The sequence below is a fragment of the Anopheles arabiensis genome, chromosome 3 (assembly GCF_016920715.1).
Source record: "Anopheles arabiensis isolate DONGOLA chromosome 3, AaraD3, whole genome shotgun sequence".
Classification (NCBI taxonomy): Eukaryota; Metazoa; Arthropoda; class Insecta; order Diptera; family Culicidae; genus Anopheles; species Anopheles arabiensis.
The window spans coordinates 41,541,432-41,658,442 of NC_053518.1; the positions used below are offsets into that span (position 1 = coordinate 41,541,432).

Sequence of the window (117,011 nt, forward strand, 5' to 3'; positions counted from 1 at the left end):
ATGTGTAAGCGAAGCTTTTTATAAAGTAGATTGTTGGGTGCGGTAGTTTTCTCATCGTGAAAGTTGTGCTGGAATAAAGATTTGAAGTAATGCTTGCTGGTTGTGGCTTTTCAGGTGAACCATTTCAAGTAATATTTCTTCAAAAACAACGGATTGTTGTGTGAGTTTCAAGTTGTGTGGAAGGGACTTGGTTTTTGTTGCTCTCAAAAATATCAACAAGAATAAAAAAATAACATCAAACTGGGAGCTTGCGAAATAAAAAAGAATTCAAAAAATGTAATGTCAACTGCGGTAAAACTTCAGGTACCACCAGCCGTGGTCCTTTCTTCTACGGAACTTTGAGTTTCCCCTAAGACAGTCTCTTCCTTGCCTTAAAATCCCACGAAACCCTCCACTGCTTGGGTTTTATTAAAATTTATCTTCACTGTCGTTGGCACATAGATACGGAGGTGTCCTTTCTTTCCTGTTTGTTTGCGTTAGATCGTTTTTTTCGTCATTTGGCCAACCCACAAGCACCGAGGAAAGTAAGTTTGGTCTCAAAATTAAAGAACTCGACGCATGTACTTGGGGTCCTCCCGGCACGGCATGTGTGTCTAGGTAGGTGCGCTGTTCACTGCTCTACCATTTTGCTTCAATCGATCGGTTTTTGTTTTCTACTACCGGTGAACCACGATGACGATGGAGGAAGATGATGACGATGAAGATGATGATGAAAACGCGCAAGGTACGGCACGGGGCGAAAGGTTTATGAGAACCTTCATAAATCATGATTACCATGGATTTTTGGATGCGTTTTGGGGATCGACGAAGGTGTTTCTTTCTGGGTGTGTATGTCTTTTGGAATCGATAGCGGCTAGATGGAGCTTAACTAGTGTCATGGTGTGTTTTTGCTTTTGTGTTCATCGTATTTTAGCGATGAGAGAGATTGAAGTTGTGTGACACAATGCGAAGAAACAAAAGCATGTTGGAAAGAATAGAAGATGTGTAAAATCGTTGAGAATATTTGCACGTCTTTAAAGCTTCTATCTTTGCAAAAAGCTTGCATTGTTTCATATTGTGTTCAGGGGGTTTCATATTGGGTTTGGAATTATCTGCTACGAAAATATAGCACAGTACAACTCGTTTTCGTAAAAATACAATAATTTTGGCTCTTGCCATTTATTTGACAAATTTGATCCTGTTTAAATCATATCTGCTTTATAATTAAGAAATAATACCAAATCTGAATTTTAATTCTCAATTACAATGTAAAAATAATACATTGTAAATAGAGTTGAAAACATAAAATAAATATTTAATTAAATATAGCAAAACGAAGACTAAAACTTTACTTCCACGCCAAGTCTAAAGCTACCTTTAATGGTTACAAAGAAAGGTCACAAACAAATTCAATCAATAAATTGATGACAGTAAAAGTAACAAAACAGGTTTGAAACATAATCCAACATGAAATATACAAGGATAACTGATAAACGATCCCGAACGAAGGTATTAATAGTAATAGTAATAGTAATAGTAATCAAATAATGGTAATGAAATATGTTGAAGCCAAAACTGCTTGCGTAATTTAAGCATAGGATTATTTGAAATTGTATATGTCATCGTACCACATATCACAAATCATGCATTTTTGAAAAAAAGCATAAGCTATCAGCAGGGATGTACCAAATCGGGTATTTTCATTTTCGGGAAAACAATCCTTGGGTAGTACCCGGTAAAAAACGGTATTTTCCCGGGTACATTGGGTTTATTCAATGGCGCTACAGCTGATGTCAGATTTGCATATTGGATGTTATTGGCATCTATGACGAGGCTAAGATGGAACGGTATCCAAAGGAAATTTGAAGTGAGAGTGCCAAACATGGATGCACGATGTTTAAGTGATTCCATTAGAACATAGCTTAAACATAGAAAGCATCAAAGCTAAAACTCCTAACAGAAAGCGTTTAAGCACTTGTATTAGTGATGGGAGGGTCAACTCAAACTTACTGGGTCAGAGCCATCAGTAATCGACCCAGAGTTGTACGGGACGACCAAAAATGTACAAGTAGGTATAGGATCTGCCCAACCCGTGGGTCCAGCGAGTCCGAGTCGACCCGAATTATCAGTAGATGCGAGAAAGCGTAAACGACTCCGACCCGTTGGTGCAGCGAGTTCGGGTCGGGTCGGGTCAAAGTAGGTTCAATACCCGACCCGAACTCGCACCAACTGTTCGGAGTTATATGCATATGCTTTCTCGCATTTTAACTCGCAGTTCAATTTCAGAATTTGTTAATTTTATTGCATCATACATCATCTATACAAACATAAGTGGGTTTAATGCGTTTTCTTAAACCGTATTTGTACGACAAATACGTCATTTTTCCAGCTCAACCAGCTGATATTCTGCAACACGTTTTGTTGTGCATCTATTCAAACTTGCAAACAGATCTTTCAGCGGTTGTCAATTCTCTTTTTACGGTTATGTTATTAAACTAGTAAATCATTGCCTCGTTAACAATAGAATTACATTTATTAAATATATAAGTAAAGAAACCATGTATTTACCTAAACTGTATATAAGAATATGTAAAAGTCTATTTTATATAAACTTTGCAGATAAATTCCTAATATAAGTGACGAATAATCATTTATACTCCATTCAACAAAACAACCTAAAATTTACCCGGGTAGAAACAAAAAACGTAAAAACCAAAAACCAAAATAATTAAAAATCGTTAAAAAAAAAGTACTCACCCAATGGCTATACATAGTATAATAATACTTTTATAAAATTAGAAATGATCCCTCTTGTCATATTATTGACGAAAGCAATTAAACGTTTTCCTAAGATTGCTTAGGACTTTTAGAATAACAAAATGACGTTTTTCTTCTTAATATCTAATTATTATTTTAATATTTTGCAAACAAATTCACCATTTTTATATAATTATGTTCCTCATAACGTAAGAAAAGCTACCATTTCAGAGTCTCAGAAACAATCAAAACAACCAGCGTACTTTTGATAATTTAAAACTACTTCTGCAGCCATCCGCTCAAACACCTTCTCTCAAACAAATCAATACACACGTGGTAGGAGCTAAATTGTAATATTAGATAACCTTCTCAGCCGATGTCATTCCGTACGTCTAAAGCACAATCCACCTCCACCATTCATCCTGCTAGGTACCTACAACTCTCAGGTGTAACGAAATGCTTCCCTCAATCAAAATCAATAAACGCGTGGCATCGGGGGTCACACTCCCGTCCTATGCCCATGCCCAAAATTCAACCTACCACCACCAAACCAATCGATTTCGCACCAAGCAGCAACCCTACAACAGACAAATCCAAGCCCATAAGCGTCACCATCCGATTACCGCTTGCCACGGCGGGCGAACTCCGAACCCGATAAGTGAAGCTGTAAATGCCGCAAACACAGAACCAGCACAACGCTTCGATCCGCTCACGCGTGAACGATGGATACGCGTTCAGGTGTGCCCGTATGTGGCTCTGCGCGCGTATTGTATGTGTTTGTGTGCGTGTGTGTTTTCACGTTCATTCTCAAACTTTTACCACGAAATGCCAAAGCAGACGGAGATGACGTGTTAGTACCTTTCAACCGTCCCCATTTTCAATCGGGCCTTAGAAAATTTGTCTAAAAAACAAGCTGGGAAAAAAAGGAAAAGGCGCTTCATTTTCCATCCGTCCAACCATCCTTGCGGGCGGATGGGCGGGTAGGCCACACTTCATAAGAATTGATTGATGATGTAAAAGTATCTTTCGGTAGCCAAACACGAAAATGGGTATGTTTTTGTGTATGTGTTGTGTTCCTTTCCGTGATAAACTTCCCATTTTGTTGGATTGAAGCGCTTCCCTTCCAATTCTACCATTTCGGTTGTGGGCGGGGGGAGGGGATGAACTGCCCATCCTGTCGCCGGAAGGAACTGCCACTTTGCAGGTTGACCAGAGCCAGGTTTCACGCTCCTGTAACAGAAGCAAAAGGGAAAAGAATTTACCGAAACGGTTGTAAAGAGATCAATCGATGTAAATTGATCTTTTGCGCCTAGGCGATCGATTTTGTGTGCGGCATTCGTTACGGGGAATAGCTCATGTCGAACTCCTTCGTGTTTTTCCTGATTGAGTGCTTCAATTGAAGCGTGTTTCTAGTGGTTATGCTAAAACGTTTTTTGATAGCAATTATCGGAAGTGCTGTTAGCAGTGAAAATAATGATACTATGTTGCTCTAAATTATGTTATGAACACCAGACACCTCAGCTCGCACACGAGTCACACCGAATCGATTAGTTTCACTAGGGAGCATTTAATATTGGTTTGCTAATAAAACGTGTTGCCCAGTCCCGGGCCCCATGGCAAATGATGCTGCAACAATCATCCGCATCCGAGTACGTGCCTTCCCTTTTGTGGCTTGTGTCATTCATAACAAATCATCAACCAACAACCTAACCAGCAGACAGACAAAATGCAATCACCCAAAATTAGCGTCCTTCTCTGTCATTCTCTCTCTTTTTGTCTGTCTGTCTCTCTCACTCTCTTTCTACTTTCATAATGCTCCCTCTAGCCCGTGTACTACTTCTCTACTCTAGTCTCATCAGTGTAAAGGGGTGTTGGGAAATCGGTGCGAGCAAGGAGTGAAATATTATTAACATTCCACGCTGGGTGAGTAGAAATTGTTGCCAAGGCTCACATTCCACCGCCACTGGTGTATTGATTTTCCGGCGCCTCGGAACGTGGCGCTTAAAATTACTTAACAAATGTTTAGCACAAAAACAGGTTATGGTTACCAACAAGTATCACCCGTAGGCGAGATGTGCTCTGTGATGATGTGTTTTTTAACTTAAATTATTGATGAATAATGCTGAAAACTGTTTATCAGAAATAAATAGTTATGTATAAAATAAAAACATGAACTTTAAGACAAACTGTTTGTGGGAATGGGCATTCCTATCATAGCAAAGCAATAAATGATAGTCTACAGTTTACTTACATTTGTTGCTAAGGTTGTGCGTTACTTTTATTTGAATTAGATATAAGTTCGTAAATAATTAATTGAAATTTAGTGTTTTGTTGTTTTTTGTTATACTATGTAATTAAATCTAAGTTAGACGATAATAAGCGTCACTTTATCAAGTTATGTGAGTAGTTTATAATACTGAAATAAAATACCAACAACGATTAAACGAGAGCACCTTCGCTTAAAAACTACTCAAATCATAAATGTAAGGTTTACAAAAACGGATTATCTATTGAATAAATGGTAAAAAAAAATCATTATTAATAAAAAAGAAAGTGAATATTGAATTAGAACAAAAGTCATAACAATTTGACTCTTTAATACATGGAACTTAAGCGAATATGTTTTTATCAAGCATTTTATAAATTTTCTACCCACACTGGATAAAATATAAAGTAAATTAACATTGGCTGGTCTCGTGGTACAGTCGTCAACTCGTACGACTTAACAACATGTCCGTAATGGGTTCAAGCCCCAAATAGACCGCGCCGCCATACGTAGGACTGACTATACTGCTATGGGGGGAAATCAATTAGTCACTGAAAGCTAAACCCACAAGTGGTACAGGCAAGTCTTGACCTACAACGGTTGTTGAGCCAAAAGAAGAAGAAGAAGAAATTGACATATTTCAGACATTTAAGCCGTCACCTTAAATGGTAAATGGTAGCAATGGACTTAATGGTATGGATGATCAATTAAGTGAAACTTTTTTTTTTCATTTTCATAATTGTTATTGTGTTTCAATTTATATAACTTTTGCAAGTGTTCAACAGAGGGTTTTCCGTGGCGTGATAATAAATAGGGGATTGATTGAACCATATTTTCATACAGTAATTAAAATTGGATCAATTTGGAATTTGAAGCAGGCTTCTTTTTACATCGTATATATTCAATTGTAATTTCATTTTCATAATATTTAAATTATCTTTAATGTAATAATATGTAGTCTTAGAAAGTGTATTGGTAATTTCAATTAGAAATCCTTAAACCAACTACTAAATTATATTACGCTCTATTCTTCATAACTTAATTGTAACTTTCTTCTGAATAAAAAAAGCCGTGCAGAGTAATGCCGCCTGTCAAAAAGAATTCATTATATATGTATTTTGTGGACGTTATTACATTTGGTTTTACGGTAGCGTTTTGTTCCGAAATACAAATGAAAAAATGGCTTACACTTTCTCTCCATTGCAGTTAATAACAGCAATGATATATCACCTTCAAAGAGAAGGTAGAATTATCAAACGAAACAGGAGTGCGAAGAAGGTTTTGAGCGTATTTGGGCAGAATAAGAGGCATTAGCATCCCCAGGTAGCAAAGGCAGAGGTCATACAGTGTTTTTGACACTAGAAACTCAGCTCGTGATTTTGATGAGGGAAAATGAGCCTCCTTTTCAGGAAAACAATCGTGAGAAGTAAATGGGATTTACTGTTTTGAGTCTTTATAAAAAATAATAAAAAAAAGTAGGTTGTTACCTTATTGTTTTCCGGGAGTACTCATATCTGTAAAGTAAACGCTATTGTTTACCTTCTTTCAAGTAAATTCGTGATATTTAAACGTCAATGGATAACATTTTTCTAACTGTTACATGAAGCTCCTAAAACACTTTCTTACCGTGCATTGTGTCATTTGTGTTGTCTCGTCGTCGTACACTTTCAACATACACTTAGCCTCCGCTTTGCAAAATCGGTAAAGCCACAGGACCGCACGTAGAAAATGTTTATCGTATAGCGTATGGTTCGTCCATTCGAGAAAACCACCCCGATGGCGAGCGAGAATGGCAATCGTCCAGCGACCCGGAAAAAGACTCAAAATCATCATCACACAAAACATCATCCATCGCTGTGGAAAACCCCTTTTGCACCTTAATGTTGCCAAGCAATTCCAAGGTAAGTGTATTGGAGGAAACACACACACACACACCTTCGTATACTAACCCCTTTTCGTCCACGAGGACGATTACTCCCACGTGTCCACAACCTCACACCATCTCCAATGTGGTAACCTGCGAGCAACCCTGAGAGAGAGAAAGAGAGAGAGAGAGAGAGAGAAAGAAAGAGAAAGAGAGAGGGATAAAGAGAGAAAGAGGGAAAGGGAGTGAGAGACAGAGAGAGACAGAGAGAGAGCATACGATGGCTCAAGTTTATTACAACACTTCACACCGGACCACCGTAGCAGCTTCGCCTTCGGGAAGGACCTCGGAGAGCTTCTTCGGTGTAGATAATTTTATTATTATGGAGGTTTATTGAATTTAATTATTAATATCAATGGAAATTGCTGGCCCATTTCGGTTCATCCGGCGAAACGATCCCAGTGTCCTGTCCCTGTCTGGCAGTGCGAGGGCGCGCTACTATGTTGTTGTTTCCTTGTTTTTCCCTCCCCCCTAGAGGGCCACATACTCTCGGGGATGTGTCTCTCTCGGCGACTTCTAGCCCGTTTTGCACAGTTTCGCTACACGGCCAGTGCTTTAAGAAGGATGAAAACGACCGCAAAACATGGTTGTCGATGCGGCACGATCTGCCGGCTTCCTCGGTCACTTGCCACTTCGCCCCATGTTTCGGCTGCAGAGTATTATTTCACTTTAACATGTTCAACGAGCGTGTAGAATGTAACGGCATTAGGACGTGCCGTTCCTGCTCTGGTGATTTGGGCATTTCGTGGGAAGCGTGGAGAGCGTGGGACGATGGCTTTGGTGCATGTTATACTAATTTTTGATGCCTTTCGTTAAAAGTCTCAGCTGGCGAGCTGACGAGCATGGTGTAGTGAGCTGTTCCAGTGTTTTAAGCTTACCATACTGCAGCTTTTAAGCGTTCTGCGAAGTGTTGGGTAAGGTGAGTATGAGATTAGAATTATTAAGATTGTATTATATTATGTGTTGAAACAGACTGAGAAACACGAACCATAAATAGTTTACCTTGTTAAAGATGACTTAAGACTGTTCAAGCTATAAATGGTTTGTCTTGAATTGAATGCATATTGATTTGTTAAATTTAAATCTCTAAAAGCTTCTTCAAAGCTCACAGAGCTCAATATCACAGAAAAATTAAAAACAGGAACACAGCTTCTAGTGTAACTGGGTCAAATAAAGTATGCTTATAACTTTTCCATATTAAATTCAATTGAAATGAAGAAAACGGCTTAGTACTAGTTCGAACAATTAGCTACAGAAAAGCAGTTGACATTTTATCAACAATATATAATTATAGGATCAAACCCACAATCCTAAACAACACGGATAAACCGCCTTCAGCGCATTTATCCTATAATGATAAAGTAGAAGACCTGCAGTAAGAGGATTGTCCTCTTTTATTTCCGAACCTTTGTGACGAATAAACGTAACGAATTCTAATCCACGACTTATAATTATATGTTGATTATTGGAGTAGGCAATCCAGCTCAGAAAGATAGGCAGTCTCAGATACGCCACACTGTATGCAACCTACGTATCATCATGCAGCACTTACACAAAAAAATACCTTTAGGGATAAAATACAATTGTATTACAAAGAGAACAATTTAAATTCTACCGATCCTTAGAGCAACATGTCGGCTCAGTTTAAATGAAAGTTGAGTTCTGAATTCCGAAATATTAAATTAAATTCAATCTTTTATCATTTTGCCAAGTATTGCTCGTAAACGAGATTTTGATCCATCTTACGGGTGGGACAAGTTGGGTTATTCATGGCTAATGCTAACAATAACATGTCTGTCATGGGTTGACCGTCCCCCCGTAGCAAGGATTGACTATCCAGCTGCGTGGTAAAGAATCAAGTATCGAAACTCTGCATAGGCCGGCATGTCCGCGTAGTTCGTTACGCTAAATAGGAGATGAAGAAGCTAGCAAGCCGCTTGCCAAACATTTTCAAGGCGTTTGAATTGAAATTACCCCTCCCCAGATACAGTTTGGCCGGTCTGGTGGTACAGTCGTCAACTCGTAAGACTTGACAAACCCGTCATGGGTTCAAGCTTCGAATGGATCGTACTTCGTACGTAATAAATAGGTCACTGAAAGCCAAGCCCACTGGTGGTATAGGCAGGCCTTGACCGATAACGGTTGTTGTGCCAAAGAGGAAGAAGATAATGTCCACAGCGAAGTAGGGTCATAGACAAATTACTAAATGAACAATTCCAGCTATAATTAGGTATATTATTTATATTATCGTATCACATTTGATCATAGTAAAAGGGCGAAAGAATGTTCGAAAAAATGAATCGTTTAAATGTCCATCCGTAACAACTACAGCAAGGCATGGCTCTGGTGTTTGATTAAGTCCAAAACTGAGCTAAAGTATTAATCATCGTACGTCACGTCCGGTCTTACTTCCAGATGCAAACGTTTGTCATTAACGAGTCATGTGTTGAATATTTTAATTTTGTTTTTTACATACGAATCAATTAAAGTCAGTATAAGAACATTTGTAATAAAAATTGGGTCACTGATCTTGGACTCACTGATCCAGAAAATGAAAGTAGTGTAAACAGTGAATTAGTTCAAATACATTGCTGGTATTACCTTCTACTAAAATATTAACATTCCTCTCAACAAACTCGTTGTTGTCTTTCTTTTACCAATCAATTCTTGTTGTCATCTCTTGTTACAGTTTATTACACCTTGTCACAAACATCTACCCTCTCTTGTTGTCATGGAAATGTCTTAGAGTAGGATTTATTTGATTAGTGTAACGCATGCAATAGAACGTTGAGCAATGATCACGAGTGCATTTGTAGTGTGCAACGTGCTACATTATTATTTAAATGGTACGCAGGCAAACCTGCAGCATTGCTGAGCGAGCGATTGGAAGTTATTCCTTGGTCTGTTCCGGGGCGTAGTTCCGATTTCGGTTTGATGAGGTCGTGAACTGGCTTACAAAATCAGATACCTCATACTGAATCCGGTTTCACGACGGAATGGATCAAACAGCTGATCGCTCTGGAAGTACATCATGTATGGTCCCGGCGCGGTAACTGAAAGGACATAGAGAGGTTTTTTTTTTGGTAATGGTTCATTGAAATTGTAATCTGTCTCCCAATGACTTACCATCAACTTCACCGTTGCTCAAACTATTACTGCAGAACCGGTTAGCTCGCAGGGCGGGCAGAGTAGGCAAACGGACCACCGCGTTCGGTATGTGCAGGTTGTCTTCGGATCGTGCCGCGATGGCAACGCTGGAGTAACACAGCTCATCGACGCCCGGATTCTGTGCGGTCGGATTGCCAGAGGATGCAATCTCGAAGGTGGTCGGTAGGATGCGCAGTGTCTGGCTGTTACGGGGCCGATGGAAGCAGATCGCATAGTTCATTCCACCAAGGTACGGGCCAGCTCCGTTGCCAAAGTTGAACGATTCGACCGTACCAGAGTTGTCCTGGAAGTACTGCAGACAGCCGGTGGGTGCAAGCAGACCGATATCACCGTGCGAGAGAGTACGTGCCATCAGTGGAAGCATGTCGGGAGTGTCCAGCTGACGGGTAGCGTCTTTGGCAGCGGCTGCCATACCCGACGGACACTCGAGCTGCTGCACACGGATGCTCCAGTGAGGGTTGGCCAGTGTTGGGATCTGGGAGCGGCTGGCAATGCGGAAGGTGATCGTCATCGTACGATCGGCACTGGTGGGGTTGAAGGGTACGTATACTGGGGAGAAAGAGATGAAGTGTGTTAAAATCTTATACATTTGTTGCTAAAAATAAACGCACAAAACACAACTTTCTATAGGCATATTTATAGCATACGTTTACGGACACACACACACGATGGAGTGATAAAAAATATTATTATCCAAAAATTATGAGTCGGCTCACTCTCAAAAGAACTTCCTCATTTCACTTGAGTCAAACCATCCATCTTCTATCAGTGCTTCGGGCCGGTTAAAAACGCCTCCAAAAATCAATTTCAATTCAATTCCCCACACCAAAACCTTCCCTACACTCACCATGCTGACCGCTATTTTCACCGCATAAATCGAAGTTTAAGTTGTCGACCGAAAACACATCGTTGATGCATCGCGGGTACGGATCGAGCGTCGGCTGGGCAAGGCTAAACGAGTTGAAATCCAATCGGAGCTGCGACGGTACCGGAAAGAAAGAGCAATCGGTCAGTTGGTTGCAATGGTGGGTCATTTCGGTGCGGTTTGGCAATGGCCTGATGGTCTGTCTTACCTGACAGATGCGCGTGTTGAGCGAGCGGATGGTGTAAACACAGGTCAGCCCGTTCGCAGCTATGTTGTTCGGGGTGAGCAGTGTCGTCGTCTTTACCAAGGATGTACCACCGCAGGCAAGTGTAGGTCCTGTAGAAATACGGAGGTGTAGGTAGGGATTAGCTGGATCGTTCTGTTACGGCGGTCTGTTGTCACCCCGTCACTAATGGTAGCTAATCCCGGTGGTAAAGGATGAAATAAGTGGTGGCCAAAGCCCCGTACCGTTGCTGATGGTGCAGCTACCAATGTTTCAAGAGATCGAAAAATGATTTCCACCACTACACACTTTAGGCGATATGTAAATTTCCCTGCCAGATTTAAGAGATGGCTCTTGCCGTTTGCCTGCGGTGCGACTTGGTGTAGAGCGTTAGGAAATCTCATCTGTTTAATCGGGTTTCGTTGGGATATTACTTGGATGTGCTTGTGGGATTTGCAGCAAGGACAAAACATTAAATCGTCGGTGGAATAACCAGTCTATTGAGAGGTCAGGAAGAAAAGATTTTTCGAATTTTGGTTTTGGGCAATGAATACGGCTAGGGTATTGAATGAACTATTATTCATTGATATGTGGAGATACTTTTTGCAAACATAACATTGACAATAATGACATTAATTTAAATTCTACTTAACATCGACATTGCGAGTAAAACTTCCCATTGCTACCCTTGTTTTAAGAATGATTATTAGCTAATGCTTGTAAAGTTTGCTCTCCCAATTAATTGAAAACTTAATCTAATGACGTAAGTCGAGTGCTATTGGACATCAAATAGTGACTGATAGTTGTACAATTAGGCCGATATGGTATCAAAATACTTCAATATTATACAAACACATTTGAGCCAAATTTAACAAAGTGTATAGCCACTTACTATCTGTATGTTACTACTATCTATTTTAATTTGTCGGATTTAACGGACGACCCAGCCCGTAAAGTCTTTTTAGGCCGTCCACAAGGACAGAAGAGGCGTGGTAGGCCCAAATTGAGGTGGCAAGATGGCGTGGAGGCGTCCGCCATTAAGGCCGGGATAACGGACTGGCAGACGAAGGCGCGAGACCGTGAGCGGTTTCGGACACTCCTGAGGCAGGCCAAGACCGCAAAGCGGTTGTAGTGCCGGATAAGTAAGTAAGTATTTTAATTTGTTTACGTTATTTTTGCCAATTTTTTTGTTTTTTAACATCTATTCATGTTGAAAACAAGCTTTGGACAATATATTTGTAGCAGATGTATGCCTTTTTACAGTTTAACAGCCTATCCCTCTTTGGTTTAATAGTTGTATGAACTAATCACTCATGTCGATGATTGAACTAATAATGGAATGCAAATTCTTTTTCAAGTAAAGATATGTTTATATAAAAAAAATTATTAATAAATTTAGATACTGAGCTCTATTCCAGAATGAATAAAAAAGTAAAATAATGTAAGATTGAAACAACAATCAATAGGATCATAGGGCAGTTTGAGCTTTACGTTTAAGTGTGATGATCATAGGACCGATTAGACATTGTGCTTTGGCAAATGAGTGATGAATGGAAATAACATCAGGAGATCGTTCGATCATTACGATTTACCTAACACTTTGCAACAAAGTCTGCCTAATACTGTGCACCCATGTCATATAGTTGATCATATCGCAATTCCTGCCATGGTACGGAATTCCCAGACGTCTGGACATAACGTGTATGTGCAATTATTTTTTTTTACTTTCATTTTTATCGTATCTGCTATAATCATTTTAGCAATCAAACAAACACATACCGAAGGTACTAAAATAGGGAAAACCCTATCGTTATTTTTAGACCCATCAGTAGGTCTATTTTCGTGCGCACAGACCATTCTTCTTATAATATGCACAATAGTAGTGTAGAGCATCACACTAACTTTTTTATCAGTTCACTACCCAGCACATGCCTTCTGTCTTCTTTCCGTCACCTTATCAGTACGATGATCTTATCAGGTTGACATGTTGAGACGTATCTCGCTACCGGAACAAGCTAATCAATCGAACACGTTTCACATGCCTTGTGTTCCCCACGCACGCTAGATACAATTGGCGCCAGTATGGGTGGCGTATAGAAACAAGAATTGATCACTGCACTTTGTTAGACCAAAGACGTACACGTTCACTGGGGTGCTACTATTTGACACGATGTTGGCCTTCCCGGCAGTACCTGTATATTGACCCTTCGCTGGTGACAGCTGCATCATCCCGATGACAACCAAGATAAGCACGAACGACATCGAGAAGTTCATCATCACAAGTCACTGTCGGCGATCGCAAGCTCAAGAAAATGCACCACAAACGTAGCTTTTTTGTTTTATTTGTTTCCTCTCTTTCAATCACTCCGAGTGTACGAAAAATCAATACGGAACGGTGTTACTAGTCGCGAAAATTCTTCACGAATGACGATCGTCAACTGGCCAAGTATCCTTTTATACGGCGAAGAGTTTCCAATGGCTCTGCCCTATTATCGCGTCGGTTGCTGAGGCACTCTTTTATCGCTCGGCAAATGATAAAATGAAAGTTGTTTCGTGCCCGCAGCCGAAATTTCCGTCGTGGAGGTCAGTAGGTCTTATCTAGCGCTTGGAAAGACATGGTTTTTCCATAAGTGTACGTGCACGATTGTGAAAGTTTCTTCGAGGAGAAAAAAATATACTATTAAATAGTTAGCTCTAGGTCGGGAGATGATTTCTAAACAACGGTTGTGCTAAATCTACAAACCTATTTATTAGAGTGTTATTGCGTGCATTTAGTGTGAATATGTTTTGTGTTGCTTTGAATGCTTTGAATCTATGTGCTTGCTAATCATCCGTTCGATCGCGGGGAGGTGTGCGATAAAGTGCTTTGGGACTGTAAATTGGGGATGCATCTCCCGCCGTGGAATGTGCTACTGAAGTAAAAAAATACAAAAATTTCATTGATAAAATGAAGTATGACGTACACGGCAACAGGAACATTGATAAATGGGCAGGACGTAAACAATCATTCACAGACGTAGGTTTCCGGTTACAATGACGAAACGCAAACATTTTTGTATTATATCGTAACGAGGCCAGCACAAATCAATCTTACGTACGACGTTGGCTACATCGAATCGAATTTTATGTTTAAGAAGTTCTAAACATTGACTTGAACATTGAATTATTCAAAACAAAGGAAACGAGCTTAATGCCAAATACTATCTTATACCATATTTTATAATAACATTAACTTAAATATATCCTACTTAATCCTTTTAACCTAAATGTACCATCTGCTTCATTTCTTGTGTTCATGCCTGCGGGTGAATTTCACTTTTCATTATACTTATCACGTAATTGCTGAATAATTTCATCAATGTTCTCCCTTCATCATAATTTATTCTATTTCCTAGTTTCATTAGCTTTTTTATTGACAGCACTTTAATATTTAAATGTTTAATTGTTTATTTGATTATTGTGTTTAAGTGATTGGCCAAACAAGCGGCCTTATCACTGAATTAAAACTACATCTTCAGCTTCACTATAGGAGGGACATTTATATTGACTCACTATTACGCCACGGAGTGAAGAGCAAGACCATACGTGTAACTCTCTTTTGGATAGCTTCAATCCTATTGGACCATACACTAAAAAACGGACACCAAACTATAGAACTAAACTCGAGGATGGAACGAACATAGGACTTATACAGAGTTAACAAGCAGTGCGGGTCATTGAGCTCTCTCGATTTTTGACGAATAAATCCTAGCGTTTTGTTAGCTTTGTCTAAAATATAACAGTAATGTTGTTGGAAATTTAGTTTGCGATCCAGGTTGACCTCTAAATCCCTGACCGTATTGCACCCCGGCAGTTGTGTCCCTGATATGCTATGCTACCGTGCTAGCCATACTAAAGAACTGCATTAACGTACACTTATCAACATAAATTATCAGGGCGTTATTGTTGCACCAGTCAGAAAAAAACATCAACCGATCTTTGCAGAGAAAGAGAATCTGAAATGTTCCGTGCGACACGAAACAATCTAACATCATCCGCATAATGGCCAGTGTGACGTCCTGCCCTAAAGAACGCCGGATGAGCTCTCTAATACGTTAAAGGTAACACCATCAATTTGTACGTAGTAGCTACGTTCGGCCGTTACGTGGGCCGGTCTGGTGGTACAGTCGTCAACTCGTACGACTTAACAACATGTCCGTCATGGGTTCAAGCCCCAAATAGACCGTGCCCCCCATACATAGAACTGACTATCCTGTTATAGGGGGATCAATAAGTCACTGAAAGCCAAGCTCACTTCACTAGTGGGTACAAGGGCAGGCCTTGACCGACAACGGTTGTTGAGCCAAAGAAGAAGCTACGTTCAGAGATATAGGACCTGAACCAATTCACCAACGGAGTAGAGAGACCGATCCGGGCTCTTTTGCTATTGCTCAAAGGAAATGCCAATTTCTCTTTCTTTCATTACATTCTACGCTTATTACGCTAAGAAAGCATTGAAAATAATTAAAAAAAAAACAGTTCCATGATCCAGTCATCAACTCACACGACTTAATAATAAATCCGCCGTGGGTTTAAGCGTCGCATGTACCTTGTCCCCCATACGTAGGACTGACTATCCTGCTGTGGGTGAATCAATAAGCCAAGCCCGTTGGTAGTACAGGTCAGGCCTTAACCTCCACCTGTTTTTGCGCAAAGATGAAGTAGAAGAAGATAAAGAAAAAAAAAGAAATTAATGAAAAATATTACTAGCACAAAATGGGCCGGTCTGGTGGTACAGTCGTCAACTCGTACGACTTAACAACATGCTCGTCATGGGTTCGATCCCCAAATAGACCGTGCCGCCATACGTAGGATTGACTATCCTGCTATGGGGGGAAATCAATTAGTCACTGAAAGCCAAGCCCACAAGTGGGTACAGGCAGGCCTTGACCGACAACGGTTGTGGAGCCAAAGAAGAAGATTACTAGCACAAAAATGAAAACATATCCATCTGAAATATGATATAATGTTTTGTTTATGTTTTATAACAAGGTCAAAATTATTATAAATCAATTTATTTTTAGCAAAAAAAAAAATAATAACGTCCAAATTAACCATGATTGTGGATTTTCTTGTTTTCTGAAGCATGTCATAGTTCATCCATGATTTGAATTGATGAAATGTAATTTCAATTCAACGATTAAAACGTATATTATGTTCAAAAAGTAGATTTTTGTCGACATTCATGAATTCAAATGCCGACTCTATCGGCCGACTCTTGACGTTTCTTGCATGCAATATTCATACTTGCACACAATCAGTAATGCAATATTGCGTGACAGAGTTGTATATATGATAGCCATGACCCCTCAGGAAACATAACTGGCTATCATATATGATAGCCATGGCACTCAAAGTGTTGAAGTCGTGCATTCTAACAACAGGCTTGGTTTAAGCCCCATGTACCACATGTACCGTACTTATGTATATGACTGGCCATTCGGCAATTAGAAATTCTTTCAAGACACAAATAGCCTATCATAGCGATGGCTAAATTGTACCTAGACCGATTACGATTGTTGCGTTATCGCGTTATCTACAAAGTTATCGCTTGTTTGATGAAAATTCAAATCAACATGTTATTATTTGAGTATATATACCTCCACAATCGTTTCGATTGCTATCTGCTCCAATTCAAATGTTTAAATACCTGCACATCTTAAACCTTTCTTGTCCCAGTGTTATATAAAAGTATGGAAACATTCGTTTGCTATCAAAATCCTTAGGCATTCTATGAATATCTAAGGAGTTTTAGAAATTTTATGTTTTACGATAAGGGAATATTATGAGGACAGATTCTAGGCGATTAGAATATAAAAAAAACTAAACTTAAATGTTAAATTTAATGCAAATTGAACCCAACTTGTATGCAACCGAGTTGAAGAGCATGCTTGTTAACCCTTGAGGATTCACGCACTAAAATTTAATAAAATATAATTCTTTCTCTTTATCAAAACTTATATCCTGTTTTTGTGTAAAAACTTTTAGTATTTCGTTATTTACACCACATTAAGCAATCCTTTAGCAATTCGTTGCCAATAGGTATAATCTTCCTGATTAGAAGAATTGCTCGAATTCAATGAACAAACGCTAACCGTTGACAAATTCGTCTAACACACCTCCAGGTATATCTCATTGCAATAGTTTTTCCATCACCTTTCTTCTTCTTTGGCACAACAATCGTTGTCGGTCAAGGCCTACCTGTACCCACTGGTGAAGTGAGCTTGGCTTTCTTTGACTTATTGTTACCATAGCAGTATAGTCAGTCAGTCCTACACGTATTCGGGGCTTGGACCCATGACGGGCATGTTGTTAAGTCGTACGAGTTGACGACTGTACCACCAGACCGGCCCAAGAACCCTCACCTTCCCTTACCTTTATCAAAGAAAAAAACATAATATGGAAAATAAATAAAATATAATTACTTGTTGCTTTTATTGGTTGTAAAGATACATTTTTTACCTATAACATAACGAATTTAAATCTTTGATCTCTTTCAAATTCAGATAAATTCGGATATGAATCAAAAACACTCGCTACAAAAATTAAAGAATGATTTTGTTTCAATTGATTAGTTATGGCTTTCAACTCAGCTTCAGAAAATCGAGCAAAAGAAAATTCCATGGCATATTTAAATTTGTCTAACCAATTATGCCATCGGTGCAATATAACAAGCTTTATTGATTGCATTAAGGGCCAATGTGTTGCCATGGCGCATCGAGATGCAACGGTTTTGATATGTTGTGTCTGATGCTGAACAAACTAAAAAAAAACCAAAAAGATGGGGGATTGGCGCATTATTTCTCGTCCCTAACAAAAACAACATCAATCATAAAGCAGTCAATGAGCAGGGTACCGAATGCGCTATAGGTTTCCTTTGCCTTGCCCTACGTTTAAAGGCAAAAGTGCGATGGAATTTTTGGAAATCAATTTTCCAGAGCACAAATAATATTTACCATGACTATAATTCAATTCGATCTGTTCGCCACGATGGCATGGTGATGGTGCGTACGTCAAACAAGTCGAAAGAGTGCGAACATAATGCGAACTAACCACGCTGATTGATGACAATGAGGCAAGGGAAAGAGGGGTGGTAGAGAGGGTTGGTAGAGGTTATAAATCGAAACGCCAAAAAGCAGGAAGTATGAAGTGAACATCGGCGGAAGTTAAGTGATTGAGTACGTTAACAGATATCCGAATGATTCGGTGCGGTTAATATCGTCGTCGGATTTCATGTTTGCTTTAGTGGTGAGTAAAACGAGTGGAGACTTCTCTTATGGATTACTTGTTTGGTAGTTACACACAATAAGAATTATAAAGAGTTTTCAAGAAGCAAATTTTAATGTTTTTTTAAATATAAAAATAACACGAAGCTAAATTAAAACATATTTAATTTAAACTTTTCAGGGAAAGTATTAAATCATTAGCATTGCTTTCATATTTCATATTGCTCATATGACAATAATTGCAATTGTATTATGTCACATGCTTCTTGTGCTCATTGCACAGCTGTCACCTGGTAATGCGAAAGCTGAGGAAATGTTGTTTCTACTAAAATGAAACACAAACACACCGATCCCATGCAATGTGGCGCACACCCGGCACCAGCTTCCTCGCGTTAGTTGTTTTTAATGATGACACAATGGAAAACAAATACGTCTTTATGGATTTCCTTCATATTCGCACGGGGCCGTAGAGCGATGATGGCAAGACAGTTGTTTAACCGGCCAAGGAAATGAACCTCTGTCATATGGTGACATTTTGTGCGGCGTTTCGGATGTGCTGTAGTGGGCGGTTTGCATCAAGGAGAATCACACCACCAGCTGTGGCAACCAGTCAAGCAGCCTGGCGCTTGAATAGATGGCTCAAAAGCTTAACATCAATTAAGAGCACTGTGGCGGCGGCGGCGGTGGTGGTGACATCGAATGTTGGAATGTTTCAAAATGACTAATAACTTCAAATGGCAGCGCAATCAAAATCGGACCCAGTTGCCGATGGTGGGTGTGATACAAGGAGTGTGTGTGTGGCATTTTCCTGTGAAATCGTACCACAAAATCGCTTCATTTGTCAAAGCACATTCCATGTGCGGTCAGATGCGATCGGTATGGATAAGTATCGAAATAGTTTGCATGCTATCGGCATTCTTGATGGGGTTAAGTTGTTGCGATATGTGATGTATGAAATGATAATTGTTTGGTTGCTGGATTCAGTAAGATTACATTTCACAATCCCATAAAGTAGCATTTCCCCACCAACGACAGGGCGTCTCCATTTGATTTCCCTTCGCTTACTACTGGGCGTCTCCATCGAATAAAGCATGTTGTGGTCGAAATTGACTCTGTATTCGCTGGCTTGTCAAAGCGAAAAATTATACATTTAGTCAAGTCAATAATATAAATCAAAGCAAAATAAAATTCCAAAACAGTAATAGTTTAATAAAACACTATCAACAACCTACTAATCATTACGCCAAAGGGGAAAAAAATATTTTTCTCATATTCTCTGACACAAAAATTTTCTTTTCAATAGGAAGGCAAAGTCAGCAATTCTGTTACTTTTGATACATTCTGATACTTGCAGAAGGTATATTAAACTTTTGTTGTGTACTTTGCCACCTTTTTCTTTCACCTTTCTGCACAGAGTTGGAGTAAAGCGGCATTTGGAGAAATTGGTTCAAAAGTTGTACCGTCATTTTTTCTTATTTTTGCCCAATTTGTGTTCTAAACAAGCAAAAGAAAACCTTGCAGTGGAATATTGAAACAGAAGGCAAGGAATGGGTTTTAAATTAAAGGCAAAGAATTGTAGTATGGCATTCATGATTAAACAATTTTGTTAATCTTGATTAAATAGGTTATTTGACCAGCCAATGTTACTGACGGTCCCGTAGTACAGTAAACCACTCGCAAAAATTAACAACATGCCAAACGTGAGTTCAAGCCTCATATAGACCGTCATCCAGTATCAAGCACTGACTATTGGGCTACGTAGTACTTAATAAGTTTCTAAAACCAGATTGTCCTGTCTGAGAAGCTCTTTACGCCCGAACAAATAGAACTAGCCTATTGGTGAATGGTTCAGTGGTTTATTCGTTTGAAATAAAGGCTAGTACAAAATCTTATTAGATGCTGAATATTAATAAGTTCTGCGATTAACCAGCCCGAGCCATGTCACACCTACGTGCTCTTTCGTGAGCAGGCCAACAACTAAGAGAGCAAGAGAGAGAAAGAAATAGAGAGAAGAAGAGAGAGAGAGAGAGAGAGAGAGAGGAGGGAACAGGTATGCAACGTTGATGTTTTCATGAAACCGATACACAATCAAAAAGTAAATTTCTTTCATATTTGTTTTTCAGACTGTACAAAAACAATTGAAATAATGATATATTTTAAAACATAGAATAAACAATAAAACTGGAGTGAACATTAGAATCCTTTCAAAAACTTTAATAGCCCAGCTGATAGTTGTTCAAGTTTACAGCTTCTAATCATCATCGAGATTGATTCAAAGAATCTAATATCACATATTTTCAATAAACTGCAAAGCAAAAAAAGTGTACGTATAGCTACTGTAATATCAATATCATGCAAAATCAAACAAATGTACAATCAAACCGTATTGATTTCACTTGCAAATTGGATCTCTTTATTTCATTCGTTTCTCCCTTCCGTTCCGAAGAAGTTGTTGCTTCACCAACAACGAGTGCGCATCAATTTATGGTAAAATTTTATAGATTGTTTCATTTCATTTTTTATTTTGTTCTACACAAATTTTGTTTCCGTTTTACATTTGCCGCGTATTACGTTTATGTTTTCAGAGCAATAAAAATAAGAAAAAAAATCGAAACATTCACTTGAGTTACAGTTTGCCTTTCCATTCTGTGTATACTTTCAATTTATCTAATCGTTCTGAATTTATCTAGATGAGTTTGTGTGTGTGTTATGTGTGTGGTTGCGTACTATTGTGTTTTATTTTTGTTTTGATTCTATAGTTTTAATAATTACGCAACTGAGTTTCACACAGTATAGCCGAACGCTTTGCGAAATTGTTTCATTAAATTTCCATTCATTACATTACCTTGTAGGTTGCGTTGATCCTATCCACGAACGACTTAACATTACGACGGCTTTTTTCGAGTGATTTTATATGGATTGTATTTTTGTAAGTGTAAGTGTAGCTATACTCTGGTTTTGTTTTTGGTTTTATCTTAGCGGGAAATTGCAAGGTTAATGCTTCCCTTGTACAGATTTGCTTCCACCTATTAACAGAATCGTTTATTTCACATTGGCAAATGACACAGTCATGAATATACGAACAATCCAGAGGCTTTTCCTCTTTCAATTTTCGTTTCACCCACCTTTTATAAACCATTCACTACATTGTAATAACATTTATTATTATTTATCGATCTGTTTTCTTTGCCGTGCAAAACACAAGTACATATTCCTTTTGTATCTGACAACACAGTACCATGGAGTTGGTATGGGAAGCGATCGTTAAAGCGGGTATACCGTGCTTTAAAGTAAAATCAAATTATCATATCTACATGCTGCATACACGTGCAGAGACTTCTTACGTTACGCGTAAAATAGCGTCAAAGAGGACAGGAACGATTGTTTATTTTAAAAGTATTTTATAAAACCCTCTATTTCCCCCCCCACAACGCGTCATTTTCACGCAAAACACGATAGTTACGTACGATAGTTTGGTTTTGGTTTGGCCGTATTGTTTCCTCTTCTTGATTATTAAAACTAGTTCCACCGTTGCAACTTAAACCTCGTTTTAAAGCTAGCCGAAGGAGCGTAACGCGGACCTGTTTAAAGGATTTCATCCGCCGGTGGCTCAACGTCGTCCGGCAAGTCGTCCACTGCTGCGTGAAACCCGTTCACCGGCTGTCGGTGGGTGTGACCGTTGGTTGTGGCCGCTGATTCCGCGAGCGAAGCTTTACCATCCGGCCCAGCATCGGCCACCAGTTCCGGTCGGAAGTGTACTCTTTGAGCTGGTTGAGCGGTCGCAGTTGCGGTATCGGTGGCAGCCGTGGTCGTTGTAGCCGAGGTGACGGTTGTGACGGTCGGATCAAAGACCGTGGTACGGTGGTGGTCCGTCCGTGACATTGTGCTGGTAGGTGGTGCATCCGACGCCTCCATGCAGGAAGTCGGCAGAAGCAACGAACGCTTCCGGGTGCGGCAGGAGAACGGTTTGCGGGCGGATTTGGCAGGGCCGCGGTCGGTGTACTCCTTTAGTCAAACCTTCTCCTCACCTGGGACCGGTGGACCGCAACGGACGAACTGCAAGGTGACCGGCTGTGATTAGAATGTGGGGATTTATTTTATACTTCGGACAGTACAGACATAAAATACACGCAGAGAGTGAGAGAAAGAGAGAAAGGGAGGAGGAGAGAAAAGAAGTGAAGAGTGGTAGAGTACAAGGTACAGACAGAGTAGAGTGATGAAGAACAACTGCAACCGGTTGAGTGTGTTTGTGAGAGAGAAAAAAGGTGCGAGAGGGTGAGCGAGGAGGAAAATAGAACGAGCAGTGAGAAAGGAGCAACTAGGTGGAAAAATGGTCGAACAAGGTGACTAAAAATTGTACAAAGTAATTGTGAAAATACAAAAAAGCTGGTGCGGCTACTGTGTCCTACGTGAGAGACGCACGGGAATGTGTAAATGGAAACAAAATGAATGCATGACATAAAAATCAAATCTTTTGAAAAAACGTTAATAATAGAATGTTTTAATTGAAAATGGAATCGTAAAAAAGCACGGAAAAACGTAAAACAGCTTAAAATGTAGAAAAATTTAATGAAACCACGAATTTATGAAACAAACACAATCGGAAAGAAAGAAACGAACAAAAAGACTTGAAAAAATATCAAAAACAAACACTGTCCCAAGTTAAACGATTTTACACAAAAACACAAAAGAGAAGAAAAAAAAATAAAAATAAAAAACATTAAAAAAACAAGTCAACAGCTCTTTTGTGCGACTGGAACGGAACGGCTATTGTTTTTGATGAATAGTTTTTTGGTGTGATTTTACAAATTTTTGGTTCACCGAAAATGAAAGGCAAAAATATGCAAACAAGAGGAACACAAAAGAAGGTAAATATTCACATGTGAAGAGAAAGAAGGTGGAAAAAGGACTGACGTCAATTGTTTTTCTTAAGTAGAGTAAAAAAATGAAAAACAAAGATACTTGCATTCAATTGATTTTTTTTTTTCTAAAAACTCGTCTCAGATATAGCGTAGGACTGAAAGTATAGGACGAAACAAGAAAAAAGAGAAGAAACGTGGGAGAAATAGAAAGAGAGAGCGTGAGATAGAGAGAGAGCGAGAGAGATAGTGTGATACATTTGTGAGAGGAAAAACTATACATCAAACGGGAAAGGGAGTTCTCTGTTCTGCTTCATGTATGGGGAGTATGGGTGAGGATGTAAAGTGAAGTCTACTGCTAGTCCATGCTCGCCCTGCATCGTTCATTTTCTACGTTCTAGCTCAATCCACAATCTTAACGCCGATAAGGTGATTGAAGCGGAGAGGGTGAGAGAGTGAAGAGGATGCGGGTTGTTTTATTTATCACCCTCTAATCCCAGGCACTATCACTCCCCGGTGCATCGTAGCGCAAATGCATGAGCTGCACCGTCCGTACTAACACGGTGGCCACGAGAATAAACAATGCTGGCGCCAAGCTAAGTTTTGATTTAAACGACCCCCCGTTTGGGGTGGGTGGAACGTTAAGACCAGATCGAAGGCACGTGAGAGGCAGGGATAGGGACCGGGTAGGATCAGCGAATCGGTGTCAGGGTGTGGACCGTGGTACTTTGTGCTGTGCGATGTGAAGACGTTCTGCACTAATTAAATGGAGGTCAGGTTTAATGTGTCCCTTCTACAGGCAAACTATTAAGTTGAAAGCCTAAATGAGCAAAATAAAAGCGTTCTATTTGTATACTGCTTTTTGAATACGAGACATTTTAACAGTGTCAAACGCTATCGGCATTCGTGTGAGGGGGTGTCGTGTTGTGTGTACCTTTGGTGCTAAAAACGGAAGAAAACCAAAAAAAAAGAAAAATCATTCAAACACGTAGGACCGTTAACGTACTTACGGACACTTGCGTCGCGGTGTAGGAGTTGGCGCGGGTACGCAGGAACACGGTGCGCCACTTGCGCTTCACTTGTGCGATGACCTCCCCGTTCAGGAAGCAGAAAAGTACCGCCACAAAGAGCCCCTGCGAGAAACATACAAACATAAACACACCCACACACACCGTACACGTCCGTGAGTTAATGTAATACAATCGAACAATTTTGGTCAGTGGCCAAACTCACCTGAAACGAGGAGGTGCACGCCAGCATCGTTTCGTACGTTCGCTCGTACGGGTGACCGTTGCCCGGACGAAACGGCGTCAGTATGTACTGGAGGCCGAGCAGGGGCACCAGAAGAAGGGTTGCGCTTTTAGAGGGAGGATGAAGGAGGGGCAATTATAATTTTTGATGCAAAAAAAGATTCGTAGGGAAAGGAAAAGATGGGAATTCGTGTTTTTTATAGGAAAATTATTGTTATTCTGCCCTATTTCACAGTCTCCCTATTGCTGTTTATCAATTTATTCCCCTCTCTCTGTAATTAGTTTCGTTATTTGAGTTTAGATAGAACTAGCCGTATTATTTATCATTAATCGAGATACTTCTTTATCGAGTCAATGAATTTGTGTAAATTTTGCAGAGTATATTTTCTCAAAAAAATCTAAGTTATTTGCGTTGAAATCAGAGCTGAATAAGCATGAATATACAAACCAAATCATTCATAGCTCAATCATGTTCTGGAGATTGGAATATTTCTTACTTTTTGAAGGTACGTAATAGCTGAACGCAAACCTGAGGTTTCATGTTTCAAAGGCAGTGTTTATAAAGAAGATTCCATAAGATTTAGATTTGTTTTAAATAGCATATTACATTGGACTACATTTATTGTAATTACACTATTGTTGTAGATGCGATTTGTAATTTTGATTTTTAAATTGCAATTATGATGAAGAAATGCGACAGTTACAGTTACAATTTGACGAAGCAGCATGTCTGTTCAATTCAATATCATAATGATCGATCATTTGATTAAAGACTATAGTTTAAACAATTAAATCTCCATTAAAAAATATAGATTAAGTTAATTTTAATTTGTCCAAAACATATCCGAGGTCTATTTTAATGTAACAAATAAATAAAAATTCTAGAGGTTTTATTCATAAAACGTATTGAAATAGACAGTTTTTTCACAGCTCAAAATGGATACAAACAGTTAAAGCAATTAAAAACCCTTAGATTTTTTACAGGGTTCATATACTGTTGCAATCTCAGTGTATTCTGTTCAATATAACTAACAAACCCAATTGCTCTTGCTCGTTTTAATTGCAATCTGTGTCCCCAGAGCACAAGATTTACATAACAAGACTAACACACACACACACACACACCAAATCAGACAGTAAGTATGCCTAGAGGATACGAATTAATGAAACTAAACTCTGCTCATTCAATACTGAAACGGTAACAGCCAAAATGCTCGTACACCTTTGCCTTGACTGCGATACCACAGACTCGAAAAAGGAGAATGAATAATCTGCCCCCAAAATATAGCCAAAGCTCGTTGGTGCGAATACGACCTAGCTCCCCTCACGTACTTACCGGAATGCTTGCAAGATCGTTCTAGACGGACCGGCACCCTGAGGGCCGGCCGGAGCTTTCAGCTTCAGCAGCAACACCCGCATGATGTTGAACAGGAACACCAGATTCAGCAGCATCGAAATGCACACCGGTCCGACGAACACCTTGTTGAAGGAACTATCGTTCATCCAGCACCTGGGGAACGAAAAGTGGTAAAAACATAGGTAAAGTAAAACGATCCAACAGTACCGAGATTTGGGGTTCAAAGGAGTTTTTGTTTGTGCGAGTGAATAAATGAATGTTATAGGGAGAGAAAAACAAACTAAAAAAGCTAACACACGTTAGTTCTCCTTGCACCAGAGTAAAGCAGGGCCGGAAGAAAAACGGGTTTGTATTTAGTCGCAAAAACTAACACACAGGGGTTTTACATTGTTATGGGCAGTTTGTGTTTGGCCTTTGCACCCGGAAACAATGTATCTGGATGAAGGGAGCGTGAGGAAAATGAAAAGTTAAATAATGGATGCTTGGTAAATTATTTAAAATTTAAAAGCAATAATAAAATGAATTTAAATTTAAACTACAAAATTATTAATAATGTTGGTTTTCCACAACACCTGCATGGTACAGGAAAAGGAAAGTAAAATGCAAATGCAACTGCAAGTACAGCACTTAATTGGACCATCAATAGCAAACGCATCAACCGTTCAGCGCACCATGGCCAACGCCCAATGCATCAACCGATTGACGTTTTATGAGGGCAACCATTCATTCAATCCCATTATACACGATGAGTTTTTATTTATTCAACCCTCACTTACTCTATCGTATCGTTCGGTGGGCTGGCATATCCACGCAGAAACCCGTACAGCACGATGAAGAAGGCGGGCGAACCCCACCCGAGCGCCAGCAACCATTTGAGCAGCTTCTTCTCCGACACGAACGCCGACACCAGCACGGTGTGAAGGTAGAACCCTTCGCACAGCATCCAGGAGTAGTTGGTCAGGAGAAAGTAGTGCAACACCAGATGCAGCGTGATGCAGCCAGCCTGTAATGGTTGAAAAGCGGAATTGTGGGGTGGATTGTTAATGTGAGTGAAGTGGGACCGTCGGTGTATCTAGCAACGGGTGGGTCAGCCGTTTGACCAGAGCCTTACACCGCTTTCCTTCAGGAGATCGAGATCGGTCAACACCAGCCGGTACCACAGCAGCCAGAGGGAGTTGTTGCAGGCAAAGGATACGAACAGGTTCATGTGTAGCGTTATTCGTGCGCATTTTAACGATCTAGAAAGTGGTGAAGGGCGAAAAGGATAAAGACGTTCGTAAAAGGGACACATAATCAAATAGCAGCACGACGGTGAGGGATAGTTGTTATTGAATTTCGCTTTTTCATTCACAAGACGGGTGACATGGGCATGGGCTGTGGGGAGTTGCATTTTCTTCCGGAAGTGTGGCAGTGTCGTAATGCCGTATCTCAAAGCTGCGTAAAGACATTAATCGTTATCCAAGATAGGGGAATGGATTAAATGCGACCACCTGTGGCAGCATCTGACCCTCTGGTTAATGTAAAATGTAATAAAGACGGGATAAGGCTCGCTGACATTATTAAACGGAATATTTGGATTAACGCTAGCAGAGACGTTTAAATGATTTTTTGATTGCTATTACTGTTCTTGTGATTGATGGCGTTGGTGATTTTAATGTTTTAATTTTATACGTGGTTGTATTTTCAAAAATCATGTATTTTTAGTATTTTTTTACTGTGAAACAATTTAATTACCATAACTTTTGTGATCGCGCTCGGTCGCAACTAGTTTTTTGCGAATTAACAGACAATGTATAGAACATAAAACCTTGGGAGCTCTTAAGACTTTTTTGGCACAGGTTTTTTTAAATAATTTAAATATGACAAATTGGGATGTTTTTCGAGTAGGAATAGATTTTTTGGAATGGAATTTTGCAAGCAGACTGTGGAGCGGTTGTCAGACTATGGGTGCCTCTGTAAATACCCCAACACATTTTCATTTATTTTTTTATTTACCATGCTTAATTAACACTCCACGGCAGGATTCATTTAGTTTATAATGTGTACATCTGAAAGCCATATGAAAACCATCCAAAATGATGTTTTTAGAAAACATCATCGATATCAATACGATTTTTTTTACACCGGCACTCACAGTCTGATGACAGCTCCACAGTCTGCTTGCAAAATTCCACAATTCGGTTGCAACACTCCATTAAATGATTGCAAACCTACATAGAATGATTGCACAATTCCACTACCGGTTTGAAATATTCTTTTAACCGATTGAACTATTCCATTATATGACTCGATACCCTGTAAGCAGAACATATGAAAGAAAAAACCAAAATAAACAATAAAATATGAATTTTATTGAAAGTTGCAAAAAAAGGATTTATCTAAGTTTAGTTCTTAGATATCAATACAAAAATTTGCTAGACAAATTCCCATTTGCCATTGACAAGATAGCAGATAGAATATCCTTCCAATATTTTGTTCCATAAATGCGTTCGTTTAAGCTGAGACTGAAAGACATAACAAACAATAATTTTGTCGTGTCTTACGTCTCATTCAATCGATTATTTTAATAAATTAGAGTTTTTTTTATTTACTTAAATACAATGTAGCGAATTTAGCCCTTCGAAAGCTACTGCCCACGGTCTCACCATCCTTCGCGTTCAGAATCTTCCTTGTCCAATTAAAAAGGATAATTAACGCTCATTAAACCGCTAGATGCTCGTGTCCATCCGCTACCATTTTTATTTAAACCACGCTGAAACTCAATCGCGTATCAACTGCCCAAGCCCATCCCTTGTTGCGACGGTCGCATCGTAACTTAACCCTAATGAGCATAAACGAAATTCATTAACCCCACCGTCGAGCGCTGAAACGGGTGCTTACCTAAAGTAGCTTAAAATAGCGAGCGATAGCAGTATGGCTATCAGCGAGATGGCGTATCCGGTTTCGTATATTAGGTTCACCTGTTTCCGCCACTGTGGGTAGGGCAAGAGAGAGGGAGAGAGAAAGAGTAAGAGAGTGAGAGAACGTAAAATAGAGGTGTGAGAAGAGGTGCAACACAATAAAAAACAACCGGTGATCACTAATGCCATTCACCTACCTCGAAGTCGTCCAGGTTGATGCATGTTGTGTAGTTGGACCAGCTCCTGTTCGTCTCCGGATGCCGGAACCATTCCCCATTCTCACTGCACACTTTGTGTGCAAACCCTGCAAACGAACGGAACGGAAGAAGAAACGAAAAGGACACACGTTTAGTTGTGGAAATGGAGGAAAACGTGGAAGTGGAAAATCGATCGAAAAGGAGTTGGTTGTTTGCACTTACTCGTTGGATCGAAACCTGATATGAAGGCGGGACAGAGGGCGTATGCCGAGGTGCCTGCAGCAGTGTCCGGCCAACATAACCACCCATCCCATGTCCCGGGGCAGAAGAGTCCTTGTGTTTTTTAAACCGAGTGGAAAGAGAAGAAAATAGAGATGTCAGGGTGAAGAACAATTTGCCCTCGTCCATCCAGTAAGACGTGAACTTCCGCCGTCTTGTCTTGCGGGCGGGCAGACCGAACCAATCTCGTGTCATCGATCGATTGCGCAACAAATAATGATTCAACCTTCTAATTAACTGTAAATCCAATCATTATGCACTCTCCATTGCATTACATCGCTTTCGCCCTTTTCCACCCATCCCCATCCTGCATCCTTTTGGGGCATTTATAGTCTGAATTTTCTTACACGTTTCGCTGCGCGTTTACGTTTCTTATTCTTCGTCGCTTTCTCTTCGAGCAAAATGGCAAACTGCTCCATCATTAATCAGATAAACTTTTAATTGGATTTTCACCACAGTTGTTTGGCGTTTTTGTTTGCGCGATGCTTTGCACCCGGTGGTGAGTGTTTCCTTTCTGCTACTTCACCACGCAGGAAGTGGAATAGCACACTTTAGCTAGTTACTCACTCGCACACACACACACACACACACACACACACACACACACACACACACACACACACACACACACACACACACACACACACACATACTGATGGTGGCTTCAACCACACGCACTTACCCGATATCGTCGTGTCGACGGTTTCATTCAGCGTTTCCAGACACTCGAGCCGTTTTTGTGCGATCTCATCCACCGATGCATCGGTCGTCGTACTGAGGGCCATGCTGTTGCGTGGTTGCGGGGAGGATGTGGTTTTGACGCGAGAACTTGAAAGCTTCGCTGGGAAGCGTATGTGTGACTCAACGTTTAGCGCGGTGAGCGGGATGGACCGGGGGTTTGTCACTTGCAGCGTACCGCGGGTTGGTTTGTACCGGTGTTTGGCTTAAGTGAGCGCATATTATGCCGCAGAGGTGTGTATGGGGCGGTCTGCCTGTAATTAGAAGCAGAAAAAAGGATTGAAAGAAAATTAGATCTTTGTTAACGACATGCATGGTTAAATTTCGAGTAGGACAATCAAACTGTGACAGGTAATGGAACAAAATTAAAGCATGAATACATTCATTAATTTTTGATGTTTGATTACTTATTTTTTTAAACTCAAAACAATCCTAATATAAAAAAAATCATTAAAACAATCATCATTCTTCTTTGTAAAGTATTTCCTCCTTGTAATAGGGTACTCGATTTAAAGAAACTATTAATTCCAAACAAAGTCTTACAGGGTATTACAAATTATTTTGCAATGTTTGCTGCATTATTTGTCGAACACAAAATTTACTTTAACTCAAAGTACGAACTTGGAGTTTAGTTAATTTTGGAGTGTATTTTCAACTTCTAATTACGCAGTGACTAAAACGAGTTATGGATCAAACGATCCATCATTCTATCCGTTTTTGTGCATAAAGTACAGTCTTTCCCCAAGTTACGAGGCACTCGAGTTACGCGAATTTGAGATATACGCATTTTGAATGTTGACAGTTCATATAGCGCGTGGCCACGGAGCTGACAAAATGTTGAAAAAAATTTCAACTTTGTCAAAAATGCTTGTCAACTGCAAAAAAGAGCTTTTCTCGTGGCCGCACCAAAAACATACAGAAGAGCGATAAAAAACTCCAACATCTGAGTATCATCGATATTTGGTTTAAGAAGCACGAAATAGGTACATAAATCAATTAGAAACATTCATTTTAGCACTATTATCGTAGTAATGGGTCACAACTGCGCCAAATAGCTGTTTGTTTACGCTTTTTCGCGAACGTCAAATTTTGTCAACTTTTGTCAACTTTATTTCCTGGCTGCTCCAGGTTACAAAATTTTTACAAAAACTCAAAAAAGTGACAAAAGCTCCCGTTTTGAAAAAATTGTCAGGAAATTGTCTATTGTCACTCTCATGGCCTTTCGCCTATACATCAAATTGGGACAATTTCTTCGAACAATTGCCAAATAAAATTTCAGCTTGGCAAAAAGTGCGAAATCGCTAAATAAACAGAAATAACCGAATTTTCTACTCGAATTGTATGAAATAAGTAATACTGGATTATTACATTATTAAAATAAATTATAAATAACTTTTCATCACTCATATTTTGGCTGAAAAACGTGATATTCGACTTACGCGTAAATCCGAGTTACTGGAACGCATTATTCGCGTAACTCGGGGAAAGATGTCAAAATGTGTAAAATATTGTAGAAAACATAGGAAAACCTGCACCTCGATAGGGCTGTCAAAATTAAACTTAGAAGGGGAATTAATTAATTTTGGACTTGTCCAAGTACATACTAGGAGTCATGGTAAATTTCGTGTTCGACAAAATATGCAGCACACATTGTAAAATTACTTGTAAAACCCTGTATGTATTCGTTTGAGTAATTGATATGAAAAGTAATATCAAACATAACAGAATATATAAATAGTCTTAAAAGTGGAAGCTAATAGAGGTAGAATATAGAATATGCAGGTCTCGTGGCACAGTCGTTGACTCTTACGACTTAAGAACATGCCCGTCATGAGATCAAGTCTCAAGTGAACCGTGCCCCCATTCGTAGGACCTACTATCCTGCTATATGTAATCAGTAGGTCATTGAAAGCCAAGCCCACTACTGATATTGACAGGCATTGACTGACAACGGTTCTTGTATCATAGAACAAAAAGAAGAATATAGAATGTATCTCCACCAACACCCTTCACATATTAAAATATAATAAATAAGAAAAAAGTCTAGACAACTTTATCAGCCAGTTGTTGAGTTGTCTCCACACAGCTATTCTTTGTTGACTGTTTTAACTGATTTGTTCAAATTAGTGTTTCTCTCTGCACTTTGACAGATTTGAGTGTTTTCTTCTTTTGGCGATTTGTTTTGTATGCTGGTGATTGAATTTTAGTCCTGAGTCCCAATCTAAAATGCAAAGGTTTTAAGCAACAATTAACAAAGAAATCTTCTTGCCTTCGGAAATCTATCGTTTGACCCGTATTAACGTGTCAAATGGCATCCCAACATGGTGCAGAACAGCGGTTTGAACCCGTAATAGGTTGTTCGCCAACTTGGAAATAATTTGTGCATCAAAGTATCTACACACAAATCAGCATAAAGTCTTAACATCTTTTTGAACTTAAACAGATTTTTTTTTCAGATGATTGAACGTCCTTGCACTATCATCATCACCACTACAGTCGTTTTTATTAAATCATATTTGATTCGGTAAAAATTATATATTTTGACCTGTTTATATTTTGTCGTGTATTCCTGTTTTACAATCAAATAAGCATTCGAACTTGAATGAATCCTTTTCTATTTGAACAACCACTTGCACAACACTAAGGAATTTTGTAAACATTAAATCGTGTATAGTTTAAGTGAAATTATTAAAATAACGAAACTGCGAAAGAGCAAATCAAGATACATGAAACACACATAAGTGTGATTCTCGAAGAATTTACCACGTTGCTACAACCTTCCTCAGTTTTTGATCCGCCACTGTTGTCTATTACCACCAGCCAACTATTTTATGACGGTGTTTGCAAAAAGATGGTAAGTTTTGATTCGTTAGCAGCCGTGCGATAGCGGACAAAATATTTGCATTGCAGTAAATCCTACTAGTGGCTCGGATAACTTATTACTGATTCATTCTATTTTTAGACGCATTCTATTTTTAGACTACACAGTCGCCTTCTAGACAATAAATAATGGAAAGTGATGCATCGAAATAGCAGCACAGATAAACTAAAATACCTTAGTGCAATGGATGATAAGACATACAGGGTTCTGTTCTTATCTTTAAAACATCAAAAAGCTTTATATGATGAGAGTTGTGAGAGATAGTACGATCTTGACACAATTGCAATAGGAGGTCAGTAACTTAAATTACCTAGGTCAGCGATCGGAACAGTACAGTAAGAGCATGCGGCTCTTTGACATTGAGATGATGACTCTAATCAGTTCATAAATATATAAACAGTTGGTTTAATAATTTAGCTCGCCACGTGAAACTCAACGAACCAATGTTGTAGAATTTTGCTCTTTCGGCAAAGTTTGCGACCGCTGACGTAGATAGAAAATAACCACCATAAAATCTTGCTTGATAGTGATTAAAATAATAATAAAAATAAAAATAAAATAATATATAATATATATATATATTATAAACTTGTTATAAATATATATTATATATAATTATATTATTATATATAATTATATATAATTATAATATATATATAAACTTGTTTGAACAAAAATTTTCACCCGTTCTGTCAAAAATTGATGTTCAAAATTGATTATAAAAATATGCTATAGAACCACCTGAAGTACATACTCTGTGATTCTATATTCCATCACCTGATCTTTTGAATGCACCTTGGGATATATGTAAATATCACCCATCATAAATGTTTTGCCATTTTTCGAGCAGGTACTCGAATCTAATTCTAGCTTTGAGGCTAGAATAATCTAGACTGAAAATTGCAGGCTAGTTTTGTGTGTGAATTTGTATGTGTTTACATGATTTCAGCCTTCAAGTGTCAAACTCCATAAAAAACTGACTAGAATCGTGAAGGGCCCCAATATTGGATGCCTTCATTTGAAGGATGAATTTCAGCATGTTCCTTTAGCAAGTTCCACAGAAGGTTGTTTGCAGCGTTGCTGCGTATCTATACTGCGAATATGCTATACTTGGCGCAAAGGAAACAATTCGTCAGTATTTAACATCCAGGAAGCAATAAAATTGTACAAGATTAGATAACGAGTCAAAGAAAGAATAGCACACTTCTTCGGAGACTTCGGCAAATACAAAGATAAGCTTCATGTCGAACGGAAAACGTTTTGATGAAAGTCATCCAATAATTGCCATTCATTCATCATTGCTTCAACAGATGTGATAAAACGACATCCTATTTTCGATAAATCACATTCTTTGGAACGTTATACAGATACAGAAAGGAATAAAATATTTGTTTATCAGATCAACAGGAACATCTTCGTTTGATATTGCTACACATTGTATCAAAATTGGTATTTAATTGAATGCGCAACAATGAAAAAGACTGTGCTCTGTACACAAATACTCTTCGCTTAAAACGATCATTACAGTTAACGTACGATTGCAATAGTGATTGAAATCAATTCCCTTTTATCTTTGCTTTGTGTCTTACGAGTGGCTATCATTTTACTTGCTACATTCGCATCACACAAGCTAGCTGCAGGATCAGCTGCAGCACCATTCCAACCACTGGCTTGGGAAAATTATTTCCAATTGCCAATTCCTAGGACAGCTTTCCCCTCTGTTCGCCTCCCGTTTCAGCAACAAGTCCCCTTTTCGATGCGGAAATTGTCACATTCCCTGGCTGCTCACTTCAAGAATGCAGATCTGATTGAAGTGTGCAAATACTTCAGCCGACAGTCGATAGAACAGTGAACATACTCGATAAACGCTCCCAGTTGCCGGGGTCTGCAGGCAATCCTGCCAATTGTTCACTCGCACGACGGTGGATCTATTTCCGTGTCGTGGCAGACTTCCACTCACACGCGTTGGTGAGGGTTCCAACGCGCACAGACACACACATCCACAAAGGAATGTTCATTTCAATCGACTGTGCACAACTGTGTCATATTGAAAGGAAATGCACATTTCGAATCCTTGCGTGGAAACACCCACCAGTTTGAATGTCTACGAAGACGATGGCAATGATGATGATGTTGGCTTGGAAATCGGAAGTAAATGGCAACACTAAACCCACACCGCACAATTTGTGCTAGGGCCGGAAGCTCAACTCAGTAGCTCAACCATCGGCAGTTGCTTTATGATTATATCGTTTGGAGCCAGCGGGGATGACGTCTCGAGTTTCCGAGGATTGGTTTGTGGTTGCTTTTTCACGCCGGTTGAAAGTGTGAGCAAGTGGGCTAGTGTGCCGGAAATAAGATATCCCGGGCGTGTAGCATCACTCTTCAAGATGCTGTGGCATTGATTCGAAAATGAAACTACACGAAGGCGGAATCCTCATTTTATGAGCTTCCGGCATGTTGATAATACATCGTTATTTGATTGTTCAAAGGTACCGATCCATGCTCGCGCTATCGCTCCGGAAGCGACAACGGAAAATGAATTAAATAGAAAATCTTCAGAAAGTCTTAAGTTTTTTAATCATCGCGATTATTATGAACAATATTTTAAAGAATTTTAGATTTCCATTACTTAATAAAACGTCAGTGAATGTGGCAATTTGAACTTTAAACTTTAAAATTTGAACCCACAGACCTGCAAAAAACACTCCATTACAATCTTCTCATCATTTCCGTCTCACCAATTCCGGTGTCAATTTATCGGTTTTTAACCTCGATCAAAACCATCACCGGAGCCAGGACCTACTCGTTGCAGAAAAAAAAGAACACTGGACAGGTTAAGACAGAGGATGGTGATTATAAACTGTAATTAAAAAGTTTGTCTCGAAACTTTCGCTTCCTTGCCAATCAGATTCCGTTTAAGCACCAGTACGGCTTAAAGAGTCGGGTGAGCATAACGCTTTTCTGCCTCGGGCGATGGAAAGACAGCACGGAGAAAAAAAATAACAAAAATGCTAAATTAAGGCACATTTTTGTCCTTCTGCTTTCGTCTTTCGTTTGCGGTACATCATTATGCTTGGCTGTTCTGCAACGTTCATAGAATCTAATCTATCAACGTTTCGATATCGTTCGGTGTGTGCATTCGGAAGACGCTGTACAGACGGCACAGGGACGGCCCGTGAGTGACACTGTCAGCTGACCGGAACTGGCACAAGTCAACAGTTTTTCGTTTACTTCCTACTTTTTTCCTGCCTCCTTATTCTGTAGTATGATCTGTCATTTGATCATCTGGGCTTTGGTGGGGTCGTCGAGGGGTTCGCTTGCTTTCGCTTAAGCACGTGCAAGCTAAACCGGCAGCCGTAGCAGACAATTTAGAAGGTCAATACTAACTCAATTACGCTAATGGAAGAACAAATAGAAGCGAGGAAGTGGAAGCAATCTTTTGGCTTTGCTGCTGCTGTGCAAGCCGTGGGCGGTTTGCTTTCTTCTGCTTTCCCTTTTTCGCTTCACAGGGGCTTGCTGTAGTCGATACGGTTTCTTGAGCGACCGTACAACCGAAACCGAAAGGGCAATTGAAATTTCATAAATCTAACAGCCTGTTGGCAGCTGGGTCTGTGATTAACATCAATAATTCATTCGCCGCACGACCTTGCCTCCTTGACTGGGCATGAAAAACTCAGGAGCCTATGTGAGGATGTGTATGCAAGCGCTTGCTTTAGAAGGTCGGCGGCTCTCTCAGCTGCCCGTGTTGGGGGGATGTAACGAAGCGTAACAAACCGAGAGTGTGAATATAACAAACCGAGAGTGTGTGGATTTATGCGAAAGAAGCAAGTGTATGATTTATACAGCAGCGATGATGTTTTCCAATCATGGCCACTTATCCTTTGCCTTAACCTTTGACACAATTCCAGCAATGTGTATTTGTGTGCGTGTAGGAAGGTCACTTAAATACGTTCGGTCAGTGTTTTTGAGACGAACACATAATGACGGCTACCGAAAAATCATGAAAGCAACCTTCGTTTTGCTTCAACTGATGTTGTGCTTTATACTTGCCCCAAAAGCATCATACCACGGAGCGAAATATCTCATCTTCCTTTGTGCTCGCTATTATCTCTTCTTGTTATTGTCGCATGTGCGTGATCACCCCTGAACCAAGCTGCCCTGTCCACCGCAACGCTTTATCAACATGGTCGTTCAACGTCAGCAGAAATTCATCGTAATTTAAATTCTGCCTCCCATAACAATTCTGCAATCAACCATTGAAACGATATTCATTATCATCATCGTCTTCACGTGCCTAACTATGCAATCAGACTCCGTCCAGTCTGTCGAACGTCGGGTGAAGCATTGCTGTTGTCCGCACCACAGTTCTATGGAATTATTCCACTTTGATTGCATGCCGGGACATTTGCATTGGTTTCTGAGCTTATTATTATTCGAGCCGGATGAAAGTTATCTATAAACTGGTTCTGTGTTTTTTTTTTATTGTTATTCCTTGTAACTGTATTGCGCTTAAAGCAACACGTGGGTAACAATGGTTTCAGAGAAGCATTAATCTGCTATCGTAACATTTCTGGAAACTTCATGAGTGACTGATTAGGATGGATAGAACATTACAACTACTGCTACATGACGTTTGTTTGTCGCGAAGGTTCCGGAAACATTAAATCAAAAAGAGTTTTAAAAAGAACTTGAAAATGAGCAATAGTGTGAATTGTTTAAAAATCGATTTAATGCTTTTTGTGGAAGTTGTATTGTAATTTCTCAGCCTTCTTGTGTTATAAAAAGAGATAATTTCCACGTGTTTAAATAGTTTAATGTAATTTACCGTTCATTTACATTCCACCAAGGCAACGAACCCTAATATGAGCATGCTCATCAAGTTGCTGCAGAATAGAAATTCATTCGGACAAGCTGCTCTCTTCACCCAAACAAGAAAAGCACAATAACAGAAACCAGCAAAAAGAAGATACAAACATCCCACCCATTAAAGGAAATGTTTTGCTATCAGAAAATAATAAACATCACCAAGTGGGTTGAAATATTCCGTCCGAATTCGGCGTGCCATTCAGCAGGCAACAATTTTACCATTTTTTTTTGTGCACAACCTTTCTTAACGAAACGCGATAGGAATGTAGCCAAGCTCAAAGGGCGATACTTGTGTCGCTGCCTGGGTGTTGAAGCAAGGACAGCCGAGCAAGAAACGCTACAGACAAAAACAAACTCCAAAGCATCATTCGAGCGAAAAGCAAATTGTAAAGAATTTGGAATTCTTAGCGTGCGGGAAATTTCAGCGTTTGCACACAAATGCGAAAAGGATGAACGTCTTCTTCAGGGATGGTGAGAGCGATAAAAAACTTCCGCACCAAAAGGAAGCGAAATGAGAAAATGCTGCTAAGGTGCGAGAGGTTTTCTTGTTCTTCTATCGTTCAAAAGCAAGTGGGGGAAAATAAATAAAAATCGATTGCTCATTTCTCAGATATTTGGCCCACCTTTCCCTCGTAATCGTAATAGATTAGAAGCATTGCCGTAAGGGAAGCAGACCACAAATGATAGGTCTATTATGCTTGCCTACCATAAAAAGGAATTTCTAGAAAACCACTCACAAATGTGCGCTCATTTTGACCGAGTTTCCAAACTTTGTCCCCCCCAAATACAGCTCATCAATTACCGACAATCGCGTGGGGGAATTTTATTAAATTTTTCCATTTGCCACTTTATTTTATCCATCAGCCTCGTTCAGTTCCAATTTGTTGTAGCCAGTGCAGCAGCAGCAGCCAAGAGTTTTCCTCAATAATGTGCACGCCGATAGTCTGCCTATGAAAATTCAATTTCAATTAGTGCTACATTAACATTCCCATACTCTGTGTCACGTTAGCACGTCTATTTGCGGCACCATTTTTATGCCTATGCTCATCCCAATTCTGCCTCCATTAAAGTCAATCCTCACGATCGATGAGCGAAGGCATTATACGAATTAACTCGAGCCGAAAGTGCGTCAATTATTGGCGGCAGAGCGTCACCGGTGCAAGCGTACGGCGGTCAACTGGCGATCAAAGAACCGGCCGAACCATAAATCACGATTCGATAGATCGATCTGTGAGGCCGTCGGCAGCGCTAGGGGCGGATGGTATTTGTCACCATCGTTCCCATGTGTCGTTTGCCGGCATGAGTAAAAGTGTGCCAGCCAATGCAAATAAATAATGTAATGCAACGGGCAGTGAATTGTAAGTGTCGAATTAAATGTATGAGATTTTTATTGCGGCGCCACGTGCCGGGAATGTCCGGGGATTAATTGCCGATCGATGGAAATTGATGGTGCCGATCGGTTGATGACTATCTGGTATCAATTATATCCTGTTTCGAGACGGGTATCATTATTCGGGAGTGCGAAATCAATAGATCATCCGTATATGATTATTCATTTAATTGAATTAATTTAAGCCAATATGGGGAAATCATATTATTTGTAAAGTAGTGAAACTTTTAAATTATTTCAATAAGCTACCATACTGAGCGTAGAGCTTTTAGAGTGATGAACTCTGCTATTTTCTGACATTGTAAAAATAGATTGTAAAAAAACTTATTTTTGCACGAAGAAACATAATAAAATAAATTTAATTTTTCATACAAATTGTTTTCATTATACATAAAGAATGTAATCACACTTAATATTACGAGCTTTGTTTTCATGGCAGATTTCAAATAACTGTATTATTGTTGATATGATAAAGAGGAGTTTTTAAATTAGTTTTTGCAGGTTTCTTTTGTGTAATAAGATTGTTTCATACGCTTTTCAAAGGCTTTAAAGTCATTATTCATGGATGAATATTGAAGAATGGGTCCTAACACAATGTAAAAGTTGGAAACAATTACGCACAACTTTGAATTCAATTACACAAATAAACAAACAAAACAATTAAACTAGCGTCTGATAACAAATATTATATTTTCATGCTATAATTTTCATATTCTTAACATTTTATTTATTTTTTATTTTCAAAATATTTTTAGACGTTCTCGAATTTTAAATGAGAATTACTTTTTTTTTATTCGTTTCATGATTTCTTTGGCTAAGTTCTATCCATTTTGAAACAACAAAAATAATTAAAACCATTTTGGATTAAAAACTCAAGAAAATAAGGGACACATTTCGAAAATTTTGTAAAACAAAACCAATCTTGCGACAGACTGCAATGTGCACCGTTGTTCATTTTATATAAGGGTTTGTTTTACTAAAACGACAGCCTATTGCAATGCCTTTGAATAAGGCCATATGAATAGATTGTTTCAATATGATAATTTTTAAAATTAGTTTGTTTTGTTTTGTTACCCATTTGTTCGTTTTACTCTAAACAATAGATCCTCATCTGTTGATGTGAATTTAATCACTATTATGACTATATTTTACATTCAATAGCAACATGAAACACTGTGCACATTCCACATTCTGTATGTGACTGACGCACATGTGTAATTGATTTCCATACAAAGTATCAAGTTTCCATCTTTTCCAGAATATGTGTTTCCATGTGTGTGTGTGAAACAACCCCTCCAAAGGCTGTTTCAATTTAAAATTCCTGCTCCTGCTTCTCTCCCATTAGAACGATTATTGCATGAAGGAGCGTTGCAACATACGCTACAGAACGAGAAGAGCTAGATTGTAGCATTTTAACAAGCTCCAGTTCTCCAACCATCAGAACGGCACCATAATTTGTAACAGTAATGAATTTTTAATTGTTGCGCGTAATATGCGCAGCACACACAGACAGCAAACGGATAGCTGCAGCACAAGAGAGCAGTATTGTATCGCTACAAATTGAATTAGAATTGGTGTAATTTACACATAAAAGTGAACAGTTGAAATGCGTTGATTTGAATTGTTGAAAAATAGTTGTGAAGCTTCTTTTTTACCACCCATGCGTTTTGTGCAGCTCTTCTAAATGCAACTATTTCATAGGACAATCCAATCCCCATCGTAAGCGAGCTATTTATGTTCATTCACTGTAGAGTGAAAGTGTGTCAGCTTGTGCCATGGATTTATTGTGGCTTAATTTGTTTATTACGAAACAGGGAACCGGGGTAACCAACTGGGCAGTATGGTTCAATGTTGCAAAGGGGAAGCTTGCAGCACACGCGTCACAAATTGTCCCATTCCGGTAAACATATTTGTTGGGTGTACATCCGATCTTGTCACCGAACTGAGGGAATAAAACCTTCATCCAGCCATCCAACACGGTCCCGGACAGAAATTATGCTAATGTCAGCGAGAAAACCTCCATTCCGGCACATATTTGTCGTGTGTCGCAGTGCTTCACGGGTAAACCATTACCGTGCTAACAATATACCAATTTCCGCCCATGAAGCAATATTAGCAATGATACCAATACCATACATTAGCCAAAATTGCACCGTACCATACCCATCGGCTGTGTGGTTTTCTTTATCGCCAAAGCATCACTTACACAGCTCTTTTCCACCAAATTTCCAGGGCCGAGAGCACCACCGAAAGCTTTTACAGGAATGGAATAATTTAATTATTTACCAATCATCGCCAGCAAAACGTTCGTGGCTGACCAAAGCCAAACACATTTTCCGGGGTTTAAGTCGATTGTAACGCACCGGATTACTGGATAGCACCCCATTTGGGAGTAATGTATGCAGCTGTGTTTTAATTGGTACCTGGCACGGTTTGCCCTTTGCATTACTAGTGTTAGTGCATAGGCGTGGTAATAACGCGTTGTGTTTCTACTCTTGCATGAGGAATTAATTATGGCATTGTAGTGGAACAGAATCAAAGTGTTTATGACTATCCTTGACCCGTTTAGGAATGAATGGGATCTGCCACGCGTTTCTGGCATAATTTCTCACGACATACGGAACAATTATCATCTTGATTTTAATCAAGGAGAATGTTTAAGTGCACTTTGTGAAGACGTGATATGTAGTAGCTTTGTATTTAGTACTTAGTGCGACTTTTTATTCGCTTGGTCAAATCTGCAAAATTAGTTGACAGTAAAGTCATTGCAATTTTGTTGTTGTTGATTGCAACTGGTGGTTGCTTTACATTGCATGTCCTTTAAATGTAGTCGCTAAGTATGTATTGTTTCGCTTTTTATGTCTTTTTTTATTTCTATTCGTGCAGTCGCTAATGCTGCTCGCTCGGAAAGGAAAAATAACTCGTTGATATCATCCTAGGCCTCTAGCTCTTGTTAATGAAATGGTAAATTATCGACTGAATGCTGTTTGCTTGGTAAATGAAATTATTGCATCTTGTGCAACCACTTCAGACACGACCGGAAAATGGTTAACATAAAAGTGTTATAGCTTCTACAAGATTCCTAAGATTGTGTACGAGAATTACTATCAAAATCTACCTGAATGTTGAATTTTCAAATTTTGATACGTAATAATGCAAATGCATATCAATCTTACTAGACCTATTAAGCACCACGCAGCCGGATAGTCTGTTTTAGCTATGGGAGGACGGTACATAAGCGGGCCGCCACACGTCGCGGGCTAATCCGCTATAGTATTTTTCAATTTGAGTCAATTTTGGCTTTCTGTTCTGGCAGACTCTAGCGTCCTTTCATACCATACCGTCAAATTTTGTTTTAATACGAAAAGTGTGAACAAAGTTCATTCCCTTCGTAAATGATGTTTTCTTTACAAATTGAAGCAAAAATATAGTTCAGTGTGCGATAAATAAGCGATAAAGTGTATGACATATGACAAGACCATCACACGTACCGGGCTCGTGTAGCGTACTGTACTATCAAACTCTCCATACAAAAAGGTTCGATACGGTACGCTAGCACGTAACGTGCGGAGGCTTGAACACATGGGGTCATGTTTTTGAATTGTACAAATTGGTGACTGTACCATTGCATCTCCCCTCGATTTTTTTATTATCTAGTGAATAATACGAAAACTTTAGATGAGTACAATAATTAAAACCTATCCGTTGTGAATAAATTGGAAAAATTTGCTTGAACAAAGACCATAATCAATAAACTCTAAGTAAAAATTACATGTTGCACTACCGTTAGAAAGAGTAGAATTGATAAAGAAACAATCCAACATCACAAACCCGTATAAGATCTTTTAAGCACCTTTCTTTTTCCATCACACTGCTTGCAATCCTTTTGCAAAATAAGCAATTTCTATGCGCAAACATGTGTCACTGCTATACTAGCGAACTCGTACCAGGACGTGATTCGATCCGTACATTTTCATTCTAATCACGTCAGAATCAAAAGACACCAATAACCATATTTCTTACCGTACGAAACAGTTACACGAGGCAAGGCGACATGGATACGGTTTGGTGCGCTCGCTCCGTGTTGATGCTCTTCGTCATTTGTACTTCAAAGCGAGGTGGCGAGCTCCGTACCTCAAATCCCAAAGAAACTGCAGCACATAGAAGCAAAATCGATTCCTTCCACACTTGGTTGCATGCGTTTTCCCGTAAACATACATACACATACTTCCATTTCTCGCACTCCACACGCTTTTACCATTTACCAACTAATCTTGCCTTATGCAACACACCGCCCAAACACTTGGATACTTCGCCGGGCACTTCTTTTCTGGGCCACACATTCTAGCGGGTGACTATAAGTGAAAGAACCAACACGGCCGCACGGGTACGGTGCCGTGTGATGCGCGCCTGACAGCGCTACTCGTGTGTCTCACGGTATGCAAAGTGGTTCGTTTGTCAATGTAAGCCATCGCGGGCAGCAGTCGCTGCTAACGACTTACAAATATACCCGGCGTGTCTCACCGGGCTAAAGGCTTCGCACACAGAGACATACACACACGGCGCTTCGGAAGGAAGCCGTGAAGGCGTGTGTCAAACCGCGTGACAAGCAACACGCCCCACACGTGAGAGCCACACAGGAGAGATGGAGGGTTTTTTTGTTTTTTTTTATGCACGCTTCCGTCACGTTGATGTAGGAAAGGTTTTTCAATTTTGCATTTAAACTCAATTTGATGCACTGAGTGGTGGAATGATAATGAAAACCGAATGTCCCCAGAGGCGTGCGGTGACTCGGTTTAGCAGGACATCTTGGCATTTAAAAAATGCGCAAGAAAGCTCTTACGCGAAGCTGTTTGTGCAGGTGTGAATGCTTTCAAATATAGAATTAATGGTTGCGCCCTGTATGGTGTTACAGTATACTAATGGCCCGATGCTAATTAATTGAAGTCATTTGAATTAAACGTCAATCGTAGATGTGTAATACGGAAATGACATTAGCGGAAGTGTCATTGAAAATGCCGCTATAGATAAGAGGAAGCATCATGACAAGCATCTCCCCAAAACTCCATTTAGAGTTACAATGATACTGTTAGTAGAATTCATTGCAATCTGGACAGGAAACATGACCACACGAAATAAGTTTAATTAAAAATAAACCCTTATCGTTTTATGTCGTTCTGCCTCTCGATTGGAGGACCAACTCCAAAGAAACGTACAAACTAAGTAAAACCATGTCGGTAAGTGGAAGGCAAACAATCATTTACTAAGCTCTCTCTCTCTCTCTCTCTCTCTCTCTCTTTCTCCATTTCTTTACTTCTCGCTAAAGCTCAAACGGAAATAGAAGCAAAGCCCATGACCACATTTGATGAAAACGGGGCACATTTCATTTAAACTGGGTGAACATAACACTGCATTCTTGCTTCCGTGTTCCCCCACTACTACGCCCATGGGGGCTAAAGTAAACGGGTAAACCTGAACGTTTTCATCTTCTTTCTTCACCTTTCAATGGGAAGAAGGCTTCATTCTTCCTGCACAAAAGAATGTCACGGCACCGGCAGAAAGTCCTTACGATGGTTCGCCATATCTTCCAGCTACTGCTTGGAGGGGCAAGGCACGTGTAAGATTCCTCTTTCCTTACGCTACACAACCACAGACAAATGCTTCGTGCTTTCCTGTGAAGCATCCAAGTTGTTTATGCTTTGCGGATATTTGTTGCTCTTACATCCCTGTTGCTGTTGTTTGACTCTAGCCTGTCTTTAGCCCGGGGTGGCCTGGGAAAGACAAATTCTGCTGGGAGGAATGGGACAACTTGCAAATAGCCGTAGTACCGTTGCCACTCGTGGTGTGGCTTTATCCGATAAAGCCAATGGTTCGGTACTGATGCACTGGCGGAGTGGCTAGACTCGCCCTGCTGTTCTTTAAACGGTCAATATTATGCGGTGGGACTTTAAGCTCCCTCGCCCGGTAAAACGACAACAGAGTGCCTCAGGGTGGCAATTGTTCAGGTTTCGCTTCGTGCACTCTGGACGAGCTGACTTTATTTCCTGCCTGGTGAAGATTCACGTAGATTTTTCTGGGAAGTATGCAATCCAAGTGTGGTCCAAATGGGAGGTTTAAGAAAAACACGCTCAAAACACAATGTTTGAGATAGTTTCGGTATAAGTGATGGCAAACCTCTTGCGAGAAGTGAATTGAAAAGTCTGCAACCTAGATGACCTTTCAGCAAGTGTTGGTGGTTTGTTTGATGTTTGGTCTTTGACCAGATTCTCTGGAAACACTTCTACAATACCACACGGCAATAAATCGAAGTTGGGTTGGGAATGGTAGGAAATTAAAGCTATACGAAGAGCAGTGGCTTTTATATTCCTGATTGCTCGACCCCATTGCATCAATCGTTTACACCTTACGCTTTGAAATAGATGTGCACTGTGAACAATGAACTCGCCACAGCTTTCCAATGCTGATGCTACTGGAGCCTTTCCATTGCTTGCATGCATTCTGATTATGTGGGTTACCGAGTGAAGTGAATTTAATAAAGTACAAACACTTCCCCAATGGTCAATTCGCATGCAAAATCTCAGAACCTGCGATGAAATATTACCTCTCAACAGTCACTCATTTGAATATTCAAACGAACAGTAGCCAAACACGATCATACGCCAAAAGGGCACACAGTTTACCAGCGGCCCACCAGCCAGTCCAGCTTCTCTATATTTGGACAAGCGCTGACCACCGTGAAGTATCGCGAACGGCTCGGCCACGGGCACGCGGTTTTGTGCAGCCAACCATACTGTAGAGCGATAAGAAGTGTGCTTATAAATAATGCGCGATGTTCCGCGCTTGACAAGCTTGTTTATATCATTTTGATTCAATTTAGACGGGTTTCTTTTTTTTGTTGGTGTGATGTATGCTTGCCGTGCCGCTGGGTACGACCCTTTCTCCTGCCATTGAGACCGGTAGCCATTGCCAGAAGGTCATTCGAGACCGAGGGCTGTGCTGTGTCTCTGCTTTATGCTGTGTTCCGCGAGTGCGTAGATGATAGATGGTGGGAGCGAAACCACCAACGGCTGATTGGTTGCTTTCGCTAACCAGAAACTAACGCCGACACTATTTATCTTTTTCGGTTTGCTTTACAGTACATCGTTTACACTGATTGTCCTGTGTGTCATAGCTGGGTCATTCTATGAATCCAATTTCGTATAATTTAAATAATTATTGTTTTAATTGAATCAATACAACATGCTCATTATTATTATTTATTTTTCAATAAAATAGATTCAAGAACTGAGACAAAATTTTTACATACATTTTTTCAAACAATTAAGAAAATTTTGCACATTGCATTCCTGATAATAGTGTATAATTCCATATAAAAATAAAAAAGAGATCAATAATCATAATGTACCGTTATGGTTCAAATTACGGACATTTGGCATGTGTTTATTGAATATCTTCATATCTAGGCACTGGTCATACCACTTTTGATTTTTAATAATAACCATAATGTACTAGAATAAATTAAAAATTTGTCTGACCACTAGTAAGCCCTATAAATATTTTCTATTGGTCTGTTCACCACCAGAGGCATTCTTAGCAGTTTTGCTTCAAACCCACACCAGTGTTATGTCTTCGATAATTCCTTTTAAACGCGTCCACGTGCATTGAAATGCATCGGAATCTATAGTGGAATCACTTATCAACGCAAAAACAATAGTGTTTTATCATATGATGGTCTGAATTTCATAAAAACACGTATTTAATTCTGTCTTGAATTCGAAGCAAGATTTTTTATCCTGTTTTTAAATCCGGACAGCCGAAGTGAATTGTGATTACTTGCTTACAAATATTTTTTTAGTCAGTAATAACAAGAAAACAACGATATTTGAAGATGTATGTGACAAATGCATTGATGGCCGTACGGGAAAGACCATCAATTCGCGTAGCAGTTCTTCGATTCCTTTCATCTACAAGTACAAGAGAAAAACAGCACCCAAACCCCGTTGCATTTAAGACCGTCGTTCGGTCGATTTAGGAGGACACCAACATACATAATCAAGTATCCAAACCTTAAAACAAGTTAAAAACTAAAAAAGGTGTAGTATGTGTGTGTAAATTTGAAAGTTATTAAAGGATTTTTGAGCCTGTCCGGAATATGAATAAAAACGTCCGTAATATGAAAGCCCGATTAAAATTTGGCCGATTAAAATTAAATTAGTTAGAAAATATCAAATACCAAAAACGTCTTAAGTGTCCGTAATTCGAAGCAGTTCGGCAGTTTATATAAAAAATAATGATACATTTTCAGCTTTATTACTACCAACAAATGTCAATATTGAATAAATAATGTATTGGAAAGTCTAATACATCAAAGAAACATATCACAAATATATTATCTATACACTTACTTTAATAAGTTTCCTATACTATTAATGTTAAGGCCAGGGTACATTGTCTGTACTCGCAAGTGTAATTTTAACTACGGACGGAGCTTTTTTGGTCATCGAGGGTCGAGCTGGATCTCAAATTTCCAAGTATTATTTCCGATAAGAAAATGGATGCAATACGTGCAAAACATATCTATCTATCAATTACATCGCTTTTCCAGCCCTTTTGTAGTAAAAAAATCATAGAAAATTCAGATTACATTAGCGAGTACGGACAATGTACCCCGGCCTTTAGACTAGCTTCAGAACCAGTTTTTATGTATCTAGAGCCTAGCTTAGGGTTAAATAGTAGTAGGTTTAAAATCCAACGAAGCGGAAATGTTTTCCAGCTTATCTAACTTTAACTAAATTTATCTTCTTTTTCTTCTTCTTTGGCACAACAAACGTTGTTGGTCAAGGCCTGGCTGGATTGTTAGTGGAATTGGCTTTTAATGACTCATTGATTACACATAGCAGGATAGTCAGTCCTTCGTATAGGAATATGACTCATTCGAGTCTTGAACCCATGATGGGCATGTTGTTAAGACGTGCAAGTAGACAACTGTACCACGAGACCGGTCCAATTATCATGCTGTAGATATTCAGCCATTCCCAAAACTTGTTCGAAGAGTAGTGGTACCAGCCGTTTAGTATATGCTTAAATTGCATTTATTATACAAACTGGTTTAAATATTAAAATACACTACAATATTATGTCATTTTCACTATTGATACGACTATTCCCGCATTGATCGGAGAAACTGGTCAATTTCATAGTCTGTAAAACTGGTCAATATTAAGTTGTTAGAGCATTTTTTTAAATTATTTTAATTTTTTACTTCACTTTAAAGCGATTATGCAGATAAGCAAACAATTCCCCAAGAAATCCAATCCAAAATGCTCTAGCAATCATCAAAACAGCCATAAATTTCAGCCAGAGTAGCAAGCACCCCATGCTCGAACCTGCACCAAATCAAGAGTCATGCTCACCGGAGCCGTGAATGTTGCTATTCCTTCTTTATTGCCACACCATTAACACCGATTTCCTCTTCCACTTGATTTACTGCCAATTGCAGCTGCACTTTTATTCACACGATCCCGAAAGGTGGTGCCACCGAAAGCGTTCCAATCAATTGGCCCCCCGGCACAGTCTCTCACACAGCACGATTCTTACACCACGTTTCCGCGTACTGCACTGCGAGCGAATGTCTTTACCAGTGGACCCGAAAACCCCATAAATCTGACAACAATTTAGACAAAGTTGCCCCAGTCTGTACCGCCCGCTGTGGGTCACGCTTTTACATTCGCGCTGTATCTATTCCGGAAGCGTGCTCTTCCCCTCCTGCAGAGGTAAAGTAAACCTGGGGTTCTGCAAGCCATGCTTGCAGCCGTGTGCACAGAACTAGACGGCGTGTGCACAAGAGTTAAGCGTTTCGGGGCGAGAGTCCGCCGTCCGGGTGCACTATCAATCGACCAATAATTTATTAATTGGCGCAAAGCAACGTATGATTGGATCAATTTGTAATATCCGTCCCGCTCCGTTTGAGCGTAAGAAAGCTGTTTGGTTCTCTCTGCTCCCTACAACACCCGTCAACCCTCCCGCCCAGCAAGGGATCACATCAACAAGTTAATTAAAACTTGCCCTACGATCGGCCGTGTTCGTGTGCGGTTCCATTCATCATGCACACACGTCGGTTTTGCGGTGTTGCAGCATTTTGCTGGCGTGTGTGTGTGTCGTTGCATGCCGTGCCGGTTGCAGTTTGCATCCATTCGCAAACCCGCTCGTGTGGGTCTCTCGCTGGCCCTTCTTACGGCGGGCGTGTCCGGTGGGAGATAATCTGATTTATGCCGTGGTACAACGGAAAGGTTTTGCTGTAAAGTGCACCTGCTGAGCTTGCACAAATCGGGAGCAACTTATGCTTGCCTACCTCAAGGTGGTACAATGAGGCGGGCAGCGCTAAAGGGCATGGCATCTTAAGACTACTAGTCTGCGGTCGGTGCACCGTCATCACCGGAAAAGTAGTTGCCGGTAGCTGCAACGAGCACCTTTTTGCTTTTGGACGAATGAAGCCGGGCATATGGGCTGACAATTAGAGTGGGCTTGATCGGGACAGGAAACGGAATAATTACATACCATTTTGATGGCGATCAGCTCGATGAGCTCTGAAGACGAATGGGATTTGTTCTGAAATGAAACGGAAAGCAAATGTTGTGAATGTTTTATTGCTGGCTTTACGTACATTGCTTGTAACATTGATTATACACAGTTCGTTAATTATGGATGATGATTTGGAAATCAAGATTTCTTATGCTACATCCAGTTCCAAGAGTCTCGTGGATCTCCTATTATCCCTATCAGTTACGTTATAACCGCAACAATCGTTATCAAATGTCGGCTAAGTGACGCAGAATCTACTCAATTATGTGTTAAGTTGGTAGATTTGTCCCTACCTATATGTGGCTAGAGCATATATCTCTCTCTTTCAGTATAGCAGACATCTATGCTAGTATGAATAGCAGAAAATCTCGCGATAGAGACCAACGGATAAGCTTAATAATGCTTATAGTGATTTTTATTAATTCCATTTGAGATGTTAAGAAAAACTGTTCAGTCAAAACATAATTTAGAGCATCAATAGAAATAAGAAATGGTTCGTTTGTCTCATGGATATTTTTGACAAATTGTATGCTTCCGAACTTCCTAGGCTGATAATCACACTATAAGTCTAGTTTCAATGCAGACTTATTATGAAACACGATTGATGCACCATCAATGCTTGAAAATCTTAGACTCCTCGTACCTCGTTTATCATCAAAGCAGTCGCAAATCTTATACCAACGCCGGCACAATACACTATATGGTGCCAACGTTCCTTTACCGGCCATGAAACGCCAACTTAATGCGTTTTCGAGATACTTTGATTTCAAAACACTAGGTTCAACTTGTAGCATATCTGCTTTACATAACTTATTATAATACACACTATCAGCTATAGACTCATTGTAACACACTTCGGAAAGCCAAACCACTCTATTGCAACACATTCATTATAACACACTCAGCAAATCAGATCATACCAGAACAAAGCAACCGGAAGAATAAAGGCCCCACCGTTCATATAAAACAATTGTGACACACTTCTTGAAAACACCCGAAAGACGCATAATAAGCCAATCAGACGTTACTGCAACAAACTAGGTGAACCGAGTACGCATGGCAACTTATAAGCTCAGCGACGAAAACATCCATTCTTTAGCAACAATAATTGAAACCTTCTTTCGCAATACAGTAAACCCGAAGCATAGGCACACAACAACAAACACCCCACACCATTTCAATTTATAAATTGTTACCAATAACAATAACCTTTAATAAGGACAAAAACACATTCCAAATGAATGAATCCCATAACATATCTTGAGTATAAATAAAACCAATTCCGACCATGACAAGTCAGATTCGTTCGGACTGTCAGGAAAGGACTATGCCCATCCAACATCTATCGACTTATCATTTAAAGAGTTTAGTTATGTCCCCCTACCCAAGGTAAGGCCTCTAAACTCCAACGTTTCCAGTAAGGGAAACCTCCTAACGGTTTCTATGATCGCCTGGACGATCTATGGTCGAAAAGTCCGCTTCGAACAAAGTGTTATTCTACCTCGATACATGTCAGCGAAACACTGACCTACCGCGACGGTACTTGAGGTACAGTTGTACGCTCATCACATTACAAACTCATACAAACAAAGTTTTCTATTTGTCACAGAAGTTAATCACGGAGAATTGAAATAATTTTTATTATTGTGTTTATAATGTTTCCTCATTTCCTGCACTATTCTTAGTGTCAATATTTTATTAGATATGTACTAAGTTCGTTCGTTAAGCAGTTCGTTAAGCCCGCGTGGCGGACGAGTGTAGATAATATCATACGAATACTAGTTATTATTATTATTTATCTTGTCAATCAGTTGTTTATTAAACGGAGCAGGGATCAGGATCGAATCCAAATTATTTTTATGTTAATTTTATCATTTATGCATCAATACGCCTTTATTTTACCCAAATGTTACATCGTATTTAAAGATAATGTTGTTGCAGAATTGATGATTGATGAGAATGATGCAGATAATGATGTTGATTGATTGACAGAATATTGATCAATAATAAAATTAAATTTCTTCAACAAAATTTGCAACAAATCTTAGTAATGCGTTTAAACTCTAATCCTTTCTTTTCTCTTATTTTCTCTTCTATAAAATCTGTTTTTATTCAGAACACAATTGCAAGTTGTCGTACAGTAGCACCAGTGTTTTTATTTTCTGATACCAAACCATTTTACTAATCAAATTAAGCAATGATTCGTTTAACTCACAATTGGTTCAATTTTAACGCTTGGGTAGCATTTTTCCTTCGCCACCACGCTTACCAGCTCGCATTCTTCCCATTCAAGCGACAAACGTTAGCCATGAGTGTGCTCGAGCGAACACGCATTTCTCGATTGAGTTAACTTCTCGAGAGCGAGTAAACTACTTTCCTTCCGAGCGAGCGCTTAGACACGCGGTTCAATTGGCGGCACAATTGGTGGTCCCGTGCAAGAAACTGCCCTCGTGGACGGCGTTTGCTGTTCTGTAGCTGTGGGGCAAGGGGACCGTTTTATTATGTTCACTGCATTGTGTCACCGTCACCGGGCTGGATAATTTTGCCGGAAGGTCATTGCTTTATGAATAATTCAATTAAAAACTTTGCCTAATGTTGAAACTTTAAATCAAGATGAACTAGGTTTTCGTCCAAGTCCATTGCCAAGTCTGGTCAACTGACTATGACAGATTGTAACTTTGTCTTGGTGTAACTTTTCGGCTACGGAAAGAGCAATGTGCTACACATAACGATTGCATAGAAATACATAAACTCGTCCGGCAGAATACTCAAGACCCCTCCAGTCTCATAAAAAATTCTGTACTTACTCAAAAATTCCTCACACGAATTTGGCTACCGGACCGTTACTGTTCAGATGTATTTCCCATCATTTTTGTTTCCAAGTTAAACGGCCTCGAGTGCTGCTGTTTCTGTCGCTTGTGCAAATGGACAGCTCACACCAGGAACCGTGGAAGCTAGTGCTGGAAAATCATTAATAATTCATCCATCATAGCCAAGCCGAGCTCAGCGAACGTTAACCGGCTGAACGAAGGCAAAGTTGGCAACTTAATAAATCTGTTGACATCACGTCTTGTCAGCTGCCCGCTTCCTTTTGCAAATTTTTTTAAATCCTAAACCTATCCACCACTCTGTAGGAAAAAAACAAGGAAGAAAAAAAGATTCATACTTGGATGTTGTATGAGTGAATCTATTTTTGGAATTATTTAAATGATCTTGACCGAAGCCGAGGGTGGAAGTAAGTGGCGGAAAACGAGCGAGAAAATTGCTCATATTTGTAGGCGAAGGAAGAGTATGGCAATGCTTGCCAGTAAAACAGAGCCGAAATGTAATTTGGTCTGTCCGGAATGCCAGATGAATGCCTCTAATGGCCAGCGAATCGAGCAACACTCCGAAGGAGCCGGTCGGAAATGACGATCAATTTGCAACTTTATTGACCGTAGCAGCGCAACGGAAATAATCACAGCATAAAGATGAGAGTGGAACGTTCGCCAAATTTATAATTCACAAGCAAATCAATGTGCGTGTGCCTTGTTTTGCATTCTAAATTGCCAAAGCAATGGTTATGAATGCGCCGTTCGCCGTACAGTTAGAGTAAACGGCTGCTCATTGAGTTTTATTTCTACGGTCTATCACGTTCGCACAGAAAAGTTTACAACAGATTGTTATTTCTTCTGGCAGGGACAGGATAAACATATAAACATTCACAGTAAACTGTTTACAAACTAAACACATCACACGGTGAGGGGTGATAATTGTGGGCTGTGTGGGATTGTTATCACACCCGCAACTGTCTGATTTCTTCGATTTGCGTGTAATCCACACAGACAATGTACACGAGGCAATTAAATTGAAGCCACTTGAACGCGTGTAAATATTTAATCAACTTCCTTGCATCCTACGTACGGCGATATAATGCTCCCAGCGCCACACGATCGATTACCCGGGCGTGACCTTCATAAAGGCAAACAAAAACCACACGATTGATCCAGCTTCATCCCGTGTACTAACATTTGCCCGGCTTTCCCTGGGAATCGATGGAGTTTTTGGGAAGCAAAAGGTTTTACTTTAATCTCTGCCATTAATCAGATTCTTGTTTCGATCGGGTTTGATAGGGAAAGTTTTGTCTGGCTAATTGATTGAGTTTCGACAGCTAGCAGTCCAGCCCACCCTGTACATGGCCTTGCATAAGGTCATGGGAACAGGGTTAGAGCTCCGTGTGCTCCGGTGTTGTTTTGCTTGTCCATTTTCACAATTTGCCGCACATTACTTTGTATCGACTTGAGATTAGATTTTTGGAACGTAGTCGATCCAATAAAAGTATAAGTTTGGGACGGGGATTTATGATGAGATTTTATTGGCTTCGTCCCTTTTTCGCTACCGAAAGTGTTAACATGATGAGCAACTGCTGTTTTAGATCGTCGACCACGGAACAAATTGCTTTTACAGATTGGAAATTTACATGAAAATTAAGATCATTTTGTGGACTTTTTTGTAAATGCACTGTAATACGAGTACGCAATATAAATCGAGTTCCTGCAAGAATTCTATACTGATATTTTACATTACTTAGTGTATTTGAGTTTTGTTGCTGATTTTTAAGGAAACACCGTTGAGTCGTTGTGATGCGACTTGAAGATGATTTGTATAATTAAAAAGATAACAGTAATTTGTTGTTTTATAGATTGTATTGCTGTATTCCTCGAAAATATCGTATTGAAGGTTCAAATAGCGTCAAGATATAGACCAATATTATTCAACAGCACTTTATTCTGGAGTCCATTGCTCACCAAGTCTAGGTAACTCTTACGAATGTCTTGAAAATTAAAACAATCACTAGTAAAGCGCTTATTCCCATTATCCAGTAAGAACAGGAACAGATTTGCGCATAACATGGTTCAACACCACTGTGACCCAATATAAATGTTTGACAGAGACAAACACAAATGAACGGATTAAAATGTCTTAATTCCGAGCTCACATTGAAAAATTCTAGTGGATTGCACATCGGTGATGAATAGCTAAATTTAATATTCATGCTTCTGAATTTAGTATTCCATCATTTCTGTTAAAGATTATGTGTTTGTTTTACACAAACGACACAAACGATAATACTTCAATTAGTCATGCTTTTGCAATTTATAAGAACAATTGGTTACTAGCCTTCCTATATTAATAACAATACCTTTAAGAGAATATTGAAACATAGAAATTGGTTAATGTTTATCAGATGGAAATCCATTAAGGCTGATACCGATTGCAAAAAAATGTAAAACTCGTCCGTTTGCTGTTATATGTGATGCTATACGCATTCATATAAGTGTTCCATTAGTCAACACAATGATTTATAATGTTAGAAATACTTCTAAAAATTAAAAGCAACTCACACGTCCAAGGTAATACGTTCACCTGAGTGCAAATCACAAATCACTGTAAACATAATAGAGTTGCATTTGATTTCTGCGTTGAATTATGCTTTCACTACCAATCATTAGCCCCACTGTGGGAAAATTATTTGTCGGCTTCTCGTGGCTTTTCCCCATTACCTGTGCCATAGAAACTTCTTTGTTAGCAACTTGTTTCCACACTCTATTGCTCTTGCTTCGAATTCTCGACCAAGCACTGTTTGCGGTTGTTACACTTACCACAAACCCACGCACACACATACACATACCCATTGAACAACCCTCAAATTCCTTCGTGCCTTCCAAGGAAACCCTAAACCCTGGCATGGCTTCTCGCACCGTGCACCTTTAGCGCAAAGTGTACAACAACTGCAGCGATATGGCAAAAGGTAAAGTTTCACGGAAGGAAAACTTGTTACCGTCCAGTTAAACAGCACCATCGCCACCGCACGGCTTCACTCCTTGCCCGTTGCCAAATATTGCCAAGGTGATGAAGATGGGTAAAATTTGTTGCAACCGACAATGCGAACGTAAAAGTTTTAAGCATGCTGAGAGGATCGTTTCAAGCTGCCAATGTTTTGTTGCCGCTGTATGTCAAGTGGCCGTACACCGGTAGAATGGAGCAATGGAGGAACGTTGCACACATACACATACACAGAGGACGGGCGTAAATTTGTACCTTGTATGCTTTTGATATTCGAGCACCATGTCGACCTGATTTTGGCCCGAATGATGCAAGTTATGATGCATTTTACCAAAGACGCTCTCAATTCACCTCATCGAGATTGGAATGATTGATGTGTCGGTATGCTTTCTTCTGCGCAGTACATGGCACATGAACAAAGGAACCACTTGAGCGTTACTGTTATAAATTTTAATTAAATCCCATCATGCATATGGAAACCATTTCAAGCCGAGCAAGCGCAAGTCAAGCAACCGAGCATGGGTTACATGTGGCAGTGCGGTAACATTGGTGCCAATTTGGGTGTACATTGTTTTAATAATTAAATAATAAGCTTTTACTTTTAAAAGACATTAACATAATGAACCAAACCTTGCGTGCGGAACATCAACACAGAAACGCAAAGGGTAGATTAGTTTTGGATTACTCAATAAACGGGAAAGCATTGTAAAGGGTCCTACAAGTAGTAACACAGCTTCAAGCTGCGTCCCACCCATGATCTTTGGCAATTTATTTTGCAAACATAACCCGTTAAACAACGCACAACAGAAAGGGTTCTTCCTAGAACAGCACAGCATCGCTGTATCCCTTTTTACATCCCAGCACCAATCCTTATTCTACCAACCAGGCAAACACGATGCCGACTAATCCTGCGGCTAATGGACATCCTTTGGTCCCACAAACCTCTAAAGGTTAACATCTACCGAATCCACTTAAAAGCATTGCTCAAGCAACTCCTGTTCAACCAACGTCCCGTTAAAGTGTGTGAAAGAAGAAGAAAAAAATCCCCCCATTACCAGCTGTACTACTGCAAGCGTAACCGAAACTCCACCGTACAAAGAAAGGGCAAAAAATAGCCACACCATCCTAACCATGTAAACGCGAAACGCGAATGCAAAGATGGATGAGCTTACCCATTAAATTAGCAGTAACCATACTGCTGGTGGTGGTTGTACGAAATGGTGTCCTCTTTTTAGGGATAGGTGTGAAAGCAGAATGAAGCTGACACTGGATGACACACATTTGAGGTCAGCCAGACACTTTCCTTCGTTGTGGCTGCCACTGTCCGGTGGCATTGAATTACTGTTGCCTGGTAGGATGAGCTGGGTGAGATGATAAGATCTGTACTCATGCGCTCGCTCATGAGTGAGAAATGTCAACGGGAAAAGTGAGCCAGCGCTGGTGCTATCGGATCATTAATCTTGTTCTTCGGTCGGACGGATTTACTCGTCTGGCTGCTTCCTACTGTTCCTCAGCTAACAGGGAGAGCCCCTGTCACTCCTACTTACTTCTTCTGATTCCTGATTTTGCCACTTTTCCCCGTCCTTTCATGCTCGATCATACGGCTGTCACTTCTGGGTTGGTGGTTTTTGTCTCTTCAGCAACTGCTGGCAGCAACCAGAGCGCAACCATCGGCCAATTAGTTAATTTGCGATAGCCTTGTGGTTGTACTAAGTGGTTGCACAGACTTCGTGTGGTGTGAGAAGGAAGTGAGCGTCATAAGCCTGGATGATGTTGAACGTGTGTCCAAACGTGCAGCACAGTATCATATTCGTGATGATTTATAATGTTCAGCAAAATGTGTGATGGATTGAAAATTACAGCAAGTGGATGTAAAGGATCGCTGTCGCGGTGACACTATGAACATCCAGAGCTGCCCTTTTCACCTACAAATACCATCGTGCTACAAAGTAAGGGCGTGTAAGGGCGACCATCTCTGACAGGCAATTGGGATGCAAATTTACTGCAACGTGATCTGATCCCTCGGCTCGATCTTGCATCTCGCATCCAACTCCGTCAATTATCCGTTATTAATCTACCTTTATCTACCGTAACGCCGTTAAGCAACAAGTTGGCGAGTGTGTATGTATGTGTAGACTTTATCCCGCTTTATCGCTCGCACGGTGCTCGCAAGCGTTTTTACGATGCATCAGCATCGATAAATGGGCAACACGCGGGCATGCCGTTTCAAATATTGATCTCGCATTTTACGACGTGCCATAAAATAACCCTGAACCTTTGGCGATCCCGCTTGCCGATGTGCCAGGAAGTGTGTCGATGAGTAGTCGAGACACACATCGGGCGAGTGGGGTTTGCGTCACGATACGACGGATATAATCGTTTGTGGATTATGATTGCAAATGAGCCGTAACGAACGATCTTACCCTAGTTTAGTCGATTGAGCTGTACGGCTCGTAAGAATGGTATCGTGCCGTCTGTGGCTTTCCTTTTTTTCTCCCTTTTCACTCACATATAATCGAGGCAAATCACAAGCATATATTCTTTTTTTGCACCCACCGATGTGTTTTTGTTTGAGAAATAATCTCCATTTTGCTATTTGCCTGCCTTACGTAAGAAAGTGAACAATTTGCTTGTCGCTAATCGATACACGCTACTAGAGAGTGTGTTACATCTTATCGCCGAAAAGGTAAACGACCCCTAATTTGCATACCAGCAGACGCGATCTGCTTCGAACCACCGCCGGAAGCTATTGCTTTATCCGTCGGTGTTTGCCTCGACGCTAATGTTGCAGCCTTCGTGTAGTTGTTCAAACACTAAACAGATCGGCCAATGCTTTCGAAGGTGCTAAACGCACCCGATTACCTGTACCACCTGAGAATACAGGGGTAGAGGCGAAAGGTTTTATGATAAGTGAGCACGAACAAACAGGCCAACCCTTACAGCTTCAAACCGGATGCTGGTGGGTGTGCGTGTGTGTGCTAGTGAGCCAGTTATTTTTAGGATCCCTTGGCTTTATTCCGCCCCGACTAACAAATGATTTAAGAGCCATCTTCAACCGCCCCGGAGGAAAGGGTTGTTTTATTGACTTTACGCTGCAGCGCAATGTTTATCGAGAGCGGTGGTACGGGAATGTATCTATTTGTGTGGTGTTTGTGTAGTGTGCTGCTATCTGCCCCTCAGCTATGATAACAAAAGTTTTTACTCCGCTAGTGCGTGCGGTCGTTTTGCGATGTTTAGAACTTGTTGCGATGATAGTACCGAACAAAGACGGTGGTACTTTTACATGTGCAAAAGATGGGTTATTCTACTTTTATTACCCCTTTTTCGCGATGATGGAACGTATGCAGATGGCTTAACTTTTGGCGGACGAGGATTGTTCCAATTCCTGTGCACGTACATGAATGGAAATTTATGAGTAAAATCGTTGAACCAGATTCCGTCCCGCTGCGATATTTCATCAGCACAACGTACGCCCAGCACAATGTGGTTTTATTTTTGTGGTAGTCGCAGGTGGTTTTTTAAAGCCAACCAATTACTTTCTGGTTTTACCTCACCTGGCGAGGACAAATGTCAACCGCCGAAATCCTGGGGTTTCACGGTTTTGTGATTGTGATTGGTGTTTGATTAAGCATGAGCAATCATTTTAACCGCAGCAGCTGCACGCGCTCGGGTGGTTTCAATTGATGATGTGGCACAGTCGAAGTGAGAGTAATTAGAAATTCGTTTCAGTTGGTTGCAATTGACTTGATTGAATTCAATTCTGTGAAAAGTTGTAGCAATTTTTTGCTCAAATAATAATCAAAAATAAATTACATAGAAAAAAGTGTGTACTGTTGAAAGCAACCAAATAAACATCTCAATAATATTTTGAGACACAAATGTAAATACCAAAACATGCAACACATAACCATGGACCAATAAAAACAATCATTTTATTTTCTCATATTTTTCACTAACTTTTGGTACATAATTTAACCTTGGAATTATTTTTATAATAATATTATAATAATAAAAAGTATTACACCTATTATAAAAATACTGAGCATTTGTTTGATATTGAATAAAATACTCAATTTAAGAAGTAAATGTACATAATTGATTGTGGATTGTGGAGCATGTTTTATTAATAAATTATTTGTCAAACTAAATGGGATGAGACCACCTGGCTTACAGACACTTTGATCCCAGACTCCATCACCTGATATCTTTACTGCACCATGGAATAAATGAAAACAAGACCTTCTTTCGGCATTTTTATAACAGGTACTCGAATCTAATTCTAGCTTTGAGGCTGATATAACCTGGGCTGAAAATTGCAGGCTAGTTTTGTGTGTGGTTTTGTATGGAATTTTGACATGATTCCAGCTGAAAAATGTCAAACTCCATAGAAAAAGGCTAACTAATATAGTAAAAGGCCCCTAGTTCAGAATAAATTAACCAATAAATTAAATACAAAAAATGTATCACTCATTCACATCTATTATTTTGCGTACCCTATGCAGTAATAAATTGACTTATCACCAACGCTTACCAATTTTCTATCAAAACTAGTGAAACATCTTCTTGAAACTTTGTAAGGCTATTACTGGCTCATTATTGGAGACCGATTGTTGATCTACCTTCCATAGATGAGTGTTATTAAGACTTCAAAATTAACACAAAGAAATTAATCTCAGCTCCGCACAAACACTAACGCCACCCCATCGATCATCGTTTCACTTTAAAAAGTAGCGCAACCATACGATGAGCAGAGCAGAAGCGGTAAAAAAGTGCATCCCATTTTTAATTACATTTCGCGTACCATCACCTTCAGCCTGTAACCTTCATAGCCACAGTGACAATAGTACCGGCAGCTTTGCTTTTTTGGGGAGGAAAAAGAGAAAAAGGCTTGAAAATTAATTATGCCTGTGTAAAGCTCTTCGGTTGTGGGGGTTTTTGTTCTTTTTCATTAAACATAATTCAACCAGATTTCTGCCACAGGCATAGCGAATCCCTTCAACGAGCCTTTTCCTAAACATCATGATAAAAAGCTCAAGCATGGATGTGATTTGACCGCTCTTGATAGGTTGATTGCGGCAGGAGCAGGAGAACAGTTGAAAAAGTGCTTGCAAAAAATAAGCTGTTGAAAATGCTGATCAGTAGGGGAGGGCTGTAGTATAAATCAAGCAACAACAAAAAAATTGATATGCCACACAGCTGTCCTGTGGTAGGCAATCAACACCAGATGCAATCATCTCATCCACTGTCTCGAATTTGTGGTCCCACAAAAATAAAAAGTGAAAAAATGATGTTTTCGACCATTTCTGCTAACCTTTCTCTGGGCTTTCAGTAATAGTCACTCGATCAAAAATGGACAAGTGAAGCAGAACATAGCAGAAAAAACAGTCCACCTTCATCACTCACCTTCACCAACCAGTTCAAAAATCAAACGAAACGCTCTATGCGATATCATTTCAATATTACGATGGTCCGCTTGAGAGATGAATCACTGCCCAGCGGAAATTGACTTCCCAGTTTTGGCAGATGTCACAATGTGCTGTCGAACGTTCCGAAGCGTACCATTTCATCATAGCAAAATGGGTTCGATAGATAAATGGCCCAACGATGTGTTCAATATAGCCTGGATGCTCGGTGTACACTCACTCAGGCAGAACAGTATCGATATTGCTTGCCCCAGCAAACGATCGAGCAGTTCGGTTAAATCGTGTGTCAATCTGAACCGTTCGCCATTTAATGCACTTTGAATTGGGTCCATTTCTCGATGGTCTACATGTGTCTGCGTGTGTCTGTGTGTTAAGAAAGCCCTTCCAGCCTAGCCATACCGTCTGTCAGCCAAACTACCGATGGTATTGATTGAGGTAAACAATGTACAGTCCAACTGCCCTTTCTCCCCGCACGAGTTGGTTGAACTCCCAGGAACGCATTAGCACCGCTGTCAGTTTTCATCAACGTAAACATTAGGCCATGCTTTCGCAATATAATTGCATGCATTGAGCCGAAGATAAATGTGTACACACGCCAGGCATTGCCATCGATCTGGCAGACACGTTTATGGGGTAATAAATGGCAAGAATCATGATCCAACGGTTTTCCCTCTCCCCTTCCCTCACTACTTGTTTCCGTCATAAACAACAATATAGTCAGTGTAAATTGAAGACTTTTGCATAATTGTGCTCAATGGATTGTTGCAACTTTGGCTGTTTCCTTTAAATGCAATAAATTCCTCTCCCAACTCTCTTCTTTAAACATCAGGGGAAAAAAACCTGCACAAAAGCGTTGCTATAGACAGAGAAACCTTACGCAAGATTTGTATGTTAGTTCCTAAGGAACTTATTTTCTATCTTGTTTTCATCCATGAGAAGGATAGAGAAAAAAAGAAATCCTCATCGCAATCTCAAACAATGCACTATCGGGCAGTGGAAACATGGCGTACAAAAATGCATTATGACGCTCTGAAAATCTAACGAAATCCATTTCGAAATGAAAAATATTTGTTCCGAACGGTTCAATGGGAACACATTTCACGTTTATCTTGAGCGGTCATAAATTGAGTGAAGTGATTGAGCGGAAAAATGGGACGTTAAAAAGGTCATGACTTGCGGGCGTTTCGTTGCAGTTTTCATAATGCATCCGGTCGAATGCTTCAAAACGTTTGCGGAAAGCAAGATGTTCTAGAACACTTTTGTGATTTTTTTTATATAATGTAATTGAACTTACTCACAAATCGAAAGAAGGTTATTTAGTTAAACAATTAAATCGATGTTTTAAAAATATACTTAACAATTTAGAGAATGTTGTTAATAATGTATAATTGTTGATAGTTAACTTTTTGATATTAAACTTAATCTAACACACATATTCTTGGAGCTCTTTCGTTTTACAAATCACAAATTAAGTCGATAGAAATATTTGTAAACTAGTTTTTATTCTAAAATTCTACACCTCGATTTGTCATTATTTTCATGCAAATCTCAAGCAACGTGTTCCTTTTTGACGAACGCTCAAATGAAGCGAACATTCCATGCAAAGGCAAACCAACTTGAATGACGAAGGATGTGGAAATAAATTACACCCATTAAAAGAAGCTCGTTCATTACACAACGTTCGTTTAACAAGCTTTTTCCACACTCTTTCGGTCTTTTGTCACACCCCTGCTTTAAATATGTTTCTGGCGACAAATGAGCGCAAAGAATGTAAAATTATAATGGAATGGTATAATTAATCACATCCCTCAACAATTCACTGCACGTTTATCAGCCCTTGATGTCACATACTTCAAAGGGATTTTTTGTCGAGGAAACATCAATTTCTCAGTATCGTTTACAGCTCAATTATTTCACTTGTACATTGAGGCTATGATTTAAAAGAGGAAATAGCAAAAAAAAAACTTGCAACAAATAATCACAACCCGAGCTCATTGTAGCGAGTCGTAATTGGTCGGAAATTACCTGACGAAATCACCGTACACCCACTGGGGGGAGCAGGCTAACATAATCTGGGCTTCATTATTTCCCATTTCCATTCTCAGGTGTATTGCATATTAGAGTGCCTGTGTATGCGTGTGTATGTTGCCTCAATGCCGCAGGCAAAACGGTTGTCCCAATGAAAGCCCCCAACAGGGGTCCATTGTAATGCTTCGGAAAGCTGTGAAAACAAACTCAGCAACCAACTCACCTGGGTGTTTTGTGTGTGTGTGTCTGTGCCCGGAATAAAGTAAGAAAGCACGAAACGATACAACCACTAAAAATAGTAAAAACAAACGCTTCTTTACCCTAATAAGCTATTATTCCTCCTTTCCGCTGCCGTCTGCTACAATTGCATGAACGACCAGGCGTCCTCCACCGGGCGGAAGCTGTCCGGTAGGGGGCAGTCAAGCATGTGTTGAATCCTTTTACCTAGCCTTTGCTTGCCCGTACCTTGCTGCAGCTGAATCTGGCAGGTTTTCCATTTTCGTACCACCCGGCCATGATAAGCCCCGCAGGTGACCTTCCACACGGTGTTGTGCATATTTCCTCCCCTCTCGTTATCACAAGGCTCCCTTTCCCTTGAGCAGGATGTTGGCGATTAGAAGCGATTTCCTCCGGGCGGGCTGTTTGGTGGTACATTCTAATTAAAAAGGGTCACGATACAGATTTTTTTGCACTCCTTTTTCGTTGTGTTTTGGGGCCAAAGGCTTTGGGTCTTCTTGGGCACACAAACACACGTACACACTCAGTAGCAGTTGCCCAATCGTGGGACAACGCTGAGCTGCTCAAAGTGCCGCACAGAATGGTAACGAGGCGGAAAATAGACCCAACTTGCGCACGTTGGTGGCAGAAGGATTGGATGGAGAGAATTTTTTGTTGTTGTTATTCGGGATTGGACAGCAATATTATGAAAAATTGTGAAGGAGCGCTCAAAAAGAGAAATTGTTGCCTCACTTCTAAAACGATTAAACATGATGCTCGGTTGGTTTACGCAAAGCAAAAAAAGAATGAAACTGTCCGCCAGCTATGCAAAAGAGATTTTGTCTATCAGAGTGGAAAACTAGCACTGCGTGTTACAAACAGAGGGAAAAGAAAGGGTGTAAAATGTAAAACAAAAAAAAACGGCTTTGTTAAATTATTCATATTTGCTAATCCCGGACCTTCACTGGCCATTAAAAATGAAAGTTTATTTTGTGACAATTTTCATAAAACGATCTTAAAGACTTTACTTTCTACCAGGAGTGGACAAAATGAAACCTCAACGATTTTGTTTTGCATAAATTAAGCTTTAACTTCTATACCTTTGTAAAACCTTTAAACTCTAACCTTTACCTTGGAAAGCGTGTGCCGTAATAAGAAGCACACGCATCGTTTCTCGTATCTCCGTAACAAAACACATTTCAAAGCACGTTGTGTAGATAAATCCTTTTGCACCTGGGAAAATTGGTAATCCTCACTGTTTTCTTTTTTTGCATACACTTAACAGATAATGAGATACTCAACCTGTTACGACCAACCTAAGATACACGAACAATATACAGAACTAGATAAGGGACTGGGTAGAATTGGACGCGTGTGCATTGTGTTAATGATTGCATTTACGTTGCATAAACACAGCCATCAAGTACCGGGAAATGAATGCAATGAAGGTGGTTTAAGACACAAAAGCCATCCACAACAGCGCTAACATTGTAAGGCGGTGAAGGTGTAACTGTGTCTAGCGGAAGGAATTTCTTTGGCTTTAGCAGTTGTAGTTGTTCTGAATAGAATAGGGGGGAGTTTTAATCGTGTTACTGCTTTTCTTTTCATTCTGGAAGTGGCACTATAATCAAGTACGAATTCCCACAAAAGTAGAGAAAGGAATCTATGCAGATTTCTTTTTATCGCTTTACGGCACTATTTTTTCCTCCCAACCGCACTGCTTCGTTGCTGTAATACTCACAATTTCGCCTTCAGCATTGCTAAGCATTTCTTCCTGGAAACGGTTCTAATTTCCCGGTTGTTATCCTTTCAGCAAACACACAATGACACTCGGCGAATGCTTGTTTATCCTCAGGAGGTATCTATACCGAGCACGCTAAGGCTGATGAAATGGTCTTTAGTTCATTACAATCCACTGTCCCGCTGGCGTATCAATATGGTCGAAGCTCATTAGACCGCTCTTTCGATTTCGATTGAGGCTCATCGCAAGTGGAGAAAAACAAGCAAAACAAAGAACAGCAACATGCCGACCGCATGCTGGCGTCTTGGCAAGCGTATCTTATTGCCACCGGTGGTCAAGTCAGTGTCCTTTTGTGAACTGCTTGAGGAAATTCGCAACGTGATTCACTCCCTTAACGAGCTACGGCCACAACGTACCAAGAAAAAACTCACACACCAACCTTTGTTTCTTTCTCATTTGAGCTCAATAATTATCCTACACCACTCAACAGGACATCCTCAATCAGCCTCAATCGTACCATCGACAGAGAAAAGTTCCTCTTTTCTTTTGCTAACCCTGGAGCTTTATTAACGCCCCAGTGTGACACTGTGATCGGAAAGCGGAACATAATTTTGCACACATTAAACGACCGTTTTCGTCTAGACGGGAAGAAGATAGCTCCCGCCATCAAGATAGTGCGTCGAAATGAAACGAGGTTTAGTTGTTTGTTTTTATCATTTCCCTGCGCTAGACACACATACACACACACAAACACTCACACCCTTCGAGCATTTTTACGAGCGTCAAGTTATATTCAATGAAACATATTTTTCACGACATTATTGCCACCCGAGAAAACAAATAAACGCTCACTCCGGGAATGGGAAATGGAGAGCAGCCAGCGGTAAGCGATGTGGAAATTAAAGACGTGCGTACTGTGAACCGGACCTGAACGTCTGCAGGAACGTTTCATGGTTGTTTGATAGAGAAAATAAGTGATGCTTTTCACCACGAACTAAACGCATGGAAAATGATTTGGTAAACAGGATTATCCTATAACAAATTTTACAAAAAGGTTCTCATTTTCAATCTCTCACTATAGAGCGTTACTTTTTCACTCTATAGTGAGACGAAATTGGTTAGAGAGTTGATGTTAGGGGCGGATAGCTTGGATGATTTCTGTAGCGTGTTGGTTTTCTTGCACACTTTGCACCAACATAGCGATTCATCGATGTAGGCGTTGTACGAAAAACGACAAACCATAAACAAACATACGTATATGAAGTAGTGTAAGGCCGCAAATACACGACGCGAAACAAAAATTGTCGGAGGGAATGTCCCAGAATCCTTGGTTATTGTAGGACGTGGACGTGAACCACTTTGCTCACCGACAAATAAATCGGTGTACTGATCCTGACACCGTCGAAGACTCCAAATAGAATTGGCTGCAGCAAGCTGTCGAGAACCTCAAAGCGCTACGATTTATTAATCAGTACCTGTGCGAAAAGACGCCGCGGAAGGCGCTGACAATGTTTCCGAGTATGCCGCATTTAGCCAACTTTGAGCAGATACAGCCAGACCTGCTACAATGCGCCATATCCGCTGCAGAAATATTTTCCCTGGTGAACGTGAAGAACTCTTATGCTTTCGATGTGCTGGACAACATATTATTGTAGTAACCGATTGATCAACGAACTACAAACGGTGTAAGATGTAATTACCGCAGCAGTGGACAGCTACGGGTTGACAAAACAATCAATCCGAGATGAGACACATACTGGACAAATATTTTTCCTTGATGGTCCTGGTGGCACTGTGAACCCGCTCGAAACTATTTTTGCGTACACGCGAACTTGCTGGACGCTGGAACAGTTCCTATAACATCCGTGTACAGTTAGCACACGCTGAATTGATGAAATTCAGGCATCACGGATCGTATGGAACGAGACATCCATGAGCAGCCGCTATGCTCTAGAAGCTCGCGCCTTGGATCGCGTCCTGCAGGATGTTATGGGTGATCGTCAAACGTTCGGTAATAAGATGCTTCTACTATTTGGTGATTTCCGAAGGATACTGCCAATCATCCCGCGTGATATTAATGACTAGGTCCTGCAGCAGTGCATCCGACTGAACATGCTGTTGGGAAAATTTAGGGTATTGCGTGTGCGGGAAAACATGCGTATGCAGGCAGCCCAGACTTTTCAAGATGCTGAAGAGCCGAAAGAGTTCGCAAAGTTCTGCTCCGTATTTCCGTACGGCATAAAATATTCGCGGGTTTCGATAAGGTGTATGCCAAGATACCACGGGACTTGATATTACCTGGAACATATGATCCAAAAGGTAAAGCAAATTTATCGCAAACAGTGTGAATTTGGATAAAAAATATATTTTTTTCCAACAGGTACACCACCCATAATTTAATTTGTAGTATACTAAATAGAAGAAAATAATATAAGCAAAGAACAAAATTTGTTTACAAAGGATCCAATAACGAAATGATTGAATGATGTAAAGTTCTTATATACCGCCCAATAAACGTTGCGTAGCCCTGTAACCGGGCCATTTGAACTAGTTGAAGGAAAATTTAGACTTATTTTAACATTGTGATTTTTTGATGAAATCATCATTATTTTTATTCAATATTTTACACAAAATAAGTATGAAAATAATAGTAAAAGGTAGAAATTCCAGCTCCAAACACCATCAAAACTTGGCAGCTTAGGCAAAAAGGCATAATTTAAAACAGGCAAATTTTAAGATTTTTATGACAAAGGCAAAGTAAATGCTAAATATTTTATATGTTTTTCAAAGGTTTTGCAAAATGAGGAATTATGTTCCCAAAACCAACTAAAAACACCTCTACAACTGATCTTCAGCATAGATTTTCGTACAGTTTTTTTTTTGTTTAAATGCAACATCTTTATTCCCTTTCGAAGAAAAAAGGCTAGCTACAATGTTATCCAAAAAATGAACACATTCCTCCCAACAAATATATCAACACCGTACGAATGCGCTGTAGTGTGTACGCACCAAAGCAGTGTGTTAGTGTATATGTTGCCTCTAATGCACCCGGCATGGGAAGGAAAAACACATTGCCATCATCCATAAGGCCCCGGATAAACATCTCAATCCCATTATCCACCGCTTTACAGACCTTGATGCCTTCGAGTGCAATCCATTTATCACTTTCCCGGGTGTTGCAATCGTGTCTCTAGCTAGCTTGCCATATCATCTCCCCCCATGCCGGGGCAGTTTTGGGATACAATCAGTTCGAAGCGTCCGTTACCATGACACCTAGTGGAAAATGCGAAATCCCGACGCAACAACAAAGCGCAACAAAAAGTAAGATGGAAATAACAAATAAAAAAAAACACGCAATAACTATTTTGCAATGCAACACAGTACGGGAAAAACAAAGGTTGATGCGACGAACGATCGGACCAGCAGCAGCACCCATTTTCGATCCACTGGCAGTTTATTTTCGTCCCCCTTAGCAACCTTATCAAGCGGATGCAATCTGAGAATAACGCAACAGGCGGAAAGCTGACACTCGACATAAACGGAAATGAGGCGGTACAATAAAGGCTAAAAAAAGTACACAAACACACATACAGACAACACAGAGGAAAAGGATGCGCTTCTGGAAACGCCTTCTGGTCCGGCACAATGTCGGGTGATGATAGTTTTTATTTTTTTGTTTTGTTCCCTCCAAGCCTTTATCTATCCTTAACAACCTTCCTAACAACGGTATACTACTGTGTGCTTGTTGTTTCAAGGGTTGCTGGATTTTATTTGCACCATGTAATGCCAAAGCTTCCTCTCTGCCCTGGGCAGATGGATGGATGGATGTGTTGGAGCCAAGTTGGAAAAGAGTTATACGCGTAACAGCTCTCATACGAACGGAACTACGTCAAATGGCGCTTTCCAGCACCATGTTGGACGACATATGTGAGCCGTAAAATAAATGTGTGCGTGTTTTTTAACCGTGCTTACTCTGCACTGAAAAGCTGCCAACGAAATGAGTAAGGATTCAGACACCCCGGTACGCTTCATTTACTCATTCTACGCTGAGTGGTCATCCTGGTGGGTTTATGTTGTTGCGCTTCCATTACGATGTATCATCATAAATCCCACATCCCACTCCCGCCACCATTCGGATCTTTCAGGCTCACAACACAAAAAAACAAGAACCAGCATACTGCTTCTACATCGGATCATAAATAGTCGATAACGAGGATTATGGGTGTGAAAGTGTGGTAAAGTATCGCGCAAAATGTAATCGATTGGCATCAACGTGTTGACGATCACTGGAAATGATAGCGATGTTTCTTACAGTAAACACAAATTGATGGACAGCGAAGAGCTACAAAAAATGTTATAAATGTTTCAAATATGCCAAACAACAACATGTTTCCTGATGCTGTAACACGCTATTTTTTATGTTCACTTCCAGCTGTCAGATGCTGGCTTATGTTACTTAAAAAATCTGTGTTTAAAATATGACGCACAGTCTGCAAGAAGCTGTTACTATTTCGAATCATAAATCACGCAATGTACGACGGTTCTTCTTTTGAGGAACACTCCCAGAACATGATTGAGATTACATTCTTCCCAAAGGTAAATAAACATTCTTCGCGCTGTTCTCAGCCTTTGCTTTGAACACCAAGAACACCAAGCACTATCCAAGTGTCACTGTTTGTAACTCGACTTGTAACATACTGTTCCTACCCATTTTCCTTGTTAGCTTTCTAGCATGCATACAAGATGCATCACACGACAAGTAGAAGACACACACACATGCAAACCATATACACACAATAAATCATACTCATCCTTCCACTTTGGACGGGAATGATCTCCACTTTCGCTTCGCAAAACCATACTCCCGAACAAGCAAGCGATCGTGTTATATAAGCAAAAGTTGTCCATCCGAGAGTAAAACGTAATTAAATTCCGCTCAACTTTTCACACGTTGCGGACAGTGATAAATTATGATGCAATATCGCCCCAGCACAGTAACGGGGGAAGTAAACTTAGCCGTTTTACTTTCTTGAAGGAAGTAAGGTACATCAGACTGGAAAGAAATGGTGAAATTGGAGGTACAAAAAATGAAACAGTACAAACTACGATTGAAGTTTGATTGAGCAAACTATAACTTCACCAAAGTCGAAACTGGCTCTCAAGACGCTAAAGTGCACGGCCCAGAAAGCTCGGAAACAGCATTGACCTACTCCTGGGAGCGTCTGTTCAGTGTAATAATCTTTTGCACTGGTGTAATAAGCCTACGGTTTCCGGGTAAGTTTTGTGTGGAGCTAGCTGGTAGAGAAGATAGCGATAGGCTGTCATTTGCAGATCTGAGTGAGTAATCGTTTAATGAAGAGAATTATGATGGAGGATTAGCGTGAAAAAGGTACTCGAGTAAAGTAATTAATTTTAAAACCACGCCATGAAAGAAGGAATCGCTCGCCTCGCGGAAAGAAGTATTTGAACAAATTGGTAATTTACTGTTGTACACATTTTGATGGGGATTAACTGTTCAAAAGACTAAGCATAGGTAGAGCAGCAGCTTAAAATCAATGCATAGTAATAAACAGTGGAACAGAATGACAATTATTTCACTTTGAGAATCATTCCAGTAAAATTCTATTTCTAACTTGCAATGCAAATTAGGTAAAACACAAACATTTTACTGCTTATCTCGAAAATATGTTGCATGTTTTTGAGCAGCCTCGTAACAATCTGATTGGTTAAATGTCTTCCCCCTTCGAAGATAGATGTCTTTATTAAAAAAAATCACAATAAAACCCTAAAGTACCGTATTTTGACGTGTATAACGTCTCCCCGTATATACAGTCCGGCGTGATAACTAATTTAATATTTTTGAAAGAAAAAAATCTTTTAATTTTACTAAAATTAAAAAAAAAAATTTAACATGGACATTCCAATTTGGCTAAAATCAAATTTGTTGTTTTTTGCGCTTGTACAACAAGTGAATGATAGAGTTACTTTGGTAGTTTCGTTAATTTGCTTTCTTATTCTTGTAGTAATTGCTTTTTCATTGCTACCAGCAAGATCAATTGTTTCCTCAGCTCGCAAACCTCTTTCATTTTTGTTATGTATTTCCTTTTTCAATATTATCTTCGTTGATACCCATGCACAACCACTATGTTTGTATGCAATCGAGTGTAATGTTTCAGGTATAATCGAAAAAGTTGCAACTCGCGTAAAACAACCTGTCCTAGTATGATTTTGGTCATTTTTTACCAAAAATCGGGTAAAAAGTTCATTGAAAATAGAATAATATATCATTGAGGTAAATTTAATTCGCAATCCAATAGAACTTACTAGAATTTTAAATTTCATAGAATTTACGTATAAGAAATTCAATTGACCTAACCCCTATCAAACTCTATTTAGCTCGAGATCTGATCAATTTGATTTGAGCAGCATATTGGAGATTATTTTATATTTCTTCGACCAAACATACATTTTGCACTGTTTAAATGATTGAGGTACGAAAAATGCACGAAAAATGAGTAGACTGAGAATACTTTTTACATTATTTTTACATTATAGTAATTTTTTCCTAACTAAAATGGAAATTTGATGTTTGATTTGTAACTAATAGAACAAAATTGAAAGCTAAGTTAAATTCCTCCAATCACAATCTTAACCAATCCTAATTAAGCAATACATTCAGTTACAGAAATAGACAACAATGATCCCTGCTACAATCCAATCTAACACCTTCCACAACACTTAAAGTTAATGTGACTGTACAACAACAAAACAACTACCACACGAAGCGCGTACAACAAAGTTTCCATTTTCCAATCAAGCATTAAGCAGCGATTTAAAACGCATTACAATAAATTACGTCGAGCGATGTTCACATTTCACTCGCAAAAACGCATACCCAAGTGGTAAATGAACTCGCTACAACCGTGTTTATTATTCACATGTGAGCATGGGTACCTATCCTTCAGCACAACAAAACAAACAAACTCTAACAGATTTACTGAGAAATGAGAAGTTTTGTGCAAAAACAATCCCATTTCATAATTCAACAAACATTTTTTACACATCCACAGACCGGCAGCACCCTTACCGGGTATGACTTGGTAAAACCCGCAACCCCTTTTTGCTTAATGCTGGTATTTATTTGTTCAACGCAAATGCTCTACCATTTCCCTCTAAAGTACTGTGCGCACTCTGCGCTAGTGTGTGTGTTGGGTGTCGCAGGGAGTTCATTTATACTCCTGCTCCAAGGGACGTTTTGCCTCCGGCATCCCGGCATTTAATCTACTTCTCGGCTGGGTTTTGTTTGCAAAATTTAAAGCTCTTTTGTTGAGTGAGGCAACAAAACCCTTTTGATCGTAGACGGTCTGTGGAAAGAAACGTTGAACGTCGAAGATGTCCCTTTTTTAGCCATTCCTCACCTCTCTGGAGAGTGCCCATGATCCGGCGGATCTTAGAGCCTCATCAACGCTCTAACCCTTCTCTAAGCAGTCAAGCTTACACGACAAAGTCTAGCTGGAAAAACTGCTCTCGAGAATGTCTTCGTACGGTAGTCTAACAAGGAAAAAAAGTCCGGGACAACGAAGAAAAGTCGAGACCATTCTTAAACACTGCTTCCCATCCTTTGTCCTGATGAGGGAGACTCGATGTAATCCCATTGCTTTCGCTTTTCCATTCCAATGGTCTGGCGTTTCCTCAACCCTATTAGTGTCGGCAAGGGAGTTTGGTATATATCGACTTCGACCAACTTACTGCACGGTCACACACCGAGTGTCAGTAATGGTGAGCCACCGCCGTGTGAAGTTGTCCACGTCCCGTTTATTTGTGCTCCGGCCGGCGAGCGTAATTTCGATTTAAAACATCAATACTGACACAAAGACCGATTAAAGGGAAAGGAATGTAATGGAAAGCAATGGATCGAATAGACGAGAGAGAGAGAGAGAGAGAAAGGTAAAAGGGCGAGCTGCGGCGAATCATCAAACACAGCAGTCTCAACCTTCGTCGCATTCCTGTACAACCTTCATTTCATACCCCACACCACGCAAGCCACCCCACAGACAGAAACTGGTGGAGGGAGTAAGCTTGAAAGAAAATGTACTTACAAGGCTGGCTCCCAAGACACACGGTCCGGTTGTTTAACCTTGGCCTCGGTTTCTGTGTTTGCCATTTTCTTTTACAGCGTTTTACAACGGCGTTCTGGAAGTGTTGGGATGGTTGGGGGAGCACAGAACAGAAACAAAAAAAAAAATGGAGTAAAACGGAGACAAGCACGAAAGTACTCACATAGCACACCATTACTGCGAGTAAATTCCTTGAGCTATGTTTCAACCTACGAGCTTTCTAGTGTTCTTCAAACAATAGGAGAAACATATACATACATCCGCACACGTACACAAAGCACAAATGTGAAGTGTGTGTGTTGACTGTGAAGGGTGTGGAAATATGCATGGCCACTAGAACCTACAACTACTGCTGCTGCTGCTGGTGCTGCTACCAGAGGACTGCCGCTCAATCGCAGTACGTACTGCTACGTGGCACTTTTACTAAACGGTTCTGAGTAAGCTGGCGAGACCACTAGATGCTACCGGATTGTGCTCTATGTAAATACGCACTCGATGGGAGAAGAAATCTAAAGCAAAAGGATGCTCATACCTTTGGGGTAGTTTGATTGGAGCACTGACGGGGTCTTTTTTTATAGAAACCTCTCGAATTAATCCGAAGCACGTGCTCCAATGGCAGCTGTTCGATGGCAGCATCGTGAACTCGAGACATGCGCGAATTTTTCTCCATGGAAACTAAGTTTTGTCGGTTGAAGATGTTTTACAAGATGTTTGGAAGGTTGGTTAGGTAGAAGATGAAAAATGTAAACAGATTCGGTTCGCAAACATATTTGATCGTTTTCATCCCATCAAATTGAAGTGTACTGTAATCACCAAATAATTCTTATTTATAATATTTAAGTACATAGTCATAGTCTTACAACCTTTGTAGTAATAACTTAATCATAAAAAGCTTTATTGAACTTATTAGTTCTACACAATCTACAATATGCATCATGTTAATCAATCAATCAATAAAGTCACGAATCACATAAATCTAAAAATCTGTTTTGCAAAACGTATCCAGTCCAGTTTTAACAGAAACTGTAAAATAATTAACAAATGCCATGAAATCTCAATGACAAACTAAGCTAAACAGATAATTCCATCAATGAATAAAATTGGCATATTTTTTGTATTTTATCAAATCGCCTTTCGCGTCTAAAAGCTGTACTGATAAAGTAAAATAGCTTAGAAGGAAACGCCGATATTTTCAGCAGGAGACTTTAAGCTAGCATTTTTTTATTTAGTAGGAACGATCCGCAGCATTTAAAATGACTCAATTGATTTGGTTTAAATATTTTGATGTTTTAAAATTGAATCAGTATAAACTTGAAGTTCTTCCTGCTAAGAACAACACAGCTGGCTCAACAAATAACTGAAAACTACCAATTATTAATACATTCGTTCCCACACAACTTGTGATGTATCATTTGCTCTTTTGCAAAACCTCAGCAGAATCAGCACTATCAAGTGAAACTATACCATCTTTTGTGTCATTATAAACCTCTTCAAAAGCACACCTAAGAGGCACGCGCGTATAGAAACAGATAGCTTAAGCCACCATAAAACCATAGCACAACACAACACTTTATCGGCGCACAATCCGGCCTGTTCCGCCATTTCCATTTAGCATAAATTGGAATTCATTAAACCTTTTCCACCACGGCCACACGTGCCGGCATTGGGCCACATATGGAGAATCCCTGGCTTTTCTCGACAGCTTTCACTACACGCGACGCCCACACGGTTTCGCGGTTTTTTAATAATTCGTAAACCTCACCTTCAATCTCGCCTTCTCCCTCTTTCTCTCTCTCTTTTCATCACACCAAAATGTCCACAACTCGAGTGTGGTTTTCCCGGAAAAACTAACATAGATAGCTTCCGACGCTTTCCCGGTTCGATGCGAAAGCTTCCAAAGAAGAGCCGAGCAAGCGGGGAAGGGGGATGAGCCGTAACATTACTGCCGCTATTACCACTGACTGTGCGATCGCTGGTGGCCTTGGTAACGTGGGAATGCCGCAAGCTTTCCCCAATTTCTATCCACTCATAAAACAAACATCACAAACGCAAGCACAGCATGTCGGTTTTGGGCAAGGATTTTCACCATCTCCCCCCAAGGGCAGAGTAATGGAATATTTTAAGCCGATAAAAATGAGAATATAAAGCACCATTTTTCGGATGGTTCTTTATCGATCGACCGACATGGTCGTTGGGAGGTCAGCCAGTACCGGACCGGAGCGCGCGTGGTATTACATTGCTCGGGAAGCGCAAAGAAAGGCCACACTACAAACGTGTTGCTGCTACTGCTGTGTCTGTTCGGTGTCGGTTCCCCGTGGGGAATAATTTTTGACTAAAACTGCCCCACAGTATAGCAAAGCCAGCAAAACACGAAGTCGAAACGCTGGTAAGTGGATTTGTAAGCGAACGACCACTGAGTGAGGGATAGAGAGAGAGAGAGAGACGGCGAGAAAGAGCTCGCTCTTCAAAAGCAACAACCCACCATGGGATTCAAATTTACGGACTTTTCACGCCATTTTTCTTCCCTGTTTTCCATTTTTGCAGCACGGCAAAGTGAGTGGGAGAGGTCGTAGGCGACAGGATTTATTGATTCTCCCGGCACGGAGAAGTACCTCGGATGTGCCCGGATTGCCCATCCGTATCCGAGAGCCGTACCGACGGATCCAAGGGGATAAATTGTCCCTCATTCCAGATCTCCGGATACGTTCTGCGAAAGACGACGAGGACATTATCACCATACGCAAAACGAGGGAAAATAACCCCCACACGCAAAGTCGTACGGGCATGAGAATGTACGACGTTCAAAGAATTGCAAAATAAGCATGGATTTGGACGCACCGAACAATACGGGTTTGCTGCGGGTACACGTATTTGACTCCAAGCAAACAGCAGCACAACTTCGTGCAGGTCGAAAATCGGCAGCACACACCGTAGTAGCACGTGGCTCGCTCGAGCATGCGTTCGTGATAATGGTACGTGATGCGTTGTCCTACGGTTGTCACTGCCGTACCACGAAATGGAACCACGGTTTACGACTCCGGTCCGACAACAACAACAGACGGACGGACACGAGCACTCGCCGGTGCTGGTGATATGATCGGTTTTGGTGTTGGGATTATGTTTTGATTTGTAAAAGGCATTTTGTCGGCACCCTGTCCATTGGCGTTTTGTTTCGCGTTTTGGGTGATTTTGGCATTTATTGGTCCAACGAGAGCACAGCATACGCATCGTGCAAATTCGAGAATGGCAGCATGACCAAGCAAAGAATGTGTGTTGAGCGAATGGGAGACTAATAATCGTGCCCAAATTACAGCACACTACTGTGTTTGGGTGTGAAAACCATCCGAAAGATGCTCCCAGTTTTGAGTGCATCTGGCGCCATCGCTGGGACATGGATGGTTTTGAGACGTGCTCAGGGTGCAATTATCCCTTTCTTTATGTGCCAATCACCCCAGTCATAAAACCATTTTCCATTCCATTCCATTTTAAGTTACACCCAATCACATACCAGCATATGTGTGGTGCGAAAACATATTTTGGGGGATGGCCATTACGTGATAATTATATGAATATGTTTTCATTGGGTATGGTTCTGTGTAAAATGAAGATTATCCAACTGGTAAATATTCCATGTTTCTTAATGTTACGATGTGAAACTACAACAAGGTTCAACAAAGATTGCAAGATTATATTAATGGGGTTTTTCTTCGTTTCTTTGCAGCTGCGTTTGAGTTGATACTCCGGGAGCGATACATTTTTGTAATTTTTGGTTTATTTGTGTGCGTTTTTGGCGATAAGAATGCTTCATTCGGAACAACTTGATTGGTAATGTTTATCGATTTACAACATTCATGATACCTCAAAAATTATATTGAGCTCTGAAGCTTGAAGCAAACATCTTTTGATATTTACATCAGAAACGTCCATTCCAGTCAAACGAACAGAATTCATCCAAATACGCTTTGTTCGTTTGATTTTTACCAACAGAAACTTTCCGTGAAATGCATTCCTGAATGCTGTTCTGCGCACTTGAATCGCTTACATTCAATTTATTCTACCATCCGTCTACAACAATGATAATCTTCCCTGTCCTGCTGAACATTTCGCGAGAGTCGAAAAATCTTGCCCAACACAATCGAGCTACCGCGTGTTACATCGTGTGCGTTTGATACTAGCACCGCCAGCCAGCCAGTGGAAAGCAGGATCTGGAACGGTACATTTGATCCAAATCAATCGTAATTTATTGGAGCGAAAAGACATCCCTACCGACATTCCGGTGCCGGAGCCGCGTGACCGACCCATGAACCGTGGGCAACCGACCGATCATGATCCTTTCTTTCGCCAACGCACAAAAATACTGCGATTGAAACAATCGACCCAGACTCGGTGGAGTAGCGGGTACGAGAAAACCATACCCGCCTCCCTTTTCGTGTGATGTCCTGTCGATAGTACACACATACTGTAGTCGGAATTCATCGCACACACACGCGCGATACAATTCAAGCTGAACACCAAACGGATTGTAAACTTCACCCGACAGCAGCGCTCAACTGTGAACGATTTGATCGATGTAGGAAGATTGCAAAAATGTTGTTCATAACCTTGTTACCTATCCTTCTTTTTTTCGCAGCAAAAGTGGAAAGGAACACGAAATTGAGAGCACAAACAATCGTGAACACAACCAGTTCTTGAGCAAAACCCCAAGACCAACCTTTACTGCTACATCGTCGTTGTGGCAAGGATGCTATGGCAGAACTTTTTGCTCCCCAACCCGTACTTGGCACGATTTCGATTCCCTGTCTTTGGTCGGTAAGGGTGTGTTTTATTATTTCTGAGTAGACAACAGGAAAACTGTTTGCCTTTGGCTCTTCCAAGAAGCAGACAGCGCGGGTCCCAAGGTGTTTTTGTTTGCTTGTAGGTAACACATCCCTAGGCAAACTCATGATTGTGATCCACTCCGCCCGTCCGACCGTCGACGGTGAAGCGTCTTGACGAGACGTTCTGCAGGGTGGAAAATTGCCTGATCTACCACCTTTTTTACAACAAATTATGTCGTCTTTCCTGGTAAGCGAATAAAAGCAAACACAAAAAACAAGATGTCCTGATTTTGGGTCAAACTGGTCCAAACACCTTCCAACCGTCACTATCGCAGCGCTAGAACCATCTTTACAATGCCTATTTTACCACTTTCTTTTTCGAAAAGCGTTCACATCCATGACGTGAGCTCTTTTTGATTGGTTAGCAGGAAATCGTTCACTTTCATCATTTGGTGCGAACCGAAAAAAACGGTACCAATTCCTGGGAACAACAAAACGCTGTCAACCACACCGAAACTCCTGCGGAAAAGCTCCTTTTCGGCAAGGTTTGTGTTTGTGTTTCTGATTAAATATCTGTCGCAAACGGCAAACACGCCACACGGCGGAACAAATTGTAGAATTAAATTAGCTCAGGTGTAAAATTGCGTTAGCGAACGGGCTGGAAGTAACCCTGGGAGATGAACAATCAGTGCGGATGGCTCAAGTTTGAGCGTATGCATGTGTGTGTGTGTGATTCAATTTGTTTTGGGACAAATTGTCGACTTCCGTTTAATGTTTGCTCATTTTCATGAATTTATGTGCAGGTAAGATGATGGTGTAATTAGTTGCTGGTTGTTGCATTATTACAATATATTTTAGTACATAAGTACATATAGACAAATGTTCTATTTTCTATTCATCGATCTACATCTTTTCAAAGTAACCTTAGATTTGTGTACTGTTATACGCAAGAATTATGTTGATAACAAGAACATGGAACATGCATAATATTTAAAATGTAACCATTGGAACTAACATCCGGAATGTGCTTATAATACTGATATTATTGGCCACTAAATCACTAAAAGGGGCCGGTCTCGTAGTACAGTCGTCAACTCGTACGACTTAACAACATGCCCGTCATGGGTTCAATCCCCAAACAGACCGTGCCGCCATACGTAGGATTGACTATCCTGCTATGGGGGGAAATCAATTAGTCACTGAAAGCCAAGCCCACAAGTGGGTACAGGCAGGCCTTGACCGACATCGGTTGTTGAGCCAGAGAAGAAGAAGAAGAAATCACTAAAAGTCTACGATTTATATGTAAACTATTCGCTATATTGCCATGGCATGCCATGACACATTACCACTGAATTACAGGTAAAAGTGGTAATGCAGGTAATCTGAACTGTAAATAACACTAACCTTCCTGTACATGCCCAAAAGTTGTTCAAATTGCTTCAAAGCAAAACTTTCCCCAAAGGTCCTTTCACATATTGTTTGTATTATCCTTACGCGAGCATCCAACAAACCCAAAACAAAAAATATCGGGAAAACTTTCACTCAAGGTTGCTTTGCCAAGTATTTGTATATCCTGTTGCTACCCAAGGACACTTACAAACACACACACACACACACACACACACAGGAAGTAAGCGATGCATCTTTGTCGCACCTTATGTGGCATCCTTCACTTTTGGCCCACAAGCATGCAAATGCTCCTGGTTGAGAGATATTTCCCTGTCAAATCGACTCACAAGAATGATGATTCTTTTCTGGCTTGTTTGGGTTGCTCTTCTTGTCTTTCTATTTCCAGCCAAACTTCGCGTTACCTTGAAACACTGTCGCTGTCTCATGCCGGTGCTGCCAAAGTTTATTTTTCACTTTATATTATGCCCCCAACACGTACGTTATGACGTTATACGTTATACGTTTTCAATCAAAAGTCTCCAAGTATCTCGACTCCGGAAGCTGGTATGAGTAAGCGAAATGTAAAATAATACATGAAAAAATACCTGCATTATAAAGTTTATAATAATACTGCTGTTTTAATACTGGTTTTACGGACAATATATTGTTCGCTGTAGCTTTTGGCCATGTTCTCATGAGTGACAGTAAAATGTGTCATTTTATGTTTGCGGAAAACTTTCGTAGGTTGTGTTTTTTTCAGTTTAAACGGGACAATGTTACCATGAAGGAAGCTCCACGCGATAAGGTTGGAAAATTGTTTTCAATTAATTAACGTCACTGCCCTTATCATTGCAGCTCGGAAAATGTGAACCAAAATAAGGGATAAGTTTACAATAATACAATTAAAGCAGTCTTTATTTATTTATTTATTTATTTATTTATTTATTTATTTATTTAAATCAAAGTTATCGGGCAGTATGCCTAAATAACTTAATGCTTACAGAGTACAAGTTTAAATTATGGCCCTAGAACTAACTTGAATATGCTGACGCAGCTGACTAACGGATTGATTGAAATCTGCTGATAACCCTAACCTATTATACACATCAATCATTTTGAGCAGTGGATCATTGGCACCAAAACCAGTCGATCTAAAAGGGCTTCTTAGTAGCTCCCTACTTCTAAGACCTCTAGAGGGAGTAGAAAAGCAAATAAAATTTAAAATGTCAGGTGCATCAAAATCTCCAATTAATAATTTATGCATAAAAGTTATCTGAGCCGTAGTTCTCCTATGCTGTAAAGTCTCTAAGCCAAATAGTAAACACCGAACATTATACGAAGGACGTGGAATTTGGTTTGACCAGGGAAGACGATGAAACATAACACGTGTGATTTTTTTCTGAATTTTTTCAATTTTATCTATGTATGTGATTTGATGAGGACACCAAACTACACTGGCAAATTCCAGGATGGGACGGACTAAAGAACAGTATAATGTTTTTAAACTGAAAGGATCTTTAAAGTCGGCCGAGACACGTAAGACAAATCCTAACAGTTTAAGAGCTTTAGTGACGATAGTTTGATAATGGCTAGATAAACTAAGCTTACTGTCTAAAATAACTCCTAAGTCCCGAACCTGAGAAAAACGTGGAACGCTGTCTTCATTGATTTTGTAGTTATAAATAATAGGATTTTTTTTCTTTGAGAATGTTATACAACTACATTTGCTAACATTAAGTAACATTTCATTATTAAAACACCATGCAGAAAAATAGTTTAACGAGTCTTGTAACATTTCACAGTCGTCAGAATATTTAACAGGTAGGAACATTTTTAGATCGTCAGCATATAATAACAATTTAACATGAGGAATAGCAAACACGACATCGTTAATAAATATAATAAATAGTAAAGGTCCTAATATACTCCCTTGAGGAACACCAGATAAATTATGGAATGTGGCAGATAAACTAGTTCCTATCTTAACGTTAATGCAACGATCAGTTAAATAACTTCTTAACCACTCAACAACATTTGTGTGAACACCATACTTTGATAATTTAGATAGCAATAGAAAGTGGTTGACCTTGTCAAAAGTAGCGCAGAAGTCAGTATAAATGACGTCAACCTGTAAGCCCTTGTCAATATAGGAGTGGCAAAAGTTAAGTAAGTATATTAGATTGGTCTCAATCGATCGTTTCGGTATAAAGCCATGTTGAACATTAGAAATTAAAGGTGAAAAGGCTTGGAGCATATGACGAGACATTATCTTTTCAAACAGTTTACTGCACGCACATAACATTGAAATTCCTCTATAATTGCACACATTACTTTTGTCAGATTTTTTATAAACAGGAAACATCCACGATGATTTCCAAAGACGCGGGAAGCATTTCGATTGCAAGGATTTGTTGAATAGTTTGGTCAGTATGGGAATGAGAGCAGCCTTGCAATTAATGAGAATTGCGCTGGGAATATTGTCAGGCCCAGGTGCGTAGGAAAGCTTCAACAACGAAATAGCAGATTCCACCTCATCATCGTTGATTAGTGGTGTGCATAAATTAACCTCATCATTTATGAAGGATAAAGCCGATGTTGAGTTAGACGGAACCGAGGAATTGTTGGTGTACACAGAAGAGAAATATGAGGCAAATGCATTGCAATACTCTTCATCTCCGGTAATGGTGTTTCCCTCAAACTGCATCGAGGAAGGAAGTCGTCCACAGGATTCCTTATCTTTAGCAAATTTCCAGAATGATGTGGGATGTCTTTTGATATTGATTTCAATTTTCCTGACGTATTGAGGCGCGAGCAAAATTTATTTGATTAGTGCTGTTTTTTAGTCGATGCAGTTTTTTAAGGGCCCGTGATCTTCGACGTTTAGCCAAACGTAGTGCAGAATTGGTCCATGGTGGATGAGCACGAACATTAAACCGTGGGATGAATTGTTCATACAGTTCATTCATTTGAGAAGAAAATTCAGCCACACTGTCGTTGATGTCGTCATAGTCAGCGATAGAGTCCCAGTTGATTTGGTTAAGTGCAGAAACGAGATCAGTGAAATTAGTCCGTCTAAAATTGAAATCTGCTTGACGTGGGGGTTGAGATGACGGCACACTGTATTGCGGGAGCGTGAAGTATGTAAGTAAAGCTGGATGATGTCCATCAGGTTCAACAATACTTTCGATGCATAATTCGATTGGCCTCATGTAATCAGTAACTTTGTCGTTCGCAAACACTAGATCTAACATGTTGTTATTGTGGTTTAGAACAGTGTTAAGTTGGCGAAGACCTTCAAAGCTTAGTTCATCGAGTAGAGCTTGACTGGTAGGGGATAGTCGGGTAAGCATAAGATTCAGTGTCGGAAATTTGCCGTTGATATCCCACTTAAGATTAGGTTGATTGAAGTCCCCGAACAGAATAAAAAAGTCATTCTTATATTTCTCTCTCGTTAAGTGCAATGAATTACAGAATGCATTTATGGTGTCCATGTTGGCTGATTGATCAGGAGGCAAATAAAATGATCCGATGATTAGCGAAACATTAAGAACTTTTACTCGAACCCAAAGGCATTCAATTGTAGATGTGTTTGTCGAGCACAGAGAGGAAGCATAATTTGCATTGATCGCAACGAGGACACCACCACCTCTACATTTGTTACTGTTTGCTGCAGAACGATCCGTACGGAATGTATTAAAGCGGTTGTTATCAAACAAAAGCTCAGATGGAAAGCTGTCATCTAGCCACGTTTCCGTAAGAACGATAACATCCCAGTCGGCGATTGCAGTATTAGCAAAACATTCAGAGGTTTTAGTACGTAAGCCTCTCACGTTTTGATAAAATATATTGAATGTGTTTAGTACTGGCTCCATAGGTACAGTTGAATGACTTAATGTTGGCTTAAAAAAGTCGAACCGGAGGAATTGTTTTGAGTCAGGTGAGTTTCAGGTGAGTTTGCATTTTTAAGATGATGGCTCGGTGATGGACTATGTTGTGTTGTGTGTGTTGGTGGGATCACATTTATGCAGTTGACATCATTATGCATAAAATTAGTAGTTGAGAAACTTCTGGCAGTTGAATTGTTTGAAGCAGGAAAGCAAGATACCGGGAGTGTTGGTGTGAATTGTTTCTGTGTACGTTGGTGAAATTCAAACTGGCGGTAAACAAATCCGCATGGCCAAGTTGAAGGAGAGAAAGCGAGCTCGCCAAACTCCGATGGAATGCCGATCTTAAAGGACACATACTTTAGTGAGCTTGTAACGCGACCTCTTGGTATGACACACTTCACCGAACAGTCAGTGCATTTTAACCTTCCTAGAATGAACATTTTCATATTCTCCTCAGTTACAGTGGGTGCAATCCTAGTTACAAACATCCAAACTTTTGGCTCAGGTGCAGGAATGAATTGTATGGTGTCTGTGTTGATGTGATCATTGGCAGTGCCGGTGTGAAGAATTGCTTGTGTTGGATTTATGTGTTCATTATCAGCGAGCATACGCGATTGAGAGTGTGGTAGTGAGTTCTGTTTGACGGGAGTTGGTGTTGGTGACATAGGAGTATCGGTGGATGTGTGGGATGTTTTATCGGTGAGAGAGATGGTACTCACAGTCGGAGCGATTTTCTCACGCTCTTGCGGCATCACTCTATTTGGATCCAGCTGAGATATCCTTTGATCAAGCTCACTCCGTATTGCATTTTTCAACTCATCTTTCAGTGTATTCATCAAGCACGAAATTGATGAGAGTAAATCTGATCTCGAGTCACGGCATTTCTCGCACATCCAGCAGAGACCACGATTGCGTGCCACCTCCTTAACACAAGTGGCGGCAAGTTTAATGCATTCCGGATGAAAGGCAGAATTGCACTCCGAAAAAGGAAGATTGCCAATACAAACAACCGGATCTTTGTTGATAGTAGTAGAGCAGATTGCACAGTCCATTATGAGAGAGAGTATCGATCACTTAGGTGAGCAGTGAGAGTGAACGGAGAGGACACTTATTGATGAGCTGGTGCGAATTACTCTCTGAGTGTATTAAGCAGGGTCAATAACACTGAACCGCTGTCGCCGATGAAACACAAATCACGCAGAAAATACAAATTCAGGCACGCGTTCTCGTAGAAATTCTCGTACGATGCAGGAACAAAATGCTTCAACACAGCAACACAGCAAAACTTGCGATAGGAACAGCTTCACAAACTCAAAAACGAACGATTTCAAACCAAAATCACACCAAAAACAGACAGTACACAGGAGCAACGCAGAAACACGTCCAAACGCTTCAGTGGCCAACTCTCATCCTCTATGTTCACATGCGTCTTATTGTGTTATGTTATATGTTATTGTGTAAGATTAACTTGTTAGACACGTTTTAAATTCAGACTGTACACAGAAGATTTAACAACAACTGGAGTATTGGAAAATGAATGAATACCAATTTAAATGCCCATTTTTTAGTACCACTAGTTAAAATGGCCCGGTTACAGGGCTACGCAACGTTTATTGGGACATATACGTCTTATCAACGATATAAGAATTGCACTTCAAATAATCATTTTGTTTTTGAATCCTTTGTAAAAGATTTTTTGTGTGCTAATATTATTTATAACAAACTTTGCAGTGTATAGGATTTGATAATTTTCTTTATTTAATGTACTACAAATTGAATTGTGAGTGGTGTACCGGATGGAATAATTTTTTTATCAAAATACACACTGTTTGCGATGAATTTGATCTTTCGGGTCATATGTTCCAGGTAACATCAAGTCCCGTGGTATCTTGACATACGCCTTATCTAATCCCGGGAAACTCTTCAGCATCTTGAACAGTCTGGGATGTCGGCACACGCATGTTTTCCCGCAAACACAATGCCCTAAATTTGCCTCCCAGCATGCTCCGCCGGATGCACTGCTGCAGGACCTGAACGTTGGTACCAAGCGAAACGATTGGCAATATCTGTCGAAAGTCGCCACATACCAGCATCACCTTATCACCGAACGTTCGGCGATTTCCCATAACGTCCTGCAGGGCGTGATCGAGGGCGCGAGCCTCTAGAGCAGAGGTCTCCAAACTACGGCCCGCGGGCCGCATGCGGCCCTCAAGAGCATATAATGCGGCCCACGATGACTTTGCCAGAGATAATATAAATATACGTAATGATTATGACTTTTTCAAATAAAATTGTATTTTTTACTTTTCTTAGACAAAAATCAACCTTTAGTAATACGAAACTGTACAAGTATTGTTAGTATTTTGTTATAAAAATGAGATTTAAACGTTCACCCATCAGTTAAAGGTAGTGTCAAATGGCCCTTAACATAGCTATTTTTGAAGCAATGCGGCCCGCGAGCTGAAAAGTTTAGGCCCCCTGCTCTAGAGCATTGGTCTCCAAACTAAGGCCCATGGGCCGCATGCGGCCCTCGAGAGCCTATTATTAGTTTATAGACCCCTGTTCTAGAGCATAGCAGCTGCTCATGGATGTCTCGTTCCATAAGATCAGTGATGCCTTTTGCATCAATTCAGCCAGTGCTGACCATACATGGATGTTACAGGAACTGTTAGCGTCCAGGTATAGCGATAGCTTGAATGAAGAGTGAAGCGTACGTCCCCCGGTCAGTAGCAGAGCAGCAATTCCATTTGGAGCCACTGCGATTACAATTTTTGATTGGCATCCCGTGTACGCAATAATAGTTTCGAACAGAAACGGCTTCCCGGTGCTACCAGGTCCATCAAAGAAAAAGTTATGTCCATGTGTCTTCTCTCGGCTGGTCTGTTCTGTTAATTTAAACTATCCACTGCTGCGATAGTTACATCGTAATTTATTATTCGTTGTTCAAACGATTCACGTATACTAATATGTTGTCCAGCACACCGATAGCATAAGAGTGCTCCGCGTCCATCAGGGAAAATATTTCGTTAACAGATAAGGCGCATTGTAGCAGGTCTGGTCCGATCTGCATAAAGTCAGTTTCCTGCGGCATACTCGGAAACATCGTCAGCGTCTTCTGAGGCGCTATTTCGCTCAGGTGCTCATCAATGAGTCGCAGCACTTTGAAGCGCTTGACAGCTCGCAGCAGCCGATTCTGCTCGGAGTGTGTACGGTGCACCGGCTCTGATTTCGCCGGTAAAAGTCTTCAGAACGACGTTTGCGTCCTACAATAAAAGAGGATTCTGGGACATTCCCTCCGACAATACAGTGAACCCTCTCTTATTTGACACCTCTCCAATTTGAGAAACCTCTCTTATTTGAACATTTTGCACAGTCCCTTGATTTCCAGTACATTTTTGTTCCTCTAATTTGGAAAACCTCTGAAATCTGTGTCCCTCTTATTTGTGTATGGTGTTGCCATGGTTATTGAATGATTTATGCTCAAATTGGCAATCCTGTTCGCTGTTTCCTATAGCAACAGTTAAGGCTGCATACTAAATGATCTGTCTCTTTCTATTTTGGATGGACCTTTCATTCACTTTCCACCTCTGTAATTTGAAAACCCCTCTTATTCGACAGTCCCATCGCCTCTCAAATAAGAGAGGGTTCACTGTATAAGGGAAAATAGGTGACGCAGATGTTGAGCATTCCAAATGAAACTGCTTCTTGTAGGGTCCTGGACATTTTGGTGTCGTCCTGCAAAAATCCAGACATCAACAGTACACCATGCGGTCAATAACAATATCAGTCTGGCAGCGGTGTGTGATCCACTGGTTACCCGTACCAACATACCATGGAAGCTGCTGCAATTAATTTTTTGCTTACTTGTACTTATTTAATTTTTAAACTATTTGAATCACTTCATAAATATTACACAACATATTATTATTCGTATGTTTGTTTGAGGTAAACATGGTTGTCGTTTTTCGTGCAACGCCTACATCGGTGAATCGCTATATCGCTGTAAAGTGTGCAAGAAAACCAACACGGTACAAAAATCATCCAAGCTATCCGCACCTACCATCAACTCACTAACCAACTTCGTCTCACTATAGGAGTGAAAAAATAACGCTCTATAGTGAGAGATTGAAAATGAGAACCTTTTTGTAAAATTTGTTATAGGATTTGTGTATTTAGTGTATTTGTATGTATGTTGGACAGTCCACTGTTCGGAAGTAGGAATATCGTTAGTTATATGTTATTTAGCGAAGATAAAGAACTATAATCATCTCTAATATGTTCCAGATTAATTCAATGCATATTTATAACTAACTATCGGAGAACTTTACAAAGAGAAAAAAGTTGCTGTGCACATTTCTTAAATGAATAATTTGTTAAGCTTTTAAGTACTGATATATTCATTCAAATTTGTGCAGAGCACAAACAGAGACATAAAAAGTGAAGTCAGGAGTCACCTATACACCCCTTCTTCCTATTTGGCGCAGTTCTACGCGTGGCAAAAACGGTAAATAAAGGGCTTAAACCCATGTGGGCATGTTGTCAACCGGAAACAGCTAACATTTTTTTTTAGTTTAGGACTAATTTGAACGAATCATTCTAATTTTAACAAATATGTATCACCAATTTAAAAACACACAATTATGTATGATCTAGTGTTTAAATTCTGTTTTTTTAACAGATTTGAGAAATATGAAACATGAACTTTTCTGCACAAAGTTTTTCAGCAATTTACGTATTTTATGATAAGTTATCCATAAATATTGAAACAAATTTATTTTGTTTCCTAGCTGCAGACTTTGCAATACTCTACTGCTATCATATTTGTAAAATTAAAACAATTATCCCGATTAAATTTCCATCTACCAGATCCCAAAATATTTCCTATGGCCCAAAACCATCACCATCATACTCGTTTTACTACAAAGGAACGAAAATTAAGAGCAAACATGACTGTGATTGTAAATTATCTTTTATCGCTCATAATGATTATTAAATTAATAACGTCTCCAAACAAGATGTCAACATTCCAACCTTGGGTGCTTCATTCCGTTTTCATTCCCGATTTTTTTTTCTTTTGCACTTCTATCAAAAAACAGCAAACATATTTTTAGCACGCTCCATACGACGTCTCATTTAAATCGACCGCTTTTTAAAACACACCAACATTATTCATCCAGCTCGAAACGAACGCCCCACAAATGTGTTGTGTCTTGATTTTGGCGGCCCCATCATAGGCTAGGTCTGCGGTACGACAAAACCGCAACAAAAACAGCTCCGAGCAGCTGCCGTTGTTCACAGACACTTAATCAAAATCCATCCAATTGACACATGGGGAAGAATACGCAGATTCTTTGTACGAGCAAGAAAAAAAAAGAAGTCAACAACCGACGAACGGTTTCATCCATTCATCAACAATCGTCACCAATTGGGGTGGTGCGGGAGACCCCCGAGACCGTTTCTTTATTGGTGGTGATGGCGAAGTGAAGGTTTACTTTGGCAAATGAAAAATGAGTGTCTATGTTTGCGAGACGGTTTCCCCTCCCCTAGAGGGATTAATGGAGCTTGTGAAGCATCCTCTCGAAAAGACTGGGTAAATAAAAGGCCTTCCAGTCTCTACAGCTGCACTTGAAAAACACAGACCCTCCGGGTACGGTTACGAAAGGCCCATCTAAGCATCACAAATCATTTCCTAGAACGGTGAAAGAAAAAGCTCGGATTATCCGATTATCGTGATTCTTTATTCTAACTCAACAACAACCCGACGTCTACACGCCTGCAAGAAGCCATTCCCCCGGAAAGGATTCAATCCACGATCTACGGAGTGATTAAGATCGCCAGGACGTCGTTTGGTACGCCACCGGTTTTGCCTCACAAATATGTTCCAACAGGCTTTCTCACTACGCCGCAAGTGATGAAAAGGTGAAAAGCCTCCGCTCGGAATAGAACGGCACGGTGTACTATCTTTATCACTCCCAAAGGCGACATTATACTGTAGTCTGTATTCCCACTCCCAAGAGGCCAAGAAAGCAAAAATCCACAAAGCTAAAAATAAGCCTCCACGCACAAAAGAAATTCCGGACCGGAGCGTTTACATATTCCTGTAACCGACGCTTTAATCGTACGCTCCTCTTCACAAACGCCCAATATCACCGATCACAGCTGAACGGGTGCGATATTTTCCCACGAAACAAACAACATGCACCGAACGCGTTGGTACATTTGTGCTGGATTTTTCCACACTTCCTGTTGCGTCTGTTGCGCAAACGTAACGAAAAAGGTTTTCGGCATCGACAAAAATGGTGAAATATATTCGAGCATTGCGAGCCACAGCGAACAATGCTGTAGAGAGGACTTTAACCACCTGTTGAAAATGGTCGGGCCAAGGTTTAGAAGGGCCCTGTGTCGAATGGCGTAACAAAGCCATATGTTTGTTTTTATTCACACTCTACAGGTCAGGCGGGTCTTTGATTTTTCGTCTTTGAAGAGCTTGGATAAAAGAAACGGTCATAGCTTTAATTGTTTTTATTTTTCCTGTGCCGTTTTTGTGCTACTTATTCGTGATTTTTATCTTTCAAAGAATAACGAGTGCAGATAGAAAACAACTTAAACAAAAAAGGTAAGCGATGAATGCAAAATAGAAGCTGACACGCGATGGATTTTCTCTAATCTAGGCACGTCGAGCAGGCAGCCCAACCAACTGCAACACAAAAAGTCGCCTTTGAAGAAAGAAACTAGAGATGAAAAATCCGTACAAAAAAGCGCTCGCTGTAGCCGTCCTGTCGGATGCGGCTTCAGATGCTTGCGACTTATAACTTGTGGCTCACACGCACTGTGCACATGTATGGCGTGGCATGTAGTGGGGCTGTAGTGGGAGGGAAGGAAAAAACCACAAACAAATGAGAAACCCAGCCTCCCACGAGAGATGGCGATTTCCCGGGGATCACTTCAGAAACAACAAACGAACGCACACCGCACCGACGAATCGTCGGGGCCAACTTTCATTCGCCGAATGAGGGATCGTCTTCTTGTTTTACTACCACAGAAGCCTCTCTTCCCAGCAAGGTTTGATATGGAGAGAAAAAATGCAAAAAACGAGTGGAAGTATCATGGCCGGGAGATTAAATGCTTATGGAAAGGCTTTCCCAGTTGGCATGCCATTTACTTTAGCCTTCGCCTCTGTCCCCGAGGATATCAAGCGTCAGTACCGAATACCTGGCAGTATCCGAATGTGATCGTTTGTAAGCCACTTTTCAGTCCTAGTGTGCGATATGGTGCGTTCATGGCTGTGTGTGTGTATGTGTGGTTGAAGTATTTTTTCACTCACTCCCAGCATCATGCATAACGTAAAAATGGGCAAAAATACCCCGGGACAGGGAAGCTTCTGCAGACCAATAGCCTAGATACTTTCGATGACCTAGGAACGGTAGGACTAGTGAAAATGGAACGAGCGCACGGCATGACATCCAAGGGTAAAGAATGATCCTTATTAAGTGGGGTAAGCTACGCAGTGCGCTGTGAAAGTCATTTTCCCTTTTTAGTTGGACTATATTTGCGTAGTGCATGTGTGTCATGGGTGAAAAGGAAAATTGTGTAGTGAAGGCTACTGTGAAGGTTTTATTTTTACCCAAGGTTTGAAGAATGTTTCTCGATAATATTAAGGATTTTTGATTACAAAACATGTCATAGTTGCTGCTATATCTGCTTGTTCTTTAACCAAGTAATTAGCATTGTATTACCGTATAAATTATTCCATCATACTAGATTTCTACAAGGAATGTGAAGTGTCTCGAAATTTGCGAAAAAAAATGTTACATTTAAAGATGGATGTTTCTAAGAGAAACACATTTTAGCATGTATAACGATTGGGGTCGTTGGGATAAAAACAAGATCAGATGAAGAGATAAGAGGTAGTATTTCGTTTGAAAAATAGTAATGAGGAAAAAATAGAGCAATTCCATGATATGTAATGTAAAGTATAAAAATTGAGGAAAAAATGAGGACAAATAGATTACTAAAATTTTGTAAAACTAAAGAATAATACCTTACTCTTAAACTATTGAATAATTCATAAGGGAGGTCGTTACACTCGGATAAGATAATTATACACGCTAAAATATTTTAAAATGGGCCTCTTCCACTTTTAAGATCATTTATAAAGACAGACTACGAGACCACCTGGTCTACATACACTTTGAATTTAGATTCTACTATCTAAACATTTTTTCGAGCACCTACTTAAATCTAATTCTAGCTAAAGGCTAAAATAATCTAGGCTGATAATCGAAAAATAGTTTTGTGTGTGGTTTTGTAAGGAGTGTTGACATGAGTTCAGCTGCCAACTGTCAAACTCCATATAATAAAGCTGGTTAGTATCGTGAAAGGCCCCAATATTACTTTGCATTTGGTGATTTAAAAAGAACTCAAATAAATAAATCAAAAATGTTTTGATCTCATCATAAAACATAAAATGAGTTTTTTAAAGCTTTACTGTCGCAACTTGTTGTAATAAACTTAAACTTGATAATCTTGATGAAATCCTTATCAAGATCCGGAGCATGGCATCCTAAGCTAGAGTTTCAAGTCTACCTCTTTTCAGCAAGAATTCAGAATTAACCTTAGAAAAAAGTAATATTAATTAATTAAAAGCAATGGTATAATGTAATTGGCCATTGAAGAGGCACTATGAAAAAGAAAATCACGTGATACTAGATACATCGATGGTGATCAATCAGCTAGTTACGAGGCTGAAAAATCTAAGCAATGTTAAATATTTCGCTATCGATTTAATGATGATGAACCGAAAGCATAATCATTCAACAACAATACAAATATAAATAAGCTATCGGTCTGACTTTAAAATCGTACAAAACTTTACAATGATGAAGCATCCTCCTTAAAAATTGCAAGCACAATCTAAAAACTTCATAAAGTGACACAACCCCAACATATACGCAAATGAAAAATCTGTTGACAATATAGAAGCTATATCAGTGTATCATCGTAAGTCCGAAGGCATTCAAGGAAAGCAGCGAGCAACGAGACCGATGAGAGCATAACAAAACAGTCGTCCCAAACCCACACAACGTTCTCTAGTGCTGCTTCAACCCGGTAGAGATGCCAACGGAGCCAACACTATTGCCGGCGGATAGATCATCCCAGCTAGGACACTTTTAGGGCCAGCGGCAAACACATTCCACATACCATCCCACCGTCCGTTTTGCAGCTTCTTTGCAGCATCCCCAACAAAGCCACCGTGATGCGAACGGTGCACGAAAACTTTATTATCTGCGAATGGTCTTTTGCCATGGGTGGCCATTGTTGGCCTGCACGGAAAAGCCTACGTGCGGATGTGAGCTTCCCTCCATAGTTGAGATGGTAACAGACAGTGCTTAGGAACGGGGATGGCTTTTTTTCTAGTACACAGGTTGAAAGGTGAATGTACACGCTAAGAGTGCTTACAGATCACGGGAAGGAAATAAAATAGGGCAGGGTGGTTGTGGCCGGAAAATATGCTGAGTGTTTGGATGGTCGAACGAAAAGCGAAAAAAACCTCGCCCCTAAAAGCAGGGAGTAGAATATCCAGCCGGATCGAGTAAATCGATCGGTTAATGGAGCTGGAAGCGGCTTAAAGGCTTTCGATGCGCAATAGGACGACACTGTGAGAAGGGAGATTGAATAATTCATGATGGGTTGATTTTAAAGGCGTTGTTGAAAAAAAGTGAGCAAAACTGTTGGTGTTATTGTGAGCGCCGTTAAGATGTTTATCGAATCTGAATCGGGTGGTTGAATTATGTAAATATGGGCTTAACTGAGCATGTAAACCAAATTTAATCTCGGATAATCGAACCCAGACAAAATGTTTACCATTATCTGCCTTCCATGAGCAACAGATAGGAACATACGAAAACAATAACGAGCTTTCTACTCTAAGCACCAAATGGGCCAATTTTGGTTTATATGAAAGGAAAGGGTCCTTTTGTTTATTTTACAATAGAGAGGTTTCGTGGCAATAAATGAGAGTAAAACATAATAACCACATGTGTTGAAATACTTAACCCCCAATAAGATACCAATTTACCACTCCAACAAATTCTTGAACCTTTTCTGAGGCCCCTTATGAATATCCACAGAACAAAGGACACAAAAAACGCATTTACCAAATTACTACTCACACCAACAAGCCGCCAAGCTATTATGTTTCATCCCCGCATTTGTGCTTTAATATTAAGATTATTATGTTGCTTCAAAGAAGATGTCATGCTGTGGTAGAAACGTTGCATGCTGCTGTCACTGAAATGGGAGCTCAAACAGGTGTCCGACACTAGCGGCACGCTGCCACGCAAGATGCCAACATTTGGCATTGGACATTTCAACAGTCAACCATTGCCGCCAAACAATGTGTGTGTGTGTGTGTATGTGAGTATGTACGTCTGTGGGGCAATGTTCTAGCGACCACGAGCAAGAAACGAAACACCAACCACACCAGCACCAAACACGCGGTGTAGCTTCTTCACCGCACGAAACGTCAATTTGCTGTCATGTTAGCAAAATAGCAAAATGCTTTCGCGCCAGACTTTTTTTTAGCGTGCATGTGTGCGTGTGCAAGTGACTGTAGATATGTGAGCAGGACTCGTGCGGTGAGGGGCAAAGAGAGAAGCAAAATTCGCGAAATGAAGTTTTTTCACGTTTTGACCTCCCCAGGGCATCCGCTTCTGACAGAGTCCCCTGGCACCCTGCGTCACAAAGTGGCACAAAACGACGCGGGTGAGCTCGGACACCAGTGGACGAGAGTGCCGCGGTATTTCGGCTAATGTTTCGGTCCGACAGCCGTCATTTACTTAAATTGAGTCAATTGTGCAACCGACGGAAAACGTAGAAATGTGTCGAGCTTGTTTTTTTTTTTCGTCTTCGTGCCTCGGCCAGCTTGTGTGCGTCTTGTGAGATGCTGTGGACAAGCACACATAGAAAGGACACAAATAATGAAAACGCTTTCAACAGCAAAAAACGACTCAAAAAGCCGGTACGTATCCTTGCAAGCGCCTCGGTGTATCAGTACAATTGGGTGTCTCAATGTTGATTATCAGTCTCGGGGTGCTGTTTTCGGGGTGTGCCACTTCACAAATCAATACGTTGCGTCTGGCACGGAGGGGCATTTTACGGCAACACAATGGAGTGATTGGTATTCAGCAGCAGCAGGAAACACTCGAGCAGAACTCATCAGAGGATAGTTTGACAGTTGGCACAGCACCACATCCTTTTCGATCTGTTGCTTTGGAGCCGGATGAAATGGACAGTATGGTCGAGTTTCGGTTGCTTTCTATTCCATTCGAAAGTGGTAAATGAGGGTTGTGTATAACATTTTGAAATTCAGCAATTTTAAATTGAAGATCATGGGTAGCGAAAAGTAATGTTACAAATTTTTGGAATAAGATAGTTTTATAACCATTTTTGGATGGTTTTAGTTTGAACCATGCTGGGCGTAGTTTAACTTTCCTTAGTAATATTGAAAAAATAAAAATACAGAATGAGGATTTAATAGAAGACTGGTGAAGTTCACAGGTTTGTGAATTTTTGAATTTGTAGCAAGCAAATTTTTTGCTACATGAAATATTCATTCCACAAAAACAGTACAAGAAACCCATAAAAATGTGCTCCTTTCGATAAAATTGCTACACAAAACTGGCAAATATTCCCCACAACACTTCCGCCCCAAAAGCGCTTTCACTCACAACATCGCACCCCTGGAGAGTTACGAAATGGTGAGATTTTCGCATGAATGAATTATGCAACACTTATTCCATCCACCAACCTGCCAACCAGGCGCAACGCTTAACTCCTTCCCGCATCCTTCCATTACCCGGAAAAAAAGCAACCGAGGCCGAAAATACTTTCATCGCCTACCAAAGCAAAACATCCGAATCCTACCTATCTACCACCATTCCCCCAGAGGGGACTTATCCACGCTCTATCGGAAAAGCAGCAAACCACCAGAAAACGGCCTGGGTACGCTGTACAGCAGTGTGTTTCGCCGACGATAAAGCTCGACAGCAAATTGAAGCATGAAGCGTGTGCCAATCGCTCGTCGCCTTTCCTGATCGACTGACGAAATCGAAAACAACTAGACAAAGTACTGGCAGGACACCTCGGGAAAGGCCTGGCGTGCATTCGACGGCCCCTGTACTGAGGTCGTTGATGAAATTTAGATTACGAGATTACGGCCAAGATCCGATTACCACGGCAGCAGAGGGACGTACGTACCGAAAGCCCACCCACCGAAGCGATGATGGATTAATGAACTTACACGCCAAACGGAGGCTGAGCGCGTGCTCCACAGGAAACAAACCGAGGGCACTCTCCCGCATCAGAGAAAACCTAACCAACCCTAAACCGTTTTCGGAAGACACAGCTCGTACCGCGATCAGGCACAATTTTGCGGCTGGAAATGAGCCGGAACATGGGCTGCTGTGGCCGGCTTTCTAGCGACGCCTAAAGGCATACGCGTAGGCCGCTGCTGGTGCTGTCCTGCTAAATGGGAAATTCAAAGATGGCTAGCCATTGTTGGCGTAAAATTGAGTGTTGCCACTCGAGGCTGTGTCACGGCTTTTGAATTGCACCGTCGATTGGACACGCAAAGTGCCGCACGGACTGGGCTTGGTAGCACGGACTGGAAGACATTTTTCTTTAATGCTCTTTGTTGGAGGGCTTTTTGCTTCTGTGGGCTGTTTTGCTTCTGCTGGGAGTACAAATTGTGTATTTATTGATGGGAAATTTTACACTGACAGCCTTTTTCCGAGGGAATTGAATTGAGTTATCAATAATGATGCGTACGTAATTGAGTGCTTATGGCTAATGCAGGCTAAAAGGGGGGTAAATATACCGCAAATTTGGTGTTTATTCAAATTGCTCAACACCATTTCACTTTAATTTAAGTACATTTAACACCCTCAAAGGAAACTCTTTTATTTTTTTTAATGAAATTTAAGTTCCTTTACAGAACGTTATTTTGCAAACATTCAAATCAACGATTGAAGACATTGCATCTTTTTATCTTTTATTCTTAACACTTATTAAAGAGTTTTATCAAGATAGTATAAAAACACATAAACATAAATTAGAAAATATAAATTACATCAAGATCGTTCTTTCCAGTTACAAAAACACAGTTTTATAGACTTTTTAGCTTTAAATCTATAGACCGAATCTAAATATTTCATTTTGCATACATTTTTTACAGTTTTCTCAATTCTATAACCGAACCCAGCGTCATGCTCTCAGATAAACTCGATTACCCTTCCAAGGGCGAGATTGATTTCATTCGTTTGTGTCATGCTTTTTTTTTCTTCGCTGCTGCGCTTCTTATCAAGCAAGCGCTTCTTTTCTTGTTTATCTCGAACCACTTCCATCCGAGGAAAGAACCCCTTCCGGATTGATGTTTATGCAACGGAGGTTCACAGTAAGCAACACCAACATAAAAAAAAACTAATTCGATTTTCCCCCAAAAACCACTTTCAACTTCTCTCTCATCTCCAAATTCCACCACTGCTTGGAGCTGACCCATGAAAATTGTTTGGTTTGTTTGGTGGTAATTTGTACCAGCTCGGCAACGTAACCAAATTACAGCGGTAGTGAAACTTCTGCACCACTTCTTCACACCTTCAATCTTAGTTGCTTTTCAAAGCAACAGCAAATAACAAAATAAGGGCAATCGGTTTGATAGAAGGGGAAAGTTCTGCCTCAACGATAGAACATGTTTGTACTGACACTTTCAGGAAAAATTGTGATTACTGATCCCGTCCACGTACGGGATGTGACATTACCATTCGGGGACCAAATCATGTGCCAGCGGCCACCGATAGTTGCTCCAAAGCGAGCACGAGCGATATATGCGCTTGACAAGATAGTGAAGCTCAATTATTATTGGCCAAGCAATGGTGGTACCGTCCTGGCAAAATACCTTCGCATGCCGGAAATTGCTCGTAGACGGGCGTACCTCAGCATCTTAGCAGATCGCTGCGTCTTGTGCGTCGTCGATAACAACACGTGCAGATACATACTTCCTGGCTGATTCATTGCAAAGAGCGATCAATGAAGGGAAGGAACTACAAAAATTAGATTCAATTCAGCGAGCGTACTCTTATCAGAAGATAAGGAGTGACGTCTTTTGGAAGGTGTGTCTAACAAAAGCAGGTGCTAAATTTGGTGTCTTCGTTGAAATTTTTATTTGCATGAAACCATAAAAAATTAAATGCGGTTTAATCTTTATTAAGTTGCTTACACGTGTGTTCTTTGAGATTTATATTAATTCAAAATTATCAAATTGAACTTCATACTGGCGTTAGGAGGAAACTATTGGACCGGAAGAACATTATAGGAGAAGGGATTAAATAACTTGGACAATTAAAAAGTATAACAACCATTTTTAATTGCAGTTGAGCTTAGTTATCAATCATAAGAAATGCTTTAAAGAAGTGTGTAATTTATATATTTTTATTTATTTAAAGTTAAATAACATAAACTTTTCTAATTTTGTGCTTTGCTTAGCAGCTGGAGTATGCATGAAACCTACAACACAGTGCTTACAACTCAAATGTATTATTGAACGTAATTGAGTAGAAATTATATTATATGATTGTTCTGCATAAACAACTTTTAATTTAGAACATCATTTTATTAATATAGTGTGACATAATACAGCTTAATATGCTATGATTTACCATAGGTTTTTAACTAGAGAATGCTAGAAAAATAGTACAAATCCAAGGTACACGAACTTTCAATCAGATTCATAACCAGTTCTTTTATTCAATATTGAATATTTCAAAAGTTCTTTAAAACCCTTCAAATCACAAAATAAAAATATTTTATTTATAACACAATTCATATCAAGACTTTTGAAAAAATGTCATTCTTCAATTTTGTATTCCATTTCTTTTCAACCACCTCTTCTATTTTAAATAGAAAAATGTACAATTTGTTTCAAAATATTAATAAAAAGTTTACACCACATTAATACAAAGGACATCCTCAATTTTTTATGATTTTTTAAATCCATCATTTCCATGAACAGCCCTTGAACTGAAAAAAAAACACTTCTACCAAACACTTCATTCCCCAATATAAATGCACTTTGAGTTGTACCATTTACATGAATGTGCAATAAATTTCATTTCGTTGCAAAGATGACGATGACAAAAAACAGACCAGCAGCAATTACATGCAAAGAGCAGAACCGTGGTGCAAAAATAACACCATCAGGTGTGTCGATGGTAGATGCAACTCTACCGATATCGAGTGCGCATATCAGATCGGAGATGCATTTGGGAAATAAATTGACCGTAATTGAGGACCGTTCGCATTGCACATCGCTAGCAACGGCCATCTGCAGCTCACTTTATTTGCCGTGGTATGTAATTTTACGAGCTATATTGATTTTTGCAATGCATTTTTATCTTCAAATACAACCTTTTCCGATCTGCTTGCAATCTCAGATATTCAATCGCACACACAAAAAATATCATTTTAATTGTTATTTTGCAAACAATTTACGCAAATCTTGATAGCACACTTCAAATGATTACCAGAAGCATGAATATTCATTTCAAATCACCCTGGTTAAACAGTTTCTCACAATCGACTGTATACTTGAGTGCAGGAGTCAATCAAAACAGGCTGCAATTAAAATCCACCCTCAATGGCGAATGATAAGAGGAGAAAAAACAGCAGCAGCAGCAGCAGCAGCTCAGGGCAGTAGAGTTAAACTGTTCCACAATTACTAGAAATGGAGGAAGTAGAGATGAGTGCTTACAACACAATATTTACTCAAACCTTGTACAATTTCCTGCTAGTGCACTTTAACTGTTTGTACCAAACATGGTTGCCGCACTTCGTTCGCCCCCAGCCTAATGCAATCTCTTCCTTTAAACTCAGCCGTTTACACTTCTCATCAATAGACAGTTCCATTTCACATTCCAGCAAACACAAGACAAGAATCGGCACATGGAAAGAAAGACACAATCCCCAGTGGAATGGCCAACCATGTGCACACTGCCATACACAGGGAAGGTCTCCCCCTTTTTCCCACCCAAAGCTTGTTGCAAACGTTCCGTTTTCTTTGATGCCCGCACATGCTTATCGCATTCAAATGAGCCTAATTTAATTAAACGTATAATTTTCACCATATTACACACCCCCGTAGGAGTGCGTGAGATGATCTGCACCTACCTTGAATTCGACTGCCTGTCTGAAGTACGCAGACGATTGCCCCCTTTTGCCACCACAGAAACACAGCTAATGCCGACTCCCCGTAGCCGTTTTTTTCCCTCCCCCGAGGGCGTGTTAATTGATGGCTTTGGATGCTTTCTGTTTCTCGTTTTTTGTTGTTGTTTTGTTTGGACCTTCTTCTTCTTTTCACACACTACTGCACTGAGATGCTGGAACGACGGTAGCTTTACCTGCAGCTGCAACTCCCTCATTAACTAGGGGATGTGTTTTTCCACCTCCCCTCAGCATGCACAACGACTGATTGCACTTGTCGCCCTGAGATGCACGATTCCTCACTGTTCACCGGTAGCTAAGCAGCGTGATCCAATTCACCCTCCACCTCACTCCCGGCACAGATAAATCGCTCTATTTCACTTCCCTTTTCGGGTGGGTTTCAATTACACCGCCAAACGCTCGATCACACGGGCACACTTGCATTGCATTCATTTTTATTCGGACGGTAATTTGTGTACACTGCTCGGAAAGTAGCGTAAACTTTTCACCCACCTCTTTCCTAGACCGCGGCTGTTTGTTTATGCTCCTTTCCCTACGGGTTCTATTTCAGACTCCACCTGGAAGCTGCAGCAAAAAGAGGATCAACCCAAACCGCAGGTGTACGACAGCCCTTGCCAATTAATTACATCGGTATGCACCGCACCGAGATCGTGTCCAGTAGCAGCCCCAACCCCACTAACATCGAGCTGGGGTGGTGAGAGCGTTAGACACACTTCCTATGTTGTCTATGGCGCTTCGCAACCCGTTCAATCACCGAACCGTCGTCGTGTGCCTCCGGCGCCCCGGTCAGTGCTTACACACGGAGCTCACCCACCTTGTCGCTTTGCTAAAACCTTGCTGTTGTAAAAAGGAAGACAGGAAGATAATGAAGAAAGCAGGCCAAACAAGCAGTGCTCAGCTGCACTGCCAATGGGCGAGGAGAAAGAAAAGTGCATCACCATTGCATCACACCGTCGTCGGGCGGTTGTGAACGCAAATATTACACGCCTCACAGTGAACACGCGCTTGATGACTCACCCCTGTCAAATAAGCCCCCCACCCCTATCCCCATGCTCCATCCCGTTCGATGCGGCTGCCGACGACACTTTCCGGTCGTACGGGACGCACACACTATATGCCGCCCGCTTGTCCCTGTCAGCATGCATCAAATCTGCATGCCTAATGATGCGACAGTGTGGCGGGGCAAGGAATTAATTTTATATCCAACGCCCCAAGCACGCCAGCAAAACGGGGCATTCCACCGTGAGTTTGTGTGTGCATGTGTGCGTTGCTGCATTCATTCACTGGGGGGTTTATTCCAGCTGATTATCTGCCCTCGCACACACCAACTCGCCACCCAACGGTCAATGCAAAGAGTGCAGCTTTGGAGAGCTTTTATTTAATCACGGAACGGATCGAACGATTAGGGTGATCTTCAGCTGATGAGCGTAATTAGTATGACATTTTGGGGGGAGATGACGAGAATGACCATGGGGAAGGAGGTTCAATATCACTGATGCATAAATTGTGTCTCATAAAAATGCATCACCAATGGGAGATGGCTTTGGAGTTTGTCTGCCAGCCCCACAGCCTCTTGCAAAGAGTGGTTGCGATCGTTATGAGCGTCTCGACCTCCCAGATGGTGCACAGACAATCTAAGGAAACACACCCTAACTGCATTAAGCACTCGCTCACGCACTTACTGTAAACCGTACACACATACAAAATCTCTTTCTCACTCTCTCCTTCGTACACACATTCACCAAAAAATCACATACACACATCCACCAGACACGCTTAAGTATTCTGCTCACTTATACGTTGGGATTGTCGGCCCCACCCCGCCACCCCTCGGAATCTGGGTGACAATTACACTTTCGATCAATTTGCATTCTAACGCACTCCATTATCACGTCACACACACAGTGCGTCACAGTGACTGGGATATATTTATGCACCCTTAATGCACCTCTTAAACGACGAAGAGTTTAAAAAGCTTCTTCTCGAAACATTGAATTATTTTACAACATTTTCACATACGAAAGTGGGAAAAATGTATTAAAAAAAAACAAGAAATCCATAAAGGTCACAAGTTACGCTTTCATAATTCACACTCCACTGATATCGCTGAGAGCTTGCCCAGCGGAAACTTAGATCACAACGGAACACAAAACAAATGCGATAGAGACTACACTCCCCCGGGGCAAGGGGAAAATAATACCGTACAGACCCGCGAGCTACGGCACCAGAGAAGGGTTTTGGTGTTAATTCAATTTAAAACAGTCCAACGTCTTGCGCGTTTGCCCGCGTTCACTGTTGGCGCGTGTTGCCCCTTTCCAAGACGCGGCAAAGGAAACTTTCTTCTGCTATCTAAAATAAATACGCACACACGCGCAGTTACAACAACACCCATCCAAGAACTCACATTGTTTAATGAACAATTACATCTAATTTGAATCTTTCACTACACTCACAACGCACTTCTCCCTTCTAAGGGGCTGGCTTTAAAGAACAAAACAAAAAATCACGCCGTTTATCTTGCTCAGCTTCTGACCGAGCAATGCCGTTACACACGTTGTTAGCGCGCGCCAACAGTCCGGTGCAGTGTGCGTACGCACCAGATGACGGGGGAAAACTGAGCGCGAGCACGATGCTTGATGCTTTTCCAAAGTCGGCAGGGTTTGGCTACGGTCTGGCTCTGAGCTTGCCCCTTCAGGGTGTATCCGTACCCGAACCGCCCCGCTCTGATACGGCCAAGCGGTTGGTTTGCCGGGCGAGCGGACTGTTGCAGGGCACAGCGCAAGCGTCTGTCGCACCACATGTTGCACGCGACGCAACATTCGCGCACAGTGCAGCAAGGCGGGGACATAACAAAATCTATACTGAAGCACACTCGGGACAGTTAAACCAATGGACTAGTTTAATTTCAATGTAATTTAATTTTCTTTGGATGTACAAGCTGAAGCAATCTCAAAAACATATCATGAAGTTTATTGTATTTCTTACGTTATAAAACGTAGCAAGAGCCATGCTGCCTAATTATTCCTTCATAAAACAATTCATAAAACAAGGTAATGTTTTAGCTATTTGCCAACATGTAATATAGTCGAGTGTCATGAAATATAAACAATGAAACAGAAAATTACTATTTATGCAGGATTATTCTGTTTTATGTTTCAAATAAACAATAGAGACAACTCAAACTATTGTTTTTTTCCATTTATAATTAAAATGTTTAACATCTCATTCATTAAATCATAAAGAGTACAAATAAATTTTGAATTTGTTATACCAAAAAGAACAATAGCGTAAATTATAAGTTTATTGGCAAAAAATAAAACTAAAAGAACCCTAGAAGACTTTTAATAAATAAAATAAATCTCAGTTAGTTTCACACTCTACAGCCTTTAATAAGGCTTACGAAGACTTCCTAGCCCAAGTATACCATTTTTATGTTTTAATATGTTTTATTAAAATAATGATTTTTATTATAATTCTTTTTATTGTTTTATTAATTTGATTGACTATCCATTTTTTTCTATAAATGTATGCTATATTATACATAATATTAGCAATAGGGCCTTTTGGGCCGTTCCTGTATAAAAAAAACATAATATAAAAAAATATTAAAAAGAATATAACCAAAGTTGAAATAATGTGGCTCCCCATATGTTGTTTTTATTGAATTGAGATGACTTGTGCTATCCATGTATATTGCTACACATATATTACTGTATATATTGGGTGAATAAAGGAATAAAAGAAGCAAAAATATAATTAAATTTTTAATAACAGCAAAAACACTCTACTTTTGAGCAGCACTATTTTTATCCATTTCGCTTCTTCGACCAATCTCACAGTGAAGAGGCCGGCGCCGAAGACGTCTGATTTCTGTTGCACGACACGTACGCGCACGCATGGCGCAAAACGTGCCCACAATATTTCGCCTCATTCGCTTATCAAAAACGGAAAAACGGTCACCCCGAAGCGCGTCGGCGAAGAAGCGTGTGCGAGATCTTCTAGCCCGCCGGTCCGATAAGACGAAGCGCACATCGCTCCGTCCGGGCGCTGTGGTGTTGTTAATTAAATCTTCCCATCTACCCAGCTCGTAGCTAGATAAAGGAAAAATTGTGCACACAAAAAAGCAACGCAACGATGACAACAAAAATAAAGAACGCTTGCCCTCAAATTACCAGTCTAAAAGACAAATGCGTCGAAGTGTGGCAAAGTGAATGGTGGGGAAGGGCTGGGGAAGGGAAATGGTCTAGCCTCAGAATTGGTGTCACCGCTGAGATCGATCTGATCTGATTGCAAATTGCTCGTGACGAGCGATGGAACATCGTGATAGCAGCCATGATGCGCCCAACCCAAACTGGTACAAAGGTGATGGAATTGTGTCAAAGGGAAAAGTGCGACATAATTAAAACAATTGTAAATGCAACCACACAAGCAAATCGTGGTATGAATCAACATTGTAAGTAGCTCAATGGAGCTTTTGGTTGTTTGTTTTGGGGTGCAATTGTAATAGTAACAATCAACCATCTGCACGTAGCTCATCGGTACAGCTTCGCTGCGAAAAAGGGCAGCAATCAAAGGAAGAGTAATTTCCCCACCAGCTAATTAATTAGCCACCCTGCCAAGTGTCATTAGGCATGTACGCCGGTCCAATCAACAGTCCGACTCCCGTAATGACCACACATTCAATCCAGTAGCCGGCAATTTGCAACCATTTCGCTGTCTCGGAATGACAGCCTCATTGGCTAATTGAAAACGGAGAACGAGTCCTCCACCACATAAACAGGCAGGCAGGCAAGGGAGCAACAAATCTTGCACTTCACCGAAACGATCGTACGGAATCAATAATTATGAGGAAACGCAGAGCGAATCGCAACCGTGAGGATGAGTCCGAGCTCCAAAACAATCATCTTCCTTCATCCACTAACGAGGGTAACATACGTTTCCCGTTTGCCGTGTCGTTTCTGAAGCACTCGTCGCAGTTTATCTACGATTGGCGCCTTCTAAATGGCCCTCTCACCCTGTGCAGCAGTAGCAGATGCACAAACGAGTGTAACTCGTTTTAGGAAGGATAACACACAGACTCACACACACACACACACACACACACATACACAATTTACATCGGCAAATCGTTTCAATCAGCTGCTTATGCTCGTGCTTTGCTGCTCCCTGTCTTTCTCTCCTTTGCGGCACTTGCGATCTGATGAACTCTCGCACCGGACCGGGGCAAAAGACCGAAGCTGCATCCGGGCTAACGAGCTGCATGAAAAGCATCTCGCGCTTAATGGCACCCAAAACACCACACCCTGGGTGGCCCTGGGACGAACCTTTTGCAAACAATGGACGCTGCACGAGCGATGTGCTTACATGCCCCCCAAACCCAAACCCCCTAACTAACCTGCCTACCTGCTAGCATAATCGTCGACCCGGTCAGCAGATCATGCCGATAAACTCAATCCGGTTGGTGGTCGCAAGGGGCCATTTTTTCAACGATTTTTACGACCGTGTACAATACTGGTCGAGTAATTATTTGCCTCCGTATAAGGTAGAGGTGAAAATCGTGAGAGAGTGTGTCCATGCACTGGCCAACCTACCACCCCGTACCGTTGATCCGGGGGGCTAGTAGTAGCTGACAGGGATACCAGCGGAATGTCACCCGGAGTTACACCGATACAGCGATGCCGGTACACACTTAATGGCGAAATAAATCACACCCCAAGCCGAAGCCGAGACCCTACAGGCCCTTCCAGCACGCTTTGTCAATTTATCTTCCATTATCAGGCCTGCCGGAGAAAAATGGGAAGAAGGAAGAAACCCTTAAACTCATATCATCCCCGTGACACACACGGCCGGGGTGCGCGGTGCAATACCTTATGTGAGAGAGTTGTGTGTGTGTATATGAGAGAGAAAAAGAGAGAGAGAGCGAAGAGAAAAAAAATCACACAAGGAGCATGCATAAATTCACACGTTTGTAAAACGCAGGTAACAAATAGGCCACTGGCGCGGCACTTGCAACAAATCGATCCCGCGGCACCGGACACAGCTTGACGGAGTTGGTCGAGGTCCGTTTTGGCAGACATTCGTTGCCTGCGGCTAGTGGGGACACGCATTTGGCCCCGATCGTGTGGCGGAATGATAAATTCATGTCGTGAAACATAATAATAATCGTCGATTAATATTCATTTATGTTTTTTAATTTATTTACGATAATGGTGGCGTCGACTCGTACTCGGCCCGAACTGTTGCCTTCTCTTTTGCTACCCTTAGCTCTACGTACAGATAGCTCAAATTCAAAGTGTAAAAATAAAACAAAGAAACCCTATGTTTTACTTTAAAGCTGCTAAAAAGTTTAAACTCAACACACACACACACACACACACACAGTCTCCATGGAACTGGATGAAGTAATATCTCAAAGGCCTTTTCAGGGAGTGGAAGTTTTAAAATTATACGAAACGAACGAGCCGCTACCGAACGCCCGGGACTGGCAGGGGAATGATAAAGAGGGACAAGATTTATTGTGCTGCACTTTACACCACCGAAACTGCCGTGTGTCTTCAACAGGAAGCGGGAAGAAAAAAAGGAAAAGGTGAAAAAATGAGTGCTACAGGACAGCAGTTTTTTTGTTCGCTGTTTGTTGTGGGTTTTCTTTTTTATTTCTTAATTTTCAAAAGAACCTGCCCCAAGACGAAGCGTGTCTTTCGCGGGGTTTGGATGCTGCCCGTCGGCAAACAGAGGTTGGTTTGAAGGATAACGGACGACCCCGAAGCAGCACTGCACGCATTTGTCCCCAGCGGTGCCTATAAGCATGGCTGGAAGGTTGTTGGCGGGATTTTCCCGCGGCACAGCGATAAGGTCCGAACCTTGAGCGTAATGGAGGGGAAGTGGAGCTTTTTGACGTCGATTCTGGCTAATTGAGTGTAATCACCGTCAAGCCAAGGTGCCGGCCGTTTCGGTGTAGACGGCTTGTAAGCTTTGAACCAAGCGAGGGAAATACAATCTGTCAATTTGGTGTAGTGGGATAAGATTTTCGGGAAAGCGACTGGCACGGAGCAGTGTTTGCTCTGAAATTCGATTACCTTTTGATTGATGAAAATTGTATTTCTGCTTTAAAAAATCAGAACTGTAAATGCATTTTGTTTTAGCATTGCGTGATCTCCTTTTTAAGTAACGGTAAAGATTCACAGAAACTTGACTATTGTTTTCACTTTTGAAGAAGAAACTTTAAGCAAGCTCTATGCTTATCGATATGCGACCTATCTAAAGCTAGCCGTTATGTGTAACGCAGCTCAACGTTGTTTGGATAATGGACGTATGGACAGTGCCTGCCATAGGTAGGACTGACTATCCTGCTATCAGAAATCTATCAGTCACAGATAGCCAAGCTCATTAGTGGTGCAGGACAGACCTACACCGATCAAGGTGGTAACGATTAAGTAAAAGAAGAATAAGAAGAAGAAAACATTATGTATGAATTAAAATTGTTCTATCTAGTTATCCCCAAAGTTAAGCTTACTCTTCAAATAGTGGTATGATGGTTAGTAGTTCCATTGGCTCACATTAATATATATTCAAAACATTTTTTTACATGAAGTGAATGTATTCGATGCCGGTCTCGTACGACTTAACAATATGCCCGTCATGGGTTCAAGCCCCGAATGTAGCGCTCAAGCATGCCCCTCATACGTAGGACTGATTATCCTACTATGGGTAAATCAATAAGTCACTGATTGCTCATCCCACTAAAGGTACAAACAGGCCTTGACCGACAACGATTGTTGCACCAAAGAAGAATAATTTTATTCGATGCTCAGACAACTGTTGTCCATGTCCAAAATTCCAAAGAATACCTGTGTAACAATTCATTGGTTAATAACAGAATCAGTTTATTGTGTTTTGGATTAAAGAGTATATGTCTATGGAGGCAAATGAGATCTAAAACTCTCAAAATAAAGAATGTTGTGTTAATTTATATGTGTTTAATGCTTATTACATCTTTAATTGCAATATAACGTTTGCATTAAAAAATTGATTGATTGAAAATGATTTTTTTTTTCGACTGGGTGTATAAGAAAACTAAGGGAGGTTATTTCTTTCCGTGAATATCCTTTGAAAGGTTGTTATTTTAACTTACTTGCAATTTAAATCAACGACCTAGAAAGCTGCTTGTCGTCAGTTATTCGGAATTTTCATTATGTCCGACATGTTTTAAGATGCGTGTAGGCATGTTTTACGATCTACCTTCGATTTTTATCAATTCCTCTTCAGTTTTCGCAACAAAATTGTTCTATTGAAAATTGAAGTAGAGCTTTTGCATCATATTTAATCAAAAAATGTTGATGGGACAAAGGTGGGAGATGTTAAACCAGTTCGCGGACCAGGATGTAATATCGAAATTCCTCCGAAATTCACCTAAAATGATTGCATTGCATTTTGGCGTCATTGCTTGCCGCTGCGAAGCCTGTGGACGCGATTTCTGCTTCCTTATAGCGCGTGGCCACGGAGCTGACAAAATGTTGAAAAAAATTTCAACTTTGACAAAATTGCTTGTCAACTGCAAAAAGAGCTTTTCTCGTGGCCGCACCAAAAACATACACAAGAACGACAAAAAGCTCCAACATCTGAAAATCATCGATATTTTGTTTGAAAAGCACGAAAAGGTACATAAATCAATTAGAATCACGCATTTTAGCACTATTATCGTAGCAATGGGTCACAACTGCGCCAATGTTGTTTGTTTACGCTTTTTCGCGGACGTCAAATTTTGTCACTTTTTGTCAACTTATTTTCCTGGCTGCTCCAGGTTACAAAATTTTGAAAAAAGCTCAAAAAAGTGGCAAAAGCTCAAGTTTTGAAAAAATTGTCAGCATTTTGTCACTCTCATGGCCTTTCGCCTTTACATGGTTGTTTATGTTTCTCATGTACTATTGCACTGTTTGACGGATTGCATCGACCTTCCGGCAAAGTTAACACAGCGATGCAGCCGCTTGTCTCTTGGTCTTCATTTTCAGTTACCATTCGGAACCGGACCTTTTTTCGATGCTCTGATTGTTGTCTAATAGTGCCAATATGTTGTAGATGCCGGAACAGGCTTATACTACGTCTACAAACTGCCGCACGGAGTCCGTTTTAGATGCTACGGAGTACCGTTCTTTGATGACGCACGCTTCTAGACGAAGCTGCTTCACTTTTTTAGCCATCAAGGTTAGAGTTTGACTGGTATAGGTGTCAAATTTTGTCTGCTGACTCATAATGAATCATAAACTCTTGAATACTTTCATCGATAGTTAACGTTTCGTTAGTGCGAGTCTTCCCATGAAAAATTGACAATTTTTTCAAATTTTAAAATGTTAAAGTTATTATATCGGTTTTTGAGTATTCTTAACGCGATATGTCGTTGATGTTTTTTTTTGCATTAGGTATTGTGGACACTATTCTTGTTTTTAAATGGATACGTCATATTAATGGAGGAAAAATTACAAAAACAACCTCTTCAAATTGTATTAAAACCAGTCAACCAGCACATCAGTATGATTCACCGCCAATTATTACCTTCATGCTTCTTGAACTTGCATATTAATTCAAGAGATTTCATGAATACTTCATAATAATTTAAGTATCCCCTGTTAGTCTCATATAAAATGAAAATAAGCTGAAAGGTTCATATTCATCCTCCCTCTATAAATGCCATGAATTTAAGCCATATCCACCATAGAGCAAGAAAGCGAGAAAGAGAGAGAGAGAGCCACTACGAAGCGCAACAACAAGCAAAATATTCGAAACGATATCATTGGCAAAATGGTAACGTTATTACTTATAGCACGTTGTCGGACAAGATCCACTTTTCGGCTGCCTGTTCCATCCATAGTACGCGAGTAGTATTTTTGAGTGAGATTTACGACGTTCGCACCACATTTCCAGGAAACATTACATCGTAATCCGTTCCGAAATATCATTACTGGTGTAATCGCTCGAACGAAAAAATCAAAGCTCCTTAGCGCATTATCCAGCTTCGTCCGCAATCTCTCTCTCTCTCTCTTGTTGCCTGCCAGTGAAAACTTAACTTGTTGTTGTTGATTTATCGCAGCCAGCACAAGGACCTACCCACTCCCTCTACCCAGCTCCGCTGATAACGATCTAATAAACAACCAAACAAAAGCATCAAAGCACTGTGCGTCTCCATTGAAACGTGTCGAAAAGTCATGGCCTAAACTAGAGCGCCAATAGAGGGCAGCGCGGCAAACTTCTAACCGGTCCGTCGCGGTACGCTTCACATTTCATGCTCAATCGCTGAATTTGGCTGTTTTGTCAAAGACGGAAAAAGGCGGTCAATTTATACTCTGTGTCGCCTCAGGACCTGTTCCCGACGGGCTGTTCGCGGCCACCATTAACTTTGGTCCAAGTCAATAAGCACCGTTTAGCATGCTTCTCGCCTTCGCCTTAATCTGTAGTTTAAAGGCCAGCGACAAACAGATGCGCAAAACGGTGCTCTGCCCCTAGTGTAATCACATTTAACTTTGAGTTTTTTTAAGCTGAGTTCACTGCTCGATTAATAAAAAGTAGCTTCGTTTTGGAAACTCTTGTCGCTAGAGGGGAAAACTTTCTCAACTCTCGCAAGAATTGCAGCACGGTTCAGGAATTCGTCTTCGAAAGGTCGTAGACAAATGAACTATAATCACATTGTGCGTTATTAATGGCATTTGGGTTCGTTATTTTACAGCCACACACCGTGCTTCCTTTGACACATTCAACTAAACCCTCGTCGTCGCGGGACACCCTTGACTAATTTTTAGCGAAACCGTTCTCAGCCCAAATTCAGTCAGCCAGGTTCGTGATTTGTCAATCGCCATGTCTGCCGCAATTGTTCACCGCTTGACGCGTGGCAAGCGCGTGTCAAACCGTGCTCCGCACTGAACTGGCTTTTGCTAGTGGTGGTGGTGTGATAATTAGCGGAACTATCCACCGGCAAATCAGTGGCGCTTGACGCTGGGACGCTTTCGTCGAGGCGCTTGGAAGGCATGAGTTTTAGTTTTAACATCCCGCTAGGCAATGTTCAAGGCGCAGGAAGCTATAAGGCAGTGTACGTGAGCAGGAGTTTAAATTTCATTACGAACCAGCTCTTACGGGCACAACAGAGGGAGCAAATTTGAAACATAGCGAGCATACATACATTATGCTTGATTGCGCCTGTTTTGTATAAGATGTGTTTAATGCTTGATTGGGTGGGATGGTATGCTAATAGAATTAAAGGTAACCGCGACATATATTTTTCGAAAACGTTATTCACCATACCTGAATACAAATAGAAACAAAAAGTACATCTGATATATACTTGTCCAGGATTAAAAACTGTGATTGCACCTGCAAAAATGTCTAGGTCAGGAATCAAGATTGTGATGAATATTAAGAACAAGAAAATAGACAAAATAATGCTGTTTAGCTTTATCATACAAAATCACTCATAATTTTGTACAAAACTCACAATAGACATATCAAACTTATACATTTTACATACTTTTAAAACTATAAGATTTATTTTCCTAAATCTAAGAAGTAAAACGCCAAATAATGATCCAACTTTTAATAATGATTTTAGAGTAACTAAATCGAAAGGCACTAAAGTAATAATTTCATACAGTATTTTAATTTTTTTACGTAAATGTTTGGACGATTAGGCATTTTATGAGCGTACCTTATCAATAAGTTCTCCAATGGAGGAGCTTCCAATGAACGAAGTCGTCATATAATTCAAATAGCGGATGTTAGATGTTTGTAAATTTGAGTTTATAAAACTATTCTTCCTTATTGTTATACAGCTATTAGCTAGACCAGATAGCTAAAAGTAATTTTAAATCATTAATCCAATTCCTAGCATTTGTATCCAGAACAAAGCATAAACCTGAACGTGGTTCTAAGTTTACCCATTAGAGCACAAACAAGCGTTACTAAAACAAGCAACGAAAAACAGAACGATGCAAACTCCAAAATGAACTTAATTTACACTTTGGTTTGCATTTTTGCCACCATTATTGTGCTTTGCTTTGAGCTCCAGCCAAAACCCAAACAATCCTCCGGCGCAAGGGCGTCTGTCTGCTCGGATGTAGGACTGTTCGTCCGCACGCAACGATCGAGTCTAGTCGACCGATGCAACAGCACAACGGAGGAGCGAAATTTGCATAAATAACTCAAACACTATATATTTACATTCTTCGCACCGCTGGCAGCTGCTGCTGTGTGGCTCCCGGTACCTCGCACGCAGCAGCGCCCGTAACAAATTTATCAACAAACCATCTAGGATTGGCAGGGGAAAAAAGTTGATGCAACCATTATTGATAAAGTTGTTCGGTGCACTAGCAAACGATGCTAGGATTTGTGTTGTGTATTGTTGAAGCGTATTTAAAGATTATTTGACTTTTTTAAATAAAAATTATGATCTTCTTTCCAGTGGGTAGCAGGACTGCTGGCAAATTACCGCTCATAAAACGAACATTATCGACTCAATTAACGGACGGCGAATTTTCAATGAACTTTCACCCCGCCCAACTCCAAAAGACAACAGACAAACACGACTCTTCCGACGCCAATGACAGTCATCCTTCATCGTTACAAGTCTTAATTTCATTCGATATCTTATTCATCCGCCGAAACTGAACAGCTTGGACGCTTTCAACACAAAGAAGCATTAAAAAAAAAGCGCAACCAGAGACAAACTAAAACGACAAGCAGCGCGACAACCGCCAACTACCGGACCCGGGCCAAGGGGAGTAATTATTTTCCATAACAACTTCCAAATTTATCCAGTACGGGTACGGAATGAACAAAAAAAAGCAACAGACGACCACATGATTGAGAAATCTCACGAGATCGAAACAGACGGCTGAACACAACTCGGTGAGCCCCGGCACAAACGGCACAAAGCCGTGGAGAAACGAGAAAATTAAAGAGAAGCACAGCGTAAGGATTCCCTTTTTTGTCTTGCCGAACTTGACGGTGCCGCGAGGTGCTCCAAGCAGTACGGCGTTAAACAAGACACGAATTCCTTTTTTCGTGGGTATGTTCACTTCGCTACGCTTTGTCATCGTGAAGCCACACTGGACCGTCTTCTTCGCCGACGTCAATGTAATCGATTAAATTTTATTACAAAACCCACGATTCTCCGAACCAACTGAAACTGCCGCAGCTTGCCAGAGTCGTGCCCGTGATTATCGCATCTCCAGCAGTGCATGGTGCTGCGGAACACGTGTCACTTAAGACGGAAAACGGGCTTACTGGCTCTGCCCTGCCCGGTAGATAACGAGCGCCATGCCCGGACCGGGGCCGGATCCCTCGAGTTTCTCGATCGTAAACAATTTCATGATAATTAAACTTTAATGGTTTATTTGATTTTCGCACGAACTCCGAACACCGTTCGAAAAGGCGTACTGTCCGTCCCTCACCGAATGATGCATTCCCACTCTCGCTATCGACTTTATCGGAAAAATGTCGTAAAAATTGCGTTTCAATTGCGCTTGCTGCTTCGATGAGGAGATGTTTGTGACCTTCAGCTCGGCAAAGTTTAAAGGCACAAACTTGTAACATCTTCATTCGTTCAAACTCCTCCGATCAAAACACAGAACCTTCTCAGATCTGCTTTACATACACCTTTCAGCGCATGATATACAGTGCGTGTTGGTTTGGTAGGATGGCATTTAGGGTGGTTGCATTTTTATTACTTTCAACGTGTGTCCGAAACCAAACAGAAAAAAGATACCCAAAACCCTTCCGAAATCCGAATCCTCTTTGTTTGGTTCGTTTTGAGGCGAGAAGTTGATTACTTTCTGCCACGCTCCAAGGAGAAATGGGTAATAAAATCGATAATCTCCGGTTTACCGTGCGGCCGTCTCTCTTACCTCTGTCAGCTTTTTCTTTTAGCCTTTGTACTTGGACGAGTGAAAGATATTTTTACGCTTCCCTAATGCGCCACTTGAGCGCTAATCCGCGTACCTTTGCGTACTCGTGCCGTGCGATAAAATCATTTTTGCATGAAGAATTTTGAATCTCACCCGTCGGATTTTTTTGTTATGTCCCGATCCTCCCCTTTTGGGGAAGCGAACAAACAGAAGGTTCCCATCGCAAGTGATTGATTTATATCGAATCGGTGAGGAAAACCACACGCGCGAAATCTCACTTTTTGTGTATGCATGTAGGCGAAACGGAAGCAACAAAGAACGATCAAGGAAGATCAATCCACTTCAAGGTTCCTCATCTGGTACACACCGAGTCAAGTACTTGCACGGGTCCATAACTTTGAAGCGCGCGTAGCGGGGCTGGTTGTTTTGTTTTGTGGGTAGGTCGTAGTAAGGTGGCGCGGTGTGAGAATTCGCAGCAAGGCTGTGTGTATCCAGCTTGATGCTACAATGTCGCCATACGAGTGACGCATATTACAAGAAGTTCCCTTTGCGTTCGCGGTGTTGATCGATGAGATGTGATATACAAGAAAAAACCATCAATAATCTCGGGTTGAATTTACACGTAAACTGTGATTATACTTTTGTTTGGGCGGGTCTTTATGGTACAAAGAGCATCAAGAAGTTGTAAACTTCTTTCTTGCATTTTTCTTTAACCTAATGTATGGGAGGTACGACGAGGCGCACATAAGGGCGTGTTGATGGATGATTAATGTTATTTTACCTTCAAAATCAATTGAATGTGTAGTGCACAACACGGTAAATGGAAATGATGTAATGTAAAAATCAAAATAAATAATGGGAAGTAATTTATCATTCATTCTGCAAAAAAATCGAGGAAAGTGAAATGTATTACAAATTTATAAAAGCAGCTAAATTAATAAAAAAGAGAAAAGCAAAATTCAGAACTTTGAAAATGTAATGTCTCAACCAATGATCAGTAATGCTTTACTTAAACTGAAACCATCTTTAGTTTCCTGGAAGGCGATATCAATTGATTTGGATATCACGCGTGGTCTTCAACAGCGGTAAGCCTTGAATTCCAGTATGTGACTATAAAAGTAATAGGTCTGTCGTTCACTCTCGTCTTCTGACAATCGTTTTATAGATTGTATCTGTGAGCCAAGATAAGCTACACTATTTCCACGGAAATACCACCATTATCGCCATTGATGTTCTCTTTTTCCACATGTCGTACGGTGGATTTGTCATATGTCGTACCTGTCATTTCGTATCCCATATTTGCTGAACTACTGGATTCTTACGCTTATTGATTTCTTTGATGTAATGTGTTTTACAAACGACTTACACTAGTATTGTTGTTTCAAGTATCATCATCATCATCAATGACAGACAGTTTGGTTTAACCCATTTCAAATACCTTCCTTATCAATTAGGACAATAGTAGGACATTTCAATGAATACACTTATTTGAAGCTTAACTACAAATAATAGTTAATGAGTTTACTACAATACATAGAAAATTATTAAGTGTCAGTAATCTTTTTCATAGAACGATCAAAGTGAAGAATAATTTTTTAAAAGTTTGAACATAATTACATTGTACTCAGCTTGTGATTTATTCATGCAAAGACGAAAAAACTATGTAATTTTAAATTCGCATTCGCTGTCAATCACAATTAACTATGGCATGTGATACTAAATTGTTTGTGAAAAGAATCTTCACCTTATTACACATAAAATTTAAAAATAAGCCTCAATCGCAATCGAATTTTTCAGCTGGCAGGCGAAAAAAACTAAGAGAAATAATTTCTTTCCATAAACATCCTTTGAAAGGTTAATTGAGCTTTCTTGCAAAAACCATGGGAGCTGCCTTTGGTCAGTTAGCTGGAATTTTCGCCGTGGCGGACGAAGACCTGCGTGCAGGCATGTTTTGAAGATCTACCTCGATTTTTAACAATTCCTCTTCAGTTTCGCGACAAAATTGTTGGAATAGAGCTTTTGTATCGTATTGGTCTAGGAAATTTCAATGGGACGCAGCTGGAGGATCACGTACGAGGGAGTCATATCGAAATTCAGTCGCTTGAAATGGTCGTATTGAATTTTGACATCATTGCTTGTCGCTGCGAAGCTTGTGGACTCGATTTCTGCTTCCTGATATGTTTGCTTATGTTTCCCAGGTACTATTTCACTGTTTGGCGGGTTGCATCGACCTTCCGGCCAAGCTAACCACTTGTCGCTCGGTCTTCATTTTCAGCTTCAATTGGAACCTGAAGTCGCTCAGGGTTGTCGACGATTCGGTACCGGGTTTCGGATTTCGCTTCTTTCAGTGCTTTGATTGCCGTATAATAGTGCCAAGATATTCTAGTGGCAAAATAGTGGCTAATACGACATCCTCAAACTGACCCATGGGATCCGTTTTAGACGCTATGGGATGCAGTGTTTCGATCGCGCAAATAAAGTTGTTTCACGTTTTTGGCCATCACGTTTAGAGTTCAACTGATAGTGGAGGCAAATTTTGTCCAGGAACTTATTGGCTATTAATATTAATAATGCAAAGTTTGTAAAACCAAATTAAAGTTAACTCATAAAAAGTAAAAATAAAATGTATTTTTTTTTAATGTAAGCGTTAAGCTCCTACAAGGATTGTTTAGGTAGCGATATAATAAAATTATTTTAATTTAGAACATTTTTATTATTACACAATTATAGGGCCAGAATTTGACCACTCAGGCTACAGACAGACTACAGACTGTCGATCACTGCATCAAATGAATCGTATTTTCTAGACCCGTTTCGATCCGTCCCGAACTCAACAACATCTGAACCATATTAAATCGACTGTTATAATGTAATATAAAACAATTAAAAATCTTCTTTCCGGCATTGCTTTTTCATGCCACGAGCGATCCAATACCCCGCGCAATCTTAATTGTGCGTAATGAGAAAATTACCCACCGACAGCAAGCTGACATTTAACCGTTGACGAGTGTAATTTTTTGGGTAATGGTTATGGCCGTTTGGCACGCTCCGACCATTCTCACATCATTTCTCGGCAAAGGATCACGGCGATCACGAGGACTCTCTTGGAAAGAGTGGAAGAAGCACTCCATGTACGAAGGAACGGACCTTCGGAACTAGCTTTCGAAAACCAACCGTTGCAGTTTGTGGTATCAATTAACAGTAGCTATAACAAATCACTACGATATCACAATGTTACGGTAAAGTGTTAGAGCTCACTCTTATTTCACATTCTTTCCCACTTCAAATATAAATAAACAACATAGCTAATAGAATGTTAAGGAACATTTGCACAGCGCATCTTTAAATATGACCCCATTTCTTATTACTAAACCCGTTCCGTTCCGCTTCATCGCGCTACGTAGTAAACATCCACCTAATGATTCACCGTCCAGACAAGACCAAACATTCATCTTCTTGCATGTGCCGGTGTGCATCGTTTACGTTTATGACTAATAACGACCTCCTCGCTGGCGCGTAGCAGGAGAAAAATAAGAAAAAAGTGACGAAAAACGAACGACCATGAAGTCCAAATGTAATGAGATAAAAATATGTCTGATGGAGTGAAACCTATGAGAATGGATGATGGGAAAGCGGAGGCCACCACCACCAGAAGTACATC

The 117,011-nt window shown here is 40.4% G+C and overlaps 2 protein-coding genes across 11 annotated transcripts; both read right to left on the reverse strand.

The window, feature by feature from the left end:
* Window positions 1-9,456: 9,456 nt before the first annotated feature.
* LOC120901881 lies at window positions 9,457-13,909 on the reverse strand. Its single transcript, XM_040310221.1, has 5 exons — window positions 13,375-13,909; window positions 11,168-11,295; window positions 10,942-11,071; window positions 10,053-10,643; window positions 9,457-9,979 (listed from the first exon to the last, which is right to left on the reverse strand). Exons 1-5 carry the CDS (start codon window positions 13,457-13,459, stop codon window positions 9,879-9,881), a joined length of 1,035 nt encoding a protein of 344 aa, XP_040166155.1. The 5' UTR covers window positions 13,460-13,909; the 3' UTR covers window positions 9,457-9,878.
* Window positions 13,910-21,383: 7,474 nt separating this feature from the next.
* Window positions 21,384-102,166, reverse strand: LOC120901810 (calcitonin gene-related peptide type 1 receptor). Of its 10 annotated transcripts, none has more exons than XM_040310092.1 (14): window positions 101,869-102,165; window positions 99,411-100,301; window positions 49,722-49,772; window positions 29,972-30,281; window positions 29,233-29,343; window positions 29,011-29,117; window positions 28,794-28,885; window positions 27,025-27,151; window positions 26,690-26,916; window positions 25,893-26,066; window positions 24,540-24,663; window positions 24,317-24,439; window positions 23,414-23,464; window positions 21,384-22,503 (listed from the first exon to the last, which is right to left on the reverse strand). In XM_040310092.1, exons 4-13 carry the CDS (start codon window positions 30,072-30,074, stop codon window positions 23,435-23,437), a joined length of 1,218 nt encoding a protein of 405 aa, XP_040166026.1. In that variant the 5' UTR covers window positions 30,075-30,281; window positions 49,722-49,772; window positions 99,411-100,301; window positions 101,869-102,165; the 3' UTR covers window positions 21,384-22,503; window positions 23,414-23,434. The 10 variants fall into 10 exon arrangements, with proteins under 10 accessions (XP_040166026.1, XP_040166027.1, XP_040166018.1 ...); XM_040310093.1 differs by having other exon boundaries at window positions 24,313-24,439; XM_040310084.1 differs by lacking the exon at window positions 23,414-23,464 and having other exon boundaries at window positions 21,384-22,518; window positions 101,918-102,166.
* Between the last annotated feature and the right edge of the window lie 14,845 nt (window positions 102,167-117,011).

What these genes read in the sequence shown, in the direction of transcription:
- LOC120901881 (XM_040310221.1), bottom strand. Translation starts at nt 13,459, where the DNA reads ATGATGAACTTCTCGATGTCGTTCGTGCTTATCTTGGTTGTCATCGGG. An exon ending in TCAACACGCGCATCTGTCAG is followed by an intron (nt 11,072 to 11,167) that starts GTAAGACAGACC and finishes GTACCGTCGCAG; the next exon opens with CTCCGATTGGATTTCAACTC. An exon ending in GAGCAACGGTGAAGTTGATG is followed by an intron (nt 9,980 to 10,052) that starts GTAAGTCATTGG and finishes ATGTCCTTTCAG; the next exon opens with TTACCGCGCCGGGACCATAC.
- LOC120901810 (XM_040310084.1), bottom strand. Translation starts at nt 30,074, where the DNA reads ATGGCCCTCAGTACGACGACCGATGCATCGGTGGATGAGATCGCACAA. An exon ending in CCACCGAACGATACGATAGA is followed by an intron (nt 26,067 to 26,689) that starts GTAAGTGAGGGT and finishes TTCGTTCCCCAG; the next exon opens with GTGCTGGATGAACGATAGTT. An exon ending in ACACCGCGACGCAAGTGTCC is followed by an intron (nt 22,519 to 24,316) that starts GTAAGTACGTTA and finishes TTCTAATCACAG; the next exon opens with CCGGTCACCTTGCAGTTCGT.